Raw genomic sequence first — 144,179 nt, forward strand, 5'->3', positions numbered from 1 at the left:
CATTGCCCTCATCGACCCACTCTGTTACCTCATCAAAAAACTCAATCAAGTTAGTTAAACACGATTCGCCTTTAACAATTTGTGCTGGCTTTCCTTTATTAATCCACACTTGTCTAAGTGACTATTAATTTTGACCCGGATTATCGTTTCTAAAAGCTTCCCCACCACCGAGGTTAAACTGACTGGCCTGTAGTTGCCGGGTTTATCCTTACACCCTTTTTTGAACAAGGGTGTAACATTTGCAATTCTCCAGTCCTCTGAAACCACCCCTATATCTAAGGATATTTGGAAGATTATGGCCAGTACCTCTGCAATTTCCACCCTTACTTCCCTCAGCAACCTAGGATGCATCCCATCCGGACCGGGTGACTTATCTACTTTAAGTACAGCCAGCCTTTCTTGTACCTCCTCTTTATCAATTTTTAGTCCATCCAGTATCTCAACTACCTCCTCATTTACTGTGACTTTGACAGCACCTTAAGGAGGCAAGCGAGTTCTTTCAAGTTTGCAGGGGCTGTCTTCGTTTCTTTTCAGTGTTAAAAGCAGTTTAACCCTTCATAGTCCTGTCTTTGATATTGGGAATACTTTAAGCATTTTAACCATTGTGTTTTCTAGAAGCACATGCTGTCTTACATTTGTTGGTTGTTTTCTCTGTGCGTGTGTCGTTTTTGAATTATTGGCCCGTCCCCAAATATTCGCGTGGGGAACCTAGTGAGTGCGTCGCAATCTGTGATCACAACTAAACTGAAGGGGACTATTTGTGCTTCCAGGTTTCCCACACTCCAGGCAACCAGATTGATAGGCTGTCGGAAGGGAAAAGAGCCACGAATCAGAGAGGGGGGGGGCGGGAGGGAGAGAGAGATCATGGGTTCTGGAACAAATCGGAGGTGGGGGACTTAGATGACATTGGGGGGGGTCCAGCATTGGGATCGATGGGGGGGGGGTCCAGCCAGCGTCGGGATCAAGAGGGGTCCATCATTGGGTGGGATCAAGCGTCGGGGGGAGCCAGCATTGGGGTGGCGGGGGGGGGGGGGGGGGGGGTCGGCCGATCGCGGGGTCATGTTGCGCCCGGTGAGCTTGTTGGGCCTGGATGAAGCACTCCTGCTCCTCCGGGCCCACAAGCAGTGCAATAAAGGCACTCACCTCATGGATCCGGCCCTTCCCGCCTGCTTTCACCCGACGGGAATCAGAATTGACGGGAAACCCGAACAGGTGAGGTTAAATTCATTTTGCTTTTGAAATACAGAAAGAATTAAGTACCTCAAGTGTTTCAATGAGGTACACTGCCCCTTTAAGTATTGGCCCATTTGCTTTAAGTGAGGCTGGACTTCTGGGTTTCTGTTGTGCGCATGCATCCTAATGTGCCTGGGTCAAACCTAGAAGTGGGCACGGTCCCGCTCAAAAGAGCTATTATTTTAATAACCTCCCACCCGTCCCCAACCCACCCATGATCCCCATTGAGTCCTTCTGTTCTTGGGTTTGTCCTTAAAATTATCCCCATTGAGTCCTTCTGTTTTTGGGTTTGCACTGAACTGATTCCATCTGACCTGAATTTACAGACCGAGTGTCTGATCAAATGATCAGATTATGAGTGCTGGTTTTCTGTGGATGGCCACTGCAGACAGTTAGTTATTTAAACTATGTGAATAGTCTCTAGTTTGCAATCCGGGATTAGTGTGTAATATTTGGCACTTTGAGTTCATGACCCATTAAGGAAATCAATATTTTTAAAGTGCATGAGAGTGTGAATGATTAAGAGTACGCTCATTTCAATTTAAGATTGGGCCTCCCTGAATATGAGAGATTTTAAGAAACTTTTGTGCTTTTACATAAAGTGTTTGAAAATTGGCTGTATATATTTTAAATTGAAGATGCGTGGTGTGAATTTATTTCAACTGAAATTTACATTATATCACTAGTAAAAGCACAAAGAGCTAGGGTAAAAAGCAGCTTTGGAGAATTCTGCTGTAGTGTTGAGTGACCACCCCCGGGGATTTCACACCTAAATAATTAACCCCTTGCTTCTGTCTGCCAAATTGTATTGACATGCTGTATAAGGTTTTTAAGTGAAAAGAAACCTTTTTCGCAAACCCACATGGGACAGATTGTACAGAAAGCGAATTCCTTAGTTTATTCCTAATGCGAATAGACAATGGCAAGTCGGGCACTGATAAATGTCTCCACAGTGAAAGCACTTAAAGATAATGCGGTTCTAGGAACCCCTGATGAATTTACCAACCCCGACCCACCAGCACTGGCCGAGGATTTCTTTCCGATGACACATGCCCACCCCACGGGAGGGCACTAAGCAGCAGACACCACTTATCACAATTGGATTATGATGGCTTGGTGGCCTGATTGTAGAGACTATATCACCTGCCACGTTCAACGTTGCTCGGTCTGTCTTCAGTATAACCCGACCCCGGCCCTTGCACAAGACCCCGTCAGGACACCTCCATTCCTTGGTCATTATTGACAAAGTTAACAAATGGAGGGAGGCCTTCCCCTGCAGGGCTAACACCTCCATTCCTTGGTCATTATTGACAAATGTAAACACTTCCACACCACCTGAGGAAGGAGGAAGCCTCCGAAAGCTTGTGGAATTTAAAATAAATTTGTTGGACTATAACTTGGTGTTGTAAAATTGTTTACAATTGTCAACCCCAGTCCATCACCGGCATCTCCACATCATTATTGACAAAGTTAACAAATGGAGGGAGGCCTTCCCCTGCAGGGCTAACACCGCCATTACCACTGCTTGCATTTTACTGAGTAAGGTAATCTGCAGGTGGGGAGTACCAGTACAAGTGGATAGTGACCAAGGGTCTCACAAGTACTGGTACAGGTGGATAGTGACCAAGGGTCTCACAAGTACTGGTACAGGTGGATAGTGACCATGGGTCTCACATGTACCGGTACAGATGGATAGTGACCAAGGGTCTCACAAGTACCGGTACAGATGGATTGTGACCAAGGGTCTCACAAGTACTGGTACAGGTGGATAGTGACCAAGGGTCTCACAAGTACTGGTACAGGTGGATAGTGACCAAGGGTCTCATTTTACAGGCAAAATTTTACTGCGCTACAAAAGGCAATGGGAATCGCCCAGAAATTGCACATTTCACACCACCCACTGTCGTCCGGGGTGGAAGAAAGGGGGAATCGGACCCTGAAAACTATGTTAAGGAAATTTTGTGCAGATCACCCCATTCAGTGGGCCAATATGCTACCAATGTGTTTGATGGCCATACGGTCTACTCCACATGCTACCACAGGGATTTCTCCTTATCTGGAAATGACGGGGAGACTCATGCGCACCCCAGGGCAACCGTTGTTGTCAAGACCCACCCCACTATTTAGCTTAAAGTAAGAATAAATGGGGAGCGATAGACCTGAGTGAATATGAACAGAGAAGCAACACTTGGTCATGTGGGTAAGGATAATGCCTGCGGTTACACCCTGTCACCTCAGTCCCTCGCGTGTGTTACGTCTTTGATATCTCGGTGTGAGGAAACTAGGCTGGCACATAGGGGAAAAGGGAGGTACTGTTTCACTACCTCTGAAAGTACTTATACGCATGGGAGTACCTCCTGCACCTTGCCATCGCGCAGCGGGTGTATTAGTCCCTGATGCAAGGTGGTTATGGGATCCGCACAAAATTTCTTTAACATAGTTTTCAGGGTCCGATTCCCCCTTTCAGTGGGTGGTATGAAATGTACAATTTCTGAGTGATTCCCATTGCCTTTTGGAGCGCAGCGAAAATTTTGCCTGTAAAGTGGGACCCTTGGTCGCTATCCATCTGTCCCATGGAGATGGCTTAACATAACCCGGATCCGAGTGGAAACTCCATTATTGGAAGAAGCCAAACAGCTCATTGCCCAGTTTGGACCATCCTGTACCCCCCTCCCCCTTGTCATTTAGCCTACAATCAGAGACCATTGCCAAGTTTGGACATCCTGTACTCGCCCCCCCCCCCCCCCCCCGCCCCGGTCATTTAGCCTACAATCAGTCCTGGACCGAAGTACCACATTGGCTGTGCATTTAGTCCACATGTATCAGGATAACATCAGAATGACTCACACGATTAGTTAGCTTGGCAAGCATGCACGGTAAGAGAGGGTGTACAATGCCTGACAGCACACCGGACAGTGGTATTAAATAATCTCTATGTGCTTTGTAATAGTGCAAGCAATTGTATTAATTGTTATAATCATCTTGATATGTCGGCTTAAGCGTGTGATGTGGCGATTGTCACGGGAAATGAATTAGCATCATTGATTAAGTAATGAAGGATCAGAAATTGTTCACCCTCAAGGTGGGGAGTCTGTAAGAATATTGGGGATAAGAGTAAAATGGACATCTCTTGTTTGGCCATTTTAACCATCCTGCATTGCAAATCATTCAAAGTGATAAAGTTTAAACCTAAAAACTGCTAAACTATTGGTGCAAAAGTCAAAGTTAATCACATCCTGAGGTCATTGTCAGATAAGGATATGTTAATATTGGAGATTAGCCAGAACAAAGGAGGGACAGAAACTGATGGATAGGTCGGCCTCGAGATCGCATCAAGCATCCAGGCTGTGTTTAAGAATCACAGAATCGTAGAAAATTTACTGCACAGAAGGAGGCCATTCGGCCCATCGTGTCCGCGCCGGCCGAATATGAGCCACCCAGCCTAATCCCACTTTCCAGCACTTGCTCCGTAGCCTTGTAGGTCACGGCACTTCAGGTGCACATCCAGGTACTTTTTAAATGAGTTGAGGGTTTCTGCCTCTACCACCCTTTCAGAAAGTGAGTTCCAGACCCCCACCACCCTCTGGGTGAAAAAACTTTTCCTCAGCTCCCCTCTAATCCTTCTATCAATCACTTTAAATCTATGTCCCCTGGTTATTGACCTCCCTATTCACTCTACCTAGGCCCCTCATAATTTTGTACACCTCAATTAAATCACCCCTCAGCCTCCTCTGTTCCAAGGAAAACAACCCCATCCTGTCCAATCTTTCCTCATAGCTAAAATTCTCCAGTTCTGGCAACATCTTCGTAAATCTTCTCTGTACCCTCTCTAGTGCAATCACATCTTTCCTGTAATGCGGTGACCAGAACTGTACACAGTACTCAAGCTGTGGCCTAACCAGTGTTTTATACAGTTCCAGCATAACCTCCCTGCTCTTATATTCTATGCCTCGGCTAATAAAGGAAAGTATTCCATATGCCTTCTTAACCCCCTTATCTACCTGTCCTGCTACCTTCAGGGATCTGTGGACATGCACTCCAAGGTCCCTCACTTCCTCTACACCTCTCAGTATCCTCCCATTTATTGTGTACTCCCTTGTTTGCCCTCCCCAAATGCATTGCCTCACATTTCTCTGGATTGAATTCCATTTGCCACTTTTCTACCCACCTGACCAGTCCATTGATATCTTCCTGCAGTTTACAGCTTTCCTCCTCACTATCAACCACACAGCCAATTTTTGTATCATCTGCAAACTTCTTAATCATGCCCCCTACATTTAAGTCTAAATCATTAATATGTAATCACAAAAAGCAAGCGACCTAGTACTGAGCCCTGCGGAACCCCACTGGAAACAGCCTTCCAGTCACAAAAACACCTGTCGACCATTACCCTTTGCTTCCTGCCACTGAGCCAATTTTGGATCCAAATTGCCACTCTCCCTTGGATCCCATGGGCTTGTACTTTTTTGACCGGTCTGCCATGTGGGACCTTGTCAAAAGCCTTGCTAAAATCCATGTAGACTACATCAAATGCACTACCCTCATCGACCCTCCTTGCTACCTCCTCAAAAAATTCAATCAAGTTAGTCAGACCCTTAACAAATCCATGCTGACTGTCCTTGATTAACCTGTGCCTTTCTAAGTGACAGTTTATCCTGTCCCTCAGAATTGATTCCAATAATTTGCCCACCACCGAGGTTAGACTGAGTGGCCTGTAATTACTCGGTCTATCCCTCACTCCCTTTTTAAACAATGGTACTATGTTAGCAGTCCTCCAATCCTCTGACACCATGCCTATATCCAGTGAGGGTTGGAAAATGATGGTCAGAACCTCCGTTATTTCTTCCCTTGCTTCTTTTAACAGCCCAGGATACATTTCATCCGGCCCTGGTGATTTATCTACTTTCAAAGGTACTAATCCCCTTAATACTTCCTCTCTCACTAAGTTTATCCCAAGCAATATTTCACAGTCCTTCTCCTTAACTATAACGTCTGCATCATCCCTCTCTTTTGTGAAGACAGATGCAAAGTATTCATTAAGAACCATACCAACATCTTCCACCTCCACACATAGATTACCTTTTTGGTCTCTAATAGGCCCTACTCTTTCCTTAGTTATCATTTTGCTCTTAATGTATTTATAAAACATCTTTAGGTTTTCCTTGATTTGATCTGCCAATATTTTTTCATGCCCTCTCTTTGCTTTCTTAATTTCCTTTTTAATTTCAACCCTGCACTTTCTATACTCCTCTAGGCTTTCTGCAGTATTGTGTTCTCGATGTCTGACATAAGCTTCCCTTTTTTGCCTTATCTTATCCTGTATGCTCCTTGTCATCCAGGGGGCTCTAGATTTGGCAGTCCCACCCTTTTTCTATGTGGGAACATGTTTACTCTGAACCCCTTGAATCTTCCCCTTGAATGCCTCCCACTACTCTGACACTGATTTACCTTCAAGTAGCTGTTGCCAGTTCACTTTTGCTAAATCACTTCTTAGCTTAATAAAATTGGCCTTTCCCCAATTGAGAACTTTAGCCCCTGTTCTATCTCTGTCCTTTTCCACAACTGTGCTAAATCTAACTGAATTATGATCACTACCACCAAAATGCTCTCCCACTCTTACTCCTTCCACCTACCCAGTCTCATTTCCTAAAACTAAATCCAGAACTGCCCCCTCTCTTGTTGGGCTTGCTACGTACTGGCTAAAAAAGTTCTCCTGAATGCATCTTATGAATTTCGTGCCCTCTATACCCTTCACACTATTTGTGTCCCAGTTAATATTCGGGTAGTTGAAATCCCCTCCTATTACTGCCCTACTGTTTTTGCACTTTTCAGAAATTTGCCTACATGTTTGCTCTTCTATCTCCCTCTGACTGTTTGGGGGTCTATAGTACACTCCCAGTAGTGTGACTGCCCCTTTTTTGTTCTTTAGCTCAACACATATGGCCTCACTTGATGATCCTTCTAACATAGCATCCCTCCACACAGCTGTAACCCTAACCCTAATCGCTCTCCTTTTTTATCCCCTTCTCTATCTCGTCTGAAAACTCTGTAAACAGGAACGTTGAACTGCCATTCCTGCCCCTCTTTAAGCCATGTTTCTGTAATAGCTAAAATATCAAACTGCCAGGTGTCTGTCTATCTGTGCCCTCAGCTCATCTGCCTTATTCACTATACTCCTTGCATTGAGGCATATACCATTAAGCACTGCCAAACACCCTCACTGTTTCTTTTCTAACCTTTTTTTCCTCTGCCTTCCTAAATCACTTACTAATTTTCGGTTTTCTATCTCCAGTTCTGATTCTGTCCCATCTGAATCTAGGCTCAGGTTCCCATCCCCCTGCCAAGCTAGTTTAAACCCTCCCCCACAGCACTAGCAAACCTCCCCGCAAGGATATTGGTCATGGCTCTGTTGAGGGGCAACCCGTCCGGCTTGTACAGATCTCACCTCCCCCAGAACTGGTCCCAATGCCCCAGGAATCTAAAGCCCTCCCTCCTGCACCATCTGTCCAGCCACACATTCGTCTGCTCTATCCTCCTATTTCTATACTCGCTAGCGCGTGGCATTGGAAGTAATCCAGAGATTACTACCTTTGAGGTCCTGCTTCTTACTCTCTTTCCTAACACCGTAAAATCTTCTTGCAGGACCTCATCCCTCTTTCTACCTATGTCATTGGTACTGATATGGACCATGACCTCTGGCTGTTTACCCTCCCCCTTCAGAATGTTCTGCAGCCGCTCGGTAACATCCTTGACCCTGGCATGAAGGAGGCAACATACCATCCTGGACTCACGTCTGCGGCCGCAGAAACATCCATCTGCCCCCCAACTATGGAATCCCCTATGACTATTGCTCTGTTGACCTTTCTCCTCCCCCCACCCCGTACAGCTGAGCCACCCATGGTACTATGGTCTTGGCTCTGACTGCACTCCCTAGAGGAATCCTCTCCCCCACCAGTATTCAGAACTGAATATTGGTTAGAGAGCGAGATGCACTCAGGGGACTCCTGCACTACCTGCCTGGTCTTCCTTGTCTATCTGGCGGTCACCCAGTCCCTCAGTACATCCACTTGGCTCTCAAACTCGCGGATGCACTGCAGTGACACCAGCTGTTGCTCAAGCTCCGAAATCCTGAGCTCGAGCTCCTCCAGCTGACGACACTTCCTGCACCTGTGGTTGTCCGGGGCACTGGAAGTGTCCTGGAGTTCCCACATGGCACAAGTGAACATCTCATGTTCCTTTGAAATGCTAGGCAGAAAACAACAGGTTAAATTGATCAGCAGTTAAACAAACAGGATGGCCATTACCTGATAAACGAGCGAACCACTACAGTTCCGATGGCTCAGGGGCTGGGTGACGAAAAGGGGTGTATATAAACTCAGAATAAACTAACATCTAGTTGTAGAGGTCGAGATGCCGCACCGGAAGGGGCCAGATGGACTACATGCCAGAGGAGGAACAGGATAATATCATTTTACTTCTTTGTAAATTACTGCTTAGATATTGAAATGTATTGGAACTCGCTTGTGTTTAAGATAAGGAGCCCTTGCACCAAGTTTGATGTCACTTCTGAATCCGTACACACCTGGCCCTCACAAACGTGGCAGCCACGTATCTACCCCCTCGTACGAACCAGCTCAGTATATGAGATAAAAACAGAAAATGCTGGAAACACTCAGCAGGTCAGGCAGCATCTGTGGAGTGAGAAACAGAGTTAAGGTTTCAGGTCGATGACCTTCCATCAGAACTGGAAGAAGTTGGAGATTTTAACAGTTTTTAAGCAAGTGCAGAACCAGGGAAAAAGGTGGGGGGGGGGGAAATGAGGCATGCCCCTCATAAACATGGCAGCCACCTTCCCCTCCACGCACCCCCCCACCCCCCCCCCCCATCCCTCATACAAAGAATCTCAGTGTCTATTACCTGCTCCTCACAGACATGGTGGCTGTAGATAGAATAGCACGACAACATTCGCTGTCCAGGGTCACGTGTGATGAGCGGCAGCTCGGACGAGGCACTGGAAAGCCGCCCGAAACCATTTAGCCCAAGAGAACATCGACAGGGAAAAAAAGATCGGCAGGGAATTAGTCGTAAACATCTCTTAGAATCTGATGGATATCAATGCAGACATTCTCCAAATGATATGCAGTGGCAAACTGTTTCTAAAATGTGATAGGGTCATTTACACCAATTATTGAACAAGAGCAATAAAAGTGGCCAAGCATCTGAGAGCATTTGAGAGTGCGCAGTGATCCAGAATCTCAGTGATCTCAGGCCACGGTGACTGTAGGAATAAACAGATCATTTTCAGGTTGGAAGATTGTAACTACTGGGGTGCCACAAGGATCAGTGCTTGGGCCTCAACTGTTTACAATCTATATCAATAACTTAGATGAGGGAACCGAGTGTAATGTATCCAAGTTTGCTGACAATACAAAGCTAGGTGGGAAAGTAAGCTGTGAGGAGGACGCAAAGAGGCTGCAAAAGGATATAGACAAGTTAAGTGATTGGGCAAGAAGGTGGCAGGTGGAGTAAATGTGGGGAGATGTGAAATTATCCACTTTGGTAAGAAGAATAGAGAAGCAGAATATTTTTTAAAAGGTAAGAGACTAGTAGATGTTAGTATTCAGAGGGATTTGGGTGTCCTTGTACACGAATCACAAAAGGTTAACATGCAGGTACAGCAAGCAATTAAGAAAGAAAATGGCATATTGGCCTTTATTGCAAGGGGGTTGGAGTACATGAGTAAGGAAGTCTTGCTACAATTGTATAGGGCTTTGGTGAGACCACACCTGGAGTACAGTTTTGATCTCCTTATTTAAGGAAGGATATACTTGCCCTGAAGGCAGTGCAACGAAGGTTCACTAGATTGATTCCTGGGATAAGAGGGCTGTCCAATGAGGAAAGATTGAGTAGAATGGGCCTATATTCTCTAGAGTTTAGAAGAATGAGAGGTGATCTCACTGAAACGTATAAAATTCTTAGAGGACTTGACAGGGTAGATGCTGAGAGGTTGTTTCCTCTGGCTGAGGACTCTAGAACTAGGGGGCATAGTCTCAGGATAAAGGGTCGGCCATTTAAGACTGAGATGAGGAGAAATTTCTTCACTCAGAGGGTTGTGAATCTTTGGAATTTTCTACCCCAGAGGGCTGTGGATGCTCAGTCATTGAGTATGTTCAAAACTGAGATCAATAGATTTTTGGACACTAATGGAATCAAGGGATATGGGGATCAGGCGGGAAAGTGGAGTTGAGATCGAAGATCAGCCATGATCTGATTGAATGGCAGAGCAGGCTCAAGGGGCCATACGGCCTGCTCCTGCTCCTGTTTCTTACGTTCTTATTTTCTTGTTACCTCGATAGGTAGATTTGCAACTCCCAATAAATCACAGAGCAGCAATTTCCTAAATAAAAGATGAATTATGACAGGATTATTACTGATTATTTTGAATTGGACAGTGTTTGAAATTCACTCAGCTCAAAATTATACATTGTATCTGCAGGCAAACAAATGGTAGAAGTTGAATATATAAGTAATTTCATACGTTAAAAAATTGACTACACTTCAAAAGTACTTAATTGGCCATAAAACGCTTTGGGGCATCCTGAGGTTGTGAAAGGCACTGTATAAATGCAAGTCTTTCTTTCTTTCTTAACTAATTTCCTGCAAAGGTATTTCCAGCTGCAGAGGTTGGGGTGTGAGTCTAATGGGTCCTGGCGGAAGTCAGTAGCAAGTTTTAGGGTGAAAATGTGTATTGAGTTGATGTTTGGGATGTGTCTGGTGCATCAGTGTGCTGTTGTTCTGTATCACACCCCAGTTGTTCCAAAAGCTCCTCCCGGCTCCACAAAAATACTGTGAGCTGCTGCCGGTTGATGTTTTGACTGGAGAACCTACAGGTTCTGACATTGGGGAGCTGGTCTCAGGCAGAGATCACATCATAGAGAAGGTAAGTGTCTCTATAGATAACACTTGGTCCATGTGATCTCCTGGACTGGTTTTGATTGCCTGAGGGGATCGGAGAAGAATTTTCCATCTTTATTTTTTCCCTTATTGGCCGAGGGTTTTTTCTCTGTTTTGTTTGCCTCTCCCAGGAGATTACATGGCTGCAGGGGATGGGGTGGGGGGAGGGGGATTGGGGGGAGGGAGGAGGGCGGGTGGTATTGTGAAGGTGAATGTTCAGTCATGATGCTCCAGCCATCATTTGTTGTGGGGCAGGCTTGATGGACAAGCTGGTCTTTTCTTGCCCGTCAATGTCGTATGTTCATATGTCTCTACCCAAAACGTTATTCTGTCTTCTCTTTTCAGTTGCTGACAGAGCTCACCTGATGCACAGAGATGGTTTCTTCCAGTCCAACACAGTTCTATTCCATTCCAGGGTTAGTGGTTGGGGCAGGGACTGTATCAACATTCAAGATTAGATTAAAAAGGTGGGTGAAGATAAAGGGGATGTAAGAACATGGTTTGAAGCAATCATAGACAATATCGGCTCGCATAGTGCCATGCATCTTAGCAAGAGGGCAGACGTAAAAGGAGGGTGGAGTTCGGCATCTGTGTGAGAAAGATAACTTACAGGCACCCTAGAGGTCATTGAAAGAATGCTGAGGCAGTAGAATGGTGAAAAACAGCCAAAAGTCATGAGGCAGTTCATAAAGGTAGTTGCTAAAGAAACCACATACTAAGAACTGATAACAGGGAAAAGCTACGTAAACAATAAGAAATCACAGTTTCCAAGCAAGGCCGAGGTGGAACAAACTGTTTATGCAGCAGAGGTAAGGGATAAGGTAGCCACGCTAACATAGTATGGCCATCCTTGGTGATTTTTGACAGAGTCAGCACAGAGGGATGGTTTACAACCAGGAGATAAGGACAAAGATGTTTATGTGCAGAACAATGAGGCCAAATAATATAAAGATAAGGCATGCTCCCTCCCAAAAGTTAGAGCTCTCAAGAGGGGATGGTCGGAAGTCCATTGCCACAGGCAGTCCGTGAAAGTCAGATTTGATCATGAATTCATGGAGGAATCAGTTTGCATTGATTGCTTGTCATTTAATGTAATCTGAAGACAGTTGTACTGTTGTGAGTCAATATATTAAAGTTTGCTATTTTATAACCACTCAGGCTTGCATCACGCAGCAGTTATTGTTGAAGGATTAACAACCCTTTTGTAGTGACAGCATCAGGAAAATCCACTAACATATGGCATCCCTGGGTGGACCTGAGTTTTAAAGATTTAAAGTAGCTAGTGTTAAGAGATGGACTGAGGAGTTCCGATGAGCCGGGGAGGAGGAATAAGTGGTTTTGACCGCGTGAGCTAAAGGTAACCACCCATCAAGCCCATAAGAGAAGACGGGGAGGAGGAATAAGTTGTTTGAATTAGCCCAAGCCTCAAGTCCATGAGAGAATAAACCATGGCCAGTGCACCAGATGGCTCATGTTCGACAATCCACACATACGTGGAAAAGTAAGACAGTTGTATTACATCTCTAATCAGGTTGTATTGATTGCTTGTCTTTTAATGTAATCCGAGGACAGTTATATTATTGTTGTGAGTCAATCTATTAAAGTTTGCTATTTTATAACCACTCGGGCCAGAAGCAAGCAGAAGTTATTGTTGAAGGATTAACAACCCTTTTGTTACAAGACAGTAGCGGGACTGTCTTGTAACAAAAGGGTTGTTAATCCTTAACATCTGGCGTCCCTGGGTGGGCAAACACAAGAATGAGTGAGGCAGAATAGACTGAGTAGTACAGATTGAGGGACTTGACCCATCCTGACCAGCCTGACAATATTGGTACAGCTGGGAGAGTTGGTTAGGACACTAACCAAAGAAAAGCTTGAGAGAAAGTAAAAGTGGAAAGCTAGAGTCATGTTTGAGCAAGGACAGCAAATTATACAACTTAAGAAACAATTACAAACCAAGGGAGACCTCAACAAAAATTAGATGTGGAAAAGCAATTAGCCCATACAACTATTTATAACGTGGCTTTGGCTGCATCTGTAGATTACCTTCAAACCGAAGGTGCAAATAAAGCCAGAAAATTAGGAGCATGTAACGACAGGAAGGTCAGGATAAAATGTGGAAAAAGAAGGTAGATGAGTTAATTAGTGCCCTACGAGGAATCCTAAGTCAGAAACAGGACGACCAGCGAAGTGGGAGATCATCCCCACTGTCAAAAGAAAATACAGGAGCTGGAGGAACGATTAGAATCCAAGATAGACCCTCTGAGACAGGAGATAGAATTCTTTAAGAAGCGCTTAGATCACTCTGAACCTCCCCTTCCCCAGCATTTCCCACCCCCAACCCCAGTCCCCCACCCCCCGCCCCGCAGTGTGGAAGCATAAACAGCTCAGCGCCACCCCATAAAAGTCAGGGATGGATGAAATGATGGTATGAGGCCACTCCGGTCAAGGGAGCTCTGTGTGCATTGCTCAGGGACCGTTACGGAAGACCCTATACCAAAGCATGGGTTGGAGGCCACCTAAAGATATTGCCAGTAGATACTGACACGTCACATACTGTGGTCTGGGGCACACTTGACCGACAATTTGAAATTCAAGACAAAATAGAGCTAGGGGGCTTTGGAGGACGGGGAGGAGATACGGGGGAGATGGTAGAGACGGAAGTCACAGTAGGAGATGTAAACACTCACCACATGCTAGTGTGGACTTAAAAACGACAGGAGACAGAGGATGGTATTTTCGGAGTAGATTGGATGGGAAAGAACAATGTGATAGTGGACATGGTAAATATGTGTTTGTGGCAAATGAGTGCAGACTCTCTGCAAGGAGGACTGCTGATAGATCAGAACCGGACAGGATGAATTTGGTCGATGGGGATACAAGGTCAATAACACCTAGCTGTGTGCTTCCGCCACGAACAGAGAGAATTTGATCAACTGCTAAAGACCGCTCCCTGTCGGGCACAACACAAGAATGAGTCTGGCAGAATAGAGAGAGTAGTACAGATTGAGGGGCCTGACCCACCCCGACCAGCCCGACAATACCATTACCCAAAGGAAGTGGAGATACCGATAGCGAGGGGAGTAGAGTCACTGGTCGAACAGGGAGTCCTGAGAAAGACAACAAGCACTTGTAACTCCCCAACTTGGCCGTCGGTAAACCCGATGGCTCATGGAGGTTAACCATTGATTACCGAGAGGTTAACAAATACTGTCCGGTGGTATCCCCAATGGTAGCTTCCCCCCCAGAGACACTGATGAAAACATCCAGTCCAAGATATTTACGGTCTTGGATGTTTCAAATGGATTCTGGTCCATGCCCTTGACCAGTCAGTGCCAGTATAAATTTGCTTTCTCCGTACGGGAGTAACTGTATTCCTGGGCCTGTTTACCGCAGGGATTTCTCAACTCCCCCTCCATTTCTCATCAGATGTTGGAGGACATCTTGAACATATTTTCTGATAATTCTGCCCCAGTACAGTATGTGGATGATATTTTGTTACATATCGAGACAATGGAACAACATTACGATCTGTTAAAAGAACTGTTAGAAGTGATCACAGTGAGTGGATTAAAATTAAACCCAAAACAGGCACAAGTCACCTGTGATCAGGTAGACTATCGAGGAGTGACTTTAACTCCGGAGTTCAGGAAGATTACGACCTATAAAGTAGAGGCGAAAGCCATTTCACTTGTTTGCCACTGACTGATTATTTATCTATCTGAGAGAAACGAGGGTTCACCTCAGCAGATGGGAAGCCATTACTCACCGCTGACCTCTTACAAAAAACTTTGGAACTGGCCTGAAATCAAACATATTTGGTAGCTATTGTAAAAGTAAAGGCACGTTCTAAAAACACGCCATGGGCGGCAGAAAATGGAAAAGCTGATTTATTGGCTAAAGCTTTCCAGCAGAGTGGCGAATGGTGGGCCCCGCCCATTAGCGAGCGACCTTCAATGGCTTCTGTCCAAGTGCCTTGCGAACAGTTAAATTTGATAGATGTGCAAAACAAGGATCCCTGGATCCAGCAACTGCAGGCTGCCGTACAGGGCGCAAGCCCGTGGCCTCGGAGATGTCATAAAAATGGGGAGGACATCACCATGGACCCCAATAAATAAAACACTGAATGATCATCCCCACAGAAGTCAGAAAAGAGATTGTCCGACAGACGCATACGTCCAGAGGACATCAGAGGGGAGAGAGCTTGATCCAACAACTGCTTTAGTAAGAATTATCATAAACGCTAAATGCTTTAACAATTGGAATTTGATCTGCAATATTTGTAGATAAAAAGCCCAGGCACAAGTACTTTTGTTAAAAGAAAACTGATATTAACAAACTGAAATTGAACTGATATTAACGAACTGCTATCAAGCGGCACTTACTCACCAATAACCTGCTCACCGATGCTTAGTTTGGGTTCCGCCAGGACCACTCCGCACCAGACCTCATTACAGCCTTGGTCCAAACAAGGACAAAAGAGCTGAATTCCAGAGGTGAGGTGAGAGTAACTGCCCTTGACATCAAGGCAGCATTTGACCGAGAGTCAATGGGAATCAGGGGGAAAACTCTCCAATGGCTGGAGTCATACCTAGCACAAAGGAAGATGGTTGTGGTTATTGGAGGCCAATCATCTCAGCCCCAGGACATTGCTGCAGGAGTTTCTCAGGGCAGGGTCCTAGGCCCAATCATCTTCAGCTGCTTCATCAATGACCTTCCCTCCATCATAAGGTCAGAAATGGGGATGTTCGCTGATGATTGCACAGTGTTCAGTTCCATTCGCCACGCTTTAGATAATGAAGCAGTCCATGCCTGATGCAGCAAGACCTGGACAACATCCAGGCTTGGGCTGATAAGTGGCAAGTAACATTCACGCCAGACAAGTGCCAGGCAATGATCATCTCCAACAAGAAAGAATCTAACCACCTCCCCTTGACATTCAACGGCATTACCATCACCGAATCCCCCACCATCAACATCCTGGGGGTCACCATTGACCAGAAACTTAACTGGATCAGCCACATAAATACTGTGGCTACAAGGCTGGGTATTCTGCGGCGAGTGACTCACCTCCTGACTCCCCAAAGCCTTTCCACCATCTACAAGGCACAAGTCAGGAGTGTGATGGAATACTCTCCATTTGCTTGGATGAGTGCAGCTCCAAAAACACTCAAGAAGCTCGACACCATCCAGGACAAAGCAGCCCGCTTAATTGGCACCCCATCCATCACCCTAAACATTCACTTCCTCCATCACCGGCGCACTGTGGCTGCAGTGTGTACCATCCACAGGATGCACTGCAGCAACTCGCCAAGGCTTCTTCGACAGCACCTCCCAAACCCGCGACCTCTACCACCTAGAAGGACAAGAGCAGCAGGCACATGGGAACATCACCACCTGCACGTTCCCCTCCAAGTCACACACCATCCCGACTTGGAAATATATCGCCGTTCCTTCATCATCGCTGGGTCAAAATCCTGGAACTCCCTTCCTAACAGCACTGTGGGAGAACCTTCACCACACGGACTGCAGCGGTTCAAGGCGGCGGCTCACCACCGCCTTCTCAAGGACAATTAGGGATGGGCAATAAATGCTGGCCTCGCCAGCAACGCCCACATCCCATGAACGAATTTTTTAAAATGCTATCGCCCTGCACAAAAGTTTTTTTTTAAATTACGCTGACGTACGCTGCGTCAGTCTGATGATATCTTGCTCCGTTGTTTTGGTTCTACAAAGAAGTTAACCCCTTCGAAGGGCACTGACATCTGCTTTTAATTCAACAAGCAGCAACCTTCGAATTTATTTAAAATAATTGGCATAATTTAATTGGAAATTTCCCCATGGTAACGGAATGAAATCAAGAGGAGCCACAATGGATTTTCCATGTTTCTTTTTAAGCAGGGGGCCATGGTTTTCGGGGCCACATGGGTATTGATGGTGCATGACTACCAAGAGTAGTTCTTTGACACAAAAGTGGTTTCACAAAGTTACGGAGCAACCTTTGCTGGAGAAATGTTGGTGCAGGAAGCGATCCAGTGGTGTTAAGAATTTAAGACCATATCTGCAGACATCGGCAGATATCAAATGTCACAGCATGGTGACGTTTGGGACTAAAACTTAAGACTTGGATTTTGAAAATTCAAAATTATATAGGGATGGAAAGCAATCATCAGCCTTGATCAAATCTCTTCTAACTAAAAATATACCAAGTTGCTTTTCCTCTTTTGAAAACGTTTTGATTTGTTTTGCTTTAACCCATTTATTGTCCGAGACAAGAGTGCTTATAGGGGGGATAGATATATCCAAAAGTAATTACAAGCACTTCTGACTCGACTGTAAAACCACAAAACCTGGACATAATTTGTTTCTGAAATTGGAATTTATAAGATAAATTGACGTGAGTTGCTGTTCAAGCACTCGAGAAGGGAACCTGTAGATTAAGGGGATAATCAAATTATATTTTAAAACAAAAGGAGTCCAGAATAATTAATTCCTGTCCAATGCTGTGTATCAAGGAAGAAAGTATTTTGTGGAAGGAATAAAATTGTACATTGACAAATCCTGTCAGTCCAAAAATACTGCTCTCGAATTGGGATAAATAAAAGCAGCCCAAGAACAATTTAAATAAAATAAACAAAAATGTATTAAGATATTGGATCAAACTGTAAATATTGTATTAGACAGTAAAGTTCCTCCAGGGCTCATGAATGAGATGAATGGGATGTGTAAAATTGGATGAGAGGAAGTGATTGAGAATATAAGATAGAGACGGGGAAATTACACCACCAAATGGGAATTTCTCTAAAGTCATCACCCTGGGTGATTATGGGTAAATAAATCACCTGGGCATGATTTACCAAAAGATATCAATCTGGTCTAAATGTACAATCTAGTGAAAGTCAGGGAAGTGTAGTTGAGAACAGTAAATTGATAGCTTTCCAATGGAGATATTTGTGTCCTTGACTATACTGAACAATGAGAAAACTGCATTTGATAGCCTGGCCACTATCCGAGACATCGGGACCAAGCAGGAGGAGATAAGCAAAAACCTCCAGACACCCCCTGATCTTTAGATAAGATAACCTGAAAGCCCAAGAATGGCTACTGTGGACATGAAAGATACAAATGTTGCCATCAATTGGAAACAGAGGCCAGGATGAAGATCATCATTACAAAGGCCTATGGTCTGGTGAGCTATTGGAACCATTCTTCAAACAGAGCAGTTGCTCTTACAGGATTGAATCTTACTGGACATATGACGTGTGCCATGGAAATACCATGAGGAAAAAAGATACTGGCCAGCAGAAAGTTACCTATGATATGTTGCATGTGAGTCAACTGGGATGTGGAAATGCGTGATGAAGATACACTGAAGAACGGGTCTCAGACATGCTCAGTTACTTGACAACAGCATGACATGAAATGGTTAATGTGGCTCAGGAGAGTGAGAAAACCTTTTAAACAAGGCACTGACACATGCTCCATTGAGAAACCGGCTAATTAATGAAACAATCAAGAAACATTAATTTTTATCCCTCCAATTGGTACCAAAGTAGAAAGGGACATAGTAATTTAGTTTACCAAAATTCAGGGTTAGGTTCACAATCAGTTAACAATGAAATTGGGCTAGGGAGAAATAATACTTAGCAAAAATATTCACAAGACGGATATTAGTAAAAGGAGAGCTGGAGAATCTTTTAAGTCCATTATTTCTTGATAATATGATACACTGTAGGTTTCTGTATTAACCAAATGAAACTGTATATGTTTATGTGTGTTTATGTAAACCTAACGTTGATAAAACGTAAACTCAAGATGACCTTAGGCAAGGCCAAGGAGAGAGTTGAGGGATAAAGTGAATGTTGAACCAAAGTGGTTTTACTCAGGTTCAAGAGGAGGGAGGTGTAAGAACATCGTTTGAAACAAGCATAGACAATACTGGCTCGCATAGCACCATGCATCTTAGCAAGAGGGTGGATATAAAAGGGGGCGGAGTTCAGCATCTCTGCGAGAAAGATAACTTACAGAAACCCAAAAGGTCATTGAAAGAATGCTGAGGCATTAGAATGGTGAGAAACAACCAAAAGTCATGAGATAGTTCATGGAGGTAGTTGCTAAAGAAACCACGTGTGAAGACCTGATAACAGTAAAAGGCTACGTAAACAATAGACATTGCAGGTGCCAAGATGGAACAAACTGTTTATGCAGCAGAGATAAGGGATAAGGTAGTGACGCTAACATAGTATAAACCATCCTTGGTGGTTTTTGACAGTCAGCACAGTGGGACGGTTTACAACCAGGAGATAAGGACAGAGCAGTTGAACAGGGGATGAAGAGATATGGGAACAGGGTGGGTGAGTGTAACTATTTACTCGAGTGGAGGGTAAACAGTGACATTATCTGGTTGGGCTGAATGGCCTGTTTCATATGTTGTAATTTCTATCTTCTGAAATTCACTCCTCCAAAAGTCTGTGGATGCCGCAGACAATTGGAGCTTTGAAGACTGAGAAAGGTAGATTTTTGTTGGGTGAGGGTAACAAGGGATATGGAGTTAAGGCAGGTAAATGGAGTTGAGGTGCAGATCAGCCATTAACTAACGGATTGGCGGAGCAGGCCCGAAGGGCTGAATGGCCCACTCCTGTTCCTATGTTGCTATCTATTTCTACGTTTCTAAGGACACTGGAACATTGTCCAGTTAAACAATGAGGCACGGCTGAAGATGATGTCCTGGATCTTGCCTGGTTGTCTTACGGAGTCAGTAGGAAGTTTTACATTTTTCTGAAATTAGCCACAGTTTTTTCTCTCTTTTTCCCCAGTGGTTGGAAGGGATTCTGCACTGGCTTATACAATCGCATGAGCATTGATGGAGCTGATAGTCTTTTCTTGTCCTACTTTTAAACATTCATGTTTAAGCAATGATGTTTCTTGTGTGAGCCTAAACAGGCTATTTGATCCCTGGTGGGGGGTGGGGAGGGGGGCACCAGACCCAAGTCCGATCTTCTCCGTCCTTAACATCCACGTAGGTACGAATTCCAATCACAGGTCACTGAATAACCATCAAGAGCAAGAACCCTGGCTGATTTGCCCATCTGTACACAGGGGGTGCTGACAATAATTGTAGGACCCCGTCCACTGCTTTGGCTGAGATAAATTACCAAAGCATCGTTAAACCTCGGGCTTTCTGACTTAGTAAACAATTCAGGTGTCAGCAGTGGCTCAGTGGGTCTCACCCTCACCTCTGAATCCGGGTTCAAGTACCACTCTGGAAACTTGAGCACAAAATCTAGGCTGACACCCCAGTGCAGTACTGAAGGAGCGTTGTGCCATCTTTCGGATGAGATGTTAAATGGAGACCCAGTCTGCCCTCTCAGGTGGACGTAAAAGATCCCATGGTGCTATTTTGCAGAAGAGCAGGGGAGTTCTCCCTGGTGTCTTGGCAATATTATCCCTTAGCCAACATCACTAAAACAGATTATCTGGTCATTATCACATTGCTGTTTGTGGGACTTTGTTGTGTACAAATTGGCTGCTGTATTAGCCTACATAGTGATTGAACTTCAAAAGCGACTACACTTCAAAAGCATCCATTGGCTGTAAAGTGCTTTGGGATGTCTTGAGGTCGCTTTATAAAAGCAAGTCTTTAATTCTTTCCAGCATTTCCTTTCTTTGCTTTAGATGTCCACAATGCACAGCAGAGTATATACCCCTTCCACGCATCGCTAACGATGTCACCTAATGAAAAGCTTACGAATGGTGTGGATCTCCACAGCAGCCAGCACAGTTGGCACTCGGTCCAGGCCGGGCCCATTTGCAACAGATGTTTCAATAGGAAAAATAGAGTGATCAGAGTCTGCCAGAGACTGCCAGATTGTTGGAGAGGATGTGGAAATCCAGTGACACTGCTATTTGTTTTATTATGACCCAACTTGGCAATAATCCACAATCCAAATGGTTACATCTGTGGAACAGACACCATGTATTTTGTGTACTAGTGTCTCCAATACTTATTAGCATCTTTAGTGGCTCCAGCATTAGTCCCCCTTCATCCACTGCCATTCTTAGCCTCGGCATCTCCTCTGACGACAAGTGTGTTAGCTACAACAACAACTTGCATTTATACAGTGAGCCACCAAGGGGATATTAGGGCAGGTGACCAAAAGCTTGACCAAAGAGGTAGGTTTTAAGGAACATCTTAAAAGAAGAGAGGTGGAGCAGCAGAGAGGGAATTCCAGAGCTTAGGACCTAGACAGCTGAAGACACAGCCGCCAAAGGCAGAGTGATTAAAATCAGGGGTGCACAAGAGGCCAGAATTGGAGGAATGCAAAGATCTCGGAGGATTGTAGGGCTGGAGGAGGTTACAGAGATAGGGAAGGATGTGGACCATGGAGGGATTTTAAAACAAGCTCTGTTACTCTTGTGACTCTGGGTCAGAAGATCGTCGACCCAGAATTTTCTCAGAGCTGCTCCCACTCAGCTGCCGTAACTTCCCCGAAAGTGAAGCGGGAGTTCTGTTTATGCCACACTTCAGTCGAGGTTACAACAGCGGAGCGGGAGCAGCTCGAAGAAATTCGGGGCCATAATTTGAAACTCAGTACTAGGAGTTGAGCATGTAATCTAGGTCAGATCTGCAGTACAGTACTCAGCGAGTGCTACATTAACAGAGGGGCTGACCTTCAGATGAGATGTTAAATGGCAACACCAGGTTATAGTCCAACAATTTTATTTGTGATTTTCAAATAAAATAAAATTGTTGGACTATAACCTGGTGTTGTAAGATTGTTTACATTTGTCAACCCCAGTCCATCACCGGCATCTCCACATTATGTTAAATGGCGACCTTTTAACTTTTCAGCCAGATAGTGACAATTCTCTGGCACGAATGTTTTTTTTTAAAGTGTGTCCTGAACAACATTCCCACCACAACCAATCTCGTTAACCTCTACTCTATATTAAAATGTCTTGCATTTGTGTGCACTTCCTGTTGTGTATTACATACTTCCTGTTGAGTAATCCTTACTTCCTGTAATGTCACACTTTTGCCGTCACACCTGATTGATTGGCTCAAATTAAAAGGGAGGAAAGTGGTTAGTAGACTACCAATAAGAAACTAAGGACTTATGAAAATAACCACTTCTCAATGACTAGTCAGGAGAACCAGCCAGTAGGAGTAAGGAATAAGTGAACCAATTGAATCACAAAACACTTTTTGAAAAAATCAATCATTTTTCCTTCAGTAGCTGAAATATCTAATGTCCAAAATAAGATTTTGAACAAAATATAAACATCAAAAATTACATATTTCACAAAACATGATTAAATTTAACTACTGAATTCTCTTTTTTGTCTTCATTAAAGTTTTTTTTCTTTAAGGTCCCGACCTGTCTCAAAAGATTGGATACTTTTCTCCAGGACAGTTAAATTTACCAAACCACATTTCTGCATTCTGAGTTCGTGCAGCTTGCAGAATTTTCCAGAATACATCAGTAGGTGTCTGAGTTGAATTCGGAGGAAGTTTCTGATCAGCCTGCCAGGAACTGTCAGTTTCTTTGCTTTTTCCAAAATACTCCAAAACAAACTGGAGATTGAATTCTCAAAGTTTTATTTCAAGAAAGTTTCACATTTAAAATATTTGGATCACTGCTCCATTTCTACTATAAACGGTTTAATTTTAACCGTGCACACAATTAAATACCTCTCCGGATTAACGGCATCTTTGGTTTCTTTTGTTGGCATTTTGGAACTAAAAACAATGATTGTTTATTGAGTTTGTAACTCTTATCACAAGGTCCATCTACTTCCATCTCCGTAACATCACCCGCCTCCGCTCCGCCTCAGCCCATCGATATAGAAACATGGAAAATAGGAGCAAGAGTAGGCCATTCGGCCCTTCGGGCCTGCTCCGCCATTCAAAATGATCATGGCTGATCGTCTAACTCAGTACCCTGTTCCCGCTTTTTCCACATATCCCTTGATCCCTTTAGCATTAAGAAATATATCTAGCACCTTCTTGAATACATCTAATGACTTGGCCTCCACTGCCTTCTGTGGTAGAGAATTCCACAGGTTCACCACCCTCTGAGTGAAGAAATTTCTCCTCGTCTCGGTTCTAAATGGCTTACCCCGTATCCTGAGACTGTGACTCTTGGTTCTGGACTCCCCAGCCATCGGGAACATCCTCCCTGCATCTAGTCTGTCTAGTCCTGTTAGAATTTTATATGTTTCGATGAGATCACCTCTCATTCTTCTAAACTCTAGTCAATATAGGCCTAGTCAACCCAATCTCTCCTCATACATCAGTCCTGCCATCCCAGGAATCAGTCTGGTAAACTTGCGTTGCACTTCCTCCATGGCAAGGACATCCTTCCTCAGATAAGGAGACCAAAACTGCGCACAATACTACAGATGTGGTCTCACCAATGCCCTGTACTCAAATCCTCTTGCAATGAGCGCCAACGTACCATTCGCCTTCCTAACTGCTTGCTGCACCTGAATGCTCGCTTTCAGCGACTGGTGTACAAGGACACCCAGGTCTCGTTGCACCTCCCCCTTTTCCCAATCTATCACCATTCAGATAATAATCTGCCTTTCTGTTTTTACAACCAAAGTGAATAATCTCACATTTATCCATGTTATACTGCATCTGCCATGTTCTTGCCCACTCACCCAACTTGTCTAAATCACATTGGAGCCTCTTTGCATCCTCCTCACAGCTCACATTCCACCCCAGCTTTGTGTCGTCTGCAAACTTGGAAATTTACATTTAGTTCCCTCATCCAAATCATTGATATATATTGTGAATAGCTGGGGCCCAAGCACTGATCCCTGCGGTACCCCACTAGTCACTGCCTGCCACCCAGAAAATGACCCGTTTATTCCTACTCTCTGTTTCCTGTCCGTCAACCAATTCTCAATCCATGCCAGTATATTCTCCCCAATCCCACGTGCTTTAATTTTGCACACTAACCTCTTGTGTGGGACCTTATCAAAAGCCTTCTGAAAATCCAAATACACCACATCCACTGGTTCTCCCCTATCTATTCTACTAGTTACATCCTCAGAAAACTCCAGTAGATTTGTTAAGCATGATTTCCCTTTCATAAACCCATGCTGACTTTGACCAACCCCGTTAATGCCTTCCAAGTGTTCTGTCATCACATCTTTTATAATAGACTCTAGCATTTTCCCCATCTGTTGCTGAAAACCTCATTGACGCCTTAGTCACCATGACTATTTCAGTGCCCTTCTGGCCAGGCTCCATCCTCCACCCTGCATAAACCTCAGCACCACTAAGATCCGGTAGACTGTCTCCCTATCCCACACCGTCCTGCTTGCCCATTGCCGTTTACGCCGACCTACATTCGCTCCTGATCTCCCAACCCCTCAAATATAAAATTCTCAACCTTGCGTTTAAATCCCTTCATGGCATTGCCCCTCTCTTTCTATGTGAGCTTCTCCAGCCCTACAATCCACTGACAACCCTGTTTTCCTCCAACTCTTGCCTCTGACGTAGGAACACAAGTGGAGCCACTCGCTGCAGAATACCCAGCGTCTGGCCTCCTCTAGAAGCCACAGCATTTATATGGCTGGTCCAGTCCAGTTTCTGGTCAATGGTGACCCCCAGGATGTTGATGGTGGGGGACTTGGTAATGGTAATGCCATCGCCATTGAACGTCATAGGGAAGTGATTAAGCTCTCTTATTGGAAATGGTCATCATTTTGATCATCTCACTTCTGTTACCCTGCCAAGTCTGTTCTCTTCGAGGTGAGGTTCCTTCAAAAGTTTTAATCTCCTTAAAGACGCTATACAATTAGGTTATAGCAGTAATTCAATCTGGAAATTCTGTTGATGTTTGTAACAATTTCAGCATTGTTCTTGTGGTTCTTGCCATTGGATTTATTTGATGAAAATAATTTCATTGTCTTGAAGTTCACTGGTGGTTTTTGCACATTCAACATCTTTAAATAGGACAATGCTTCAGCTCTGTTCTGAATCATTATGGGTTCTGCTCCTCAAAGCTGTTCTGGTGGAATTGTGTATATGTAGGACACGTTGTGAGGACAGGATCTCTTCCCCCCCCCCCCTCGTCATCAAATAGCCAGTCAGCACTCACTGTGTGGGCAGTCTGGAGAACGCCAATTCGGACCAGGTACTAGAGGGAACTTCGGCATGAATCAGTGCCTTCAGGAAAGAGAGAAGAGAAAACTGCAGGGGAATTATTTCCAAGAAAATATAGACCCAGCATGAACACTCCAGGCAAACAGCTCCCTCTCTATCTGGCATGCTCATCAAAGAATGGAAAAGTTCTTTCCAAACTGGACTAGGTCCCATAATTCTGACTCAGACATTGTGTAAAGAAAAAGTTCCATGGGAAAATGACAATCAATGTTGTGATGTGTGCACTTCTAATATTCTAAGCACTTGAATTTCAAGCATTGTCGAGGTGCCTGCTAAGGATTAAACTCCATTTTATTTTCGCAGTCTTAATCTTGATATCCCTCAAGTTTAATGTTAACATAAAGTTTTTACAAGTATATTAGAAGAAAAAGGGTAGTCAAAAGCAATATAGGCTCTTTAAAAGCAGATGTGGGAAATACTGCAAATGAAAATAATGAAAAGGCAGACTTGCATAATTACTTTGTGTCAGTCTTCACAGTAGAGGAAGAGGATAATACACCTGACATTCCAGGGAAACTAATAACGAATCAAGGACTTTAACTCACTAAAGTTAACCTAAACAAGAAAACAGTATTAGAAAAAAATAATGGCACTAAAGACTGACAAATCCTCAGGACCTGATGCTTTTCACCCCAGGGTTTTAAAGGAAGTAGGTGAAGAAATTGCAGGTGCTTTAGCCATAACCTTCCAAAGCGCTCTCGATTCAGGAATTGTCCCTTTAGATTGGAAAATTGCAAATGTAACTATTATGTAGTTAGGGATTGTTCTCCTTGGATCAGAGAAGGTTGGGAGGAGATTTGATAGAGGTATTCAAAATCATGAAGGGTCCAGACAGAGTAGATAGAAAGAAACTGTTCCCATTGGCCGAAGGGTCAAGAACCAGAGGACATAGATTTAAGGTGATTGGCAAAAGAACCAAAGGTGACAAGAAGAAAAACATTTTTACACAGCAAGTGGTTAGGATCTGGAATGCGCTGCCTGAGGGGGTGGTGGAGGCAGATTCAATCATGGCCTTCAAAAGGAAACTGGATAAGTTTTTGAAGGGAAAAAAATTGCAGGGCTAGAGGGATAGGGTGGGGGAGTGGGACTAGCTAGATTGGTCTTGCATTGAACCGGCGCGGACTCGATGGGCCAAATGGCCTCCTTCCGTGCTGTAACCTTTCTATGATTCTATTATTTAAGAAAGGCGAGAGAAACCAGGAAATTATAGACCGGTTAGTCTAACGGGAAGTCATTGGAATCCATAATTAAGGACACAGTGACTAAGCACTTAGAAAAAGTTGAGCTGATTAGAGAGCCAACATGGATTTGTAAAGGGTAAGTCATGTCTAACGAACCTAATTACATTTTTTGAGGAAGTAACTAAAGTAGTAGACAGAGTGTAGTAGTGTGTGGATGCAGTTTATATGGACTTCCAGAAGGCATTCGATAAGTTTCCACATAAGAGACCGTTAGTTAAAATTAAAGCTTATGGAATTGAAGGCAAATTATTGACCTGGTTAGGAGATTGGTTGGACAGTAGAAGTCAAAGTAGGGATAACGTACTTGATTTGGAAGTAACTAGGGATGTCCAACAAGGATCTGTGCTGGGGCCTCAACTACTCACTATATTTATTAATAACTTAGATAACACAATAGAGAGCCATAAATCTAAGTTTGCCGATGACACAAAGATAGGTGGCACAGTAAGTAGTGTAGATGGGAGCATAAAATTACAAAGAGACATTGATCGATTAAGTGAGCGGGCAAAACTGTGGCTGATGGATTTCAACGCAGGTAAGTGTGAGGTCATCCATTCTGGATCAAAAAAGGATAGATGAGTATTTTTTTAAAAGTGAAAAACTAGGAACAGTGGAGGTCCAAAGAGATTTAGGGATCCATGTATGCAGATCATTAAAATGTAGTGGTCAGATACAAACAATAATCAAAAAACTTTATGTTAGCTTTTCTATCTGGAGGGCTAGATTATAAAGGGAGGTTCTGCTGCACCTATACAAAGTCCTGGTTAGACCACATCTGGAGTACTGTGTACAGTTCTGGGCACCGCACCTTAGAAAGGATATATTGACCTTGGAAGGAATGCAGTGCAGATTCACCAGAATGTTACCAGGTCTCCGAGGGTCAAATGGAGATTACATAAACTAGATTTATATTCCCTAGAATACAGAAGGTTAGGAGGTGATTTAATTGAGGTTTTTAGAATTTCGAAAGGAATTGATAGGGTAGAGAGAAACTTTTTCCACTGGTGGGGTAGTCGAGAACAACCGGCGCACCGCGGCTACAGTGTGTACCATCTACAGGATGCACTGCAGCAACTTGCCAAGGCTTCTTTGACAGCACCTCCCAATGCCATGACCTCTACCACCTAGAAGCACAAGGGCAGCAGGCACATGGGAACACCACCTGCACATTCCCCTCCAAGTCAGACACCATCCCGACTTGGAAATACATCGCTGTTCCTTCATTGTTGCTGGGTCAAAATCCTGGAACTCCCTATCTAACAGCACTGGGGAGAATCTTCACCACGCAGACTGCAGCGGTTCAAGAAGGCGGCTCACCACCACCTTCTCAAGGGCAATTAGGGATGGGCGATAAATGCTGGCCTTGCCAGCGATGCCCACATCCCATGAATGAATAAAAAAGGGGACTTAACCTTAAAATCAGAGCCAGACCATTCAGGAGAGAAGTTAGGAAACACTTCTTCTCGCAAAGTGTGGTAGAAGTGTGGAACTCTCCCGCACAAAAAGCAGTAGATGCTAGCTCAATTAATAATTTTAAACCTGAGATCGATAGATTTTTGCTAGCCAAGGATATTAAGGGATATGGAGCCAAGGCGGGTAAATGGAGTTAGGATACAGATCAGCCATGATCTCACTAATGGTGAAACAGGCTCGAGGTGCTAAAAAGCCTACTCCTGTTCCTATAGCATAGAATCATAGAAAGTTACGGCACAGAAGGAGGCCATTTGGCCCATTATGCCAGTGCCGGCCAAAAAAGAGCTATCCAGCTTAATCCCACTTTCCAGTATTGGTCCGTAGCCCCGTAGGTTATGGCACTTCAAGTGCACATCCAAGTACTCTTTAAATCAGTTGAGGGTTTCTGCCTCTACCAGCCTTTCAGGTAGTGACTTCCAGACCCCCACCACCCTCTGGGTGAAAAATTTCTCCTCAGCTCCCCGCTAATCCTTCTACCAATTACTTTATATCTATGCCCCCTGGTCATTGACCCCACTGCTAAGGGAAATAGGTCTTCCCTATCCATTCTATCTAGGCCCCTCATAATTTTATCACCTCAATTAAATCTCCCCTCATCCTCCTTTGTTCCAAAGAAAACAACCCCAGCCTATCCAATCTTTTCTCATAGCTAAAATTCTCCAGCCCTGGCAACATCCTTGTAAGTCTCCTGAGTACCCTCTCTAGTGCAATCACATCTGTCATGTAATGTGGTGACCAGAACTGTATGCAGTACTCAAGCTGTGGCCTCACCAATGTTTTATACAGTTCTAGCATAACCTCCCTGCTCTTATATTCTGTGCCTCAGCAAATAAAGGAAAGTATCCCACATGGCTTCTTAACTATCTTATCTATCTGTCCTGCTACCTTCAGGAATCTATGGACATGCACTGTAAGGTCCCTCTGTTCCTCTACACCTCTCAGTATCCTCCCATTTATTGTGTACTCCCTTGCCTTGTTTGCCCTCCTCAAATGCATTACCTCACACTTCTCCAGATTGAATAACATTTGCCACTTTTCTGCCCGCCTGACCAGTCCATTGATAGCTTCCTGCAGTCTACAGCTTTCTACCTCACTATCAACCACACGGCCAATTTTTGTATCATGCCCCCTCCATTCAAATCCAAATCATTAATAAATAAGACAAAAAGCAAGGGACCTAGTGCTGAGCCCTGCGGAACCCCATTAGAAACAGCCTTCCAGTCACTAAAACGCCAGTCAACCATTACCCTTTTCTTCCTGACACTGAGCCAATTTTGGATCCAACTTGCCACTTTCCCTTGGATCTCATGTAGAGTGTCATCTCTGCATTTTGTACTAATCACTTGCCTGACTTGCCATCTTAAATCCTCAAAATGCTAACAGGCTAAAGAGTGAACTTGCACTTAAATTCCAGTTGTCCCATGTAGGACAATTACAGCTGAACAAATACTTATTGGAGATTTCTTTGTTCCACATTAGTCCAGATTCAGTAAATTAAATAGATTAACAAAATCACAGCAAAACATCCAAATGAATTTCCTCCCACTTCCATTAATTTCACAGGATAAATCTCCAGCCAACTGTACATCTTCCAATAATGGACGATGCATACTTCTACCATGATCTACGATGGAAGCTCATCAGCTGCAATAAGAGGACCACAAAAGAATCTCTAGACGGTCTATAGATCTGCCTCTGTTTCAACAAACATTTATCCCTCAACTACCACCATCTAAACACATTATCTGGTCATTCATCTCATTGGTAATTGTGGGACCTTGCCGTTCGCAAATTGGCTGCCCCATTTGCCTACATAACAGTGACTGCACTTCAAAAGTACTTTATTGTCTGTGAAGTGCTTTGGGATGTGAATGGCACTATATAAATGCAAGTTCTTTCTGTATTAATTTTTAGAAAATGCTAAGGAATCGGGTGGTGCAGATCAGATTAGATACTGGTCTTTAATCGCTGGTATTTGGGTTTGAATCAAGCCCAGCCTCATGGCGTAAGAGTCTTCTGTGAGGCATGAGGTTGGACGGTCTGAACGCATTTCATAGTGGGAATGGGCCCCACACACAAACTGGTCTAATTAGGCATTAAAATGGCAATGGAAAACATGTCACACTGGTGTAGTAGGAAGCACTCGACGGTGGGACTAAGGCACATTATTGGGGAGGAATAGTGGGGGCTTTAATCTGCACCGTGCTACAACTGACCTGGGAGTGCTTGATGCTGATAGGTGTACCCAAAACGGAATATCTTCTATTCCCCAGAACGAACGTTCATCACAGTGAACGCAAAAAGTAATGAGAAATGCTGTACAATGGGGTTAATAGGAAAGGTTCTAGAGAAGTATTTCTGTTGTACGTTATTTATCATTAACGCTTTTAACACAAGGTTCCTCAAAAAAACTTTAATAGAAAACAATCTTTACAGAAGGCATTTTCTCTTGATATAGTGTAAGTCTCATTTCTAGTTTTCAGTAGTTCGCACACAACTGCATTGCTTTAGGTGAAGTAGTCATTATAACCCACAGTGGTATTTTGAGAAACAATTATGGCGGAATGTCCACTGTGCGACACCCTTTGTGAATAACGTTCAATAAGTTATTTTTCCCCGTTTTTTTTTATTTTCCCAATGATCGAAAGTGCAGAAGAAAATTGGTTGGGTTTGAAAGGGGAACTGGTCCCGTAGGGCAGAGGCGTCCAAACTGCAAACTGTGGACCACCTGCAGCCTCCTGGTCCCCCTGCAGGTCGAGCCCCATTTGTGCTTATGTTTCTTAGTCTGGTTGGTCCTGTTTGAATTTCAAGGGCCTGGAGGTTTGGAAAGGGCTGATGGGGGGTGGGTTATCCACCTCATTAGTGAATAAATCCTGACTCGGAACATCGAAACCTGCGGGTATCAGCAGCTTGAGATACATGCAAGTTAATGGGAATGTTGATTTAAACCGAATAGGTGGTCAGTCGAGGCTCCATGGCACATACCTGTGTGGCTCACTAAGGTTAGACACCCCTGGGAATAATTTCTGAGGTAAGTGCTTCAGTAAAGCGAATGTAAAGTTATAGTAATCGAGTGGATTAAGCATCTATACCCCATTGAAAAATATAGCAATGTGAACAAAAATCTAGAGAACAAAGAGCTCAAATAAATAAACCAGATGTTGAAGATTATAGACATCCAATGCATGATGCAATCTCATTAATTATATCCAGTATATATTGCATTAAAAATAACATATGTTCCAAGCAGTGGGTGGAAAGCAATGATGTAATTTGACTCACTGAACAATGTTACACAAAAAATGACTTGAGGGGTGTCCTGGCTAGTTTTCCAAGTCCGTTGCATCACTGAGATTAAGGAACAGCTTTCGAGTGGGTGGGCACTGGGGGCAGTGGAGCGGTGACAGATGAGGTTATCATCCCAGGCAATGAGAACCCTAACCATCGCAGTAAACTCCAACCTACATCCCATCAAATCAACAGTTAACGTGTATTTACAGATTAAATGAATCCAAAATAGGAAGTACTAGATCTATCTTTAAAATAGAAATCCTACCAAACTTTTGATTAGGTGACAGCCCTCGTACCACATCTAGTGCAAAGATTAAAAGAAATTAGCAGACAATTTGGTTATAAAAACATCCTGCGGAATGGCATTAGGCACACAGTGGTAAATAAATTCAAAGGCTTTATAAAAAACCAGATTGCAGCTAGAAAAACACTTTGGTTTATAATTCTGTATATTTTGACTCAAAATATATTAGGGGTATATATGCTTTATGCTTAAAATGATACAACCCCCCCCCCCCCCCCGCAATAGATTGAGGAATTGGAGTGTACAGAATATTCTTTTCAGAAATTCTTTGGTCCAATATAATTCATACAGGTACAGTAAATCAATGTTGTCACTAGCCTTATTTAGGATACTGACTGGGAATTGCACCACAGCCAATATGCTTTAGTGTACAGTACTCTTAATTCATCACCTCAAATTGCTACAACCAGCGCTAAACCATAGTGTTATAAATTTGAAATGCTCCCTTCAGACACAATCCAATTTTGAAAGAGCAAAGCCTGCAACTGTAATTGTTATTTAATTGAAGTGGATATTGAATGAAATCTTTCATACTCCCATTATTACACTTTATCTAGTGGCAACGCTGGTAAATGGTTGCCTGAGGTTATTTTTTATTTTTGCAGTTCCTAATGTGGGGGGGGCGGGGGGGGGGTGGGTAGCGAGCACATACTGGGCTCTCAACCACACTCTCCCTCTTATATTTGCGTCTGACATTGTTCTCCAGCAGACGCCATGAAGAAGCAGAGGAGGTAAATCCCTCAACAATTCAGCAAGACCCGTGAGAAAGTGGGTCCGTGTTGCGGCTGATGGAGTTAAGTCTGGCCCTTTCTCTTTCCTAACACAACCTGGGGGAGGTGGGGAGGGGGGAGAAGGGGAAGTGCTCAGTGTTTCATTGGCTGTACTTTTATACTTCAAAGAGGCCTTGTGTTTCTGATCACTGTCCTCACGTTTAGAGTTTATGGAACCAAAAGTACTCAATAAAACTAGACTGCAATAGCACGAATGGCCAGGAGTCACAGGACAAATCAAACGCTTCAATTAAAACTGCATTCACTCCAGTTTCAGGCTACAAAGTTAATTGTCCATTTGACATTAAAAAGGGAACAATGAATGAAGAGGAGCTTCAAAACACCGTCCATTAATCCCAGAAATAGAAATGTTGGCACTAAAGTCTTCCATTCTTTGCATCACCTATCGCACCCCAAATGTCAAAGACAAACTCGTCAGGGAACGCAAAGTCTCCGAGAGCTTCGTCGAGCGCCACTGCAAATTCATCTGGATTTTTCTTGTCCTTTCCGACCTCAACCATGGTCGCAGCTGAAGAGAAAAAGGAAACCAGGTTTTAACAACAACAACAACTTGCATTTATATAGCACCTTTAACATAATAAACGGCGCTTCACGGGACATTGGTTCCCTCACCACCTGACGCAAGCCCAGTCTGGCAGCAATGTCCTTCAGGACTCGGCCAGCGGTGGTACCACCGAGCCACTCTTGGTGGTGGACATTGAAGTCCCCCACCCCGAGTCTGTTCGGTGCCTCGACTGCCCTCAGAGCTCCCTCTAAGTGACACTCAACGTGGAGAAATATTGATTCATCAGTTGGGGGGGGGGGGGGGGGGGGGGGGAGTGCGGTTTGCTCCGTAGTCTTTGACCTGAAGCCATGAAACTTCAAGGTTTAGAACTCCCAGAGCAACTCCCACCTCACTGTGCCCTCACCTCTAGTGGGTCTGTCCTGACAGTGTGACAGAACATATCCAGGGATGGTTATGGAGGAGTCTGGGCTGCTGGTTATGATTCTGTAAGTACGATTATGCCAGGCTGTTACAAAAGCAGAACCTGCTGGGAACGTACACGTCAGTCGCACTACATGGTTGGCTCTTAATGCCCTCTGAAGTGGCCTAGCAAATCATTCAAGTGTAAACAATCACTACAAAGTTCAAAAATAACTGAGAAAAAGACAAAAACGGACAGACATCACATCGGGAAGACTTTAGGCAATCTCCGCCCAATCGACCCTGCCAAGTCCTCACCAACATCTGGGGACTGGTGCCCAAGTTGGGAGAGATGTCCCCACAGTCTAGTCAAGCCACATGCCAAAATAAAAGTAAAAAGCAAAATACTTCAAAAGGAGGGACTGCATCAAAAACGTTAATGTATCTCTTCTCTCTGCAGATGCTGACTGACTTGCTGTGCTTTGCCAGCATTTTCTGTTTCCTATTTCCAGCATTTCACCAGGCAGAGGTAGCAGGTTCCCTTCCCTGAAGGACATTAATCAATTGGCTTTTTAACGACAATCCGGCAGCTTTCTTAGTCACTTTTTTTTTCTGGTCTCAGCCCACAAATTACCTGATTTATTGAATTCAATTTCATAATTGCCATGGTGAGACTCGAACTCTCAACCTCTGGGTTGCTAGTCCAATACCACAACAAGCACAGGCACAAATGGCCTCCTTCTGTGCTGTATGATTCTATTATAGCCACAAGGGTATCAAACCATTTGTGATCAGTTAACACTGGCTGACCAAGGACCAAACCTGACTTGTATGAACGAGCTACTCACTGCCTCAACCAGTAGTTACTGAGTGAGTTAAATAACTTTTAAAAAATAAATAAAATTCAGACTGGTGGGGATCAAACTCTATCTCATCCTGGGCAAGGAAACATAGGGTACACAAATACCATTCTTCTAGAATTACAGAATTTACAGCACAGAAACAGGCCATTCAGCCCAACAAGTCTATGCCGGTGTTTATGGTCCACATGAACCTCCTCCCACCTTACTTTATCTCACCCTCTCAGCATAACCTTCCATTCCTTTCTCCTTCATTTACTTATCAAGCATCCCCTTAAATGTATTTATGCTATTTGCCTCAATCACACCATGTGGTAGCAAGTTCCACATTCTCACCACTCTTTGGGTAAAGTATTTCCTGAATTCCTTATTAGATTTATTGGTGACTATCTTATATTTATAACCCCTAGTTTTTAACTCCCCCACAAGTGGAAACATCTACTCTACGTCTACCCTATCAAGCCCTTTCATCATTTTAAAGATCATTCTTCTAGAGGGCTGCAACCCTCTGACTGCTGTCTCTCTCATCACAGCTTACTCATTCAAGCCGCCCGACAGAGAGAGATCGATAAAAACACATAGAAAACTTGGTTCACTTCTGTCCCTGTAGCCTTGCAAGACTTTCTCTCCCTCACCCATCCAAGATGCTGTTTATGCTAGAACTGCAACTCCATCAAGTGCCACTGGTGAACTGAGCCCGGGACAATCCCGATGTCACCAACGGGCCGAATATGAAGCAGGAATACAACACTACACATGAATTTCAGGGCAAATTATGTGACAAAGGAGCTTCCCCCTTTAACTACACAGCAACACATAACAGAGGGGTGTCAAGAGAATCAACTACTCAATCAGGTAATGCAGTTCTTGCACTGACCATATTGGTGCCAATACAGGATGGGGATTATAAACTTCACAAGATGGAGATGGGAGATTCAGGCCACTCAATTTAGCTCATTCATCCAGAAAAGGCCTACAGGCCCTCTCCTCACCCATCCCCACTTCCACCACTCATAGCATCCACATAGCACCTGAAGTCTGTTCCAAGCTTTGGTCACTGAAGAACTTCCTGATGTCAGTCCAAAATTTGCCTTTCGCTAGTTTGGAGCCTGTGACCTCTTGTCCTTTCACGGTTTAAGCCAATACGCTGCAATGTTGTGCCATACTCTAATTTGTCCCCCTAGTCTTAGACAGCTCTTTAGTTAACCCAAGTTTGGAAGCAGAAAATTTAACTTTACTGCTGGTTGCTTTTCACACTTTAAGTGGGCGTAGTATAAAATTTCACCCTGAAATCCTAGTGAAACACTAGCAACAAAGTTTGGAAACAAATTTTTCTGGTAGCCATGAGAAAGAAAGTTACATTGAGTCCACAGCACAGAAAAAGGCCATTCAGCCCAATTGGTCTATGCCAGCGTTTATGCTCTAAACGAGCCTCCTCCCTCTCTACTGCATCTAACCCTATCAGCATGCCCTTCTATTCCTTTCTCCCTCATGTGCTTATCTAACTTCCCCTAAAATGCATCTATGTTCTTTGCCTCAACTACTCCTTGTGGTAGCACGTTCCACATTCTTACCACACTTTGGGTAAAGAAGTTTCTCCTGAATTCCCTATTGGATTTATTAGTGACTATCCTATATTTATGATCTCTAGTTTTGGACTCCCCACAAGTGGAAACATTTTCTCTACCCTATCAAACCCCTTCACTATCTTAAAGACCTCTATCAGGTCACCCCTTAGCCTTCTCTTTTCTAAAGCAAAGAGCCCCAGCCTGTTTAGTCTTTCCTGATAGGTATATCCTCTCAGTTCTGGTATCATCCTTGTGAATCTTTTTTTGTACCTTCTCCAACGCCTCTATATCTTTTTTATAATATGGAGACCAGAACAGTGCACAGTACTCCAAGAGCGATGCACTGTGGTTAATTAGAGTTCTATAAATCCAGGTACCACATTTACAAAAAATGCTGATAAACTCACCTAGTTCTGTGTCTCTTATACCCATATAACTTTCTAATAGGTCATCGACTTTACTGATTGCCTTTTCTTCGAATTCAGTGGGCTGTTGATAAAAAGTTAATTCAAGAATAAAAATCAATTGGCAGGACATTCATCAACAATTTATCACACAAAAAATAATACTAAATCTTTATCAAACACTGGTTAGGCCCCAGCTGGAGTATTGTGGTCAATTATGGGCACCACACTTTAGGAAAGATGTCCAGGTCTTGGAGAGGGTGCAGAGGAAATTTACCAGAATGATATCAGGGATGAGGGACTTCAGTTATGTGAAGATTCTAGAGAAACTGGGAATGTTCTCCTTAGAGCAGAGATGGTTAAGGGGAGATTTGACAGAGGTGTTCAAAATCATGAAGGGTTTTGAGACGAGTTAAAAAGGAGAAACTGTTTCCAGTGGCAAAGTGTCAGTAACCAGAGGACACAGATTTAAGGTAATTGGCAAAAGAACCAGAGGCGGCATGAAGGAAAAAAAAATTACGCAGTGAGTTGTTATGAATTGGAACGCACTGCCTGAAAGGTCGGTGGAAGCAGATTCAATAGTAACTTTCAAAGGGGAATTGAATAAATTCTTGAAGGGGAAAAATTTGCAGGGCTATGGGAAAAAAGAGGAGTGGAACTAATTCAAAAGTTCTTTTAAAGAGCCAGCACAGGCACGGTGGGCCAAATGCTACATCGTTCTATGATTCTATCTCCACCTTATATCAATCAGTACTTCAAAAACAAGACTAGAATTTATATAGCACCTTTCACGACTTCAGGACATCCCAAAGCACTTTACAACCAATGAATTACTTTTGAAGTGTAGTCACTGTTGTAATGTAGGAAACATAGCAGCCAATTTTTTTTTATTCGTTCATGGGATGTGGGCATCGCTGGCAAGGCCAGCATTTATTGCCCATCCCTAGTTACCCTTGGGAAGGTGGTGGTGAGCCGCCGCCTTGAACCACTGCAATCCGTGTAGTGAAGGTTCTCCCACAGTGCTGTACTTTTCGTAGCAATATTGTACAACTAAGTGGCTTGCTAGGCCATTTCAGAGGGCGATTAAGAATCAACCACATTGCTGTGGGTCTGGAGTCACATATAGGCCAGACTGGGTAAGGACGGCAGGTTTCCTTCCCTAAAGGACATTAGTGAGTCAGATGGGTTTTTACGACAATCCGGTAGTTTCATGGTCACCATTACTGATACTAGTTTTTTTTTAATTCCAGATTTTTTTTAATTAATTGAATTTAAATTCACCAGCTGCCGTGGCAGGATTTGAACTCATGACTCCAGATTATTAATCCCAGGCCTCTGGATTACTAGTCCAGTAACATAACCACTATGCTACCATACCCTTTGCATGATGTGGAGATGCCGGTGATGGACTGGGATTGACAATTGTAAACAATTTTACAACACCAAGTTATAGTCCAGCAATTTTATTTTAAATTCACAAGCTTTCGGAGGCTTCCCCCTTCGTCAGGTGAACGATGTGAATGTACCCTTTGCACACAGCAAGGTCCCATAAACAGCAATGACATAAATGACCAGATAATCGGAGGGAGGGGGGTTGGGGGGGTGGTTGTGGGATAAATATTGGCCAGGATACCGGGAAGAACTCCCCAGCTCTTCGAATAGTGCCATGAGATCTTTTATATCCATCTGAGCGGGCAGATGGGGCCTCAGTTTAATCTCTCATTTGAAAGATGGCACCTCCAACAGGACAGTACTCCCTCGTACTGCACTGGAGTGTCAGCCTAAGTCTCTGGAGTGGGACATGAATCCACATTCTGGCTCAGAGGTGAGAGTGCTACCCACTGAGCCACGGCTGACAGATTAAACAAACCTAGATAATCATGGCTACATACCAAGAACTGCCAGTATAATTGTGGATTGTAAACAATTTTACAACACCAAGTTATAGTCCAGCAATTTTATTTTAAATTCACAAGCTTTCGGAGATTTCCTCCTTCCTCAGGCAAATGTTCAAAACATTTGCCTGAGGAAGGAGGAAATCTCCGAAAGCTTGTGAATTTAAAATAAAATTGCTGGACTATAACTTGGTGTTGTAAAATTGTTTACAATTGTCAACCCCAGTCCATCACCGGCATCTCCACATCAGTATAATTGTGAACATAGTAGTACATAGTGTCTACAGCTGCACTTGGAGAGTGAGAAACACATTTAGAGATACAATCTTGGTCACATTTTAGCATTTTTTTTGTTGACCATTTGTCCCCACCGAAGCAATAGGTCATCAGGCACTAATAAGCTTTGAGTTGTTTCCCCATGGACTGCGGACAACGAGCAGTTCACCAGCTTGCCTCGGTAATCAGTAAATGCCTAGCATCCATTATGTTGGGGAGTCACTGGTCTCAGGCTCACAGCAGGGGGCCTGGCAAGCCTTCCCTTGCTAGCTGTGAACAGCAAGAGATAAAACACAGAGTCCCAAACGCAGTCAAGATTGTGAAACAAAAGACTGCAAGGCAGTGAGGAGGCACAGGCTGGAGTGCGGGGGAGAATAGTCAGAAATTATTTTATTTAAGTGATGTGGGAAGGGGTAGCATGTTCATTGTTCTCTGTTATTACACCAAGACTCGTTGTGCTGATTGAACTAAGTGAATCCGATAACTGCTCTGTCCGTTCATTCGCAGTGAAATAAAATAGCTTAACGATTTGCATCAGGCCTCTCCAAGTCGTTGCTAGGTCTGCCTTCAGAGAGATTGATGCAGTACACATACAAAAGACACGTATAGAATCATAGAATCTTGCAGGTCAGGAGGCCATTCGGCCCATCGGGCCTGTGCCGCCTCTTTGAAAGAGCTATCCAATTAGTCCCGCTCACCTGCTCTTTCTCCATAGCCCTGAAAATTTTTTCCCTTCAAGTATTTATCCGATTCTCTTTTGAAAAATTACTATTGAATTTGCTTCCACCACCCTTTCAGGCAGTGCATTCCAGTTCATAACAACTCACTGCGTAAAAACAATTCTCACCTCCCCTCTGGTTCTTTTGCCAATTACCTTAAATCTGTGTCCTCTGGTTACTAACCCTCCTGCCAGTGGAAAGAGTTTCTCTCTACTTACTCTATCAAAACCACTCATCATTTTGAACACCAATTCAGGTCACAAGGGGGGGTACTATTATTACACTCCTGGGTTATGCCATTGTACAAGTAGATTATTGGGCAGTGAAAGTCAACTCCCATTAAAGTAAGGTGTTCAAATCACTCACAGGAGCGACTGTCGCCTCTAAACCCAAGAATGTATCTACGGCAGACCCGAATTTCTATCAGTCTTTTTTCTCACAAATGCGACAAAGGGGCCGTCGTGGAAATATACAAGATATTAAACTATACAGAAGAGGTGAATGCAGAACACGACTTCGAAGAGATCCACGACAGTGGGACAAGGGGGCCACAGGTTCAAAGTGGTCGAAGAAACTTTGGCCTGATGTTGGGAAAACGCAGTAATTGGCACTTCAGCAGACTGCAGCTCAGGCAATAATCTTAGAGTCAGTCTAGAGCCAGCAGGATGTTGTGATGGGGGGCTGTCTGCCTCTCCCCAGTGTCCTGGCCAATCCCTCAACCAACATCACTAAAACCGATTATCACGTTGAAAGTTACTATTGAATCTAATTCCACCACCCTTTCAGGCAGTGCATTCCAGATTGTTACAACTCGCTGCGTAAAAAAACGTTTCCTCGTGTCACCTCTGGTTCTTTTGCTGATCACCTTAAATCTGTCTCCTCTGGTTACCGACCCTTCCAATAAACTCCAGTTTTACCCCTGCAATCCCACCTTCAAGATGACCCAGTGAACAGGAAACCAAAAGCGCCAAGTGCTCTGCTCTGCCCTGCCCTGCCCCTGGACAGGCTGATGATCATTCAGCATATGCTGCCCATACATTTCACAAGATGAATTCAGATAAAAGAAAGGCTCGCATTTATATAGCGCCTTTCATGACCTCAGAATGTCCCAAAGCACTTTACAGCCAGTGAAGTACTTTTGAAGTGTAATCACTGTTATAATGTAGGAAACATGGCAGCCAATTTGGGCACAGCAAACTCCCACAAACAGCAACGTGATAAGATGGGATGGGTACAAGTTCTTGATGTGTTGGCAAAATGGAAATTCAAAAGGGAATTGGATAAATACTTGAAGGGATAAAATTTATAGGGCTATGGAGAAAGAGCAGGGGAATGGGATTAAGTGGATAGCTCTACCAACGAGGCGGCACAATGGGCCAAATGGCCTCTTCCTGTGCTGTACCTACTATGATGCTATGAGCACTGCACTTTGTGACCTTGATGTGATGCTTGCTCGGCTGGATATCAGCTTGTTAAATGGTTATTCTGTAGCTCGGTCAAATAAATAAAACTACTTATTTAAAAACACACTGCAGAAGCATTTGGCTGAAAGTTGGATCACTATTAACAGAGTTCAGCTAGGCAATTTCAAATCACACATTAGAACTGTTGAGCTCAAACAGTAGCATGCTGCAAGCAGGCTTTTCCCTAAGAAATATAGTACAGTCTTAAAATAGTGCAGCAGGTAACATTCCCTGGCAGACTAGGCCTGTATGCCCTCGAGTATAGAAGATTAAGGGGTGACCCTAATTGAAGTGTTTAAGATGATTAAAGGATTTGATAGGGCAGATGGAGATAAACTATTTCTCTGGTGGGTAAGTCCAGAACAAGGGGGCATAACCTTAAAATGAGAGCTAGGCAGTTCAGGGGTGATGTCAGGAAGCACTTATTCACACAAAGGGGAGTGGAAATCTGGAACTTTCCCCCAAAAAGCTGTTGAGGCTGGGGGTCAATTGAAAATTTCAAAACTGAGATTGATGGATTTTTGTTAGGTAAGGGTATTAAGGAATAAGGAACTACAGCTGGTAAATGGAGTTGAGATATAGATCAGCCATGATCTAACTGAATAGCAGAACAGGCTCGAGGGGCTGAATGGCCTACTCCAGTTCCAGTGTTCCATTCAAATCGATTTTTTTTTTAAAAAGGTGCCAATTTAGTGCATTATTTCCATAGGGTCAGGTATCAGACACAAAGCAGAAGAAATTAGCAGAATATAACTGCGTTAAAACAAGAGTCTTAACACAAATAGAAATTTACAGAACTAAATGATTAGACACTAGCCTTTCTCCTATGGGACCTGGATTGAAATCCAGCCCGTCTGATGGGACTCCCACAATTACATAGAATTTACAGGACAGGAACAGGCCATTCGGCCCAACTGGTCTATGCTGGTGTTCGTATTCCACACGAGCTTCCTCCCATTCCAGTTACCTCTTCCAACCCTTCCCCCATATCCTCTTCCCTCTTCTGTATGCTCAAGCCTTCTCTTAAATGCACCAATGCTGTCTGCTTCAACCACTGCAGGTGGCAGTGAGTTCCACATTCTCACCACTCTCTGTGTAAAGAAATTCTCTCTCATTTATTTATTTGACCTGATGGTGGCTATCTTACATTTTTACGCCACCTTCTTCTGGACTTATTTACAAATGGAAACAGTTTCTTCATATGCACCCTATCGAACCTCTTCATAATTTTAAGGCACTCCGTCAAGTTTCCTCTTGGTCTTCTCTTTACCAGAGAAACTCTGACCTTATTGGAAATGGGCTAAACCACAAAATTGTACCCTATCTAAATGACAATCTCACAGGACGACTGAGGTGGGAAATGGATTTTAAAAAAAGCATGCTACGAATGCAGTATCAGATGCTCCTCTGAGCTTCAGGCTGTGGCACATTATTGGGACAGAGTAGAGGGGGATCTTTATTCTGCCTTTGCCTGTGCTATCCATGACCTGGGAGTGCTTGATGCAGACGCTGGGTGCCTGAAGTGCTAAGAGCTCCATTCTCCACTATGGGGAAAAAAAATTACTAAAAATTAATTTAAACAAAACTGGTTTGAACCTCTAAATATTTAAAAACTGAATTCAGGAGCTTATTCCATGCAGTAGCACTTACCAATTCTTCAACAGTTGCAGGTCCCTTTGAACGTAATCGCAGTGTACCCCTCCCTGTGCCAATCTTGCCCTCGCCGCCGAGTTTTCCTCCTCGTGACCTTGGCTCAATCAGTTCTAACAACAAAGAAGAAAACAAAATCAAAATTAATTTAAAATTTCTCCAAATTTCACAAAATGGTCAAAAACAAATTTCAGAGCATGTCGTATTTTCCAAGTAAATTCGAGCTTTCGAATAGGTCACAACTCTTCATTCATCTTCCCTTCATGTCCTGTACAATGTTAAATTATCATATTATGCTATAGGTTTGGTAACGTAAAAAAAAAGAACAAAAAGAGAGAGAAAACAGACAGAAAAAAGTTACATTTATATAGAGCCTTTCACATCCTCAAGACGGTCCAAAATGCTTCATAGCCAATTCATTACTTTTGAAGTAAAGTCACTATTATGTAGGCAAACGCAGCAGCCAATTTGCACAGAGCAAGGTCCCACAAACAGCGAATGAGATGAATGACTAAAAGGAATGGAAAAGAAAGGCTTGCATTTATGCACCTTAGCTTGCCTCTCAAATGTATTAAAGCACTTCACATATAACAAATTGCTTTTGGCCCTGCAGTGACTGTTGCTATGAAAGGAAAAGCAGCAGTTACTGAGTGAATTGTCCAGTTAACTCTTTACCTCTCTCTCCTCCTTTAAAACGCTGTTTAAAACCTACCTCTTTGACCAAACTTTTGGTCACCTGTCCTAATCGTAGAATCATACAGCACTGGAGGCCATTGTCTTTGCCGGCTCTTTGAAAGGGCTATCCAATTAGTCCCACCACCCCGCTCTTTCCCCACAGCCCTGCAAACTTTTCCTTATCAAGTATATATCCAATTTCCTATTGAATCTGCTTCCACCAACCTTCAGGCAGTGCATTCCAGATCATAACAACTCGCTGCGTAAAAAAAATCCTCACCTCCCCTCTGGATTTTTTGCCAAATCTGTGTCCTCTGGTTACCGACCCTCCTGCCAGTAGAAACGCAATGTCTCCTCCTTTGGCTCAGCATCAATTTATGTCTGACTATGCTCCTGTGAAACACCTTGGAACGTTTTACTACATTAAAGGAGCTATATAAATGCAAGTTGTTGGTGGTGGTGGTGGTGGCTGAGGAGTAAATGTTGGTCAGGACACTAGAAGTACTCCCTTTCTGGATAGTGCAGTGGAATCTCATCATCCACCTGAGCAGGTAGACAAGACTTTGGTTTAAAGTCTCATCCGAAGGATGGCATCGCAGGCAATGCAGCACTCCCTCAGTATTGTGCTGGTGCGTCAATCTAGGTTGGATGTTCAAGTCCTGAAGTAGGCATTTGACCCACAACCTTCTTACAGAGGCATGCTGAGCACACACACAGAGAAGTGACAACGTAGTAGCTTCGGCCTGACCCCAGCCGCTGTTTCCTTTCAGAGCTGCAAGCCTGCAGTCAGGGATTGAGCGGCAGAAGGCTTCCACAGCGTAACTTCATAGACAGCGGATTCGGATCGACTGACCATCCTGCTCACCAACAATCAGCTAACAAATGACAAGAGGTGATTCTCTCCTCCCCTCTCTCTCTGGGAGAAGAAGAAAAGAACCTGCATTTATACAGATCTTATCATGTCCTCAGGACATCCCAAAGTGCTTCACATGCAATGAACAACTTTTGAAGTGCAGGCACTTCTTATGCAGGCAAAGGCTGCAGCTAATTTTCACCCAGTGCGGTCTCACAAACAGCAAATGAGATCACGATCCAGTTATCAGTTTTTGGTGGCGTTGCTTGAAAGAGAAAACAATACCGAGCTTGCTGCTTCCCACTGGGTTGCACTATAATGAACTTCGATATCGGAACAGGCTGCACTGTGACAGTAACCAACCCTGGCCACTTGGTGGCAGTACGCACAACTTACTGCCAACTTCAATGCCTGTGCTCCAATATTTGATTAGACTGGAGGGTGATCCGTTAGCAAAAAAGGGAGTTATCAAGGGGAGAGTCATTAAACAAGAGTTTCAAAAGGTATTGTAGCGCAGTGATTATGATACTGGAATAACAACCCAGATGTTCAAATCCCACCATGGCAAGTTGTGCAATTGAATTCAGTAAGTCTGGTCATTCGCGAGCTGGCACCAGAGAGGGGGGAAAATGACCACAAAAGCTGCCAGATTGTCATATAAACCCAAGTGGTTCACTAATGTTCAATCATAACCACTACCATATCCTCCTCATAGTGGAACAACCCCCAAACGATCTAGCTGAGGTTAGCAGAATAAACTTGCACCTATATAGTGCTTTTCACGTCTATATAATACACAACAGCATCTTCTGTGAGATAGGGACCAACAACTAAAATGGTACCAGTTGATACCTGAGCGAGTGAGCTGTGCAAACAGGAGCACCACTCGCTGTCCATGCTTAACTTTACCAATTTAACTCTTTAAGCGTGACCCAACCACACTAAATAGTTTCCTCAAAACGCCGACACAAAGATTGATGTTTCCGAACCTGCGCCTCTTTCCAACTCCGCAAACTCCTGCCGCTCTGGACACTGCCCGGTTCTTTTTTTTAAAATTATTGGATAATAAATGAACCACACTTTTGGCATGCATGTTTCAGCAGTTATCCAAAACCAACGAGATTTTGCTCCATCTAAACACTGGCACCTAACAGGATTGAGGGATGAATAATGACATAAATCAGTTTATAGCTTGTTGAGTCAGAAGATTGTGGGCTCAAATCCCATTCCAGTGACTTGACCGCACAATCCAGGCTGATTTTCCCAGTGCAGTACTGAGGGAGTGTTGCACTGTCAGGGGTGCCGTCTTTCAGATGAGACGTTAAACCGAGGCTCCGTCTGCCCTCTCAGGTGGACGTAAAAGATCCTACAGCACTATTTCGAAGAATAGCAGGGGAGTCCTCCCCGGTGTCCTGGCCAATATTTATCCCTCAACCATCACTAAAAAACAGATTATCTGGTCATTTATCTCATTGCTGTTTGTGGGACCTTGTAGTGCGCAAATTGGCTGCCGTGTTTCCTGCATTACAACAGTGACTACACTTCAAAAGTTGTTCATTGTTTGTAAAGCGCTTTGGGACATCCTGAGGTTGTGAAAAGTGCAGTATAAACGCGAGTCTTTCTGTTTTTACGCATTTTCAAATGAGCATAAATCGAGATAGAGGTTGCACTTTCGTGCCCAACACAAGACATTACACCAAAGTCCGTGAATCGCCCAGAACACAGTTTCTCTGATACTTGTTGCTTGCTTGTACCTCGGCTCCTTCAGTCCATCAGAGGGTGAAGTTTCAGCCATCGCAGCCCTACATGCTGTAATTCTCCCAAAGCAACTGGGCTAACAATCCCGCTGCCTTTGAATGCCTCCCCCCCCCCCCAACCACAACTCCGACTTCGATGAGGGCTTTCAGTCATCCCTGCCTGAATTCCCTCACTTCCTGCTGCCCCCCCCCCCCACCCCCACTCCACCTGCCACTTGCTGATTGGTCGGATGCCATTATATGAGTAGTTTTATCAAATGTCAATTACAATTTCAAAGCAAGTGTTTTTTCCCTAATGCCTGCATTAGATGTCCCGGTCACAGGCTATACAGATCAATACAGAGGTGCTGCACAATGAAAGCCATTCTCTGCACAAAGGCCAAACAAACTCAAACAGTTCCTCAAAAAGCCCCACTGCTCGATCTAAATGACCGCAATGCCTACACTTCTCCCCAAGCAACACAGAAATGCACGCACCTTTACTGGAAAAAGTGAAAATCTCTGCCAGAGACGCCTAATTAAACCACATTAAAGGATAATTTATAGCTTTCGAACAAGTTATAGTTACAGTGTTATAGTGTTATTCTAAAGTCAGAACTGTTTTTCTAAATCCTTGACATTATAGTTCCCACTCTTTTCTTTTCTCCCTCCCCCCCACCACTTAACCTTTGAGGACAATTCCTTCAACTTTTGGACAGGTCAGGCTCTCACCTCCGTCTATCTAACTGAACGATGAAATGGAAATGGTAACTTATTAAAAAGTTGGGAATGTACCAGACAGGCTGTCTGTATGGTTGGTGCCAACAGTTTCGAAAAATATCACAAATCCAATAACCCTCCACTCCATTCACTGCCAAATACCTACCCAGAGCAGCATAATGTTTGACGTTTTCTGAAAATACATTTAATGAGGTAATTGCTGCATTTCCAGCTGTTCAGTTAACAGTTGGATCTGTGAATGAAGGTACAAATGCCACAAAATCCCCTCCACCTGATTTTTTAAAAATTATTTGTTCATGGGATGTGGGCGTCACTGGCGAGGCCAGCATTTATTGCCCATCCCTAATTGCCCATAAGAAGGTGGTGGTGAGCCGCCTTCTTGAACCGCTGCAGTCCGTGTGGTGAAGGTTCTCCCACTGTTAGGAAGGGAGTTTGACCCAGCGACGATGAAGGAACGGCGATATATTTCCAAGTCGGGATGGTGTGTGACTTGGAGGGGAACATGCAGGTGGTGTTGTTCCCATGTAGGTGGTGTTGTTCCCATGTGCCTGCTGCTCTTGTCCTTCTAGGTGGTAGAGGTCGTGGGTTTGGGAGGTGCTGTCGAAGAAGCCATGGCGAGTTGCTGCAGTGCATCCTGTGGATGGTACACACTGCATCCAAAGTGCGCCGGTAGTGAAGGGAGTGAATGTTTAGGGTGGTGGATGGGGTGCCAATCAAGCGGGCTGCTTTGTCCTGGATGGTGTCGAGCTTCTTGAGTGTTGTTGGAGCTGCACTCATCCAAGCAAGTGGAGAGTATTCCATCACACTCCTGACTTGTCCCTTGTAGATTGTGGAAAGGCTTTGGGGAGTCAGGACGTGAGTCACTCGCCACAGAATACCCAGCCTCTGACCTGCTCTTGTAGCCACAGGATTTATATGGCTGGTCCAGTTAAGTTTCTGATCAATGGTGACCCCCAGGATGTTGATGGTGGGGAATTCGGCAATGGTAATGCCGTTGAACGTCATGGGGAGGTGGTTAGACTCTCTTTTGTTGGAGATGGTCATTGGCTGGCACAAATGTTACTTGCCACTTATCAGCCCAAGCCTGGATGTTGTCCAGGTCTTGCTGCATGCGGGCACGGACTACTTCATTATCTGAGGGGTTGCAAATGGAACTGAACACTGTGCAATCATCAGCGAACATCCCCATTTCTGACCTTATGATGGAAGGAAGGTCATTGATGAAGCAGCTGAAGATGGTTGGGCCTTGGACACTGCCCTGAGGAACTTCTGCAGCAATGTCCTGGGGCTGAGATGATTGGCCTCCAATAACCACTACCATCTTCCTTTGTGCTAGGTATGACTCCAGCCACTGGAGAGTTTTCCCCCTGATTCCCATTGACTTCAATTTTACTAGGGCTCCTTGGTGCCACATTCGGTCAAATGCTGCCTTGATGTCAAGGGCAGTTACTCTCACCTCACCTCTGGAATTCAGCTCTTTTGTCCATGTTTGGACCAAGGCTGTAATGAGGTCTGGAGTCGAGTGGTCCTGGCGGAACCTAAACTGAGCATCGGTGAGCAGGTTATTGGTGAGTAAGTGCCGCTTGATAGCACTGTCGACGACACCTTCCATCACTTTGCTGATGATTGAGAGTAGACTGATGGGGCGGTAATTAGCCGGATTGGATTTGTCCTGCTTTTTGTGGACAGGACATACCTGGGCAATTTTCCCACATTGTTGGGTAGATGCCAGTGTTGTAGCTGTACTGGAACAGTTTGGCTAGAGGCGCGGCTAGTTCTGGAGCACAAGACTTCAGCACTACAGCCGGGATGTTGTCGGGGCCCATAGCCTTTGCTGTATCCAGTGCACTCAGCCTTTTCTTGATATCACGTGGAGTGAATCGAACTGGCTGAAGAGTGGCTTCTGTGATGGTGGGGATATCGGGAGGAGGCCGAGATGGATCATCCACTCGGCACTTCTGGCTGAAGATGGTTGCAAACTCTTCAGCCTTGTCTTTTGCACTCAGGTGCTAGACTCCACCATCATTGAGGATGGGGATGTTTACGGAGCCTCCTCCTCCTGTTAGTTTTTTTAATTGTCCACCACCATTCACAACTGGATGTGGCAGGGCTGCAGAGCTTTGATCTGATCCATTGGTTTTGGAATCGCTTAGCTCTGATGTTACTAGTGTCACAGAGACAAGGGATCTGTTTTTCCATGAGTTTGGCTGTGATCCCTTTCAAACTGTCGTAGGAATTTTCCACATTGCGACAGTGGAAAGTATATCAACTGAATACAAAATATAGGAAACGAGAGATTTTTCTTAAGACAAATATAAAGCTGGCATATTGCTTTAAACAGTACATTCTCAGAGCAAATACCTTGTCTGAGGCACTGAAAGTAATGTAATCAAGAATGCTAGCCCAACATGATAACCAGGCCCATAGGTAAGCACCAGAATCCATGACATTACAGCCCCCCTGATTAAAATGTCCATGTTTAAAACAGGCAGTCACTTGTATCAATTAAAAAGCGATAACCATTCGCCATTTGCATTAACATCTATTTTAAAGTTGCCGGTTATAGCGTCTTAAGTGTTCCGTATATTTCGGGCACAAACAGCTGTGTTTACTCACGTTGACTTAAACTGGAGGTCATAAATATAAGATAGTCACTATTAAATCTAATAGGGAATTCAGGAGAAACTACTTTATCCAAAGAGTGGTAAGAATGTGGAAGATACTACCACAAGGAGTAGTTAAGGCAAATAGCATAGATGCATTTAAGGGGAAGCTAGATAAGCACATGAGGGTGAAAGGAATAGAGGAGTGTGCTGATCGGGTTTTGATGAAGAGGGGTGGGAGGTTCATGTGGAGCATAAACACCAGTTGAGCCGAAGGGCCTGTTTTTTGCGTTGTAGACTCTATGTAACTCGATGTAATACAGTAAAAGAACCTATTCATTTGCAAGCGCCATCATTTTGCTGCAGGATTACTTTTATGCCCTGAAGCTGGGAATGTGCCACATTCAGATGTTACAATTTCTCTTAATACATAAAACTTTCCGATTTGCAACCTCTGCGACTCTTCTATACATTCCACCATTTCCTAATTTATAGCTTTTTGGTGGTTTCTTCTGAAAGTTGATTATTCCATTTCACTCTCATAAATGATCTTAATTCAAAGGGACGGTATAATGGGCAAATGCATTTGGTTCTGTTATAAATGATTTGGAAAAAAATGATTAATTTTATTAAGCCTACCTCCTTGTACTGCCTGCCAAGCGTAGCGGGCAAATCGCGTTCACATCAATGTGCCCGCTATAAGCAGTGGGGACTGTACCAGTTCTTCTTCAGTTTGAACACTTCGATTCTGTGAGCCCCGTGTAACAAAGTTCATATTCTTCAGAAAATGAAATACCAGCTGCCCTAAATCCCAGTGGTTAAAGGCCCTGTCGCACGAAGCCACACACATTCAGGTTCAGCGCCTGCTCTGTGCTCAGTTAGCTGATCTCAGACAGGGTGGAACATAGGCCATAATCACTGTCCCTTTTTAAAAAAAAATCTTTTTCATTCTCGGGATGTGGGCGTCGCTGACAAGGCCGGCATTTATTGCCCGTCCTTAGTGTCCCTGAGGTGGTGGTGTTGGGCCTGCTTCTTGAACTGCTGGCAGCGGTTTGGTTCAACTGAAAGGCTTGCTAGGCCACTTCAGAGGACAATTAAGAGTCAACCATGTTGGTGTGGGGCACTGGAGTCACATATAGGCCAGACCGGGTAAGGACGGCAGGTTTCCTTCCCTAAAGGGCACCAGTGAACCGTTTGTGTTTTCTTTTTACTGACAACCCAACAGCATCATAAAATCATAGAAATTTACGGCACAGAAGGAGGCCATTCGGCCCATCGTGTCTGTGCCGGCCAGAAAAGAGCCATCCAGTCTAATCCCACTTTCCTGTTCTTGGTCTGTAGCCTTGTAGGTTACGGCACTTCAAGTGCACACCCAAGTACTTTTTAAATGAGTTGAGGGTTTCTGTCTCTACCACCCTTTCAGGCAGTGAGTTCCAGACCCCCACCACCCTCTGGGTGAAAAAAATTCTCCTCAGCTCCCCTCTAATCCTTCTACCAATTACTTTAAATCTGTGTCCCATTGTTTTTGACCTCACTGCTAAGGAAAACAGGTCCTTCCTGTCCACCCTATCGAGGCCCCTCATAATTTTATGTACCTCAATTAAATCTCCCCTCAGCCGCCTCTGTTCTAAAGAAAACAACCCCAGCCTATCCAATCTTTCCACATAGCTAAAATTCTCCAGTCTTGGTGAATCTCCATAAATGTCCTCTGTACCCTCTCTAGTGGAATCACATCTTTCCTGTAATGTGGTGACCAGAACTGTATGCAGTTCTCAAGGTGAGGCCCAACTAGTGTTTTATGCTGTTCTTGCATAACCCCCCTGCCCTTATATTCAATGCCTTGGCTAATAAAGGAAAGTCTCCCGTATACCTTTTTAACCACCTTATCTTACGATCCTGCAACCTTCAGGCATCTGTGGACATGCACTCCAAGGTCCCTCACTTCCTCTACACCTCTCAGTATCTTCCCATTTATTGTGTATTCCCTTGCCTTGTTTGCCCTCCCCAAATGCATTACCTCCGGATTGAATTCCATTTGCCACTTTTCTGCCCACCTGACCAGACCACTGATATCTTCTTGCACGGTCACTTTTATTGGTAGCAACTTTTTACATCCAGATTTTTTTTTAAAAACTGAATTCAAATTCTCCAACTGTCGTGGTGGGATTTGAACTCACGTTCTCTGGATTATTAGTCTAGGCATTTGGATTACTCGTCCAGTAACATATCCACTACACTACCGCACTCAAGGGCTGGGTTGGTGGGTTGGTGGGTGGGGGGGGGGGGGGGGGGGGAGGGCGGAAGGAGAAGAGACGGGACAAACTCAGGGACCCAGTCGAGCTCCTGGGTGAAAACGTGAGCGACTGCGGCTGCGATGCCCCCCACGATTGAAAAATCAGTAAGCCTGTTGCGTCGGAGAAAGCGTTTCTGTGCATCACAGAGATAGTTCGATGCACACGGCCTGGCCTGGCCAGGGGCGGGGAAGATCTGTGCTGCCGTACCCTTAGTCGAAACTTACCAAACGCTTTTGTTGTTTCTACCAGTTTCAGTCTAAACGCTTGGCCTTTTGGCAACTCTTTCAGCATCTTGGCCACTTCGTAGTGCCGACATCCCACCACGCCCCGGCCATTGATTGATTCTATGTGGTCGCCAACGCAGATTACTTTAACTTGGTCGATGATGCTGCCCTCTTTGATACGCTAGGGGGAAAAGAGAAAGCACGGACACGATTAGGACAAGGCAGCAAGAGCTCATTTCCGAGGCAGAGTCTACACCCGAACACCAGCTTTACAGATGCTGTCAGACCCACTACACCTTTGCAACATTTTCCATCATTATTACTTCATGGTCAACACAACCCTCCGAGATCTCTGCGCTCCTCCAATTCTTGCCTCTTGCGCATCCCCGATTTTAATCTCACAACCATTGCCAGCCGTGCCTTCAGCTGTCTAGGCTCTAAGCTCTGGAATTCCCTCCCTAAACCTCTCCATCTCTCTACCTCTCTTTCCTCTAAGATGCTGCTTAAAACCTACCTCTTTGACTGAGCTTTTGGTCACCTGACCTAATGTCTCCTTATGCGGCTTGATGTCAAATCTCTTCTAATAACACTCCCGTGAAGAGCCTTGGGACGTTTTACTACTTTAAAGGAGCTGTAGAAATGCAAGTTTTTACCGTCAATAAGAATACTTTTTTTCTCTTTTTTTTTTGTAAGCTGAAATAATTTTGTGTAAAATCTTCATCAGGCCGGTAAGCCAACACATTGGTTGAACATTGATTATGTCAATGTTCACCTTGATGCCTCAGTGGGCAAAAGCATTGCCCAGTGTAGTGTATTTTCTTTTTAAATTTCTCGGGATGTGGGCAATACTGACAGGGCTGCATTTAATCCCTTTAAGTAGAAAACCTCAAAATTTGGATTACACGGTCATTGCAGCATAGATTCACCAATTCCTCGCTCCCAGTGGGGAGTTACATTGGAAGGGAATGTGAGTTCACACAAAGAGCTGTGGAAATCTGGAACTCTCTTTCCCCCAAAAGGCTGCTTGATTAATTGAAATGTGCAAGACTGAGATCGATAGATTTTTGTTAGGTAAGGGTATCAAGAGATATGGAGCAAAGATATGGAGTTGAGGTATAGGTCAGCCATGATTATTTTTGATGTGGAGATGCCGGTGATGGACTGGGGTTGACAATTGTAAACAATTTTACAACACCAAGTTATAGTCCAGCAATTTTATTTTAAATTCACAAGCTTTCGGAGGCTACCTCCTTCCTCAGGTGAACGTTCACCTGAGGAAGGAGGTAGCCTCCGAAAGCTTGTGAATTTAAAATAAAATTGCTGGACTACAACTTGGTGTTGTAAAATTGTTTACAATGATTATTTTTTACACAATTGTTAAAAAAAAAAATTTTACATCGTGAGTTATGATCTGGAATTCACTGCCGGAAAGGGTGATAGAAGCAGATTCAAGAGGCAATTGGATAAATACTTGAAAAGGATAAATTGGTAGGGCTACGGGGAAGAGAGGGGGAGTAGGACTAATTGGATAGCTCTTTCAAAGAGCTGGCACAGGCATGGTGGGCTGAATGGCAGAACAGGCTCGACAGTTTGCATGGCCTACTCCTCTTCCTATGTACAATTGGTCTCTGGTAGGCTAGGGAGGAAGTAAATCAGACACGAGTCCTGATTGTAATCCACTGATCCGTACTGGTAAGTGCAGGCGCGTGGAAATCAGGGAAGGCCAGGATTTAGCTTGGCTGTGATGGCCTCTCTCAGATAAATAGCCTGCTGAGACTGACTGTCGAGGCCCATACATGACGAATGGTCACATAGTCAAAGTTATTCAATTTTTTAAAAAAGGGGTCAACATGGAATGAACCTGGGAATCTCCAATTATAAGACTCAATGTTAATGGCCCTTTTACTGCCACTAGATGGCACTGCAGGACATCTTTACACAGATCTCAGGTCAGACACACACAGACGGAAAGACAGAGACATATATCATTTATACTATATAATGTACAGTGTATATACTATAATATATACCAAAACTTTTTGCATCACCTTACACTGAGATTTTCATGTGACATTTACTTTGGTAGCAATGCAAAAAAGAATGCCTTCTTCCTACCGCTGTACCAACTAAAACCACGAAATACAAAATGGAACTAAGCATCCACTCACAGACCCAGCCAAACTGGTGGCTCAGTGATGAATGAAGCATAACAAGCAAACAGACAAGTCCGACCTGGGGGCCCGGCCCAATCAGTGCTCGGCTGAAAGGTGCAGCTCAGTGTCCCACCCTCTCAATGTTAAGTAGAGAAATAGGAAAATAGAGAGAGGCCAGTTTCAGGGGGGAAAAATACTCTTGGAAATTCCCTTACAACTTCAAGCAAGCAAGCAAGCAAGCAAGCTCCAGGAGGCCATGGTTGCCTATGATGTGCCATCAGGTGACTTCATCTATAGCCCATTCCCCCTCCCTCACGTGCCACAATGTCTTCCTCACTCAGGAACTGATCAAGTCCCTTCTCAAAGGACTGATATTCTGGAACCAACAACGAAAGAAGTGAGATAGTGCTTGCATTTATATAGAGCCATATAATGGCCTGGAAGAACATTACTTTTAAAGCTTGAAACTTTCAAGACTAAGATCGATAGATTTTTTTTTATTAGGGTGAGGGCATCAAGGGATATGGAGCAAAAGTGGGTAAATGTAGTTGAGGTACAGATCAGCCATTATCCAACTGAATAGGAGAGCAGACTCGAAGGGCTGAACGGCCTACTCCTGTTCCTATGCAAGTGCACTGATGTTATGTAGGCAAAAATAGCAGACAACGTGCATACACCATGGTCACATAATCAAATGCATTCTACTGCTCAACTAAGCAAAGTATTCTTGTTTCCATCTAGAATTACTTTTCTAACTGTAACACACACAAGGAAGGGTCATTACTCGGGGCGATCACAGAGCAATAAAGACTTCCTTCCCTTTGCCAAAATTTTGTGGTGATTATTCTGTTAACAATGATCTCCTGGCTGGTTTCTTTACTCAGTAAATTGCCTGTTGGGAATGCACACACCCACACCCAACCCTTCTTGCACTTCCCTTCCGCTGCGAGCCTGTTATAGGAAACTGACATTGCATTTCCAGTCCTGTCATTCGCAGTGGGCATTTAATGAGATCACTTGTCCTTTTTTTAAAAAAAAATTAGGAGCCATCTCCAATCTATTAGGTTTCTTTGAAAAAATATTTTACGTCTATACTTGTCGTTTAATTTTAGGTTTTAATCATAGAACCTTACAGCACAAAGGAGGCCATTCGGCCCATCATGCCCTTTTAAAGAGCTATCCAATTAGTTCCACTCCCCCTACTCTTTCCCCATAGCCTTGCAAATGTTTCCTTTTCCAAGTATTCCCTTTTGAAAGTTATTATTGAATCTGCTTCCACCACCCTTTCAGGCAGTGCATTCCAGATCATAACAACTCGCTGCGTTGAAAAATAATTCTCCTCGTCTCCCCTCTGGTTCTCTTGCTTCAATTGGTCTCCTCATTTTGCAAAGGAAACAAACCCAACTTACCCTTCATCTCATAGCTTGAATTTCGGCAATTTAATCATTACACCAAAAGTCAAGTGTGTAATCCAAACCGCACTACAGACAGCTACTTCCAGAGAACATTATAGTCTCCAGAGCACCATGCAATAAAAATGGCTCGACATTCAAACGAGCTGGTCACTTCCGTGCAGATTTGTCATTGGGTTACCAGCATTAAGCTAAATAAAGATTCCTGACCTTTGCAAACGTACAAAGCACACAAACACCCTTCCAAGATCGTCATACTTACATAACACTGCCACTTCAGAGGAGATGGGGAAGCAAATAGGCAAAAAGCAAACATCTCTTTGCAAATAAATTGGGCTTTTACTCTCTCTTTCATGCTCGTGAATTCTCACTCCTATCATGCCAAGGTCTGCGGCTGTGAAACTTCGTAAGTACTCTCAAAACCGACCGACGGTTTTACCAAGATGGAGCAGCCGTCAAACCCACAAACAATTTTGTGGTTTAAATGTCTTAGGTCATAGGAATTACAGAAGGAGGAAGCCAACTGGCCAATCATGCCTGTGCTAGCTCTTCAATAGGAGCTATCTAATTGATTCTCAGGATGTGGGCGTCGCTGGCGAGGCCAGCATTTATTGCTCATCCCTAGTTGCCCTTGAGAAGGGGGTGGTGAGCCTTCTTCTTGAACCGCTGCAATCCGTGTGGTGAAGATGCTCCCACAATGCTATTAGGTGGGGAGCTCCAGGATTTTGATCCAGCGACAATAAAGATGGCTGATATATGTCCCAAGTCGGGATGGTGTGCAACTTGAAGGGGAACTTGGAGGTGGAGGTGATGGTGATGGTGTGCCCACTTTCCTTTAAGAGGTTCAGAATTATTCCAAAAAAAAGACAAAATGTCAAAGTACAAACGGCAAAACAGTTTGGACATTCACCAAGGACGACATTTGCAACAGCAGTAAAATTTCCACTTGTTTTAATCGGGGAAAACAACAACTTGCATTTATATAACCCCTTTAACGTAGCAAAACATCCCAAGGCATTTCACAGGAGCGATCAAACAAAATTTGATACCAAGCCACATAAGGAGATATTTGGACAGATGACCAAAAACCTGGTCAAAGAGGTAGGTTTTCAGGAGCGTCTTAAAGGAGGAGAGAGAGGTAGAGAGGCGGAGAGCTTTAGGGTGGGAATTCCAGAGCTTAGGACCTAGGCAACCGAAGGTACGTCCACCAATAGTCGAGCGATTAAAATTGGGGATGCGCAAGAATTGGAGGAATGCAGAGATCTTGGAGGGTTGTAGGGTTGGGGCGAAGCCATGGAGGGATTTAAAAACAAGGATGAGAATTTAAAAATTGAGGAACCAAATGTAAGTCAGTGAGCATAGGGGTGATAGGTGAACGGGAATTGATGCGAGTTAGGATATGGGCAGCACAGTTTTGGATGAGCTCAAGTTTATGGAGCATAGAAGATGGGAGGCCAGCCAGGACAGCATTGGAATAGTCAAGTCTAGAGGTAACAAAGGCATGGATGAGGGTTTCAGCAGCAGATGAGCTGAGGCAGGGGCAGAGATGGGCAATGTTACAGAGGTGGAAGTAGGCACACTTGGTGATGAAGTGGATATGTGGTCAGAAGGTCATCTCAGGGTCAAATAGGATGCCAAGGTTGCAAATAGTCTGGTTCAGCCCTCAGTAAGTGGCCAGGGAGAGGGATGGAGTCGGTGGCGAGGGAATGAGGTTTGTGGCGGGGAGCAAAGACACTGGCTTCGGTCTTCCCAATATTTAGTTGGAGGAAATTTTAGTTCAATGTCGGGAATGCTGTTTGACAAATGAAAGACAGTGGAGGGGTTGAAAGAGGTGGTGGTGAGGTAGAGCAGGATGTCGTCAGCGTACATGTGGAACCTGACGTCGTGTTTTCGGATTATGTCACCGAGGAGCAGCATGTAGATAAGAAATAGGAGCAGGCCAAGGATGGATGCATGGGGGACCCCAGAGGTAACTCTGCGGGAGCGGGAAGAGAAACCATTGCAGATGATTCTCTGGCTACGACTGGATAGATAAGAATGGAACGAGACGAGTGCAGTCCCACCCAGCTGGACAATGGGGGAGAGGCTTTGGAGGAGGATGGCGTGGTTAACCGTGTCAAAGGCCGCAGACAGGTCGAGAAGGATGAGGAGGAATAGTTTACCATGGTCACAGTCACATTTGTGACTTCGATAAGGGCCGTTTCAGTACTGTGGCAGGGGCACAAACCTGATTGGAGAGGTTCAAGCATGGAGTTGCAGGAAAGGTGGGCACAGATTTGGGAGGCAACAACACGTTCAAGGACTTGAGAGGAAACAGAGGTTGGAGATGGGGCGGTAGTTTGCATGGCCAGAGGGGTTTTTTGAGAAGGGGGCTGATGTCGGCAGATTTGAAGGGGATGGGGACAGTACCTGAGGAGAGGAAACCACTCATGATATCAGCTAACATTGGGGCCAGGAAAGGCAGCTGGGTGGGACTACGGTCGAGGGAGTAGGAGGTGGTCTCATGGTCAAGATGAGCTCGGAGAGGGCGTGAGGGGAGATAGGAGAGAAACTAGAGAAAGGTGCGAGTTCAGGGGGGAACCGTGGGGGAAGTTTGGGCTGGTGGGTTAGGGGAAGGGAGGGAAGCGGCAGAGGCAGCTGAATGGACAGTCTCAATCTTAATGACAAAGTAGTCCATTGGCTCCTCGCCCTTCTTGTTGGAGGTGAGGGTGGAGGAGGCGGAGGAGGCAGGGGAGACGGGTTTAAGAGATGGTTTGTAGTGGAGAAGAAAAGCTGGGGGTTATCTTTGCATTCCAGGATGATCCTGAAATAGTGAGCAGATTTGGCAGAAGAGAGCAGGACCCGATAGCGCTTAATGCGGTCCAGCCTGCAGGAGCAAGTGAAATCTCCAGTGAAAAAGCTGCAATACTTCTGCAATATTCTTGTATCAGACTCAGAGCTACTTTCTCCACATCGCTCAGGCACAGGATTAAAACCTACCTTTATGAAAGCAAATCCTGCACCGTTATCGGTTATGGTTAATCCCAGAGCCTCCTGTGCTTTAAAAACATCCACTTCTTTCTTAAGGCCCTTTGTGTGCGCAAAAATAAAATCTTCCAGGCCAATCTGTCCCCCGAGGAGTTTGTCCATGTCAATTCTGTGAGTGTTCAACGTGCAGAACAGAATCTGTGTAGGAGGAAAAACATCGCTGGTGAACATAGGAGGGCAGAGGTTCGACAGCAAGACACTAGCTGGGCCCCGAGCTGATTATTTCCAGCATTTTCTGTTTTTATCAAAAGGTCATGAAACAGATTCAAACCCATGCAGCCTTTTCAACTCTCATCCACCCCCAATTTCCTTCGTCCCACTATTGGTGGCCGTGCCTTCAGCTGTCTAGACCCCAAGCTCTGGAATTCCCTCACTAAACCTCTCAGTCTCGAAACCTACCTCTGACCAAGCTTTTGGTTACCTGTTCCAATATCTCCTTATGTGGCTCGGTGTCAATTTTTGTCTGAAAATCGCTCCTGTGAAGCGCCTTGAGACGTTTTTACTAAGTTAAAGGTGCTATACAAATGCAAGTAGTAGTTTTATTAAAGTGTTATTTTTAAATTGTTTTCTACAAGGGTCTAACAGGAAATTCCAGCTCATTAACATGCACTTTAATCCGAAAAGGGCTGTGCAATCATTAAATTGTAACGATTACAAGGTCACCGAGAACTTGACAGCTGTAAACTGCAAAGAGGGAGAATACATTGGTCAGAGGTTTACTATCATTTTCAAGTTAGCTATTCAGTAAAGACTAGTTATTTTCTTACATCAGCTTGACTCAGTTGTCATAACTCTTACCCCTGGGTCAGAAAGAAAAAGACTTGCATTTATACAGCGCCTTTCACAATCTCAGGTCATCCCAAAGCACTTTACAGACAATGAAGTACTTTTGAAGTGCAGTCACTGTTGTAACGTAGGGAAACGCAGCAGCCAATATTGCACACAGCAAGGTCCCACAAACAGCAAAGATAATAACCAGATAATCTGATTTAGTGTTGTTGGTAGAGGGATAAATATTGACCAGGACACTGGTGAGAACTCCCGTGCTCTTCTTCAATTAGTGCCATGGGATCTGCCATTCACCCGAGAGGGCAGACGGGGCCTCGGTTTAATGTCTCATCCGAAAGACAGAACTTCCGACAATGCAGCACTCCTTCAGTACTGCACTGGAGTGTCAGAGTAGATTTTGTGCTCAAGTCTCTGGAGCAGGACTTCTGATTCAGAGCTAAGAGTGCTCCCACTGAGCCACGGTCAGTTCAAGCCGTGTAACAAGAATTTGAAGCTCATAACCCAAGCGCTGACATTCCAGTGCAGCCTTGAGGAGGTGTGTATTATCAGAGGTGCGGTCTTTAAACTGAGGTCCCGTCTGCCTACTCCGATGGTTCAGGTTACAGGGTTAAAAAATCCCACGCCATCATGCAAAGAGGAGCAAGGAGTTCTCCCAGTGTCCTAGGCAACATGTCTCTCTCAACCAGTATCGCCAAAAAAAAATCAACTAATCGTTCAGCTCATTGCTGTTTGTGGGATCTTGCTATGCACTTAAATGGTTGCTGTATTTGCCTAAAGTAATTCATTGACATGAAGCACTTGGAGACATTTCTGAGAGGTGTGATGGGAACTAAATAAATGCTCGTCTTTCAACATTACTTGGTCACTTCTTCAAAAATCTTTGGTCTTCAGAAGGAGCACTCGTTTGAACTTTCAATTCCCAATATTATGCTCAGTTGAGCAAAAAATTGGTTCGTTCTGGCAGAACTCTGTACAACGTACACAACAGGCCATCAAACTTCACTGCATGTTTGACAATACAGCTGGGCAAATAATGCGATAAAGATGCAAGGTTTTAAAATAAAGCAAGCTTTTTAAAACTCTTCAACCAGGGGAGGGGGAGGTTAAGAGGAGGGGGGAAAAAGTCTGTTCATCAGACCACTGTTGGGCACCTCCCACCTAATTTAATTGATAAAACACCCGCAGGTGGGACAAAGTATGTCTTTCATTTTTGGGGGAAAAAAAACTTGTGGTGAAAATGGTTAGACACTAGCCTGTCAACTCTAGGACATGTGTTCAATGCATTCATATTGCCCATCAAAACTGATGGAATGAAAGCCCCCTATTGGCTGTAAAGGTGCAATGTGAAATGAGTTTGGGCAGTCTCAGCCCAGTCACAGCACAAAACCACCACTAACTCATCACTAATTAGCAGTCTGACTCCGGGACTACAGGACGGATGGTGTGGGAAGTGGAAAAATGCCACGCTGGTACTGTAAAGTTGCTTTCTGACGGTGAGGCTGAGGCACATTGTTGGGGCTGAGTTGAGGGAGCTTCCTGCTGTATCTAGCTGTACTGTACCTGACCAGAGTGTGCTTGATACTGACCCCTGATGCTCACAATGGAAAGGGTTCCAGTCTCCTGATCAGGAACATCCTCTGTCTTGATGAGCACAAAAAAAAGGAAAGAACAGAAAAACACTCAAAATATAAACTGATGCGAGATGGCATCAAAATAGGATGAACCATTCAAACTGGAGCAAGTTGAACAGAGATAGGAAGACAGTACCTTCCCAGAACCCGTTCCTAACAAGCCCAAAGATTTACTGCTTAGCAGGAATGGCGCTAAACTATTCAATGAAAAATGTTTTAAATACTTTTTCCATCCTAGGGAATACTAAAAATTCTTGTGCTAATCTCAAGCTCAGTCACAGAACTGATTTTTTTTTAAACAAGAGGCCCATAAAGCATCGTTTGAGGACATCAGTCTTTGGAATCCTGCAATGCGTTATACTGCATTATGATGACAGGATCTTGCATCTGGATTGCATTACAAACTCCATTTAGTAATAAGGTTGTTATGTCTTTGTGTTAAATCACAAATATATGAAAGCCATGGACATCAACTTTGGGCAAATGAATTTATTGTCAAGGAGATACAAAGATACAAAGTTAATAGGTAGGGAAAAAAGTATAGGAACCAGTCAATGAAAGAGTTGAAGCAAAGAATGAGATATGTGTGTCGCAGATCTGCGAGGTTTCTAAAAGATTTTTTTTAATATTTATTAAAAGAAAGGAAGACTTGCATTTATATGATGCCTTTCAGGACGTCCCAAAGCACTTTACAGCCAATGAAGTACTTTTGAAGTGTAGTCACTGTTGTAATGTAGGAAACGCAGCAGCCAATTTGCGCACAGCAAGGTCCCACAAACAACGATGTGATAACGATCAAATAATCTGTTTTAGTGATGAGGAATAATTATTGACCAGGACACCAGCGAGAACTCCCCTGTTCTTTGAAATAGTGCCGTAGGATCTTTTACGTCCGCCTGAGGGGGCAGATTGGGCCTCAGTTTAATATCTCATCCGAAAGACGGCACTTCTGACAGTGTAGCACTCCCGACAGTGTAGCACTCCCTCAGGAGTGCACAGGAGTGTCAGCCTGTATTTTTGTGCGCGAGTCTCTGGACTGCAAGGTTACTAAAAGATTATTTTTAAATATTTAATGAATGGAATTTTGGGAGTTGGCAAACTGGCAACACTTCAATTTGTTCACTGCCTGGGTGGGCATAGGCTTCCTGGGTGGATAGTGACACACAAATGTTTACTGTCAAGTCCACACAGGGGACAGAATGCTCAATATTGAGCAGTTCTGTCTCCTTCTCGTATTCGGGAAATCTTATTGTGATTCACTGGCTCATCAGGAGAGTCCTGCAAACAAGGTTCTCAACTGCCAGGTCTTGTCCTGAAAGGCAGCAGGTGGGTGGAAATCGGTTTCTGGGAAAACCAGCTTTTGAATCCAACCACGAGCGACAACTGATTTTAATCGCGAATGACAGCGTTTTTGATATTCTTTTGTCTCAATTCAAAGCAGAGTGGTGGCCAATCTAGTCTCTCGAGTGGATTTATACCATGTCATCAAGTCAGGCCATTATAAGCCTACAAAAATGGGCAAGAAAAGGCCATCTGGTCCATCGAGCCTGCCCCATCCACCATCAAGCCCATCCCTCCTCACCCACTCCCCCGCAGCCACACAATCTTTGACTGAAAGCTTGGTTAGAAAGATGGGGTTTGAGGCAGCTGTTAATGGTGGACAAGATTAGTCAGGAGTAGAGGTTTTAGTAGGGAGTTCCAGAGAGTAGGGCTAAGGCAGCTGAAGACCATTGCTGGAGATCCACTGGGGGACATAGGGGCAGAAAGATACAAAGGCAGTCCCACAGAGCTGGGCCTTCAACGTAGTAAAGGTCCCAAGGCGCTGAGAGACAATGGAGTAGGAAGACGCAGTCTATACATGAAAACAAGAAATTACCATGCCTAAGCATAGATTTCAACGTTTTAAATCTCAAAACTAACAATTTGTAATTTCAGATTTCTTAATTTACACGAGCACTATTGCTGCTAATTAAGATTTAATAAAAGCTGAGATAAATACTTCTGAAATACGGTTAGAAACCTATAACCTTTCTCTTTCAATGTTTAACGAGAGGATATACACAACTCAGACTCCAGGTTTCTCAGCAGCCTTTTTTAGAACCCGAAATAAAAAACACTTAGAGAAGTACTTACCTAAGCAAAAGCCAGGAACAGACTATAGATTATCTTAACTATTTATAAAGTTATGCTTGACAACAAGAAATGCCTGCAGACTTCACTGTGCTGCTCGTTCTTCTATCACAAGTTATATTAAGTATATTGGTACAGTCATAGATTTTGTCCTCCCAAATTTGAGTTGTATCTGGACAGGGCACTTTGAGGTATATAGGATAAAGCAGTGTTGGTTACAGCTTCGTTGCCGATGATGACAATGGTAGGAGCCAGTTGAGGTGATGAATACATTAGCACAACAGTGCAGTGTATTGGGTTAAGTGTAATTTGTCTTGTTTTGGTACCAATGAACTAAATAATCTTGGTGACAACCCTTAAAAAAAATTGCATAGGAACAGTCAAGTGTTCCCACATTGGAAAGGAGTGTGCCAATCGTATGAAGTGCATCTCCTTTATCTACACGCAAAGGAGTGAACACCTTCTGGGCTCCGCTCCCAATGCACTCCTGCATAAGAACAATGACCCAATTCCCTCCTTCAGTTTATCGAGAAACATCACTACAATCTCTGACGTACTGACTGGTGCAGTTCAGGGTTTTAAAACACAGTTGTCTTGTCCTTCACTTTCTCTCTGACAAAAGGAAAAGTAGCCTGGTTACAAGTTGAGCACTGACTTCACGTAGAATTCCCACTACATTTTCAGTTCATTGGATGATTAAAGTATCTCATTAATCAGATTCAACAACCAGCTTGCATTTATATCGCATCTTTAACATAGTAAAATGTACGAAGGCACTTCACAGAAGTATAATCAGATAAAATTGACAACGAGCCAAAGGAGGAGACATTAGGACAGGTGACCAAACACTTGGTCAAAAAGGTAGGTTTTAAGGAGGGTCTTAAAAGGAGGAGAGAGAGGCAGAGGGGTTTAGGAAAGGAATTCCAGAACTTCGGGCCCAGACGGTTGAAGGCACGACCGCCAATGGTGGGCGAAGGAAGGGGGAAAAGACACGCGGCCAGAAATGGAGGAATGCAGAGATCTCGGAGGGTTGTGGGGGGTTACGGAGATAGGATGGGGCGAGGCCATGGAGGGATTTGAACATGAGGTTGAGAATTTTAAAATCAACGCATTGGCGGACTGAGAGCCAATGTTGGTCAGCGAGCACAGGGATGATGGGTGAATGAGACTTGGTCCGCGTTAGGATACAGGCAGCAGAGATTCATACAAGCAAAAGCAATGACGTTTATTTACAATTAAATCATTCGTACACAGCAGCATTAGGCATATATACCATTCATCTAGAAATTTAAAATGCATCTACAAATAAAATGTTTACTTAGAACCAGTTCTCTCGTACTTTTCTTACTGTCTTTTGGAAATAAATATTTTTTCCCCCACAAAGGTATCACAGGAAACACACAAGTCAATCGCTCAAATTTGTTTCAGTCTGAACAGCCTTCAGAAATCCAGTAAGTAACTAAAGAATCTGCAACCAAAGGTTACATTTATTCCCAAATCCCTCTGATGTGGGCTTCAAATAAATCTTGGTGACAATCTCTACAAGAACGAATTAATTCCAGTGACAATCTCTACAAGAACGAATTCATTCCAGTCACTTTGGCCTGATAGTTTAACTAGATGAAGCTCACCAAACCAACAGTGAACTTACTTCAAGTGCAATATGACAGACTAAATAATACACACATTTTAAACGTCTATAAAGATACACCCGAACAGTGCAGTCACGCGAGAGCGATTTAGATCCCATCACTTGGTCACGTTCACATGCATGAACCCGCCTCCACCAGTACCAAGAAAAAACATTTATATCAGGCATCAATCCCATCAATTATAATTCTTACAAACCAAACTCTAGAAACACAAGTTTGTTTATTGCTACGGGATACAAGTTTTCACACTGCTGGGGACAATTCATTCCATTCAAAAGGGAGCTCATTGATTAGGATAAGATAGTTGATGTGCAGCCCAGAGGACCCATTTGACCACCGCAGTAATTGAAAACCCAGAGACATGCACTGAGCTTAATTAATGCAAAAACATTTGCCTGAGGAAGGAGAAAATCTCCGAAAGCTTGTGAATTTAAAATAAAATTGCTGGACTATAACTTGGTGTTGTAAAATTGTTTACAATTGTCAACCCCAGTCCATCACCGGCATCTCCACATCTTAATTAATGCCTGACTGATCACTGCTAGCAATTTTTAAGCGCTACTTAGAAATATTAAACCGCACCAAATCCACAGTTTGCGATATTGACCGTAAATCAGAGGGATTATAGCTCCAAGCTCAAATCTGTAATAGAATTTCTTTCATTGCCCAGAAAGACTCCAAACCTACTCAGGGCTACATTCACAGTAAATGAGAAACGGCAATTGAGAGAACTTGCATTTATATAGCGCCTTTTACGACCCACAGTGTTTTACAACCAATTAAGTACTTTTGAAGAGTAGTCACTGTTGTAAGGTAGAAAATGCGGCAGCCAATTTGCGCACAGCAAGGTACCATAAACATCAATGAGATAATGCCCAAACAATTTGTTTCTTGTGATATTGGTCGAGGGATAAATATTGGCCAGGACACCAGGGAGAACTTCCTTACTCTTCTTTGAATAATGCCATGGGATCTTTTAACGTCCACCTTAAGAGGGCAGATGGGACCTCAGTTTAATGTCGCATCCAAAGACGGCACCCTCCAACAATGTAGCACTCCCTCAGTACTGCAATGAAGTGTCAGCCTCAAGTCTCTGGAGTGGGACTTGAACCCACAACCTTCTGTCTCAGAGGCAAGAGTGCTACCACTGAGCCACAGCTGACCCTCTCCCACTCCTGTACATCTCTCTGGCCTCATAAGAAGGAGCTGTCATGAGGTCTGACAAAGACAACACTACCCGTCGTGATACCCACTGATACCCAGGGACAACAGAATCACTACTTTCTCTTTACCTCATCCTCTCGTCCTCTTTTCAACTTTAGCGACATCTGCACTATAGGCCTCGTTTTTCAAGGAAACAAAAATAAAATGAGCAATCTGTTTTTAGAATGTACTGACTGAGGAAGGATTGCCTATTATATAACTGTCGCTGCACCTCACAAGTAATTTATTCTGTGCAGCAATCTGAGACATTGGTGTGAAAGGTGTTATATTAATGCAAACAGTATTAATGGAACAAATTGAGAAGCTTCTAGATGTTCTGAGCATGAGCCTCAGTACAAAAGCTATACAATTAACAACCAATTTAAGACCTTTCACACTTATCAAAGGGAGGGAGGGTCATTAGCGCTGGAGAGTGGAACACATTGCATTTCAGACAGCCATTGTCAGAACTAAGCACTCCCAAGTCAGGTACTTTGCAGTCAAATGCAGGATGTCTGCTTTGTCCTGAACAATGTACATCAGCCCCAACCTCAGAAAAGCAACTGCTGCTGCACCAGAGTAACTTTTTTCCATTTCTCCTGTGGCATGAACCATTCTGTCAATTAATGACAAACTACAGACAATTGCGTGCTGTAGGCCCATTCCCTCTAACAACTAGACCGAGACGGCCCAAACTCCTTTCACATAGGATCCACACGGCCAGCGGAGAGCGATGGCTTTCATTCCTTCAGTCGATGATCCCAGGTCCCATAGGTGAAAGGCCATTCACATTTACACAACAGCTGATCTAATGCAAAGCTTTGTGACATGATGCACAATATGACGTTAATGCATCCCAAATTGAAAAACTTTGGTGACTGATATAACAAATTTACTCTACTAAATTCAGATCGGAGTCCTGCCAAAGCAACTTTGAACAAATTCCTCACCGGCAGCAGTAAGAAACCGGGAGCTCCAATTAATTCACTGGATAAGAAACTGCGTGTTGTGGTATGGAGCCAGACTGGGAGGGTCCCATGTGCTGTCCCTAATCTGTACTGGGTTAACTCTCGGGTCAGGGTGAAAACAAGGACACAGCAAATGGTCTTTGTGCCCAGATCAGGGAGAGGAGGTTGTGCACAATGCTCATCCCTCGCAAAAGGTCAGTTACAACGGAAGACTAGAAAAAAGAAGCGACAGAGGACACCATACAGAAGTCTACAAGATATTAGCCATCACAGGTAACTCCAGAGCAGTATATCATTCCTTCCTTATTTCAGATTTCCAGCATCCGCAGTAGTTTGCTTTAGAAACTTTATTTTTAAGTTGGCAGCAGTGACTGATACGCAAAGAAAAGCGAAGAAGCGCACAGTGATAAATATGATGGGAATGGAGTACAGAGAAGATGCAGTGATATTTCTATAATCGATTATACTGGTTGTGTTGTAGAGCATTTATTCAACTGTAATACTCTATTCCAAGTGTCTTCATTTTGATATTATATTGAAGTTATAATATCAGGAACATGAGAACAAGGGTGGAAGGACAGATGTTAGGAAGATATCTTCCTGCAGGAGTGATCGACACTTGGAATGATCTGGTAGGGTAGTGGAGGCAAACACTTCAGGTTCATTCAAGAGACAGTTAGATGGGAGAATGTACTTTTTAAAATTTTGGATAGATTAGCTAAGAGAAGCTGAATGACCTCTCTAAAAAGAACTTCAATATAATATCAAAATGAAGACACTTGGAATATTATGCCCCATTTCAGCACAATAGATTTAAGAGAGTTCACTATAGATGGTGTCAATGGGCATATTTAGTATCTTGGGTTCGAACATGCCACAGCAAAAATTATGCTTAATCCAATACTGTTCTTGCACAATATTCTTAAAACAGCTCAAATTCTCCAATCACGACCATCATTGATGGATCTGTAACTACGAACAACTTGCATTTATATAGCACCTTTCACATAGTAAAACGTTCCAAGGCACTTCAGGGGAGTGTAATCAGACAAAAATTAACAATGAGCCAAAGAAGGACACATTAGGATAGGTGACCAAAAGCTTGGTCAAAGAGGTAGATTTTAAGGAGCGTCTTAAAGGAGAGAGAGGTAGATAAGCAGAGAGGTTTAGGGAGGGAATATCAAAGCTTAGGACCTAGGCAGCTGAAGGCACGAAACTTCACCTTAGCATCATGCAGCTGGAGATGAAAGACCAGAACTGAGTCAAACCTCTGTGGCAAACCCTGAACCAAGCAGGTCTCTACAATACAACAGCCTGGCATATTAATGGGCCCTCAAAAAGTAGACCTGTCACTGGGAATGGAGATTCTTCCAACTCGGCTCCAGATGATCCTGCAGGATAACAGCCTAGTGGGCCACCTGGACAAACAGCGTGAAGCTTCCAGGTGCTGTACACTGGGAATTATGTGGAATTAGCTGGTTAAAACTCCAACATTGGGTAATAGGTGGCACAGCGGGTTAAGACAGTGGCCTTTCACGTCTAGGGCCAGGCATCGAAAACAGCCCTGGCAGATGGCATGAAAGTCTCCTCTTCCTGCTGGCTGCAAGGGCTTGTGGCACCCAAGAGCCCACAGTGGGGCTCAGTCATACAGGGAGATCTGGAGTCTCAAGCAGATGGAGGAGGGAGACAGGCCTGCCAGCACACAGCAAAGAGTGAGTTGGGAGAGATGGCATGCACTAAATTAAGCTTTACTGAAATCCCAATGACATCACTCGACAGGTGGCAACGTAACTAGTCAGTTCGCCTTCGGACTATAGCTTTTACTGTGAAATCCAGTAGAGTCAACAACAACAAGCATTTATATAGCGCCTTTAATGTAATAAAACATCCCAAGGCGCTTCACAGGAGCATTATCAAACAGAATTCGACACCGCGCCACCTAAAGAGATATTAGGACTGGTGACCAAAAATTTGGTCAAAGAAGTAGGTTTTAAGGTGCGTCTTGAACGAGGAGAGGGAGGTAGAGTGGTGAAGAGGTTTAGGGAGGGAATTCCAGACCTTAGAGCCTAAGCAGCTGAAGTCACGGCGGCCAATAGAGGGGTGAAGGAAATTGGGGAACACAAGAGGTCAGAGTTGGAGGAACGCAGAGTTCTCGTGGGATTGTACAGCTGTTGTCATCAGGATTCGGTCCACTAATGTGTGACCTGCACTCTAATCACCACCAAAATTTTGTTAAGACAACAAAACAACATCACTTTTCTTGTGCTAATTATATTGTACTCGTGTTCATTCACGTATCTAGAGCACTGCTGTGTCATACATGCAACACCCGAACTTTGGGGACTCTCAATTACATGATAATTTCCATTATCTTCCAGGGCATCCCCTCCATTATTGCAAATAATGGATGCTCCAATGTATAATGTTTGCTCTGTTGACAAATGTAAGGAATCTTACAACACCAGGTTATAGTCCAACTGTTTTATTTGAAAATCACAAGCTTTCGGAGGCTTTCTCCTTCGTCAGGTGAGCGAGTGTGGGATTCCATGGAAGGTTACCGCATTTATAGTCAGAGAACAATACCTGGTGATTACAGATAATCTTTCCAACTGCCCATTGTCATGGCAATCAAAGTATTCAGACAGAGTGATGTTATCGACAGGACCACCGAATACACAGTCGGCCAGAACAAAAGACAGACAGAGAGAGAAAGAGAAACATCCGAAAGGAAGAGAAAGACAGAGAATGACCCGTTGTGTTAAAAACAGATAACTTTTTTTTCGCTGGTGGGGTTACGTGTAGCGTGACATGAACCCAAGATCCCGGTTGAGGCCGTCCTCATGGGTGCTCTGTTGACAGCACAGCTTCAAGATAGCGACCATTTTGGTGCATGATCTTTAGTCGCACTGCAACAAAAAGCACCCAAATCTGTGTTGTTATTTTGAAAAGCAAGCAAAATCAATTTTTTTTTATATATATTCGTTGATGGGATGTGGGCAACGCTGGCGAGGCTAGCATTTATTGCTCATCCCTGATTGCCCTTGAGAAGGTGGTGGTGAGCCGCCTTCTTGAACCGCTGCAGTCCGTGTGGTGAAGGTTCTCCCACAGTGCTGTTAGGAAGGAAGTTCCAGGATTTTGACCCAGCGACGATGAAGGAACGGCGATATGTTTCCAAGTTATTATATATATTTCCAAGTGATTATATATGGAATCATAACAAAATGCAGAAAGAAAAAAGGAAGAACACAACAACTTGCATTTATACAGCACCTTTAAAGTAGTAAAACGTCCCAAGGGGCTTCATAGGAGCATAATTAGTCAAAATTTGACACTGAGCCACATATGGAGGTATTGGGACAGGTGGCCAAAAGCTTGGTCAAAGAGGTAGGTTTTGAGGAGCGACTTAAAGTAGTGAAGAGTTTAAGGGAGGGAATCACAGTGCTTAGGGCCTAGGCAGCTGAAGGCACGGCCGCCAATGGCGGAGTGATTAAAAGGGGATATGCGCAAGAATTGGAGGAGCGCAGAGTTCTAGAAGGGTTGTAGGGCTGGAGGAGATTACAGAGATAGGGAGGGGCGAGGCTATGGAGGGATTTGAAAACAAGTATGAGAATTTTAAAATCGAGGCATTCCTGGAACGGGAGCCAATGAAGGTCAGTGAGCACAGGGGTGCGAGTTAGGATATGGGCTGCAGAGTTTTGGATGAGCTTAAGTTTATGGAGGGTGGAAGATGGGAGGCCAGCCAGGAGAGCACTAGAACAGTCAATTCTAGAGGTAACAAAGGCATGGATTAGGGTTTCAACAGCAGATGAGCTGAGGCAGGGGTGGAGACGGGCGATGTCATGGAGGTGGAAATAGGCAGTCTTGGTGATGGAGCAGATATGTGGTCAGAAGTTCTTTTACTTTTACACTGATAGACATCACCTTGGCTCAGATGGTAATACTCTCTCCTCAGTCAAAAGGTTAAAGCCCCACTACAGACTTGGGCACATAATCCAAGCTGATACTTCAATGCAATACCAAGAGAGTGCTACAGATCCGAGTTGCAATCTTTCAGATGGGACATTAAACAGAGATGAACGCAAGATATCCCATGGCACAATTCAAAGAGGTGTGCGAGCCAACATTCCTCTCTCAAACAACATCACCAAAACCAATAGATTAAGTGGTTATGCATTCATTTGCTGTGTATGGGACCTTGCTGTGTGCAAATTGGCAGCCATGTTTGACTATATAACAGCGATGGCACTTCAACAGTAATCTATTGGCAGTGAAGCACTTCGGGACAATTGAAATGCAAGTTCTTGTCTTCTTCCTTTCTAGTACGCATATCAGAACGTGCAGATGCGAACACTGTGCTTCTGGCAGCAGCAGGAAACTTATTTCTCCTGGAAGCGAGGAGCAGAGAACATGGAACCTTTTCCAGTCGCCCCCGAAAGGAAACCAGGGCGTAGGGTTGCAGTGCAAATGGATAATTCATGCTCCAAGGTTGCAGTTTCAGCTACAGTGCCACTTAACTGGACCAGAACAATAATCCCTACACAAGGAGGCATCCTGGGCACACTCAACTCAATTACTAATCTTCGTCTAAACTTTAAGAAAATTAATCTCCAAAAACACAACCAACAGAACAGAAGGGCTTTATTTACATTGATGGCAACTTCCAACTGCTCTATTTGCGAGGGATCCTGACTGCTCAGTAATGGCGATGGATAATTCACTCACAGATTGGCTGCCAATCAGTAAGTGGCCATCTTCCAGGCAGTGGATAAACAGGACATGCCACTGTCTGCAGTGAAAGGCAGATTGTGATCACCTATTGCTTTCGGCACAAATTGGATCCCATCTTGTTGAGGTGATCCTATCGGATTTGAGCCCTCTTGAACCAAACAGAAGCTGATTTTATACTGAGCTTCAGTAGGTGTACACAGCACCGGCTCCTGACATGCAGGGCTTCTGCAGCTGGTGACAACCCCAAAGGAACAGGAGTAGGCCATTCAGCCCCTCGAGTCTGTTCTGCCATTCAATTAGAGTGAGACTGGCCCTGAGGGACCAGCAGCAGAGTCCCCACCACATATGGCAGGCGCATTCATGAGAACGCAATTTGCCCACTAAACGCGGTGAACCCTAAATCCATCAGACTCCCTAGTGCCTAAAATCTTGAAGCGGTAAGGATCTAGAATCGCTAATCTAGTCAAAAGGTGGTGGGGACTGAACTGCATGATGCTAAATTGATCCACAATCGGATAATGATTTATTTCAATGGAAACCAACAGATCAGCTGATGGGAGACTTGGGCAGCTTCAATCAGCTGTTCGCATTGTTAACAACTGCAGCAGTCGGAAAGTCGTGACTCCAGGCAGCTTCAGTCAGTTGTTCCTGGGGCATTAAAAACAGATAAAAGAGGGTAGACAGCACTCAGGGGCACTCAGCTCCTCGGGTAAATAGTTAACAGCACTTAATCACACTTGAACCAGGTGCAAAAAGTTTATTGAAATGCCAGAAATAGCCAGCCCACTTTAATGTGTTATAAGCAGCGCCTTTGTAATTGACTTCAATGTTAATGGTAAATGGTTTGTCATTTGCCCGATATAGGCAGCTGTCTGGGATATGCATGGATTGTGCAAGTGGTGAACTCAACCCAATATAAAAACAGCTATATTTCATTAGAATGTATCTTTAAACTAGTAATTAAAGGATTAACCAAAACAAGTAGGTTTTCAACTGTCCCCAATTAAGATATACACATAACTTAAATGCATTTTTTGGGGGGAAAAACTTCCAGTTCATCACCGGTGATGCTGCTCACCAACAAAGATATAGGGCAACTTTTTTCCTGTAACTGTGTCGCAGTTGCTTTCCCACTCACTAATTCTTTGTGTCCTGATTGTGGTTTGTCATACTCCTTGTGAGATATGTTTGTCTTGGTCTCTTATCATTCTGTACATCACCCAATCTGTCTATCCGGAGAGATAGGGAAGGAAAAAGATGGGAGCGGGGGAACAGTATTGATCAAGGATAATATTACAGTTCCACAGAAGGACGATATGCTAGATGATTCAAAGACTGAATTTATTTGATTAGATTAGGAACAGAAAAGGAGCTGTTTAATTGCTGGGTGTTTATTATAGACCCCCAAATAGTGAGAATGAGATATAGGAGTAAATGTGGCAAGTTTCAGAGAAATGTAAAAGTAGCAGAGTGATAATAGTGGGGGAACTTAAATTACTCTAATATAGACTGGGAAAGAAAACAATGTAAAGGGCAAGGAGGGTGAAGAATTCCTAAAATGTGTACAAGAGAGCTTTCTTAATCAGTATGTTTCTGGCCAAACAAGGAAGAAAGCAGTGCTGCTTCTAGTTCATGGGGATGAAGTAGGCAAGTGGAGTGTGTTTCAGTGACAGAACATCTGGGTAATAGTGATCATAATATAGTTAGATTTAAAGTAGTTACAAAAAGGGACAAAGAAAAATCAAAGGTGAAAATATCCAACGGGAAGAGAGCCAATTTCAGTGATTTGAGAAGGGATCTAGCTCAGGTGGACTAGAAACAAAGATTGGACAAGAAAACAGTAAATGGGCAATAGCAGGGCTTCAAGACAGAGATAGTTTCAGTACAAACCAAGCATATTCCAATAAGGAGAAAAGATGGGGCATCCAAAGTTAGAGCTCCCTGGATGACAAAGCAAATAGAGGTTAAAATAAAACAGAAAAACGAGGTTTATGTCAGATACAGAATACAGCAGGAAACCAGGCAGAATAAAGAGAGGGCAGGGGGAAATTGAAAAAGGAAAAAAGGTCAGAGAGAGTATGAGAAAAGATGAGTGGGTAACATAAAAGGGAGCTCAAAAATCTTTTATAAACATATAAAAAGTAAAAGGATAGTTAAAAGGAATGGTGGGGCCAATTAGGGACAAAAAAAGAAATCTTCTTGTGGAGGCAGAGGGCATGACTGAGGTACTGAATGAATACTTTGCCTCTTGTTTTCACAAAAGAGGATTAAGTTAATGTCGCAGTAGAGGAGGAGGGAGTAGAGATATTCGATAGGATAAAAATAGATAGAATGGAGGTGCTAAATAGATTGGCATCACTCAAAGTTAACAAGTCACCCTGTTCAGATGGGATGCATCCTCAGTTGCTGAGGGAAACTAGGGTGGAGATAGCAGAAGCTCTGATCACAATCTTTCATCCTCCTTAGATATGGGAGTGGTGCCAGAGGACTGGAGGATTGTAAATGTTACACCCATATTCAAAAAAGGGGAGAGGGATAAACCTGCTAACGACAGGCCAGTCAGTCTCAGTCTAACATCAGTGGTGAGGACACTACTCGAGACCATTGTCAAGGACAAAATTTATTCTCACTTGGAGAAACATGGGTTAATAAGAGACAGCCAGTATGGATGTTAAAGGGAAATCATGTCTGACTAACCTGATTGAGTTCTTTGATGAAGTATGAGAGGGTTGATGAAATGTAGTAGAGTAGACGTTGTATATATGCATTTGATAAAGTCCAACATAATAGACTTATTCACAAAATAGAAGGGATTAAAGGGATGGTGGTAACTTGGGTATGCAATTGACTAACAGATAGGAGGCAGACAGAAGTGGTGAACTGATGTTTTTCTGACTGGAGAGAAGTATGCAGTGGGGTCCCCCACCGATCAGTATTGGAACCATTGATTTTCTTGTGATATATAAATGACCTGGACTTGGGTATAGGGAGTACAATTATGAAGTTTGCGGATGATACAAAAGTTGACAACATAGTAAATGTTGTCAACTTTTGTGAGGAGGATAGTAGATGACTTCAGATGGACATAAACAGACTGGTGAAATGGGCAGACAGATGGCAGATGTAATTTATTGCTGATACGTGTGAAGTGATGCACTTGGGGAGGAACAACATGGAGAGGCAGTATAATCTAAATGTTACTATTTTGAGAGGGTGCAAGAACAGAGGGACCTGCGGGTGCATATTCACAAATCTTCGAAGGTGGCAGGGCAAGTTGATAAGGCAGTTAAGAAAGCATATGGGATACTTGGCTTTGTAAATAGGGGTATTGAATACAAAAACAAGGAAGTCATGCTAAATCTTTACAAATCAGTGGTTCAGCCTCAGCTGGAGTACTGTGTACAATTCCAGGCACCGCACTTTAAGAAGGATTTCAAAGCCATGGAGAGGATACAGAAGAGGTTTACCAGGCTCAAGGGGCCGTATGGCCTACTCCTATAAAGAGACCATAAGAGATAGGAGGAGGAGTAGGCCATTCGGCCCCTCGAGCCTGCTCCGCCATTTAATGAGATCATGGCTGATCTGATTTTTACCTCAACTCCACTTTCCCACCCTTTCCCCATATCCTTTGACTCCTTTGCTGATCAAAAATGTGTCTAACTCAGCCTTGAATCTATTCAATGACTCAGCCTCCACAGCTTTTTGGGGTAAAGAATTCCAAAGATTCACGACCCTCTGGGAGAAGAAGTTCCTCCTCATTTCCGTCTTAAATGGGCGACCCCTAATTCTGAGATTATGCCCCCGAGTTTTAGATTCCCCCATGAGGGGTAACATCCTCTCAGCATCTACCCTATCGAGTCCCCTCAGAATCTTGTATGTTTCAATAAGATCTCCTCTCATTCTTCTAAACTCCAATGAGTATAGACCCAACCTGTTCAATCTTTCCTCATAAGACAACCCTTCCATACCCGGAATCAACCTAGTGATCCTTCTCTGAACTGCCTCCAATCCAAGTATGGCCTTCCTTAAATAAGGGCACCAGAACTGCACGCAGTACTCCAGGCTCTTATGTTCTTATGATTCCAGGGATGAGGGCCTTCAGTTATGTGGAGAGAGTGGAGAAGCTGGGATAGTTCTCCTTAGAGAAGAGAAAGTTAAGGGGAGATTTAATCGAGGTATTCAAAATTATGAAGGGATTTGATAGAGCAAATAGGGAGAAACTGTTTCCTCTGGCAAGTGGGTTGGTAACCAGAGGTCATAAATTTAAAATATTTGGCAAAAGAATGAGAGGGGAAATGAGGGGAAATAAGGAGAAACTTTTTTCACACAGAAGGTTGCTAAGATCTGGAACGCACTACCTGAAAGGGTGATGGAAGCAGATTCCTCAGGAACTTTCAAAAAGCAATGTACTTGAAGAGGAATAATTTGCAGGGTTATGGGGAAAAAGCTAGGGTGTGGAACCAAATTGATCAGCTTTTTCAAAGAGCCGGCACAGGCATGGTGAGCCAAATGGCCTCCTTCTGTGCTGTAAGGTTCTACGCTCTTGCACCTATGTTCCTTTAATGAAGTACCTTTTCTAAAATTAAATATGCACAGCATATGGCATTCAAAGAAGTGGGCACCTTGGGTTCAAAGCAGGGCTTAGCAATGGAACAGGTGCTCTGGTGTCTGGAGGGATCCAAGCCCTCGGTGGGCTCAGTTCTAAGAACGATTTTAGGGGTCAGACCGGTCAACTAGGAAGAGGGTGGGTGGCAGTACACAGGCCAGCCAGCACAGAACAAAGGCCGAGTTAGGAGTGAGCACTGTGGTCATGGCCATGCAGATCAGGAAGTCATTGGGAGTGGGAGAGTCAAGGTGGGCAAGTAGCCCAAGAGAAGAATGCAACTCAAGTTCGGGAGAAGTTGACTCTGTATAGGAAGCTCTGTGCCATATGTAGAGTGAGTGACTCAAGATGGCAGTTCTAGATACGGCAGGGGTGAAAGAATGGCGGGGGCTGGAAAATGTGGTAATGGCAGCTGAGGCTTCAGTGGGAAGAGGAAGTGGAAAAAGTGGCTGACAAAACAGATGGGTTTTTTTTGGGAATGGGTTGCTTTTTAGTCAATGGAATTTCTTTTTTAAAAAAGCAGGATCTCCACCATGATTACTTCTCCTTTACTATCAAATGCAGATCAACCAAACCAGGCAGATACTTACCAACAACCAATAGCATAGCTTAAAAATGAGGTAGACAAAACAGTCACATGATCAGCACTGGCCCATGAGACTCCTTAAAAGTGACGCCAGCATCAGAAAAGTCAGATGATCAAAACAGTGCAATGAAATTCCAAGAGAGGAGTTGGCCGGGGGGGGGGGGGGTGAAAGAGAGGAGATGGCGGGGGGGGTGAAAGAGAGGAGATGGCGGGGGGGGGGGGGTGTGAAAGAGAGGAGATGGCCGGGGGGGGGGGGGGGGTGAAAGAGAGGAGATGGCCGGGGGAGGGGGAGGGGGGGGGGGAGGGGGGGGGGGGGGGTGGAAGAGAGGAGACGGCGAGGTGGAGGGGGTGAAGGAGAGGAGACGGCGAGGTGGAGGGGGTGAAAGAGAGGAGACGGCGAGGTGGAGGGGGTGAAAGAGAGGAGACGGCGAGGTGGAGGGGGTGAAAGAGGAGACGGCGAGGTGGAGGGGGTGAAAGAGAGGAGACGGCGAGGTGGAGGGGGTGAAAGAGAGGAGACGGCGAGGTGGAGGGGGGGGTGAAAGAGAGGAGACGGCGGGGTGGGGTGAAAGAGAGGAGACGGCTGGGTGGGGGGGGGGGGTGAAAGAGAGGAGACGGCGAGGTGGGGGGGGGTGAAAGAGAGGAGACGGCGAGGTGGGGGGGGGGTGAAAGAGAGGAGACGGCTGGGTGGAGGGGGGGGTGAAAGAGAGGAGACGGCAGGGTGGGGGGGGGGTGAAAGGGAGGAGACGGCTGGGTGGGGGGGGGGGTGAAAGAGAGGAGACGGCGAGGTGGGGGGGGTGAAAGAGAGGAGACGGCGAGGTGGGGGGGGTGAAAGAGAGGAGACGGCGAGGTGGGGGGGTGAAAGAGAGGAGACGGCGAGGTGGGGGGGGTGAAAGAGAGGAGACGGCGAGGTGGAGGGGGTGAAAGAGAGGAGACGGCGAGGTGGAGGGGGTGAAAGAGAGGAGACGGCGGGGTGGGGGGGGTGAAAGAGAGGAGACGGCGAGGTGGAGGGGGTGAAAGAGAGGAGACGGCGAGGTGGAGGGGGGGGTGAAAGAGAGGAGACGGCGGGGTGGGGGGGGGGGGGTGAAAGAGAGGAGACGGCTGGGTGGGGGGGGGGGGTGAAAGAGAGGAGACGGCTGGGTGGGGGGGGGGGGTGAAAGAGAGGAGACGGCTGGGTGGGGGGGGGGTGAAAGAGAGGAGACGGCGAGGTGGGGGGGGTGAAAGAGAGGAGACGGCGAGGTGGGGGGGGGTGAAAGAGAGGAGACGGCGAGGTGGGGGGGTGAAAGAGAGGAGACGGCGAGGTGGGGGGGGTGAAAGAGAGGAGACGGCGAGGTGGAGGGGGTGAAAGAGAGGAGACGGCGAGGTGGAGGGGGTGAAAGAGAGGAGACGGCGGGGTGGGGGGGGTGAAAGAGAGGAGACGGCGAGGTGGAGGGGGTGAAAGAGAGGAGACGGCGAGGTGGAGGGGGGGGTGAAAGAGAGGAGACGGCGGGGTGGGGGGGGGGGGGTGAAAGAGAGGAGACGGCTGGGTGGGGGGGGGGGGTGAAAGAGAGGAGACGGCTGGGTGGGGGGGGGGGGTGAAAGAGAGGAGACGGCTGGGTGGGGGGGGGGTGAAAGAGAGGAGACGGCGAGGTGGGGGGGGTGAAAGAGAGGAGACGGCGAGGTGGGGGGGGGTGAAAGAGAGGAGACGGCGAGGTGGGGGGGGGTGAAAGAGAGGAGACGGCGAGGTGGGGGGGGGTGAAAGAGAGGAGACGGCGAGGTGGGGGGGGGTGAAAGAGAGGAGACGGCGAGGTGGGGGGGGGGTGAAAGAGAGGAGACGGCTGGGTGGAGGGGGGGGTGAAAGAGAGGAGACGGCAGGGTGGGGGGGGGGGTGAAAGGGAGGAGACGGCTGGGTGGGGGGGGGGGGTGAAAGAGAGGAGACGGCGAGGTGGGGGGGGTGAAAGAGAGGAGACGGCGAGGTGGGGGGGGTGAAAGAGAGGAGACGGCGAGGTGGGGGGGTGAAAGAGAGGAGACGGCGAGGTGGGGGGGGTGAAAGAGAGGAGACGGCGAGGTGGAGGGGGTGAAAGAGAGGAGACGGCGAGGTGGAGGGGGTGAAAGAGAGGAGACGGCGGGGTGGGGGGGGTGAAAGAGAGGAGACGGCGAGGTGGAGGGGGTGAAAGAGAGGAGACGGCGAGGTGGAGGGGGGGGTGAAAGAGAGGAGACGGCGGGGTGGGGGGGGGGGGGGGTGAAAGAGAGGAGACGGCTGGGTGGGGGGGGGGGGTGAAAGAGAGGAGACGGCTGGGTGGGGGGGGGGTGAAAGAGATGGGGGGGGGTGAAAGAGAGGAGACGGCGAGGTGGGGGGGGTGAAAGAGAGGAGACGGCGAGGTGGGGGGGGGTGAAAGAGAGGAGACGGCGAGGTGGGGGGGGGTGAAAGAGAGGAGACGGCGAGGTGGGGGGGGTGAAAGAGAGGAGACGGCGAGGTGGGGGGGGTGAAAGAGAGGAGACGGCGAGGTGGGGGGGGTGAAAGAGAGGAGACGGCGAGGTGGGGGGGGTGAAAAAGAGGAGACGGCGAGGTGGTGGGGGGAAGGGAGGAAATGACGAGGGGGGGGAAGGGAGGAAATGACGAGGGGGGGGAGGGAGGAGATGACGAGGGGGGGGGAGGGAGGAGATGACGAGGGGGGGGAGGGAGGAGATGACGAGGGGGGGGAGGGAGGAGATGACGAGGGGGGGGAGGGAGGAGATGACGAGGGGGGGGGAGGGAGGAGATGACGAGAGGGGGGAGGGAGGAGATGACGAGGGGGGGGGAGGGAGGAGATGACGAGGGGGGGGGAGGGAGGAGATGACGAGGGGGGGGAGGGAGGAGATGACGAGGGGGGGGAGGGAGGAGATGACGAGGGGGGGGAGGGAGGAGATGACGAGGGGGGGGAGGGAGGAGATGACGAGGGGGGGGAGGGAGGAGATGACGAGGGGGGGGAGGGAGGAGATGACGAGGGGGGGGAGGGAGGAGATGACGAGGGGGGGGAGGGAGGAGATGACGAGGGGGGGGAGGGAGGAGATGACGAGGGGGGGGAGGGAGGAGATGACGAGGGGGGGGAGGGAGGAGATGACGAGGGGGGGGAGGGAGGAGATGACGAGGGGGGGAGGGAGGAGATGACGAGGGGGGGAGGGAGGAGATGACGAGGGGGGGGAGGGAGGAGATGACGAGGGGGGGGAGGGAGGAGATGACGAGGGGGGGGAGGGAGGAGATGACGAGGGGGGGGAGGGAGGAGATGACGAGGGGGGGGGAGGGAGGAGATGACGGGGGGGGGGAGGGAGGAGATGACGAGGGGGGGGGAGGGAGGAGATGACGAGGGGGGGGAGGGAGGAGATGACGAGGGGGGGGAGGGAGGAGATGACGAGGGGGGGGAGGGAGGAGATGACGAGGGGGGGGAGGGAGGAGATGACGAGGGGGGGGGAGGGAGGAGATGACGAGGGGGGGGAGGGAGGAGATGACGAGGGGGGGGAGAGGAGATGACGAGGGGGGGGAGGGAGGAGATGACGAGGGGGGGGAGGGAGGAGATGACGAGGGGGGGGAGGGAGGAGATGACGAGGGGGGGGAGGGAGGAGATGACGAGGGGGGGAGGGAGGAGATGACGAGGGGGGGAGGGAGGAGATGACGAGGGGGGGGAGGGAGGAGATGACGAGGGGGGGGAGGGAGGAGATGACGAGGGGGGGGAGGGAGGAGATGACGAGGGGGGGGAGGGAGGAGATGACGAGGGGGGGAGGGAGGAAGGAGATGACGACGGGGGGGGGAGGGAGGAGATGACGACGGGGGGGGGAGGGAGGAGATGACGACGGGGGGGGGAGGGAGGAGATGACGACGGGGGGGGGAGGGAGGAGATGACGACGGGGGGGGGAGGGAGGAGATGACGACGGGGGGGGGAGGGAGGAGATGACGACGGGGGGGGAGGGAGGAGATGACGAGGGGGGGGGAGGGAGGAGATGACGAGGGGGGGGGAGGGAGGAGATGACGAGGGGGGGGGAGGGAGGAGATGACGAGGGGGGAGGGAGGGAGGAGATGACGAGGGGGGAGGGAGGGAGGAGATGACGAGGGGGGAGGGAGGGAGGAGATGACGAGGGGGGAGGGAGGGAGGAGATGACGAGGGGGGAGGGAGGGAGGAGATGACGAGGGGGGAGGGAGGGAGGAGATGACGAGGGGGGAGGGAGGGAGGAGATGACGAGGGGGGGGGAGGGAGGAGATGACGAGGGGGGGGGAGGGAGGAGATGACGAGGGGGGGGAGGGAGGAGATGACGAGGGGGGGGGAGGGAAGAGATGACGAGGGGGGGGGAGGGAGGAGATGACGAGGGGGGGGGAGGGAGGAGATGACGAGGGGGGGGGAGGGAGGAGATGACGAGGGGGGGGAGGGAGGAGATGACGAGGGGGGGGGAGGGAGGAGATGACGAGGGGGGGGGAGGGAGGAGATGACGAGGGGGGGGGGAGGGAGGAGATGACGAGGGGGGGGGAGGGAGGAGATGACGAGGGGGGGGAGGGAGGAGATGACGAGGGGGGGAGGGAGGAGATGACGAGGGGGGGGAGGGAGGAGATGACGAGGGGGGGAGGGAGGAGATGACGAGGGGGGGGAGGGAGGAGATGACGAGGGGGGGGAGGGAGGAGATGACGAGGGGGGGGAGGGAGGAGATGACGAGGTGGGGGAGGGAGGAGATGACGAGGGGGGGAGGGAGGAGATGACGAGGGGGGGAGGGAGGAGATGACGAGGGGGGGAGGGAGGAGATGACGAGGGGGGGAGGGAGGAGATGACGAGGGGGGAGGGAGGAGATGACGAGGGGGGGAGGGAGGAGATGACGAGGGGGGGAGGGAGGAGATGACGAGGGGGGGAGGGAGGAGATGACGAGGGGGGGAGGGAGGAGATGACGAGGGGGGGAGGGAGGAGATGACGAGGGGGGGGAGGGAGGAGATGACGAGGGGGGGAGGGAGGAGATGACGAGGGGGGGGAAGGGAGGAGATGAACGGGGGGGGGAAGGGAGGAGATGACGGGGGGGGGGGAAGGGAGGAGATGACGGGGGGGGGGGAAGGGAGGAGATGACGGGGGGGGGGAAGGGAGGAGATGACGGGGGGGGGGAAGGGAGGAGATGACGGGGGGGGGGAAGGGAGGAGATGACGGGGGGGGGGGGAAGGGAGGAGATGACGGGGGGGGGGAAGGGAGGAGATGACGGGGGGGGGGGGAAGGGAGGAGATGACGGGGGGGGGGGGGAGGGAGGAGATGACGGGGGGGGGGGGAGGGAGGAGATGACGGGGGGGGGGGGGGAGGGAGGAGATGACGGGGGGGGGGGAAGGGAGGAGATGACGGGGGGGGGGGAAGGGAGGAGATGACGGGGGGGGAGGGAGGAGATGACGGGGTGGGAAGGGAGGAGATGACGGGGGGGGGGGGGGGAGAAGGGAGGAGATGACGGGGGGGGGGAAGGGAGGAGATGACAGGGGGGGGAGGGAGGAGATGACGGGGGGGGGAAGGGAGGAGATGACGGGGGGGGGAAGGGAGGAGATGACGGGGGGGGGGGGGGGGGAGAAGGGAGGAGATGACGGGGGGGGGGGGGGGAGGGAGATGACGAGGAGGGGAAAGAGAAGAAATTATGGGGGGGTGGGGAATATAATGAAGCTTCATTATACTTCATCTGCAAAATTACAGATGTGAATTACCACTCCCCCAACAAAAGCATTAATTTCATATTCATTACCCAAACACCAAGATATTATGAGTCAGCGATGGAAAATCTTGATACCTGCAAGTGTTATCTAATGCTTCTCAAGCAGAGAATAGACAAAGGATCAAGTGTAAATGGTTTGTTAAGGTTTTTGTTTGCTGACTATGGATGTCAAGATGACGATCATTACTGACGTTATAATACAAAGTTAAAACATTTTTGTATTGCCTGCAGAAAACTAATCCCATGGGTACTGTACTGAAGGCACCATGGCACTGTCTTTATACTCTTGGGAAGGTATCAAAACTCGGACACCTCCAAGTAGCAGCTATTTACTTGTTTTTACATTGCAATTAATGTGCTGGTGATGCCAGCTCCTGACACGCAGGTCTCCCGAAATTGGCAAACTTTGGAACGTCGGAACAGGGGTTGGCCATTCAGCCCCTACGGCCTGTTCCTCCGTTCAATTAGATCATGACTAATCTGTATCTGAACTCCATTTACCCACCTTGGTTCCGTAAACCTTAATATCCTTGCCTAATAAAGAAATCTATCAATCTTAGTTTTGAAATTTTCAATTGACCCCCAGCCTCAACAGCTTTTTGGGGGATAGAGTTCCAGATTTCCACTCCCCTTTGTGTAAAGTACTTCCTGACATCACCCCTGAATGGCCTAGCTCTAATTTTAAGGTTATGCCCCCTTGTTCTGGACACCCCCACCGGAAGACATAGTTTCTCTCTATCTACCCTCTCAAATCCTTTAATCATCTTAAACACCTCAATTCGATCATCCCTTAATCTGCTACACTCGAGGGAATACAAGCCTTGTCCATGCAACCTGTCCTCATAATTTAACCCTTTTAGCCCCAGTATTATTCTGGTAAATCTCCACTGCACCCCCTCCAAGGCCAATATATCCTTCCTGGGGTGCAGTGCCCAGAACTGATCGCAGTTCTCCAGATGCAGTCTAACCAGGGCTTCATACAACTGAAGCATAACTTCCACCCCTTTGTATTCCAGCCCTCTTGAGAGACGGGCCATATTCTAAGAAGCAAATTATAGAATCATAGAAGTTACAACATGGAAACAGGCCCTTCGGCCCAACATGTCCATGTCGCCCAGTTTATACCACTAAGCTAGTCCCAATTGCCTGCACTTGGCCCATATCCCTCGATACCCATCTTACCCATGTAACTGTCCAAATGCTTTTTAAAAGACAAAATTGTACCCGCCTCTACTACTGCCTCTGGCAGCTCGTTCCAGACACTCACCACCCTTTGAGTGAAAAAATTGCCCCTCTGGACCCTTTTGTATCTCTCCCCTCTCACCTTAAATCTGTGCCCCCTCGTTATAGACTCCCCTACCTTTGGGAAAAGATTTTGACTATCGACCTTATCTATGCCCCTCATTATTTTATAGACTTCTATAAGATCTCCCCTTAACCTCCTACTCTCGAGGGAAAAAAGTCCCAGTCTGTCTAACCTCTCCCTGTAAGTCAAACCATCAAGTCCCGGTAGCATCCTCGTAAATCTTTTCTGCACTCTTTCTAGTTTAATAATATCCTTTCTATAATAGGGTGACCAGAACTGTACACAGTACTCCAAGTGTGGCCTCACCAATGCCCTGTACAACTTCAACAAGACATCCCAACTCCTGCATTCAATGTTCTGACCAATGAAACCAAGCATGCTGAATGCCTTCTTCACCACCCTATCCACCTGTGACTCCACTTTCAAGGAGCTATGAATCTGTACTCCCAGATCTCTTTGTTCTATAACTCTCCCCAACGCCCTACCATTAACGGAGTAGGTCCTGGCCCGATTCGATCTACCAAAATGCAGCACCTCACATTTATCTAAATTAAACTCCATCTGCCATTCATCGGCCCATTGGCCCAATTTATCAAGATCCCGTTGCAATCCTAGATAACCTTCTTCACTGTCCACAATGCCACCAATCTTGGTGTCATCTGCAAACTTACTAACCATGCCTTCTAAATTCTCATCCAAATCATTAATATAAATAACAAATAACAGCGGACCCAGCACCGATCCCTGAGGCACACCGCTGGACACAGGCATCCAGTTTGAAAAACAACCCTCTACAACCACCCTCTGTCTTCTGTCGTCAAGCCAATTTTGTATCCAATTGGCTACCTCACCTTGGATCCCATGAGATTTAACCTTATGTAACAACCTACCTTGCGGTACCTTGTCAAATGCTTTGCTGAAGTCCATGTAGACCACGTCTACTGCACAGCCCTCATCTATCTTCTTGGTTACCCCTTCAAAAAACTCAATCAAATTCGTGAGACATGATTTTCCTCTCACAAAACCATGCTGACTGTTCCTAATTAGTCCCTGCCTCTCCAAATGCCTGTAGATCCTGTCCCTCAGAATACCCTCTAACAACTTACCCACTACAGATGTCAGGCTCACTGGTCTGTAGTTCCCAGGCTTTTCCCTGCCGCCCTTCTTAAACAAAGGCACAACATTTGCTACCCTCCAATCTTCAGGCACCTCACCTGTAGCGGTGGATGATTCAAATATCTCTGCTAGGGGACCCGCAATTTCCTCCCTAACCTCCCATAACGTCCTGGGATACATTTCATCAGGTCCCGGAGATTTATCTACCTTGATGCGCGTTAAGACTTCCAGCACCTCCCTCTCTGTAATATGTACACTCCTCAAGACATCACTATTTATTTCCCCAAGTTCCCTAACATCCATGCCTTTCTCAACCGTAAATACCGATGTGAAATATTCATTCAGGATCTCACCCATCTCTTGTGGTTCCGCACATAGATGACCTTGTTGATCCTTAAGAGGCCCTACTCTCTCCCTAGTTACCCTTTTGCCCTTTATGTATTTGTAGAAGCTCTTTGGATTCACCTTTGCCTGATCTGCCAAAGCAATCTCATATCCCCTTTTTGCCCTCCTGATTTCTCTCTTAACTCTACTCCGGCAATCTCTATACTCTTCAAGGGATCCACTTGATCCCAGCTGCCTATGCATGTCATATGCCTCCTTCTTCTTTTTGACTAGTGCCTCAATCTCCCGAGTCATCCAAGGTTCCCTACTTCTACCAGCCTTGCCCTTCACTTTATAAGGAATGTGCTTACCCTGAACCCTGGTTAACACACTTTTGAAAGCCTCCCACTTACCAGACGTCCCTTTGCCTGCCAACAGACTCTCCCAATCAACTTCTGAAAGTTCCTGTCTAATACCATCAAAATTGGCCTTTCCCCAATTTAGAATTTTAACTTTTGGGCCAGACCTATCCTTCTCCATAGCTATCTTGAAACTAATGGAATTATGATCACTGGTCCCAAAGTGATCCCTCACTAACACTTCTGTCACCTGCCCTTCCTTATTTCCCAAGAGGAGGTCAAGTTTTGCCCCCTCTCTAGTCGGCCATCCACATACTGAATGAGAAATTCCTCCTGAATACACTCAACAAATTTCTCTCCATCCAAGCCCCTAATGCTATGGCTGTCCCAGTCAATGTTGGGAAAGTTAAAGTCCCCTACTATTACCACCCTATTTTTCTTGCAGCTGTCTGTAATCTCCTTACATATTTCATCCTCAATTTCCCGTTGACTGTTTGGGGGTCTGTAGTACAATCCGATCAAAGTGATCTCTCCCTTCTTATTTTTCAGTTCTACCCATATAGACTCAGTGGGCGAACCCTCGGATATATCCCCTCTCACTACTGCCGTGATGTTCTCCCTAATCAAGAACGCAACTCCCCCTCCTCTCTTACCTCCTGCTCTATCTTTCCTATAGCATCTGTACCCTGGAACATTGAGCTGCCAGTCCTGCCCCTCCCTTATCCATGTTTCAGTAATAGCTATAACATCCCAGTCCCATGTACCCATCCATGCCCTGAGTTCATCTGCCTTGCCCATCAGACTTCTTGCATTGAAATAAATGCAGTTTAATCTAGACTTCCCTTGGTCTTTGCCCTGCTTTCTCAGACCATCTGTCCGGTCATGTTCTGTGCACTCTCCCTTACTGCCTTTTGTTTCTGTCACCACTTTATTTCCCACTGACTTCCTGCATCGGTTCCCATCCCCCTGCCACATTAGTTTAAACCCTCCCCAACAGCACTGGCAAACACTCCCCCTAGGACATTGGTTCCAGTCCTGCCCAGATGCAGACCGTCCAATTTGTACTGGTCCCACCTCCCCCAGAACCGGTTCCAATGGCCCAGGAATTTGAATCCCTCCCTCTTGCACCATCTCTCAAGCCACGTATTCATCTTAGCTATCCTGTCATTCCTACTCTGACTAACCCGTGGCACTGGTAGCAATCCTGAGATTACTACCTTTGAGGTCCTACTCTTTAGTTTAACTCCTAACTCCCTAAATTCAGCTTGTAGGACCTCATCCTGTTTTTACCTATATCATTGGTGCCTATATGCACCACGACAACTGGCTGTTCACCCTCCCCCTCCAGAATGTCCTGCAGCCGCTCCGAGACATCCTTGACCCTTGCACCAGGGAGGCAACATACCATCCTGGAGTCTCGGTTGCGTCCGCAGAAACGCCTGTCTATTCCCCTTACAATCGAGTCCCCTATCACTATAGCTCTGCCACTCTTTTTCCTGCCCTCCTGTGCAGCAGAGCCAGCCACGGTGCCATGAACCTGGCCACTGCCACCTTCCCCTGGTGAGCCATCTCCGCCAACAGTATCCAAAACGGTATACCTGTTTGGAGGGAGATGACCGCAGGGGACCCCTGCACTGCCTTCCTACTCTTCCTCTGTCTGTTGGTCACCCATTCACTATCTCCCTCAGTAATTTTTATCTGCGGTGTGACCAACTCACTGAACGTGCTATAGATGCCGGAATTCTAAAATAAAAATAGAAAACGGTGGAAACACTCAGCGGGTCATACAGCACTTGTGGAGCAAGGAATTAAAAAAAAGGTTAGGTTTAATGTTTCAGGTCCACCACCCTTGGAAAACTTGCAACTGCATTAGGTGCGCTACAGCCAACAACCAGGAAGACGCAGTTTTTTTTTTAAAAAGCCTCAGCAAAGCTGGTGAGTTTAATGTGCGTTAATGCTGGCAGATCCAGATCCTCACAGTGGAAGGTGGCAGCACTGGGGGCAGTTTTCAGTAGCAGTTCATTTTGCTACAACTGCTTTTGCATCCATGCGCTTGCTTGTAATGCTGTTAAATTGCCATGTTTCTGAACATCTGAATTACCACATTCAAATCTCATTCGTCTAATACATTACTGCCACTTTACTTATGTTGAAAATATTTTTTAAACAGTTTATTGAATTTTGCATAAATTTTCCACATAGTCCTGTAACATCGTCACACAAGGCTAGCAATTCAACTCGTTTGCATTTGAACAATGGACAACGGTTTTTTTTATTAAACTGTATACAATAACTTTCATTTATATTGCGCCTTTGACGTAGTAAAACGTTCCAAGGCGCTGTACAGGAGTGTAATCGGACAAAATTTGATACCGACCCACGTAAGGAGATATTAGGACAGGTGACCAAAAGCTTAGTCGAAGAGGTAGGTTTTAAGGAGCGATTTAAAGGAGGAGAGGGGTGGAGAGGTTTAGGGAGGGATTTAATCTGTGTGTATGTTTAATTTTCTCTCCCTTCTCATTTGGGCACTGAAACCTTGCTGGAGTACAGTTCCACAGATGCCATCTGCCCTCCAGAACCTCGCCCAATAGGCCATTCTTCATGCATGAACCTGGAAAGTAAAGGTCAGCAGGCTATTTGACCATGGGGGTTCACAGACAATCTGACCCATCGTCCTCGCATTTTCCAGCAGGAGTCACTGGATGACGATGATGATAAGGAGCAGGAACCCTGGACGATTTGTCCCCTCCCTAGCCTCAAGATCATCGGCCACACCCCACCTGCTGCCAGATGAAATTGGCCAATGTAAGGGAGGTCCGCAATGATACCCATAACCTTCTGGTTTGTATGATTCAGTGCCATTCCCACATAGCAAGGGATCCAAATTGCAATCCATGGATATTTGCCCTGAAAACCTTTACCAATCCAGGCCACAAAGCCCAGTTCCATCTGTGCTTACATTTCTTACTCCCTTCTTTGTCCCGTTAGAATTTCATGGGTCTGCAAAGCATGGTGCCTGGTGCTGGTGCTGTTGCCAGGGCTCCAGGCCACATATGGCCCAAGGGTCACAGTTTAAACACCCCTGTCCTACAGAATGCACCCAAGCAGCCCAAAAAGGCAAACGGCTTGACCACTCCTTCGTTAAGTCATCTAGGAGCTGCACATTTTTGATCAGAAAATACACAATAGTATAATGTGGACAGAACATTTTTGAAGAATGTTATACAACACCTCTGGAAACAAAAAAAGACTTGCATTTTTATACAGCCTTTCACGACCTCAGGACATCCCAAAGTGCTTTACAGGCACTGAAGTACTTTTTTGAAATAAAAACAGAAAATGCTGGAAAAGCTCAGCAAGTGAGGCAGCATCTGTGAAGAAAGAAACAGAGTTAACGTTTCAGGCCGAAGACCTTTCGCCAGAACTGGAAGATGTTAAAGAGTTAAAGTTTTTAAGCAAGTACAAAGCCAGGGAAAGGGGTGGGGGGAGAGGGAGGAAAGAACAAATGGGAAGGTCTATGATAGGATAGAGGACAAGAGTGATTAAATGACAAAAGGGATGATGTTGCAAGGCAAGGAGGCTTATAATGGGACAGGTTAAGAAAAAAAAGATGGGTCTAGGGTAGCTGTAAATGGCAACAGCAGAACCATTACCAGCACTCGTCTGAAAAAAATGGGAGCAGAGGTTATGCTCTGAAGTTATTGAAATCAACATTGAGTCTGGAGGGTTGTAAAGCACCTAAGCAAAAGATGAGGTGCTGCTCCTCAAGTACTTTTTTGAAGTATAGTCACTGTTGTAATGTTGGAAATGCAGCAGCCAATTTGGGCACAGCAAGGTCCCACAATCTGTTTTAGTAATGTTAGTTGATGCACAAATATTGGCCAGGACACCAGGCAGAACTCCTCTGTTCTTCAAAATAGTGCCACGGGATCTTTTACGCCCACCTGAAGGGGCAGACGGGGCCTCGGTTTAACATTTCATCTGAAAGACGGCACTTCCAACAATGCAGCACTCCAACATCAGCCTAGATTTTGTGCTCAAGTCTCTGGATTTAAACTCTCAATCTTCTGACTTAGAGGCAAGAGTGCTACCCACTGAGCAACAGCTGACATCTTTTGATATCTATCTACAAGAAGAAAAAGAACTTGCATTTATACGTGCCTTTCACATCCTCAGGACATCCCAAACACTTGACAGACAACAAACTGCGGTTACTGTTGTCATTAAGGCAAATGCGGCAGCCAATTTCCACACAACAAAACCAGCAAAGTGATAATGACCAGTGAATGTGTTTTAGTGATGATGGTTGTTGGATAAATGTTGGCCAGGACATCAGAAGAATACCCCATGCTGTTCTTCGAAAGAGTGCCTTGAGATCTTTTCCGTCCAACTGAGCAGGCCGACAGGGCTTCCATCTAACATCTCATTTGAAAAACGGCACCTCCGACAAAGCAGCACTCTCCCAGTATTGCACTCAAGTATCAATCTAAATTATGCGCTCAAGTACCAGAGCAGGATAACATTATATGTATGTTAAGGGGACATAAGCCTCCCTCTAGATCTCTGTGGGCTACAATATAAACCAGCTTCACCTTCTACATTCCCCTTGAATAGAATAACAGCCCTACACCTGCTTTCTGGGTGTACCAGTACCCAGCATAAAAGTGAACAGTCATCTTAGGCCACTGAGGTACACTGCAGATAAGGTGTACAAACACAGCTGTACTGTGGCACTTTGCTCTATAGAAGGCTTTCCAACCAACCTAATCTACAAGGATAAATCGAATCTAAAAGCATGATTCATCAACATATCATTTGGTTCTGTAAACACAGGGCTTGAGCTACATTTTATGAGACTGCAGAAGAGTTTACAGTGCACTTGGCTGCTCCTGTGCTGTACTTCTCCAACTAAAAAACACAACGTTAAAGAGGTAACATCTTGGGTCATAATTGCCTCAGGAAAATTAAAAAGAAAAAGGACGCGACCCTTACTTCAACTGTGCTCTTACCTGGGACAGGCGTACAAACACAGCTGTACTGTGGCACTTTGCTCTAGAGAAGGCTTTCCAACCAATCTAATCTACAAGTGTGCTCTTAACTGAAACAGCTGAAGAGAGCAGGTTTGATGCTTGGTCTGTACTGAGTTAGCTGTTTGAAGTAAGCCCGTGTCTGGACACTGCTGGGGAGGGGAGAATGTCTGCCTGTGTTTCGTCTGATCACTATCCAGGGACCCCTTCGGAAAAATGTGTACTTGCAGACTTTGGGCGCTGTGGGGGAGCAGAGCACGAGTTTGATGCCCTCTGTGGTCAGAATGCCCATTGATACCATCGGCAACCACAAGTTAAGAATGGCCTATACGGTAATGTATCAGTGGGCCGCTGAGGTCTGTGGGCCCAAATTCAATAATCAACAGTTTCAGAAATTTTGGGGGGGGGGGGGGGGGAAGAGGGGGGAAAGGAAAGAGGATACAGAGGAAATAATTGGCAAAAAAAACAGCTGATCAGGAATTTAATTTGAGGTGGGGGAAGGGGGAGGGTAGTTAGTGGCTAAAATATTTGGTTCCAATCACAAAGACCCCAAAAATTCAGGTCGATGGGAGACTGGTTACTTCACCACATGCAGCTCGCTACATGGAAGCACCTCAGGTGGGCAGGAATGAGCAAGGCTGAATTAAAAACAAACAGTCATTCTGCTTCAAATCTCAGCTTTCGTCAACAAGTCAAGAACCAGCCCTGCATTCCAAACAATCCAGGATTCCACATGGGGAAATGTTAAAAAATGCAGAACCGCAAATTTAACAAATATCAACACATTTTCATATTATAGTCTTACACAATGACCCAAATTGTGCAGACTTAAAATTGCTAAATTGGATGCCAGGCTCATAGATCAAGTCAAGGAATTACAGTCGTAAGCCCTGGACCGTAGCTTAATTTTATAACATACATGCACACAACAGAGTGAAGGAGGGGGAAGGGTTCAGGGGACAGCGGGAACAGGGGGAGGGAAGCGGGTACATGGGAAAGGAGTTTGATTGGGGGGGGGGGGGGAATGTGGTTGAAGGGGGAGGGACCGAAGAGCAATTCCGAGGCCGGCCCCAGTTGCTCTCCGAGGTTTGAATTCCCTTCATGGCCACTTTCCCTGCCGTTCTCCGGGGGAGTGTGACGAGTTTGCAGATTCCAGGAGCCGGTTGAACGGAGGCGACGATGGCAGCCTCGCCTTCCCACAATGCAGCGCGGTGGAGAAAAGGCCTCAACAGCTCAGGCCGTGATGCACTCAGAGATTGTCACCTGACCCCATGACGCGGACAGGAGGGGAACATGCAACACGAGGAGCCTAGTTGTTTCGGTGGCCGTGTTGGCTGCCCATCTATGCTACGACGTCACTTCCAGGTATTGACAAGATGGCGAATGAGGTCGTAACATGATGCACCACCTTAAGAAAGGAGGGAGGATAATGGGAGGGCAATTTAAAATAACTTTCTGCACATGGAAGCCGAGTACAAGCAGCAAGTATTGCAATGCAAACCCCGGTCCATTAATTATAAGACCATAAGAGATAGGAGCAGGAGTAGGCCATTCGCCCCCTCGGTCCTGCTCCGCCATTTAATGAGATCATGGCTGATCTGATTTTTACCTCAACTCCACATTCCCCATAGCCTTTGACTCCCTTGCTGATCAAAAATTTGTCTAACTCAGCCTTGAATTCAATGACTCAGCCTCCACAGCTTTTTGGGGTAAAGAATTCCAAAGATTCACGACCCTCTGGGAGAAGAAATTCCTCCTCATTTCCATCTTAAATGGGCGACCCCTTATTCTGAGACTATGCCCCCTAGTGTTAGATTCCCCCATGAGGGTAACATCCTCTCAGAATCTAACCTATCAAGTCCCCTCAGAATCTTGCATGTTTCAATAAGATCTCCTCTCATTCTTCTAAACTCCAATGAGTATAGACCCAACCTGTTCAATCTTTCCTCATAAGACAACCCTTCCATACCTGGAATCAACCTAGTGAACCTTCTCTGAACTGCCTCTAATGCAAGTATGTCCTTCCTTAAATAAGGGCACCAGAACTGTACGCAGTACTCCAGGTGTGGTCTCACCAGCACTGTACAGTTGTAGCATGACTTCCCTGCTTTATACTCCACCCCCCTAGAAATAAAGGCCAATATTCCGTTTGCCTTCCGGATTACCTGCTGCACCTGTATGTTGACTTTTTTGTTTCATGTACGAGGACACCCAGATCCCTCTGTACCGCAGCATTTTGTAGTATTTCTCCATTCAAATAATATTTTGCTTTCTTATTTTTCCTCCCAAAGTGGATGACTTCACATTTTCCCACATGATATTCCATCCGCCAAATTTTTGCCAATTCGCTTAACCTATCAATATCCCTTTGCAGACACTTTGTGTCCTCATCGCAACTTGCTTTTCCACCTTTCTTTGTATCAGCAGCAAATTTGGCCACAAGACACTCTGTTCCTTCATCCAAGTCATTGATATATATTGTAAATAGTTGAGGCCCCAGCACTGATCCCTGCAGCACCCCACTAGTTAGATTGCCATTTTGAAAATTACCCTTTTATCCCGACTCTTTGTTTTCTGTTAGTTAGCCAATCCTCTCTCCATGCCAGTATATTACCCCAGCACCATGCGCTCTTATCTTGTGCAGTAATCTTTTATGTGGCACCTTATTGAATGTCTTTTGGAAATCCAAATATACTGCATCCATTGGTTCCCCTTTACCCACCCTGCCCATTACTTCCTCAAAGAACTCTAATAAATTTGTCAGACACGATTTCCCCTTCATAAAACCATGTTGACTCTCCTTGATTGTATTACGAGTCTCCAAAGCCCTGCTACTACTTCCTTAATAATGGATTCTAGCATTTTCCCAATGACAGATGTTAAGCTAACTGGTCTATAGTTACCTGCTTTCTGTCTCACTCCCTTCTTGAATAGGGGTGTTACGTTTGCGGTTTTCCAATCCACTGGGACCTTTCTAGAATCTAGTGAATTCTGGAAGATTACAACCAATGCATCCACTATCTCTGTAGCCACTTCCTTTAAGGCCCTCGGATGCAAGACATCCAGTGCAGGGGACTTGTCAGCCTTTCGACCCATTAGTTTACCTAGTATTTTTTCTCTAGTGATAATGATTGTTTTTAGTTCCTCCCTCGCCTTTGCCCCTTGATTTTCTACTATTATTGGTATATTATTAGTGTCTTCTACTGTGAAGATAGGTACAAAACATCTGTTCAATTCCTCTGCCATTTCCCTGTTTTCCATTATTATTTCCCCTGCCTCATCCTCTAAGGGACCAATGTTTACTTTAGCTACCCTCTTCCTTTTTACATACTTGTAGAAGCTTTTACTGTCAGTTTTTATATTTCTTGCTAGTTTACTCTCAATTTATTTTCTCCCTCTTTATTATTCTTTTAGTCATCCTTTGCTGGTTTTTGAAGTTTTCCCAATCTTCAGGCTTACCAGTAATCTTTGCCATGTTGTATGCATTTTCTTTTAACCTGATACCATCCTTGACATCCTTAGTTAGCCATGGTTGGTTCACCCATTTTGTGGAGTCTTTCCTCCTCACAGGGATATATTTTTCTTGAGTCATAAAATATCTTTTTAAATGTTTGCCATTGCTTATCCACCATCATACTATCTAATTTGTTTACCCAGTCCACTTTAGCCAATTCCGCCCTCATTCCTTTATAATTGCCCTTATTTAAGTTTAATACGGTAGTTTCAGACCCAAGATCCTCGCTCTCAAACTGGATGTGAAATTCTATCATGTTATGATTACTGCTTCCCAAGGGATCCTTTACTTTGAGATCATCAATTAATCCTGTTTCGTTACCCATTACCAGATACAAAATGACCTGTTCCCTGGTTGGTTCCCTGACGTATTGGTCTAAGAAACAGTCCCTAATACACGCTATGAACTCCTCCTCGGGGCTAAATGCAATGGTCTCAAGGGCTAGCTTCAGCTCTGTGGATAGATTAGAACTTCTATAGCAATACCTGAGGCAGTTACGAAAGCAAAAGCACACCTCATGTATTCATTTCTATCTCCATGGATATCTATTGCCTGCGGCATTACTCATGGTTTGGTGCCCAGGCCAATTCCAGATCTGGTTGGGTGGTGTAGGGGTGGAGTTGGTCCAGATGGAAATTGGGACCAGTGTCAGACTGAGAATTGTGACTCAGGACCTATGATCCCCTGCCTCTGCCATATAGAAAATGTGATTACCAAAACGGTGGCAGTCTTCATCGGCATCTTTAGTGGATGAATGTTCTCTCAAGTTTCTGAAATTTGTTTGGTCATGTTAATTTTAACAAGGATGTGGCTGGTACTTTGATCATTGTTGATGGTGACTGGCAAATCATAAAATACAGAGGGGAGAAAAACACAGGTACTTAACCAAAGATCTTCGTCCTTGTTTTTAAATCCCTCCATGGTCTAACCCCGCCCTCGCTGAGCGATCTTCTCAGGCCATACATTCCAACTTGTACTCTCTGCTCATCTTATTGTGCATTACCGCTCATCCGCTGTTCTCCCATCGAGGGGCACCTTCCAGTCACTAATCCACTGCTCTTTGGAACAGTCTCTCAAACCACTTTCCCTCATTACCTCTCTCCCTTGCCTCACAAGCATCTTTTTAAACAAAATCTCTTTTCCACTGCTTTCAGTATCTCCCCAATCCATCCATCCTCTGCCCATTGTAAAGCACTCCACACTGCTCTTTTACACAAGGAGTGCTATATAATGGAGCAAGAAGAAAATTTGGACCAGCCCCAGAAATCTGAAGAGTTGCTGCCTACAATAGGCTTCTTGGGGAAGAAAGAAGAGGTGCAAGGATAAGAGGGGAAAGAGAGAGCATTGGGGAGGCCTCACATTGTGTGTATGGGGCCACCTTTTTGCATGTATGGGTATCTCACTTCGGAGTTTAAAACTCTACGAACACAAAGGTACGTGTACCTAAAGGATCAAAACAAAATATAAAAGCTTTGTTCTAGATTCCCAGTGACGATAACAGAAGCATGAGTGTATTTAAGTTTGCCATTGTTATACCATGAGTCAACCTGACCACAATGCCAAGGTGTGTCGAAGTCATGAGTTAGTTATGTTCGTCAGGTTCACAAATGATACAAAATCCCAACCTGAGCCCTCAGCTGCTCCTAATTTGGCACGAAACTGGCATTCATTTGTCAATCTCACTTACAGGGGTCTGGTTTGGGAAAATTATAAATGTTACGCTCGGGTGGGACAGAGTAGAGGGGTGTTTTCGTTAAGCCATACTGTGTTCATGTCAGGCTGTGCGCACGAGTGCTTGATGCAAACACAAGAGTGCTCGAAAATGGAGATTGAAAGTGTTCCGTTCTCTCGCGCAATCATCCCTCACCTTGACGAGCACAAAAACAAAGTGTGTATTTTGCCTAAAATAGAACGCGATCAGCTAACTCACATACGAGATGTGGAATTTGTTGCAAATTCAAGATAACTCGACCAGAGCTCTCCTTCCCATAAGCTGCTGACAGCTTAGAAATTAAACAGCGACGCTTTCATTCCAGCCATTAGTGTCAGCTGTAACCAAGGCAACCTCCCATCACAAGTGACCCGGAGCATTCTAGAATTTCTAAATATGCAAAGACAACTGTTCACTATGGCATGGTTGACTGACCCCACAGGAAATTTATAGATACCACCAAAATAAAACTGAACCAAAAGAGATCTGCACTGACGCCCTCATGTCTGTTCTCTTTTATAACTACTGGACATTTTAGGAAATTAAATTAAATTGAAAACCTGATAGAGGTCTTCAAAATTATGAAGGGGTTTGATAAGGTAGAAGTAGAGAAGATGTTTCCAATTGTGGGGGAGGCCAAAACAAGGGGATATGAACATACAAATTAAGAGCAGGAGTAGGCCATTCGGCCCCTCGAGCCTGCTCTGCCATTTGATAAGATCATGGCTGATCTGATTGCGACCTCAACCCTACTTTCCCGTCTCCCTACTATAACCTTTGACTCCCTTGTTAATCAGGAATCTATCTAACTCAGATAGTGAAATATATATATATATATTTTTTAAAAAATCAATAAATCAATTAGGGAATTGAGGAGAATCTTTTTTACCCAGAGAGTGGTGAGAACGTGGAACTCGCTACCACGTGGAGTGGTTAAGGTAAATAGCACAGATGCATATAAGGGGAAGCTAGATATGTACTCGAAGGAGAAAGGAATGGAAGGTTATGCTGATAGGGTGAGATGAAGTAGATGGGAAGAGGCTGGTGTGGAGCATAAATGCTGGCAAAGACCAGTTGGGCCAAATTTCCTGTTTCCGTGCTATAGACTCTATGTAATTCAATGTAAAAGCAAGTTCATTGTGCCAATCTCAATTCTACAGTCTGCTTGCGGTGGTGGGCTCTGTAGCACTTCTGGGCTCCGCTGTGCAACGGATGCAAAGGGTCGCTGTGTTTACTTAAATCGGAACAAGCAGCCTTAACCTAGGAGCACATTCGCAAACCCACACTTACAGTACAAAGCACTACCAACACGAGGAGACTGTGTAAATATGCCCACTTCTTAAAGTATATAGGAAGGCTCGGAAAGATTAAGAATGCTCAAGTCATTTGCCTCCCTCAAAAGATTTAACAACAAACTTTTGGGTGAAGGAAGAAGCTATTCTGTAGGTTATACGTCAGCATATTACTCAAAATCAGCCCTCCGCATGGTATTATTACCAGTAATGCTGCAGAAATTGTTCTCTTTCCATGTTATACTGAACTTGCTGACTTCAATCAACAGGAGCACACCAGTTTCACATCTAACCAACATTTAACAGCAAAGTGGACCAGGGCACTTGGTACATGACTCCACTTCAACCACTACCTCTGGGAGTCACTGGGATTTCAGTCAAGCGCAAGGATGGATGTGTGAAATTTCGACACCAGGTCCACTTGAACGGTGAAAAAATATCCAGCTGTAGAATAATAGTAGAATTTTACTTCCCAAACCTAAACTTAGTACAAATAATTTGCAGCTTTCCTTCTTCACTATGATATTGTTAGAAGAGCTCCTGCCTTATACCAGGTCTATACACTGAATTTTTTATACAAACCTCCCCTCTTTACTCAAATGATGGTACAACCCTTTCAGGATTTCCCTCCTTTAAGTTAAACCTTTCTCTGGGGATCTGTGCATTCTCTTGTATACGCACAAATGATTCAACCACCTGAATCAGTGGACCTCCCTTCTATACTCCAATGGCAAGAGTCTTTCCAGGATTTCCCTTTATGTTAACCCTTACTCTGCTGCTGTGTTTGTTCTCTCAGATGAAAGTCATTCAACTGTCCTAACCCCTCAGAACACATTACAAAATAAACGAGCGATGCTTAACTTCACCAGGGCAAAATGCAGAGCCAAAAACTTGTGTGTGTTAAGAGGCCCAACTGGTTCACTAATGTCCTTTAGGGAAGGAAACCTGCCGTCCTTACCTGGTCTGGCCTATCTCCAGTTCCATACCAATGTGGTTGACTCTTAACTGCTCTCTGAAATGGCCCAGCAAGCCACTCAGTCAGGGATATGGGGAAAGAGCAGGGGAGTGGGACTAATTGAATAGCTCTTTCAAAGAGCCGGCACAGGTACGATGGGCCAAAAGGCCTCCTTCTGTGCTGTATGATTCTGTGAGCAATAAATGCCAGTCTTGCCAGCGACACCCACATCCAGAGAATGTGTTTTTTTTTTAAATGATGAGGTAATGATGAAGCAAGCAATCTGTACAAAGTAGCATGCTCAATAATTGAGCTCGTCATTCTGACCAGAAAAAACAACAGAGCAGTAATAACCGCTGGTGGGAGATGGAAGCTAATGTCCCTCCAGTGTGACTAACCATCGGGCAACTATCAAAGCTGCGCTGATTCAATTTCAAGGCCTATTGTTAACAATTTCACACTCCCCCAGGTACAAACAGTAAGTTTTCACGCTGTATCAAACTCCTGAAGCAGCTTGCTATTTTATTTATACAGGCTGGAACTAAGCATTCATGATTGAAAATCTATCCAAATATGTTGGTCCTTATGGTATTTCCTTCCATTAAGCCGCTTAGAAATCTGTACTAGTTTATTAAAAAAAACAAGTTAAACAAGATCAGAGCAGCACTAAAAAGTCTCTGGGAACGGTATTGTATTCCCGTTTTGAACACAATATTGAATAGGTAACAGGAAGTTATGATCAAGTAATTGAGGGAATTAGATGAGGAAGTGAAGTCAAGCAGTTTGAGAGAATCAACAGTACCAGAAGGAAGCCATTCAGCCCAAAGTCCCTGTGCTAGCCCCACCCTCCTCCACGCCCACTCACTGGAGCAATTTGCTCTACCCTGTAAGCACGTCAATAAAAAGGGGGGTCAGAACAGGTACTTTCAAAGTAAAAATTCATGCCTATAAGTTGGATGCAGGAAGAAAAACTGCAAAGCCACAGAATAAATGGGTTTGAGGCTCCTGCTGTTTTCAGCCTAGTTTCAGAATTCATACTGGTTTTTTTTTTGCCGAATAATGCCATGGGAGCAAATAATGTCATTGGGAGCAAATTATAATCAAAGAGTATCACAGAAAATTCTTTGTTGCAATACTCTTAACACAGTGTACAGAAGGGAAAAAAAATACTGTACACAGCAGGGTTTAGAGATGTAATGGTGAGTGGGTGAAATTTTTCTACCATCTCCACTTCAATTGTGAAACAACATCCAGCAACATAATTAGATTTCTGTCCTTTTAAACTTGGGCTGCTCCTTGAGTCACCATTTGCGCTAACACTGGGGTGAAGTGCTCATGGTTATCGATCTGGCACAGGTGTTCGCAGTGATAGAATGAATGTCGAGGTGATGAATTTAGTGTCAGGCAAGCTTTTGCCATCTCTAGGCATTAATTTGCAATGTCCACCATGCAGGCCTCACACCCTCCATAAACACTAAGTCCTTCAAAACGCTGCTGCCCTTGTCCTATCTTGCATTATGTCCCTCAGTAATCACTCCATTCCTCGCTGGCTCACTGCATTGAATTTAAAATCCATGACCTCTTCAAATTCCTTCACAACTTCTCCCCACCCTGAGCCATTGCGGAGATTGCGTTATTTTAAGTAGCATACACCCCCTTCCTTTAGTTCAATTGAAAATCCCATCAGTGGCTGGTGACAGGATGCCTGGGCCACAGGTTTAGTAAGATGTATTGATTCATTCAAATGCAAATTAAATAGATTTCATTCAGAAAATAATACTGTGGAATACAGTATATGAGTAATTTGAGACGCGAGGGACCGTATGGCCTACTCCTGCTCCGATTTCTTGTATTCTTATGTGATCTGTAAGTGTAGCATGCCTGGGAGGGACCTACGGTTCCCAAAGCTCTCCACCAGCTCTCCTTGCTTCGTGTCTGGGTCTGTTGTAGACAAATTGATGGAGATTGATTGCTATGATTAGTCAACAACTCCATTATCGTTGTATCATGCGACTCCCAGGGTGGTAGGTGAACTAGATGGACCTTGCATTTTTGTCCAGCAATTCCTATGTACACATCTCCCACTCACAAACAAAAAAAACCTATTTTTGGCCGTACCAAACACTGAACAAGGTAATACCACCTGCCCCCACCTGTATGGAAAATGTATCCATATGGATGACAAGCAAGGACAGGATTGGGCTTGTCTGCATCATCCCCCCCCCCCCCCCCACAGTCAAAGCGTACTGTCGAGACACAAAAATGAAGAATGGCTACTTTGGTGAGGGACCAGAAGCTTTCAAAGAAACCACACCACAGCAAGGAGAAGGAAATCAGTTAAAACTATTAAAATTCCAGCAAGTGCTCAGTGTTCAGATATTAAATCTCATCCTCTAGAATTCCATTCTTTAATAAGTGCCTCACTTGGTAAAGAACTTCGGGACAAGTGCTCAACATGATCAATTTGACTGTAGTAGCCTGTGTCGTATTCATTTTACATATCAGAGATTGAATGTGCTGTGAAGACAGGCCACAATCTCACCTCCAAGAGGCAGTTTTACCCAATTAAACGTAGGATACACAGATTCAATGCAGGGAGTTACGATGTGTCAGTGCAAATTTAAATGCATGCTTGTACAAGCTAATAGCAGGCTATGTCAAAGTGTCCTCATTCCATCTCTCCTCTCTACTAAACTGCACAATGTAACCATTGAGCTCTAACCACCATTTAGCACATTCCCATTGCCCTAAAATGCAGGCGTGTTTAGCCTGCCTGTGCAAACATTGGCAAACCAAGAAACCACCAACAGTTCGAAGTGTGTTCAGTGAGACAGCTCCACTAATGCCTGCTTTATTCTATGGGGTTACCTAATGCTCCATTATAATAACAAGAGTGGGACTGCAACAAATGGCAGACAGAGCACACTGATTAGATTTTGTGGATGAGTGGGGTTGAAAGATGGAAGGGGGCCAAGTTAGCGCAGTCCACCATCTCACACTAACATTTCTTAAAGGTATAGAAATTAGATACATGACCAATGAAACACATAGGAACATAGAAATATACAGGACTGGAGAAGACCACTGGATTCCAATCAGTCATTCCCAGTGACTAGGAAATCCCATATCCCGCCATTCCTCTCATACCACTGTATCAATTTTTTCCTCAACGTATTTATCCACCTCTCAAATTTATTGACACAATCAGCCCTCAATTCCTCCCTTGGCAGTCCATTCCATACACTCACCACCCATGACATAAAGCAGTTAAAACTGTCATATGGTAAGTGTCACATGCTCAGGAAGAACAAGTGACTTTGAATCTATGATTCCCAAAGCTCTCCACCACTGGGGTTTTCCTCGATTCATCTCTGGGTCTGTTATAGAAACTGATTGCTATCAGTTAGTCTACAATTAGTCAGCAAGCAACTCCACTATCGTTGCATCATGCGACTTCCAGGATGGTACAAGCCAAATTAGATGGACCTTGGTCTTTTTTCATCGAGCATGTTGCGATATTTTTACTCCCCCTCTATGTTTGTGGTCATGCCCTTTTATTGTGGAATCTGACTATGTTAAACATATTGACATTTATCTTGTCTGTGCCTTTTAGACTCTTTAGTACTTCTATAAGATCACCCCTGAGCCCTCTCCAGTGTAAACAATCCCAGCTTCTCATAACTCAGGTGTCTAATCCCAGTTATCAATTTAGTTGCCGTTTGCTGCACCTTCGCCAATGCCTGGTTATCTTTCTCATAATAGTGACCAGAACTGTACACAGGTGCAGCCAGACCAGCACTCTGTACAAACTCAATCACTTCCTGTTCTTCTGGCTACACAGCCTCTGTGCTGTTTTTACTGGTGCCATACATTTGCTGAAGCCATCAGCTCATTTATCTACCAGGGCCCCCAAAATCTCTCTCCTGTTTCATGGTCCATACAATAATACCATTTAGTTAATATTGCTGTTGTTCATTATCCCTTCCAAATCTCATGACTTTGCATTTGTCCACATGAAATTAAATCAGCCATTCCACAGCCTCAGCTCCCAAATCTATCCAGATCCTTCTGTATTTGATCAGCCTGTTTCCTTTTGGATTGCCTTCCAGTTTTGTGCCACTCCCAGGAGATTACATGACTGCAGGGGTTGGGGGGGGGGGCGGGAGGGGGGGGGGGGGGAAAGAGAGGGGCAGCAGAACGAAGTGCTTCGTCATGATGCTCCGGCCACCATGAGTGTGGGGCAGGCCTGATGGGCCAGCTGGTCTTTTCGTGTCAATCAATTTCGTATGTACGTTCATATGTTTTCCAAGTCATTCATACGTACACGATAAGTAGCACATGCCCCAGCTATGATTCCTGAGGTAACCCACTAATGCAAAAAAAAACTTATGGCATGACAATTAAACAGCACTAAGAAATAGTGCATGAGACATTTGAAAAGAGAAACTGGCAAGTGAGAATATGTTTTGAAAATAAATGTTGAGGTGAAATCAGTTGTAATCAAGAGAACTGCAATCCCCCAATAGTTGTCAGAGAGTGAAAAAAATGGATATAAAGGTAAGTAGATAAAATAGTTTACTTAGGTGGTCTAACATCCAACAGCTAAAGCAACAAAGTTGAAAGGAAGGGAGCAACTCCAACGTCATGAAGGTATTTTCTGAAACAGCCCTAATCAAAGTCACAAATGACATCCTCTGGAAAAGTTCACGATAACAGATCCAAAAGCAGACAGAGAAGACCTTGACTAGATAAGGAGTTTGAATGGGCAGGCCCAATATCAAGGGCTGATGCCATTCACCAGTGTAGGGTCCAGAGAGTAAAGTATAGAGTGCACTGGTTGGAGGCAAGGACAGTGGCGAGACTACCTAACTGGATAGCCTCTAACAGCAGAAGAGCCAGAGGCAATCTTGTAGTCTAAACCACCTAATGCCCTTGCCACCAGAGACACTGAAATCCTCCAGGGCGTAACCCAGTGTTTCCAATAAATAGTTTGCACTGGTGGTATCTGACATCACTGACCTCTGAACCCACCCACAGAGGTGACAATTGCCAGCCTATTTTGCAAACATCCCCGGCCAGACGGGGTATTGGCACTAACTGTGCACGTGTGCAATTGTTACTCAAACCATTCTGCAATATAAGCAGGACTGAATTAGCACATCAGAAACTGCCAAATACGAGTTAACTGCTTCCGACAGAAGCAGGGTCAGTGACATCTGGAGTGTATGATTCACCTTCAGAATTTCCATATAATGAGCCTGGCCTTACAGGACCCGCTCTCAGCTCAATTAATGCAACAACAAACAATACTGGTCCAACCAGTTCCTCCATCAACAACTGGCTCATGAACAAAACCATTCACCTTATCTAACCATGACCAACGCAAGACAAGTCAACAGGAAAAGGCCATCTATCCGATTGATCTTTATTCTTCTATTACCACATCTCTCAGGGCCCAGCAGGCAACTGTTCTCTGAATACTCCTAAAGTCTGTGTCCTTGCTACCGTGATTATTTATTTCAATAGCTCTCCTCACAGACAGAAAAAAAGTCTCAAAAGCGCAAGAGGGGGGCAGTGGAAAACGGTGGACTGCGCTCAGGAGGAGACAGAGAGAATTTGGCAGGTCTTTGAAAGCTGGCAGGGGTGTGGCAAGATGAGGCATTGTGGAGGAGAAGAGAAGCAAAATCCCAGAGAGCAGGGACAGATGTGTCCAAAAAGCAGGCAGCGACGGTGCAGTAGGGTAGTGGGAACAAGGAGTCAACAAGTGTCGGAGGAGCATGCAGGGATGGTCGGTTTAAGGGGGCCACTGAGGCAAGATGGGGGAAGGCCATGGATGAATTTCAATGCCAGGACAAAAATCCTCCAGTCATTTTGCTGAGGGCATGGGGAGTCAATAGAGCTCAGAAAGGACAAGGCTGACGAGGACATGGATCTTTATGCAGATGAAGAGGAGTCAGTAGTGTCCTAGATCAGCTGTAATTAACAGAGGTGGAAAGGCCAGCTAAGACAGTGTTGGAGAGATTGAGCCTCAAGATACTGAAGAGGATTTTGTCAACTGTGGACGAGAGTTAAGGACAGAGGCCCTTTCCATGATTAAGTGCCTTCCAATGTATCTGATTTCAATTAATTTTTCATTAGTTTATACGTGAGCTCTGCCTTATTCCAGTAGTAGTCACTTAGCATTTCATTATCTTCAACACTTCACCACCACCCCCAACAACAATCTGATCTGTAGCTAGAGAAAATTAACTTTTGTAACTTTTCCAAAATAAGCAGGACTCCACAAAGATAGTGTAATACATGTTACGACAGGTAATACAGGGGAGTGGTGAGAGGAAGGGGGAGGGGAGTTTAAAACATATTGCTAAAATTAAAATGCCTGGAACAGGGTTGGTACTGTGAGGAGCAGCCAGCTGCACAATGAAAGACCTTGTCTTCCCAGGCTCAGGTTACGCCTGGAGAACATTTTGAGCTGTTAAGCACCAAGTACAGATGGTCGCAGATGTGTCACCGGTGCCGCGAGCAACCCAAGGCGTTAAATTATCAGCATCACATGGGTGTGCAGCAAAACCTTAAATGGTGTGTTTATAAAAGAAAGAACTTGCATTTATATAGCGCCATTCATGACCTCAGGACATCCCAAAGCGCTTCACAGCCAATTAAATACTTTTGAAGTGAAGTCACTGTTGTAACGCAGCAGCCAATTTACACACAGCAAGATCTCTCAACAGCAATGTGATAATGACCAGATAATCTGTTATTAGGCATTGTTTGAGGGATAAATATTGGTCAGGACACTGGGGAGAACTCCCCTGCTCTTCTTCGAAATTGGTGGACGGAAAAGATCCTATGGCACTGAGAGGGCAGACAGGGCCTCAGCTTAACATCTCATCCGAAAGACAGCGCCTCCAACAGTGCAGCGCTCCCTCAATACTGCATTGGCGTGTCAGCCTAGATTTTGTGCTCAAGTGTCTGGTGTGGGGCTTGAACCCACAGCCTTCTAAAACAGGCAAGAGTGCGACCACAGATATATGCGACTACGCTTTAATATATTTTTAAAAATCTTATATCTGCACGCACTTCCCCTCAGTGGACATCACTAAAGCAGATCATTATATCATTGCTGTTCGTAGGATTGTGTGTGCAAATTAGTTGCTGCATTTCCCTACATTACAACAGTGACGACCCTTCAGAAGTACTTAACTGGCTGTGAAGTGCTTTAGAAAGGTGCTATATAAATGCAAGTTTGTTCTTTCTGACTCCAGTACTTTCTTTAAAAAGCCATGGAAATGTTCACTATGCATAAAAATGGCCTTCTAAGTTGTTTGGTCACAAACCCTTTGAGGATACTGATATACGTACATCCTGCATTTCTCTGCCACACAGTGCATTTGAAAAGCAGTCTGTGGGTGTATCGCACATCCTCTTTGGATCCGTAACCTGATCTGGCACATCCAGTTATTAAGTCTTGTCACTTTTTTTTTCACTTTTTGTTTAACTCAAAGTTTAGGTTCAATTATTTACACTCTAGAATTTATATTGGATTATTCTGTGATGATTGCGCCTTGTTTAGCTCTCTCCCTGTTGGGTCGAGTGACCAGTTCCTTCACTTGCAGTTCTAACGTTAGCAAAGTTGTCATCCCTGAGAAAATGTTAGTAATTTATGAATGAGACACATTGCAGGCCCTTTGAAAACAGTGTTTGGTTTTTAAGTAATAGATAGCAGTGTTAAATTAAAATAGATGAATTTCACTCTAAAAGATTGTGATTCGATAGTACTGATTAGTGTAATTGTGAACTGGCACATGGAATGTCTTGCACACCAAAGCCAAGCTATCAAGTGCAAGACGATGGGAATCCTCTGTGTCCTGTTTCTAGGGAAAATGAAGCTTGGAGGAGCAATGAATGGTCAGCTGTTACTTCTTGGTGATTAATGTTACAATGATCCTATGTAAGTTTTGCTTGTATTGTTTGAAAACTTTTTAGAGGAACTGTAGATGGACAGTTTTAAAGAATTTTTTCTCCTTGGTGATCTTGTCTTTCAGTGCTCGTTAAATTAACATTTGTTGTTATAAGTTAATAAGATATTAAACATTCAGCTCCTTGGTTCCCTTAAAAAACAAATCTCAAGAGATTAACTGTAAAATCCAATCAAATATGACAGGTGCGAGAAGGGGAGAAGAAATACAGAAAGTGATTAATATTTATTTGTATGCTGCTTGGTATGGATGTTCAGATAAAGAATGAACTTGCATTTGTATAGCACCTTTCACAACCTCAGGACGTCCCAAAGCACTTTACAGCCAATTGAGTATTTTTGAAGGGTAGTCGTTATGGTAATGTAGATAAACAGATATAAGGACTGTGAGCATACTGATTAATTTTACTAATTCTGATTCATAGAAAATCATTCCGTAATATTTGACAAAAACATGTTTTACTTGCTTTTCTGTTCCATCTCCTTAGCTCATTGTTGCATTTCATGCAATCAATCCTCCCCGACAGAATTTCTTTTTTGACAATTTAAGATCATGGCAAATGATTGCTTGAAGTTATCTTTTGCCAGAAATTGGGCTGCATCTCGGAAGGAGTTAGATACTTAAGTCAATAAAAGTTGATTTTTAAAATCTTTATACCGAGTCAGTCTGTTCACCCTTTTAAACAAAACAAAAGCTTTGGACAATTTTCTCTGCATGCCTCCTTTCAAAGCATTGAATCATTGCTGGAGTACACCTTGTACAACTGGCCACTCGTCATGTGTGAAACTGGACAGTGAGCGGCATTCAGCTGTTTGACCATGAATGGCATCGTTGCTGATCCCGATCCTGTTCTAGTCCAACGCACGTGTATGTCCAGTTGGTGCTTTGATTAGGACAGAGAACAAGAGCTGTTATCTCCCCCTGCCTTCCCCAGTGCAGGGGCCCTGTGGCCAATTGTAGCCCTCCTCCTACTGTTGCTCTGACTGAGATTAGCGAACTCAGCAGAGGCTACGGACTGAAAGTTTCTCGTTTGTGAGGCCCAGCTACGCAATGCCTTAAGCAGTTAAACTACCGTAAACCTAAGGTTGTTGAGGACTACAGCTGGTGACCTGCTGTTCCCATCACCTAAATTAAAACAGTGTGTTTCACCATGAGTTTGGTCAAGACTTTAAAAACCCTGTTTTTTGCATGACCTCTAGTTGAACTCTGTGTAGAATTGCTGTTCAACAATGAGATTATTAATGGATGTCTGGCAGCAGTGGCACAAGATGAAAGACCTGTTACGATTACTAATTAAAAACCACACACACACAAATGTAGTACTTTATTTCACACCGTGCAAAAAGTAGGATCTTATTCACTCATTGCCCTTTTGTTTTGAATCATTTTCTAATTTGGTGCAGTGGAGGTACTAACCTCTCCATATTTAACTGCGTGAAAATATTTGCATCTGATTGGTCAGATAGTTTATTTAGCATATTAGTATAACAAAATGGTACCAGAAAATTTCCCTTTGAGCCAACATTCATACTGCACGGTTTGCATAAACTTGGCTTGTATTCCCTTGAGTTTAGAAGGTTATGGGGTGATTTAATTGAGGTGTTTAAAACGATAAAAGGATTCAATAGGGTATATAGCAAGAAACTATTTCCTCTGGTGGCGGAATTTCAGAACAAGAGGGCATAATCTTAAATGTAGAGCTAGGCCATTCAGGAGTGAAAATAGGAAGTACTCTTTCACACAAAGGGTAGTGGAATTTTGGAATTCTCTTCCCCAAAAGGCTGTGGATGTTAGGTCAATTGGAGCTTTCAAGATTGAGACTAACAGATTTTTTTTTATCAGGTAAGGTTTTCAAGGGATATGGATCAAAGGAGTTGAGGTACAAATCAGTCTAGATCTAACTGAATGGCAAAACAGCCTTGAGGGCCTGAATGGCCTGCTCCTGTTCCTATGTTCCTGAACTGCAGCTACTGGCCTCAGACCATCTTCAGTTTCTGTCTAACTGGAGAGAGTTACCTACACCCATGGTCACGTTCATGCACAGTGTCCCTCTTAACAGAGCACCGAGAGGATGAATCTCTGCTCTCTCAACATTAACATCATCTAGGTTTAAAATGTGCCCTGTTTAAGGGAGATCCAACTTTCTAAACCAGGCTTGACACCACGCTGAATTTACACCTCATTTGATATCAAACTGAAGCACTGTTGGATTCCATTTCCTGGGGATATTTCATTGCTTGTCACCTGAGTCAGGTCGGGCCATGACTCTCGAGCTTGGACTGCAAGTTTAGCAATGGTGCAAAATAGACACTGCTGTGCAATGCCACGAAACGTGCAGTATAGTGTCAGCTGTGACTCAGTGGTAGCACTCTCACCTCTCCTTCAGAATGTTGTGGGTTCAAGGCCCAACCCAGAGACCATCAGAGGTGCTGCCTTTTGGATAAGACATTAAACCGAGGCCCCGTCTGCGCTCTCAGGTGGACATAAAAGATCCCATGGCACTATTTCGAAGAAGAGCAGGGGAGTTCTCCCCAGTGTTCTGACCAATATTTATCCCTCAGCCAAAATCACTAAAACAGATAATCCGGTCATTATCTCATTGCTGTTTGTGGGACCTTGCTGTGCGCAAATTAGCTGCCATGTTTTCCACATTACAACAGTGACTACCCTTCAAAAAGTACTTCATTGGCTGCAAAGCGCTTTGGGACATCCTGAGATTGTGAAAGGCGCCATATCATAGAATCATAGAAAGGTTATAGCACAGAAGCTGGTCATTTGGCCCATCACGTCCGCGCCAGCTCTATACAAGAGCAATCCAGCTAGTCCCACTCCCCCACCCTTTCCCCGTAGCCCTGCAAATTTTTTCCTTTCAAGTACTTATCCAGTTCACTTTTGAAGGCCATGATTGAATCTGCCTCCACCACCCCCTCGGGCAGTGCATTCCAGATCCTAACCACTCCCTGTATAAAAAAAAGTATTTCCTCATGTCACCTTTGGTTCTTTTCCCAATAAAAGAATAAAAGGATATAAATCCAAGCTCTTTCTTTTTTAAAATATTCTTCCCAAATGTATTTGGTGGTTAATCTAAAAGCTAAATATTCATTTCAGGAACAGGAAAATCGGATTTAAAAAATTCAATGACAATGGGGGGAAACAGCAAATGCGTCCCGACTTGCTTTGCATTAACTGCACTAAAGAAAAAATGTTAATGATCTCCTTCAAAAAAAATAGCGGCAGGATACAATGTGAATGGTGTATGTTAGTCAACAACTTCAACCCTTAGGTAACAAGGGATTTTTTTTTTAAATCGTTCCACTGTAACAATGAATCGGTGTCTGTAACAAATAAAGTGCACCAGGTTACAAAAATACAAAAGATTAGTCACCGAGATTAGCCTAAGGGGTTGAAGTTATTGACTGACACACACCATTAGCATCAAACCTCCACAAAATCACAAAACGGTGCGTATTTTGCAACAAATCAATTGAAACATCCAAACAGGAGCAGCAAATGTTTAGAGAAACTGCGACAATTCATTGGCTCAATGTCCCGATGTCCTTTGTACTCTGGGAACAGGAAAGAAAACTGGCAACAAATCGCTCAGTCCAGCGTCATCCACCCGCTACTAAACTCAACAAGTTTATGGTCTCATTCAATCCGCACGGCCTGCAACACGCCGACACTGCGGGCATTGCGGGCAATTTACTGTTTCGTGCAACAGGTTTCCGATTCCGAAAAGTTCGGGTTTAAAACTTTCCTAACTCGGCACGAAGTGAACGGTCAGTAGCAGAGGAAGTTCATCAGTTGATCCGAGGTCCAATGTCCCATAGAAAGGATGGTGCATTTTTCTACATCTTTACCTCATTTTAAGATAATAAAATGTGAGGGGGAGCCAAAAGGGAGGGGGGAGGAGGGAGAGGGAAGGAGGGGTAGGCTGGATCAATCAGGGGGAGGATAAGAGGGGGGCTGGATAAGAGGGGGGCTGGATAAGAGGGGGGGCTGGATCAATTAGGGGGAGGATAAGGGGGGGCTGGATGAATCAGGGGGACGATAAGAGGGGGGTCGCTGGATCAATCAGGAGGAGGATAAGAGGGGGGTCGCTGGATCAATCAGGGGGAGGATAAGAGGGGGGTCGCTGGATCAATCAGGGGGAGGATAAGAGGGGGTCGCTAGATCAATCAGGAGGGGGTCGCTGGATCAATCAGGGGGAGGATAAGAGGGGGGTCGCTGGATCAATCGGGGGGAGGATAAGAGAGGGGTCGCTGGATCAATCAGGGGGAGGATAAGAGGGGGTCGCTAGATCAATCAGGAGGGGGTCGCTGGATCAATCAGGGGGAGGATAAGAGGGGGGTCGCTGGACCAATCGGGGGGAGGATAAGAGGGGGGTCGCTGGATCAATCAGGGGGGGGTCGCTGGATCAATCAATCAGGGGGGGGTCGCTGGATCAATCAGGGGGGGGTCGCTGGATCAATCAGGGGGGGGTCGCTGGATCAATCAGGGGGGGTCGCTGGATCAATCAGGGGGGGGTCGCTGGATCAATCAGGGGGGGGTCGCTGGATCAATCAGGGGGGGGTCGCTGGATCAATCAGGGGGGGGGTCGCTGGATCAATCAGGGGGGGTCGCTGGATCAATCAGGGGGGGGTCGCTGGATCAATCAGGGGGGGGTCGCTGGATCAATCAGGGGGGGTCGCTGGATCAATCAGGGGGGGTCGCTGGATCAATCAGGGGGGGGTCGCTGGATCAATCAGGGGGGGGTCGCTGGATCAATCAGGGGGGGGTCGCTGGATCAATCAGGGGGGGTCGCTGGATCAATCAGGGGGGGTCGCTGGATCAATCAGGGGGGGGGTCGCTGGATCAATCAGGGGGGGGTCGCTGGATCAATCAGGGGGGGGTCGCTGGATCAATCAGGGGGGGGTCGCTGGATCAATCAGGGGGGGGTCGCTGGATCAATCAGGGGGGGGTCGCTGGATCAATCAGGGGGGGTCGCTGGATCAATCAGGGGGGGGTCGCTGGATCAATCAGGGGGGGGTCGCTGGATCAATCAGGGGGGGGTCGCTGGATCAATCAGGGGGGGGTCGCTGGATCAATCAGGGGGGGGGTCGCTGGATCAATCAGGGGGGGGTCGCTGGATCAATCAGGGGGGGGTCGCTGGATCAATCAGGGGGGGGTCGCTGGATCAATCAGGGGGGGGTCGCTGGATCAATCAGGGGGGGGTCGCTGGATCAATCAGGGGGGGGTCGCTGGATCAATCAGGGGGGGGTCGCTGGATCAATCAGGGGGGGGTCGCTGGATCAATCAGGGGGGGGTCGCTGGATCAATCAGGGGGGGGTCGCTGGATCAATCAGGGGGGGGTCGCTGGATCAATCAGGGGGGGGTCGCTGGATCAATCAGGGGGGGGTCGCTGGATCAATCAGGGGGGGGTCGCTGGATCAATCAGGGGGGGGTCGCTGGATCAATCAGGGGGGGTCGCTGGATCAATCAGGGGGGGGTCGCTGGATCAATCAGGGGGGGGTCGCTGGATCAATCAGGGGGGGGGGCTGGATCAAGCAAGGGGTTGGGGGGGCTGGATCAAGCAAGGGGGGGCTGGATCAAGCAAGGGGGGGGGCTGGATCAAGCAAGGGGGGGGGGCTGGATCAAGCAAGGGGGGGGGGCTGGATCAAGCAAGGGGGGGGGCTGGATCAAGCAAGGGGGGGGGCTGGATCAAGCAAGGGGGGGGGCTGGATCAAGCAAGGGGGGGGCTGGATCAAGCAAGGGGGGGGGGCTGGATCCAGCAAGGGGGGGGGGCTGGATCATTCAAGGGGGGGGGCTGGATCATTCAAGGGGGGGGGCTGGATCATTCAAGGGGGGGGGCTGGATCATTCAAGGGGGGGGGGGCTGGATCATTCAAGGGGGGGGGCTGGATCATGCATGGGGGGGGGGGCTGGATCAAGCAAGGGGGGGGGGCTGGATCAAGCAAGGGGGGGGGGCTGGATCAAGCAAGGGGGGGGGCTGGATCAAGCAAGGGGGGGGCTGGATCAAGCAAGGGGGGGGGGGCTGGATCAAGCAAGGGGGGGGGGGCTGGATCAAGCAAGGGGGGGGGCTGGATCAAGCAAGGGGGGGGGCTGGATCAAGCAAGGGGGGGGGCTGGATCAAGCAAGGGGGGGGGCTGGATCAAGCAAGGGGGGGGGCTGGATCAAGCAAGGGGGGGGGCTGGATCAAGCAAGGGGGGGGGCTGGATCAAGCAAGGGGGGGGGCTGGATCAAGCAAGGGGGGGGCTGGATCAAGCAAGGGGGGGGGCTGGATCAAGCAAGGGGGGGGGCTGGATCAAGCAAGGGGGGGGGGCTGGATCAAGCAAGGGGGGGGGGCTGGATCAAGCAAGGGGGGGGGGCTGGATCAAGCAAGGGGGGGGGGCTGGATCAAGCAAGGGGGGGGGGGCTGGATCAAGCAAGGGGGGGGGGCTGGATCAAGCAAGGGGGGGGGGCTGGATCAAGCAAGGGGGGGGGGGCTGGATCAAGCAAGGGGGGGGGGCTGGATCAAGCAAGGGGGGGGGGCTGGATCAAGCAAGGGGGGGGGGCTGGATCAAGCAAGGGGGGGGGGGCTGGATCAAGCAAGGGGGGGGGGCTGGATCAAGCAAGGGGGGGGGGGCTGGATCAAGCAAGGGGGGGGGCTGGATCAAGCAAGGGGGGGGCTGGATCAAGCAAGGGGGGGGGCTGGATCAAGCAAGGGGGGGGGGCTGGATCAAGCAAGGGGGGGGGGCTGGATCAAGCAAGGGGGGGGGGCTGGATCAAGCAAGGGGGGGGGGGCTGGATCAAGCAAGGGGGGGGGGCTGGATCAAGCAAGGGGGGGGGCTGGATCAAGCAAGGGGGGTGGGCTAGGGAACCCTTCATAACCTAGTGTCTGTCAAGGGATTGAAGTCCACCGAAACCCATTTAAACCTCCCCCCTCCATAAACCTCGCTGTTAGGTGACGGACTCAGCAAGTTGGCCCAGGCTCGTCCCACCGCTTCCGACCCCGGCTGACCACTCTCCCACTCCCCTCCCCTCCCCGGGTCGGCTCGGCTCTTACCTCGGAGGCGGGGATATTGAACACCTCCCCGATCTTGGAGTACAGCTCCCTGACGTTGGAGAAGCCCTCGATCCTGCCGGTGGGGCTGCCGTGCGCCAGCTGCGTGTGGAAGACCAGCTTGGGCCGGGCGTGAGGCGGCGGGGCAGGCAGCCCGGGACCGCCCGCGGAGGGGGTGGCCCCGGGACCGCCTCCCCTCCAGCCCGGGCCCCCTTCATTCTCCACCAGGGTGGAGCTGTCCCGCGACTTGTTCTTCCTCCTGCCCTTCAGGCCCAGCGGCATTCTCGGTTCGTTGGGGCGGCGGCGGCGGCGGCGGCGGCTCCTCCTCACGGCTCTCCCTCACCCCGTTGCTGACGGCTCCACACTCTCGGCAGGTGAAGCGCCGACTAACGACGCGCAGGCGCGGTCTCCCGGCCGCGGTGAGGCGGGGGAGGTGGGTCAGCTCCTACTGCGCATGCTCGTTCAGCGCTGGCCGGGGCGGGGCTCTTGACGCTGGCGCCGCCCCTCCGGCTCAGGGGACCACGACGCATGCGCAGCCCTGCGAGCTCGGGGTCGGAATGTGGGCGGGGCTCCGTAATGGCTTGACGTCAAAGGCGCGCTGACTCAGGTGAGAGACAGGAGCACCTGGGGCTGGGGTTTGGAGTGCGAACAGCATGAATGAATGGATGAATGAATGGATGAATGAATGAATGAATGAATGGATGGATGGATGGATGGATGAGTGAAACTGATTCTTGTTACTGAGAAATTTACGTGCATACCGTTGCCTGGCCATGGGTGTTTTTGTTTTTTCTCCATTATTTATATATCCAACAACACTCAAGAAGCTCGACACCGTCCAGGACAAAGCAGCCCGCTTGATTGGCACCCCATCCACCACCCTAAACATTCACTCCCTTCACCACCGTCGCACAGTGGCTGCAGCGTGTACCATCCACAGGATGCAATGCAGCAACTCACCAAGGCTTCTTCGACAGCACCTCCCAAACCCGCAACCTCTACCACCTAGAAGGACAAGAGCAGCAGGTACATGGGATCATCACCACATGCACGTTCCCCTCCAAGTCACGCACCATCCCGACTTGGAAATATATCGCCGTTCCTTCATCGTCACTGGGTCAAAATCCTGGAACTCCCTTCCTGACAGCACTGTGGGAGAACCTTCACCACACGGACTGCAGCGGTTCAAGAAGGCGGCTCACCACCACCTTCTCAAGGGCAATTAGGGATGGGCAATAAATGCTGGCCTTGCCAGCGACGCCCACATCCCATGAACGAATTTTTAAAAAGAATTTTTTAAAATATATATATTAATGACTTGTACTTGGGTGTACAGGGCACAATTTCAAAATTTGCAGATGATATAAAACTTGGAAATGTAGTAAGCAGTGAGGAGGATAGTGATAGACTTCAAGAGGACATAGGCTAATGGAATGGGTGGACACATGGCAGATGAAATTTAATGCAGAGAAGTGTGAAGTGATACATTTTGACAGGAAGAACTAGGAAAGGCAATATAAACTAAATGGTACAATTCTAAAGGAGTTGCAGGAACAGAGAGACCTGGGGGTATATGTGCACAAATCTTTGAAGGTGGCAGGACAGGTTGAGAAAGTGGTTAAAAAAGCATACGGGATCCTGAGCTTTCTAAATGGAAGCATAGAGTACAAAAGCAAAGAAGTTATTTTGAACCTTTATAAAACACTGGTTCGGCCACAACTGGAGTATTGTGTTCAATTCTGAGCACCGCACTTTAGGAAAGATGTGAAGGCCTTAGAGACGGTACAGAAGAGATTTACTAGAATGGTTCCAGGGATGAGGGACTTCAGTTACGTGGATAGACTGGAGAAGCTGGAGTTGCTGTCCTTAGAGCAGAGACGGTTGAGAGGAGATTTGATAGAAGTGTTCAAAAATCATGAAGTTTTTCGATAAAGTAAATAAAGAGAAACTGTTCCCATTGGTGGAAGGGTTGAGAACCAGAGGACACAGATTTAAGATGATTGGCAAAAGAACCAAAGGCGACATGAGGAAAGAAATTTTTACGCAGCGAGTAGTTATGATCTGGAATGCGCTGCCTGAAAGGGTGGTGGAAGCAGATTCAATCGTGGCTTTCAAAAAGGAATTGGATAAATATTTGAAGGGGAAAAAATCTGCAAGGCTACGGGGAAAGAGTGGGGGAATGGGACTAACTGGATTGCTCTTACAAAGAGCTAGCTCGGGCTCGATGGGCCAAATAGCCTCCTTCTGTGCCGTAACCATTCTATGATTCTAAGACATTTTATTTCGAGAGAAAACAACCTCAGAATTGTTCTTGAGGGAGATGTTAGCCAGACAGTTTAAACATTCTACCAGTGAAAGTTGTTGAAAATGTAGTTTCAAAATGAAAGTAAATAACAGAAGCAGGTGAGGAGGGGCAGATGACTGTTTAGACAAGTTGTTGGGGATAACTATGTTTCAATGGTGAAAACATTGGATTTTTGCCATGAAGAAGTTCATATATTTGTGCAAATCGCCAGCTTGGACTAATTTACTTCACCTTTTCACACATTTCCATAACTACAGAGTCAGAATTTATGTAAAGACAACACTTCACAGCGTGTTGAGTGAGACCGATAACACCATCTTATTACAATTGCAGTTAGATTTTGCAAGTTTGAAGATAGAACCAACACAGCACTGTACAGTAGAATCGTGCAGCACAGAAGGAAGCCATTCGGCCCATTGTATCTGTGGGCGTCGCTGGCAAGGCCGGCATTTATTGCCCATCCCTAATTGCCCTCGAGAAGGTGGTGGTGAGCCGCCTTCTTGAACCGCTGCAATCCGTGTGGTGACGGTTCTCCCACAGTGCTGTTAGGAAGGGAGTTCCAGGATTTTGACCCAGCGACAATGAAGGAACGGCGATATATTTCCAAGTCGGGATGGTGTGTGACTTGGAAATATGTTCCCATGCGCCTGCAGCTCTTGTCCTTCTAGGTGGTAGAGGTCGCGGGTTTGGGAGGTGCTGTCAAAGAAGCCTTGGCGAGTTGCTGCAGTGCATCCTGTGGATGGTGCACACTGCAGCCACAGTGCGCCGGCTATGTCAGGCTGTTGCTTAACTAGTCTGTGGGACAGCTCTCCCAATTTTGGCACAAGTCCCCAGATGTTAGTAAGGAGGACCTTGCAGGGTCGACTGGGCTTGGTGTTTTGCCGTTGTCGTGTCCGGTGCCTAGTGGTCCGATGCCGGGTGGTCCGTCCGGTTTTATTCTTATTATGACTTTTCGTAGCGAGATTTTACAACTGAGTGGCTTGCTAGGCCATTTCAGAGGGCAATTAAGAATCAACCACATTGCTGCCATCTTCTCACATTACCCCCAATCCCATGAGCCCTAATCTTGTGTAACAACCTCTTGTGTGGCACCTTATCGAATGCCTTTTGAAAATCCAAATATCCTGCATCCACTGGTTCCCCCTTATCTACCCTGGTAGTTACACCCTCAACGAATTCTAATAGACAATAGTCAAACATGATTTCCCTTAGTGCCCTATTACTACATCCTTAATAATAGATTCTAGCACTTTCCCTACTACTGATGTCAGGCTATCTGGCCTATAGTTCCCTGTTTTCTCGCTCCCTCCTTTCTTGAATAGCGGTGTTACATTTGCTACCTTCCAATCCATGGGGTCCGTTCTAGAATCTAGGGAATTCTGGAAGATTAAAACCAACGTATCCACTATCTCTGCAGCCACCTCCTTTAAAATCCTAGGATGTAGGCCATCAGGTCCAGGGGATTTGTCAGCTTTTAGTCCCATTAATTTCTCCAGTACTTTTTCTTTACTAATCTCAATTGCTTTAAGTTCCTCACTCTCATTAGACCCTTAATTCCCCATTATTTCTGGTATGTTTTTCATGTTTTCTACTGTGAAGACAGGTACAAAATATTTGCTGACATCTTTGCCATTCCCTTATTCCCCATTATATATTCCTCACGTTTACTTTCATAATCCCTTCCTTTTTACATATTTGTAGAAGCTCTTACAATCTGTTTTTATATTTCTTGCTAGTTTACTCTAATATTCAGTTTTCTCCCTCTTTATCAATTTTTTGGTCATCCTTTGCTGATTTCTAAAACCCTCCCAATCCTCAGGCTTATTACTCTTTCGACAACATTGTAAGCCTCTTTTAATCTAATACTATCCTTAGCTACTCTAGTTAGCCACAGTTGGATCATTTTTCTCATTGAGTTTTTATTCCTGAAGAGAATGTGTATTTGTTGAGAATTTTTTTTTTATTTGTTCATGGGATATGGGTGTCACTGGCAAGGCCAGCATTTATTGCCCATCTCTAATTGCCTTTGAGAAGGTGGTGATGAGCCGCCTTCTTGAACTGCTGCAGTCCGTGTGGTGAAGATTCTCCCACAGTGCACTTGACTATGAATTATTTCTATCTTTTAATCTAATTTCCCAATGTACCTTAGCCAACTCGCCCCTCATACCTACCCAATTGGCTTTGTTTAAATTTATGGCCCTAGTTTTGGACTTGAAATTCTATCATATTATGATCACTCTGCCCCAGAGGATCCTTAACTATAAGATTACTAATTAACCCTATCTCATTACACAATCATAGTGTCGAACAGCACAGAAGGAGGACATTCAGCCCATTGTGCCTGTGCCAGCTCTTTGAAAGAGCTATCCAATTAGACCCATTCCCCTGCTCTTTCCCAGTAAATTATTTCCCTTCAAGTATTTATCTAATTCCCTTTTGAAAGTTACTATTGAATCTGTTTCCACCACTCTTTCAGGCAGTGCATTCCAGATCATAACTAAATCAAAAGCAAAATACTGCAGATACTGGAAATCTGAAATAAAAACAGAAAATGCTGGAGAAGCTCAGCAAGTCAGGCAGCATCTGCGGAGAGTTAACGTTTCGTAGCTATCCATATCTGGTAGATCCTAGATCATAACTACTCGCTGCAAAAAAATGTTTCCTCATGTCACCTCTGGTTCTTTTGCCAATCATCTTAAATCTGAGTCTTCTGGAAACAGTTTTTCCTTATTTACTTCATCAAAACCATTCATGATTTTGAACACTTCTATCAAATCTCTTCTTAACCTTCTCTGCTCTAAGGAGAACAACCCCATCTTCTCCAGTCTCACCACATAACAAGTCCCTCATCCCTGGTATCATTCCGGTGAATCTCTTCTGCACCCTCTCTAAGGTTTTGATACCCTTCCTAAAGTGTGGTGCCCAGAATTGAACACAATACTCCAGCTGAAGCTTAACCATTGTTTTATAAACGTTTGCATAACTTCCTTGCTTTTGTACTCTATGCCTCTATTTATAAAGCCAAGGATCCCTAATGCGTTTTTAACGGCCTTCTCAACTTGTCCTGCTACCTTCAAATATTTGTGTACGTACACCCCCAGGTTTCCCTGTTCCTGCGCTCCCTTTAAATTTGTACCATTTAGTTTATATTGCCTCTCCTCGTTCTTCCTACCAAAATGTATCACTTCACACTTCTCTGCAATAATTTCACCTGCCATGTGTCTGCCCATTTCACCATAGAATCATATAATCATAGAATGATTACTTACATGTCAGCCATGGCTCAATGGTAGCATTCTCGCACTGAATCAGAAGGTTGTGGGTTCAAGTCCTACTCCATAGACTTGAGCCCATAATCTAGGCTGACACTCCAGTGCGGTACCGAGGGAGCATTGCACTGTCGGAGGTGCCGTCTTTGGGATGAGATGTTAAACTGAGGCCCCATCTGCCCCCTCAGGTGCACATAAGAGGTCCCATGGCAATCTTAGAAGAAGAGCAGGTGAGTTCTCTCCAGTGTCCTGGCCAATATTTATCCCTCAACCAACATCACTAATAAAAAGATGGTCTGGTCATTATCACATTGCTGTTTGTGGGACCTTGCTGTGCACAAGTTGGCTGCCACGTTTCCTACATTACAACAGTAACTACACTTCAAAAGTACTTTATATTAAGCACTTTGGGACGTCCTGAGGTCTATATAAATGCAAGTCTTTCTTTCTCACAAACTATTCTCTGTAACTACCAGTCTCACTCTAGTAATGTGGTATAACCACAGTTTTAAAAATTCAGTATAATATCGACGTCTTACCAGGATAATAGGAAAATAATAGTCACTGGAAGCTACTGGATTGAAACATTGTTTGGAAATAAATAAACAGGAGTAAAGAAGAAAGAAAGACTTACATTCATATAGCGCCTTTAATGACCTCAGGATGTCCCAAAACTCTTTACAGCCAATTACTGCTCTGAGAGGGCAGACGGGGCCTTGTTTTAACATCTTATCTGACCAACGGTACCTCCAACATTGCAGCACTCCCTCAGTCCTGCACTGGAGTGTCAGCCTGCATTATGTGGTCAGGTCTCTGGAATGGGACCTGAACCCACAACCTTCTGACACAGAGGCAAGAGTGCTACCAACTGAGCCACAGCTGAAGTATCAGAGTTATACTATAGGATGCCCATGGTGGCAAATCTGCACTCTCACCACCTTGAGGGGGCGCTGTTCCTGCACAGTTACACACCTGCACAGAGCTCCTTTTCCGGCTGGTAAATTTTGAATGGAGCATAATGTGTCTTATCACTTTGTAAAGTTGCTCGGAAACCTTGTGACTTTTAAAAAATATAAATAACATCTGTAAAAACTACTTTTTCTGAATTTCTAATCTGAATATTGTAGAGTAGAACTGGCGGGACGCAAAGTTCAGGTAGAAAGTTTTTTCAGTTCACTGCAATTTCAAAATAAATATAAATTTATTTTGTGTTACTGTTGTGGGGATTAAATGCAAAGTTAGTTTTCATTTCCCCATGCTATTTCAGTGGATACCATAAAACTAATTGGTTCGCTTAGTTTCCAAATAAAGCCTATAGGGGTATTCTATAGACCACCTAATGGTGGAAGTGAAGTGGAGGAAGGAATATCTAAGCAAATCTATGAAATGAGTAAAAGACATAGAATAATAATCATGGGAGATTTCAACTACCCTCAAATAAACTGGAAAGAAGAGGTAGGGAAAGCAGAAAAGGGTGTTCAGGACTCCTTTCTTACACAGTACATGAGAAGCCCAACAAGAGAGGAATCGCTACTGAGTTAGTAATGGGAAATGAACCAGGGCAGATAAGACAAATAAGCATAAGGGAATATCTTGGCAATAGCGATCACAACATAATAAAGTTTAAAAATAATGATTAAGAAAGACATAAGTAAGACAAAGACCAAAGTAATAGATTGGGGGGGAAAATAATTTTATGGGGATAAGAATGGAACTGGGGAAGGTAAACTGGAAATTTGACAGACTTTTGACAGACAAAGATAGAACAAGCAGTGGAAATATTTAAAAAGGTGATCAATAGAGTTCAGGAGAAATATATTCCTCTAAAAAACAAGAACAAACTAGCCAATAATGAATCATCATGGATGAATAAACAGATAAGGGTAAAATTGAAACTAAAGAGAAAGGCACACTCTAAGTACATAGACAATAAAGGAGGGGATGACAAAAGGGAATACGAAGAGGTTAGGAAGGAAGTAAAAAAAATTAGGAAAGCAAAGTGGATCTATGAAATTAAATTATCAATAGTAAAGTATTCTACAGACATATAAATAACAAAAGAAATATCAGGATAGGGATAAGGCCACTAAAGGGTACACAAGATAAACTCACAGATAATGACAGCAAAATGGCAGAAATATTGAATAATTATTTTACCAGGGAGACTAACAAAATGGTTATGATATAAGAAGAAAAGATTTTAAAAAACATAAAGACATTTAAGATAGAAATGGAGAAGTTATTTGATAAACTAATCAAACTTAAAGAGGATAAAACCCCTGGTCTGGATGGATTGTATCCATGCATATTAAAATAAGTTAGGGAAGAGATAGCAGAGGCACTATTACAAATAAAAATTCACTAGAAAAGGGAATGGTGCCAGAGGACTAATGTGATTCCTATATTTAAAAAGTGTGATAGAACAAATCCAGAGAAATATAAACTAGTTAGCTTAACGTTAGTGGTAGGAGAGATAATGGAATCTTTTCTCAAAGATGGAATAGAAACTGAAAATATAATAGAGTAGTCAGCACAGATTTCAAAAGGGAAGGTTATACTTGAACAACCTATTGAATTCTTTGAAGAAGTAACAGAGAAAGTAGACAAGGGTAATGGAGCAGATGTAATATATTTAGATTTTCAAAAGGTCCTTGACAAGGTACCGCATAATAGACTCATGGCAGGTCAGAGCATGTGGAGCCGGGGGATAAGTAGCAGAATGGATAGCAAGGTGGCTAAAAAACAGAAAACAGGGGTTAAAGGTAGTTACTCAGATTGGCAAAAAGTGGGAAGTGGTGTTCCACAAGGATCGGTGCTGGGACCACTGTTGTTCACCATTCACATAAACGATTTGGACTCGGGAATCAGAAGTACAATTTCAAAATTTGCAGAGGACACCATATTGGGGGGTGTAGTCAATACCAAGGAAGACATGCAGAATGGGCGTGTAATTGGAAATGAATTTCAATATAAATAAATGTAAGGTGGTGCATTTTGGTAGGAAGAATAAGGAGGCCACATACTGCTTGTATAATAAGAGTCCAAAAGGGATAGAGAAGCAAAGGGATCTTGGGGTACAGATACACAAATCACTAAAAGTAGTGACGCAGGTTAATAAGGCCATTATAAAAAGCAAACAAAGCACTGGATTAATTTCTAGAGGGATAGAATTGAAAAGCATAGAAGTTATGTTAAACTTGTATAGAACCTTGGTTAGACCACACTTGGAGTACTGCACAGTTCTGGTCTCCATATTATAAAAAGGATATAGAGGCACTGGAGAAGTTGCAAAAATTATTTACAAGGACGATACCAGAACTGAGAGGTTATACCTATCAAGAAAGATTGAACAGGCTGGGGCTCTTTTCTCCAGCTGAGGGGTGACCTGATTGAGGTCTTTAAGATAATGATAGGGTTTGATAGGGTAGACATAGAGAAGATGTTTCCACTTGTGGTCCCAAATCTGTGCCCATCTCTCCCGCAACACCATGTTTGAACCCCTCCAATCAGGTTTCCGCCCCGCCACAGCACTAAAATGGCCCTTATCAAAGTAACAAATGACATCCTATGTGACTGTAACCATGGTAAACTATCCCTCCTCATTCTTCTCGACCTGTCTGCAGCCTTTGACACTGGTGACCATATCATCCTCCTCCAATGCCTCTCCTCTGTCGCCCAGCTGGGTGAGACTTCCCTCGCCTTGTTCCATTCCTACCTCTCCAGTCATAGCCAGAGAATCACCTGCAATGACTTCTCTTCCCAATCCCGCACTGTTAACTCTGGAGTCCCCATTGGATCTATCCTTGGCCCCTCCTATTTCTCATCTACACGTTGTCCCTCAGCGACATCATCCAAAAACACGTCAGGTTTCCCATGTACGCTAACGACACCCATCTCCGCCTCACCACCAGCTCTTTCGACTACTCCACGGCCTCTGATTTGACACACTGCTTGTCTGACATCCAGTATTGGATGAGCAGAAATGTCCTCCAATTACATATTGGGAAGACTGAAGCCATTGTCTTCGGTCCCCGCCATAAAGTCCATTCCCGAGCCATCAACTCCATCCCTCTCCTTGGCTGCTTTCTGAGGCTGAACCAGACCGTTCGCAACCTTGGTGCCCTATTTGACCCTGAGCTGAGCTTCCAATCCCATATCCTCTCCATCACGAGTGTTGTGGGGCTAATTTTAAACTAATTTGGCAAGGGGAGGGGAACCATAACGTAGCAGCAGAGAGGAGAGACAAGGTGCATCGAAAACTAGGAGGGGCAAACAGCAACAGAATAAAGAATAGTGTAGAAAGAATAGGAATTAGATGGAGGAAAAAGCAAAGCAGGCTGGCATGATGTTGGAATGCATGTGTGTTAATGCGAGGAGTGTTACAAATAAGGTTGATGAGCTGCAGGCACAAGTTGCCACAATTCGTTTTGATATAGTGGCTATAACGGAGACCTGGTTTAAACATGAGCAGGAATGGGAACTAAATATTCCTGGCTACAATGTATTCAGGAGGGACAGGGAAGGAAACAAGAAAGGAGGCAGGGGTGGCAGTATTGATAAAGGATAATATTACAATTCTACAGAGGGACGATATGCTACAGGGTTCAAAGACTGAATCTATTTGATTAGAATTAAGGAACAGAAAAGGAGCTGTTACATTGCTGGGTGTTTACTATAAACCCCCAAAAAGTGAGAACGAAATAGAGGAGCAAATCTGTAGGCAAATTTAAGAGAAATGTAAAAATAATAGAGCAGTAATAGTCGGGGGCTTCAATTACCCTAATATAGATTGGGGAAAAAAGTGTAAAGAGCAAGGAGGGTGAAGAATTCCTAAAATGTGTACAGGAGAACTTTCTTAATCTGTATGTTTCCAGCCCAATGAGGAAGGAAGCAGTGCTGGATCTAGTTCTGGGGAATGAAGTAGGGCAAGTGGAGTGTGTTTCAGTGGGAGAACATCTGGGTAATAGTGATCATAACATAGTTAAGTTTAAATTAGTTATGGAAAGGGACCAAGAAAAATTAAAGGTAACAGTAACCAACTGGAAGAGAGTCAATTTCAGTGATTTGAGAAGGGATCTAGCACAGGTGGGCTAGAAACAAAGATTGGCCAGGAATGGCAGGCCTTCAAGGCGGAGATAGTTTGGGTATAAACCAAGCATATTCCCATAAGGAGGAAAGATGGAGCATCCAAAGCTAGAGCTCCCTGGATGACAAAGCAAATAGAGGTTAAAATAAAACAGAAAAAGGAGGTTTATGACAAATGTCAGATACAGAATACAGTAGAAAACTAGGCAGAATACAGAGAGGGCAGGGGAAAATTGAAAAAGGATATAAGAAGAGAGAGCATGGGAAAATATTTGCGGGTAACATAAAATAGAACCCAAAAATCTTTTATAAACATATAAAAAGTAAAAGGATAGTTAAAGGAATGGTGGGGCCGATTAGGGACAAAAAGGGAAATCTTCTTGTGGAGGCAGAGGGCGTGACTGAGGTACTGAATGAATACTTTGCCTCTGTCTTCACAAAAGAGAAGGATGAAGTTAATATCATAGTAGAGAAGGAAGGAGAAGAGATATTGGATAGGACAAAAATAGATAGAAAGGAGGTGCTCAATAGGTTGGCATCACTCAAATTTAATGGGCATGATTTTTACATGGAGCTGGGAAGAGAGTGGGGGGTAAGGTAATCAGACACGAAACCAGAAGTAAAGTTTGCGGGTCGGAATCTGTGATCACAACCTAATTGAAGGATAAAAATTTTACTTCCAAGTTTCAAGCCCAGCAACCAACCAGATTGACAGGCAGGTTAGCTGTTGGGCCGGGAGGTGATCGGGTCAGGAAAAGAGTTTGAGTTCGGAGGTCAGGAGAAGAGTTGGAGATCAGAGGCAGGGAGAAGAGTTGGTGATCGGAGGTAGTGGGGGGGGGGGGGAGGGGGGTCGGACATTGGGGGGGAGGGGGCAGCCGATCGCGAGGGTCCTGCTCATCCTGACCCACAAGCAGTGCAATAAAGGCACTTAAGTCATGGATCGGGCCCTTCTCGCCTCCTTTTCACTGGCGAGTTTCATGAGCCCCGGCAAACCCGCGCTGGAGGTGTTAAAATTAAAGTTGAGTCAAATTCAATTTAAAAAGAGCTATTTAACATCTCACAAGGACGTTAATTGACGATATAAATACCCGTCAGCCTAAGTAGGTTACTCGCACACATCCAAACGTGCCTCAGTTAAACTCGGAAGTGGGCGCATTGGAGCGGGTTGCCGTCGCGCTCCAAAAATCAATCGTTTTAACTACCCACCAGCCCCCAACTCACCCGTTCCTGGGGGTTAAAATTCCCCCCAACAAGTCCCCCGGTCCAGATGAGATGCTTCCAAGGTTGCTGAGCACAATATTTCAATCCTCCTTGGATATGGAAGTGGTGCCAGAAGACAGGAGGATTGCAAATGTTACACCCCTATTCTAAAAAGGAGTGGGATAAATCTCGTAACTACAGGCCAGTCAGTCTAATGTCAGTGGTGGGAAAATTACTAGACATCATTGTCAAGGGTTGATGAAGGTAGTACAGTAGATGTATACGTGGATTTTCAAAAGGCATTTGATAAAGTACCGCATAACAGACTTGTTCAGAAAATAGAAGCACATGTTATTAAAAGGACGGTGATGACTTGGGTACGTAATTGACTAAGGGATAGGAGGCAGAGAGTAGTGGTGAACGGATGTTTTTCTGACTGGAGAGAAGTATGCAGTGGGGTCCCCCACGGATCAGTATTAGGACCATTGCTTTTCTTGTGATACATAAATGACCTGGACTTGGGTATAGGGATTTTGAAGTTTGCGGATGATACAAAACTTGGCAACGTAGTAAGTGGTGAGGAGGATAGTAGAAGACTTCAGGTGGACATAAACAGACTGGTGAAATGAGCAGACGCAATTTAATGCGGAAACGTGTGAAGTGATGCACTTTGGGAGGAACAACACGGAGAGGCAGCATAATCTAAATGGTACTATTTTAAAGGGGGTGCAGGAATAGAGAGACCTGGTGGTGCATATTCACAAAACTTTGAAGGTGCCACGGCAAGTTGATAAGGCGGTTAAGAAAGCATACGGGATACCTGGCTTTATAAATAAGGGCACTGAATACAAAAACAAGGAAGTTATGTTAAACCTTTACAAATCACTGGTTATGCCTCAGCTGGAGTATTGTGTACAATTCTGGGCACCACACTTTAGGAAGAATGTCAAAGCTTTGGAGAGGGTACAGAGGAGGTTTACCAGGGTGATACCAGAGATGAGGGATTTCAGTTTTGTGGAGAGATTGGAGAAGCTGGGATAGTTCTCCTTAGAGCAGAGAGGGTTCAGGGGAGATTTAATTGAGGTATTCAAAATTATGAGGGGTTTTGATAGAGCAAGTAGGGAGAAATTGTTTTCTCTGGCACATGGGTCAGTAAACAAAGATCATAGATTTAAAATAATTGGCAAAAGAACTAGAGGGAAAATTAGGAGAATTTTTTTCACCCAGAGGATTGTTATGATCTGGAACGCAATATCTGAAAGGGTGGTGGAAGCAGATTCCACAGGAACTTTAAAAGGCAATTCGACATGTACTTGAAGAGGACTAATTTGCAGGGTTATGGGGAAAATGCTGGGGTGTGGGATTAAATTTGATAGCTCTTTCAAAGAGCCGGTACAGGCACGATGGGCCGAATGGCCCCCTTCTGTGCTGTAAGATTCTATGATCACCAAGACCACCTACATCCACCTCCGTAACATCGCCCGTCTCCGCCCCTGCCTCAGCTCATCTGCTGCTGAAAACCTCATCTATGCCTTTGTTACCTCTAGACTCGACTATTCCAATGCTCTCCTGTCCAGCCTCCCACCTTGCACCTTCCATAAACTTGAGCTAATTCAAAACTCTACAGCCCATATCCTAACTCGCACCAAGTCCTGCTCACCCATCACCCCTGTGCTCGCTGATCTACATTGGCTCCCGGTACAGCAACGCAACTAACATTCTCATCTTTGTTTTCAAATTCCTCCATGGCCTCGCCCCTCCCTATCTCTGTAACCTTCTGTAACCTCCTGCAGCCCTCCGAGATCTCTGCACTCCTCCGATTCTGACCTCTTACGCATTCCCAATTTTCTTTGCTCCACTCCAGTCCATCACCGGCATCTCCACATCATTCTATGTACTGTAATTCTATGCATTTTAAATGGAGTTTTATATTCATTGTATAAATGTTATAACCAGTGAGGCCGCAGATGTAAGAAAAGTAAACATAAAGTGGGTCCCACTACAAAAAGTAACTCAGTGGTTCGATACAGAACGTCAAATGAACTTTTCTGAAGCGACGTGAATTTAAATAAACATGGGCTGTGATGGAAAATAAAAGAGGTGGGAACCTGACCTTTGAACATAGGAAGAGTGTAAAGCAAACAAGTAGGCTGAATCAGCTCTTATTTCTTAATATTTTATAATGGCAAACTTTTTAGTAGCCTCTACAATTTAAATAATGCTTAGAAGGGACTTTCCAAACACAACTAAGAATGGGCAGTTAATGCGGCCTTGCCTGCATCATCCACATCCCGAGGACAAATATAAAAAATTAAATAGCGGAGAAAGCAGTGGGAGAACAGATATTTGGATGCAGTTATAGAAAAAATAAACAAGAGCCTGAAAGCAGGTGTTGTTATCTATATGTAGTTAATTAATAGAAAGAAAAGAAAGACTTACATTTATATAGCGCCTTTCACGACCTCAGGATGTCCCAAAGCACTTTACAGCCAATTAAGTACTTTTTGAAGTGTAGTCACTGTTGTAATGTAGGAAATGTGGCAGCCAATTTGCACAGCAAGGTCCCACATATAGCAATGTCATAATGGCCAGGTAATCTATTTTAGTGATGTTGGTTGAGAGATAAATATTGGCCAGGAGACCGAGGAGAATTCCCCTGTTCTTCTTCGAATAGTATCACGGGATCTTTTACGCCCACCTAAGAGAGCAGACGGGGCCTCGGTTTAACGTCTCATCTGAAAGGCGGCACCGCCGACAGTGCAGCACTTCCTCAGTACTCAAAAGTCCTACAAGGATCTACCCTTGGCCTCTTCCTCTTAATCCACATGCTGTCCTTTTATGATATAATCTGCAGACATGCGGGCAGCTTCCCAGCTCTACCTTTCCACCACCTCACTCCACCCCTCTACTACCTCTATGTTGTCAGGCTTCTTGTCTAACATCCAGTCTTGGATGAACTGCAATTTTTGCCAGTTAAACACTACGAAGACCGAAGCTGTAATCTTTGGCCACCAACGCAAACTCCGTACCCTTACCATCACTCTCCTGGCCACTGTCCCAGGCTGAACCAGATTGTCTGCAACCTCGGCATCCTATTTGACCACAAGATGAGATTCTGACACCAAATCCTCTCCATCACAAGAACCGCCTATTTCTACCTCTGTAACATTACCCACCTCTATCCCAGCTAAGCCTATCTGCTGCTTAATCCCTCATCCATGCCTTTTTTCAGAATTGACTATTCCAATGCTCTCATGGCCAGCCTCCCATCCTCCATGCTCTGTAAGGTTATCCAAAACTCTGCTGCCCATATCCTATCCGGCACCAAGTCCTGCTCACCTATCAACCCTGTCCTTGCTGTTCTACATCTCCTCGTCCCCCCAAAAGCCTCCAATATAAAATTCTAATCCTTGTGTTTAAATCCCTTTCTGGCCTCTCTATCTCTATAACCTCCTCAGCTTTTCAGCACCACCCTCCATGAGCTCTTCATTCCTCCAACTTTGACCTTTAGTGCATCCTCCCATCCTTCAGCCCACCATTGATGGCCATGCCTTCAGCCGCTTAGGCCCCATTCCTAATAATTCCCTGTCTAAGCCCTTCCTCCTCCCCACCTCCTTCTCCTGCTTTTAGACCTTCCTCAAAACCCATCTCTTTGACCAAGCTCTTGTTCACCCTCTCCTAATATCTCCTTTGGCTCGGCGTCCATTTATTTATGATTATGCCTCTGTGAAGGATATTTTACTACATTAAAGGTGCTATATAAATGCAAGTTGTTGTTGCTTTTATTGTAGTAACTTTGGTGGAAACCCTTGAGAATAAGCACATACAGCTGTTTATGCCGTTTCCTTAGGGTTTCCATCAATCTTCTGCCAAAGTTATGGAGGGGGGGGGGAGATTGACAGAACCTTGTGGAACTTCTCCCCCAGTATGTATATTTTATATTTAAAAAATGCATTTTACATAGCACTTCATCATGGCAATGAAACATTTCGAAGCACTTCATACAATTAGTTCTTCTTTAGAGCGCAGTTGACTGTTCTTATGTACGCTAACACAATAGCCAAGGTATCTTTGACAGCACCTCCCAAACCCATAACCTGCAACACCTACAAGGACAAGGGCAGCAGATGCATGGGAACACCATCACCTCCAAGTTTCCCTCCAAGTCACTCACCTTCCCGACTTGGGCACATATCGGCCATTCCTTCATCGTCCCTGGGTCAAAATCCTGAAACTCCCTACCTAACAGCATTATGGGAGCACCATCACCACACGGACTGCAGCGGTTCAAGAAGAAGGCTCACCACCATCTTCTCAAGGGCAACTAGGGATGGGCAATCAGGGCTGGCTTTGCTAGCGACGCCCAAATCCTGAGAATGAATTTTTGAAAAAGCCATTGCCTGACACCAACATCCCACTAACAGCCATGAGATGAGTGACCAGCCAATCTTATTTTTGTTATCATGGCAACAAAACATCTCGTCGCATCTGTTCTGACGATGCCGCCTTTCACACCAGTGCTGGTCCCCCTTGTCCACACCTTCCGCCCCACCAGCCTCCGCATTCAACGGATCATCCTCCACCATTTCCGCCACCTTCAGCACGATGCCATCACCAAACGCATCTTCCCCCTCCCCTCCCCTTTCAGCATTCCGCGACACCCTGGTCCACTCTTCTATCACCCCAACACTTGTTCCCCTTACCACAGCACCTTCCCGTGCAACCTGCCCTTTCACCTCCTCCCTTCCCACCGTCCAGGGCCCCAAACACTCCTTTCAGGTGAAACAGTGATTTACTTGTACTTCTTTCAATTTAGTATACTGTATTCGCTGCTCACGACGCGGTCTTCTCTACACTGGGGAGACCAAATGCAGATTGGGTGATCGCTTTGCTGAACACCTCTGTTCAGTCCGCAAGCATGACTCTGATCTGCCGGTTGCTTGCCATTTGAATTCTCCGTCCCACTCCCACTCTGACCCCTCTGTCCTCGGCCTCCTACACTGTTTCATTGAAACTCAAGGAACAGCACCTCATCTTTCGATTGCGCACTTTTCAACCTTTTGGACTCAACATTGATTCCAATAACATCAGATCATGACCATTGCTCCCATTTTCTCAGACAGCAGGTGCTGGTAATGGTTCTTCTGTTGCCATTTACAGCTCCTCTAGACCCATCTTTTGTTCCTTTACTTGTCCCATTACAACCCTCCTTGCCTTGCAACATCATCCCTTTTGTTATTTAATCACTCCTGCCCTCTACCCTATCACAGACCTTACTCTTCGTTCTTTCCTCCCCTCCCTCCAATCCTGCCCCCCTTTCCCTGGCTCTGTACTTGCTGAGAAACTTAAATCTCAAACTTCTTCCAGTTCTGATGAAAGATCATCGACCTCAAACGTTAACTCTTTCTCCTTCCACAGATGTCGCCTGAGCTGCTGAGTATTTCCAGCATTTTCTGATTTTATTTCTGTTTTTTCTTTATGTGGTGTAGGTTAAAGAGGAAAATTGGCTGAGATACAAGAATTTCCTGATTGTTTTCAAATAGTGTCATGGAATCTTTTATGATAAACCTCTCCACCTCACTCTCCTCCTTTAAAACCCTCATTAAAATGCATTTCTTTAACCAAGCTGTTTGGTCACCCCTCCTAATCTCTCCTTCTTTGACTTGGTGTCCATTTTCTTTTCTTTATGCCTTTGTGAAACTCCTTTGGGATGTTATCCTTCTATGTTAATAGCATTATGTAAACGCAAGTTGTTATTGAAAAACAAAGTAACTTCGGCATTGCATGTTCCCCATCAAATGATCCATATTTCTTTGCAAAATACGAAGCAGAAATAGTCCAAAGGCTGGTAGGAAAAAACAAGATCACATTACCAGGCTGAATTACATCAAACTTGCTGGAGGACTATTTATAATAAGATTGATTTGCTACTGTGATAATAATAATCTGTGACACATCCGTAGATAGACATCACAGTCAAGTCTGGGTTATACTAGTAATCCTATTTAGATATTCCTGGAACCATGACATTCAGTTTTAAAAAAATACAGCTGCTGATTGTGAGCTTTATTAGTTTTTTATGGTCAGCTTGATGCCTGACAGATTTGGAAACCCATCACCATTCTTAAAGGTCTTCAAACCAATCTCCAAGAATTTGCATAAGTAGGATTTCTGTTTGCCTGACATGAAGTGTCATTCTTTCCCACTTACCCAAGTCCAAGAGAACTTGGGTGCAGGTTTGCAAAGCTTACAAATCCTTAAGCATTGCTGGAGTTTAGCTGGCTGAATCCACATATCCTACCAGCACAGAGAATTGGCAAACTTCTCATTGCTTGTCCAGCCAGGACAACACTACCTGTTAGGAATTTAGTGGCAGTGTTATCTGGAGCCGAGCAATAAGACTTTCAGACCTCAGTGAGAGCTCTACCCTCCTGGTCCTATCAATTAACCAGGCTGACAGATCAATCATCAACAGCACCCTGGACTACTACAGACCTGCCTGGCTCAAATGTTGGAATTGTTGAGTCTGCCACAGAGATTGACTCGGTTTCAAACTACCATTGCCAGGTGTGTTAAGTTGGAGCCAATTCAAACCCGAAAAGACCTTACCTGCCTCTTCCACCAAGCATCAACTGTGGGTCAGAAGGTCATGGGTTCAAGTCCCACACCGGCGACTTGAGCACAAAATCTAGGCTGACACTCCCAGTGCAGTACTGAGGGAGTGCTGCATTATTGGAGGCGCCGTCTTTTGGAATGAGATGTTAAACCGAGGTCCCGCCTGCCCTCTCACGTGGACATAAAGATCCCATTGCACTATTTTGAAGAGGAACTGGGGTCCTGGCCAATATTTCCCCGGTGTCCTGGCCAATATTTATCCCTCAACCAACATCACGAAACAATTATCTGGTCATTATCTCATTGCTGTTTACGGGACCTTGCTATGAGCAAATTGGCTGCTGCTTTTCCTACATTACAACAGTGACTACAATTCAAAAGTATTTCATTGGCTGCAAAGTGCTTTGGGATGTCCTAAGGTCATGACAGGCGCTGTATAAATGCAAGTCTTTCTTAAATATATGTTCAGAGCAACTGATTATACAATGATTGAGTAAATTAAATGTTATGATCGAGTGTTGTAGGACTGCTAATGACATTTTTAGGCTTGAATGCTTTGATTATTAGCTATTTGTGTGGAGATACTGCTAAAAGTTTGTTTAATTGTGTGGTTAATTTTATCTCTCACCTTTTTCAGCATACAGGAGGGTGGTAGAGATGATATTCCACAATATGTGTAAGTAGGAGTACGGAACTGCATGTAGCTGGTGAGGCGTATGGTTTGGTTGCGTTGGGATGGTGGTGCCCGGGATTGGTAGGAGGGGTCATGAGACATGGGAGGATTGGGGAGTGGGGGTGGGGTGGAAAGGTATGGCAGAACTGGGAGGGAGGAGTTTCAGGATGTGGGAGCTGTGGGAGGGACGGTTGCGACATTTAAGAGCACTGAGAAGGGGATTCTAGGCTGTAGTAGTGAAAGTAGGGTTTTAGAGCATGGCAGCACTGGCGGGGAGGGGGGAAGGGAAACGTTCAAGGGTGTGGGGAGGGGTTCTAGAGAACCAGGTGAGGGATGCTGAGTCTGGCAGCAGTGGGAGTGGATTTGGGGTGTGGCACCACTGGTGTGACAATGGTGAGTTGAAAACATTGGGGTGTGGGGGAAGGCAGTAGCTGCAGCTAAAATCACAGTATCATAGAAGATACAGCATAGGAGGAGGCCATTCGGCCCATCATGCCTGTGCAGGCTCTTTGACAGAGCTATCTAATTAGTCCCACTCTCCTGCTCTTTCCCCATAGCCCTGTAATTTTTGTCCCTTCAAGTATCCATCCAATTCCCTTTTGAAAGTTGCTACTGAATCTGTTTCCACCACCCTTTAAGGCAGTGCATTCCAAATCGCAACTCGTTGCATAAAAAAATGTTTCCTCATGTCGCCTCTGGCTCTTTTGCCGATCACCTTAAATCTGTGTCCTTTGGTTACCAACCTGTCTTCCATTGGAAACGGTTTCTCCTTACTCACTCTGTCAAAACCGTTCATGATTTTGAACACCTCTATCAGATCTCCCCTTAACTTTCTCAGTTCTTAGGAGAACAATCCCAGCTTCTCCAGTCTCTCCACATAACTGAAGTCCCTCATCCCTGGTACCATTCTAATAAATCTGTTCTGTGCCCTCTCTAAGGTCTTGACATTCCTCCTAAAGTGTGATGCCAGAATTGAACACATTACTCCAGCAGAGGCCTAACCAGTGTTTTATAAAGGTTTAGCACAACTGCCTTGCTTTTATACTCTATGCCTCTATTAATAAAGCCCAGGATCCAATATGCTTTTTTTTTAACAGCCTTCTCAACTTGTCCTGCCACCTTCAAAGATTTGTGTACATGCACCCCCAGGTCTCTCTGTTCCTGCACCCCCTTTAAAATTGTACCATTTAGTTTATATTGCTTCTCCTCATTTTTCCTTCCAAAATGCATCACTTCACACTTCTCTGCTTTAAATTTCATCTGTCATGTGTCTGCCCATTTCACCAGTCTGTCTATGTCCTCCTGAAGTTTGGTACTATCCTCCACATTGTTTGCTACATTTCCGAGTTTCATGTCATCTGCAAACTTTGAAATTATACCCTCCGTACCCAAGTCCAGGTCATTAATATATATCAAAAAGAGCAGTGGTCCTAATACTGACCCCTGGGGAACACCACAGTATACTTCCCTGCTTTCTGTTCCCTAGCCAATTTTGTATCCATGCTGTCACTGTCCCTTTAATCCCATGGGCTTTAATTTTGCTCACAAGTCTCTTATGTGGTACTTTATCAAATGCCTTTTGAAAGTCCATATACACAACATCAACCATACGACCCTCATCAACCCTCTCCGTTACTTCATCATAAAACTCAATCAAGTTAGTTAAACATGATTTTCCTTCAACAAATCCATGCTGACTTTCATTTATTTGCCCATACCAAGTGCCAATTAATATTGTGCCGGATTATTGTCTCTAAAAGTTTCCCCACCACTGACGTTATGTTGACTGGCCTGTAATTGCCAGGTTTATCCCTGTCCCCTTTTTTGAACAAGGGTGTAACATTTGCAATCCTCCAGTCCTCCGGCACCATCCCCATATCTAAGGAGGATTAGAAGATCGTGGCCAGAGCCTCCACAATTTCCACCCTTAGTTCCCTCGGTAACATAGGATGCATCCCATCTGGACCAGGTGACTTTTCTACTTTGAGTACTGCCAATCTTCTAATACCTTCTCTTTATCTATTTTTATCCTATCCAATATCACTACTACCTCCTCCTTTATTACTACAATGGCAGCATCCTCTTCTCTAGTGAAGACAGATGCGAAGTATTCATTTAGTACCTCAGAAATACCCTCTGCCTCCACAAGAAGATTTCCTTTTTTTGTCCCTAATCGGTCCCACGCTTCCTTTGACGACCCTTTTACTATTCATATGTTTATAGAAGACTTTTGGGTTCCCTTTTATGTTAGCCACTAATCTATTCTCATACTCTCTCTTTGCCCCTCTTATTCCCTTTTTTAGATCTCCTCTGTACTTTCTGTATTCAAACTGGTTCTCTACTGTATTATGAACCTTACATTCATCATAAGCTTCTTTTTTCTGTTTCATTTTAATTTCTACATCTTTAGCCTTCCAGGGAGCTCTAGCTTTGGATGTCCTTCCTTTCCCCCTCGTAGGGATGTGTCTACTCTGTATCCAAACCAACTCCTTCTTGAAGGCCTCCCATTGTTCAATTACTGTTTTGCCTATCAATTTTTGATTCCAATCCACCTGAGCAAGATGCCTTTTTAACTCACTGAAATTTGCCCTTCTCCAGTTAAGCATTTTCACATTTGATTGTTCCTTGTCCTTTTCCATAACTTTTCTAAACCTAATATTATGATCACTGTTCCCCAAATGCTCCACAACTGAAACATGTTCCCCACTTCTTTCCCCAGAACTAGATCCAGCACTGTTTCCTTTCTGATCGGACTGGAAAAATCCTGTTCCAGAAAGTTCTGTTGAACACATTTCAGGAATTCCTCCCTCTCTTTGCCCTTTACACTGTTACTATCCCAGTCTATATTGGGATAATTGAAGGCCCCCATTTTCACTACTATATAGTTCTTGCATTTTTCTATTTCCTTCCCACTATTTGGTGGCCTGCAGTATACACCCATTAGCGTAATAGCTCCTCTATTGTTCCTTAATTCTAACCAAATTTATTCAGTCTTTGACCCCTCAATTACATCATAGTTTTTTTGGGGGGGTGGATCAGCAATGGTGGGGAAAGGCAGGCGTATTCAGCTTGAGAGTGGGAGTGGGGGAGGGTGAGTGGCAAGAGGCAGGTAATGGAACAAATATTCAGCGAGGGATGGTCCAACAACAGTGAAGGGCACAGTGAATTTAGAGGATGGTCTGATCTCGTCACGGTAGATGGAGGTCAGGTTTTGGCAGTGATGGGGGATTTGTTAAAAAGATTCCTCCAGCTATGACTGATGAGTATTTTAACTATAACAGGTTTCCCAATTAATTTTTGGTGTCATCCTTGGCACAGTTGGTAGCACTCCCTGGTTAAAGAAGGTTGTGGGTTCAAGCCCCCTTCCAGAGACTTGAGCACAAAATCTGGCTGACACATCAGTGCAGTACTGAGGGAGTGCTGCACTATCAGAGGTGCCGTCTTTCAGATAAGATGTTAAATGGAGGCCCTGTCTGCCCTCTAGGGTGGACGTAAAAGATCCCACAGCACTGTTTTGAAGATGAGCAAGGGAGTTCTGCCCGGTGTCCTGGCCAATATTTATTCCTCAACCAACACCACCAAAAGCAGGTGATCTGGTCATTTATGTCATTGCTGTATGTAGGACCTTGCTGTGTGCAAATTAGCTGCTGTGTTTGCTACATTACAACAGTGACTCCACTTCAGAAGTACTTCATTGGCTGTAAAGCGCATTGGGATGTCCTGAGGCACTATATAAATACACATTCTTTCTTGCTTTAATTTCTCCCTAATCCCTTTTAAGTAATCCAGTCCCTCGCCGCTCCTGCTGAGCCTGGACCGTTACTGAAACCTGACCATCAGGCCCCACCTACAGTCTCAAACATCAGGTTCTGTCAGTGCTTTTGAAATCAAAACTGGAGAGTTCCTCACTTTCTCGGACTTTGTTCCCTCCCAGAATCTAAAGGACTTTACACAATGCAAGCTTGGTGTAATCTAACCATTATTTCTTGATTGATCTCATCTCTTTTACTCTATTCAGCCCCAGCTCTTCATGCTGTTTTCCTCGTTTAAATATATAAAAAAGGCTTGACCTAAAGAATATCATCATGACAGACTCCATAATGTAACAGCTTTGATTTTTGTCAGCAAATAACTGGGCAATAGCGCACACATACATCACACACATACCACACATACACTCACATACCACACACACTGATATCACATATGGATATCACACATACACGCACATATCACATACATATCACACATACACACAACACACATATGCCACACACATATATATCACACACACACTATCTCACACACACACACACACACACACACACTCAAAACAGCTGATCTTCTCTGGTGTTCACAGGTAGTCTGAAGCTTGGTTGTAATGTTTAGCTGCTAACCTGGCCTATCCCTTTAAGGCCAGTGCTCAGGTACTCTCTGTGGGGAAGTGGTGTAAGTAATGGAGTTTGATTGTTGTTTGGCAAGGGAAATTTGCATGTTGTCAGGTACTCGTAAATTTCTGGTACCTGGTCAAAATAAAACATGGCTTTTTCTTTATTTTAATATCCTTTGAAGTCTGATGGACACTCTCACATTGTTGTATCGATAGATAAGAATCTAATACAGTATGTGGAACAGAAAATACCAAAAGAGTCATCATAATCTTCGTGAAAACTGCCAAATAATCAACAGAACTGAAAAGGTATAGTGCTAAACGGATAGTCATTACCCTAATGCTAACCACAGCATGTTGTGGCCTGCATTTTAATTCAGGAACCTTCTGCTCTTTCATTTCGCTGTCAACCGGGAGAGATTTGAATCATTTCAGAGCAGAGTGACCTGTACAGAATGCAACCACCTCCCCAACCATTTATAATTGGAATTACTCACTGTAAAGTTCATGTGCCAGCGATATCATATTAGCTGCCTGACACAGGCAGATTGCAACCCCTCGATTAAAAACGGTTTGAAGACTTTTATTGGACATTTCAACCATGTCTGATGCCAATCTCCAACTTTACAGCACAGATCCGCATTAGGACCTTGAAGATGCTGAAGTATTTATTGCGTTATCTGCCTCCAGTATAACTCCAGTTTACATTTAGTTCTTCAGAGCTGATCAGCTGAAACTGTCCATTTAAAGTACAAACATAATTATATGTTCAGTTAGTTGCATGACCTGGTAACCAGGGCAGGGAGCTAAAGTAACCTGACTTCAATACATAATTCACATACCTCAGGCTCCGTTACAGTTGTACAGTGCGTTATTGCAATACTTTGACAACAAAAATTCACAGCATTAAGAACTTGATTAAAACACTTGTTTCATTTTTGTGGTTTATGGGACAATTTGTGTCACAACCACATAACTGCCTGTAAACCAAGCAATAAATACTCTAAGGTCACGTGGCACTATTCAAAAAAGACCAGGGGAGTTTTCCCTGGTGTTCTGGTCAATACTTATCCCTCAACCAACATCACTAAGCAGATAATCTGGTCATTATCCCATTGCTGTTTGTGGGACCTTGCTGCTTGCAAATTGGCTGCCGTGCTTCCCTACAACAATATCTACACTTCAAGAAGTACTTTGTCGACTGCAAACTGCTTTGGGTCATCCTGAGGTTGTGAAAGACGCTATAAGAAAGAAACAACTTGCATTTACATCGCACCTTTCATGACCTCAGGATGTCTCAAAGCACTTTACAGCCAATGAAGTACTTTTAAAGTGTAGTCACTGTTGTGATGTTAGAATCATTACAATATATAAATGCAAGTTCTTTCTTAGTTTTTTTTCTAAATGAAACAATCTAATTTTCATATTCTGACCTCAGAACATATTGCAATAAAAATATAATTTCCTCATTATTATTTGCAAACAGCATACTTAGTGGATTACACTACTGAACCCTCCATTAACTTAAACTCATCCAAAACTCTGTTGTCGGTATCCTAACTTGCACCAAATCCCATTCACCAATCACCCCTGTGCTCACTGACCTACATTGGCTCCCGGTCCACCAACGCCTTGATTTTAAAATTGTCATCCTCGTGCTCAAATCCCTCCATGGCCTCGCCCCTCCTATCTCTGTAACCTCCTCCAGCCCTACAAGAACTCCAAATCTGGGCTATATAGACTATAAGACCATACGAGATAGGAGCAGGAGTAGACCATTCGGCCCCTCGAGCCTGCTCCGCCATTCAATGAGATCATGGCTGATTTTTACCTCAACTCCACTTTCCCGCCCTTTTCCCATATCCTTTGACTCCCTTGCTGATCAAAAATTTGTCTAACTCAGCCTTGAATGTATCCAGTGACTCAGCCTCCACAGCATTTTGGGGTAAAGGATTCCAAAGATTCACGACCCTCTGGGAGAAGAAATTTCTCCTCATTTCAGTCTTAAACGGGCGACCCCTTATTCTGAGACTATGCCCCGTAGTTTTAGATTCCCCCATGAGGGGTAACATCCTCTCAGCATCTACCCTATCGAGTCTCTTCAGAATCTTGTATGTTTCAATAAGATCTCCTCTCATTCTTCTAAACTCCAATGAGTGCAGACCCAACCTGTTCAATCTTTCCTCATAAGACAACCCTTCCATACCTGGAATCAACCTAGTGAACCTTCTCTGAACTGCCTCCAATGCAAGTATGTCCTTCCTTAAATATGGGCACCAGAACTGTACGCAGTACTCCAGGTGTGGTCTCACCAGCACCCTGTACAGTTATAGCATGACTTCCCTGCTTTTATAGTCCATCTCCCTAGGAAAAAAAGGCCAATATTCCGTTTGCCTTCCGGATTACCTGCTGCACCCGTATGTTGACTTTTTGTGTTTCATGTACGAGGACACCCAGATCCCTCTGTACCACAGCATTTTGTAGTATTTCTCCATTCAAATAATATTTTGCTTTTTTATTTTTCCTTCCAAAATGGATGACTTCACATTTTCCCACATTATATTCCATCTGCCAAATTTTTGCTCATTCGCTTAACCTGTCAATATCCCTTTGCAGATGCTTTGTGTCCTCATCGCAACTTGCTTTTCCACCTATCTTTGTATCATCAGCAAATTTGGCCACAAGACACTCTGTTTCTTCATCCAAGTCATTGATTTATATTGTAAATAGTTGAGGCCCCAGCACTGATCCCTGTGGCACCCCACTCGTTACAGATTGCCATTTTGAAAATGACCCTTTTATCCCGACTCTTTGTTTTCTGTTAGTTAGCCAATCCTCTATCCATGCCAATATATTACCCCCCAACACCATGAGCTCTTATCTTGTGCACTAATCTTTGATGTGGCACCTTATCGAATGCCTTTTGGAAATCCAAATATACTGCACCCATCGGTTCCCCTTTATCCACCCTGCCCATTACTTCCTCAAAGAACTCTAATAAATTTGTCAGACATGATTTCCCCTTCATAAAACCATGTTGATTCTCCTTGATTGTATTATGAGTCTCCAAATGTCCTGCTACTGCTTCCTTAATAATGGATTCTGGCATTTTCCCAATGACAGATGTTAGGCTAACTGGTCTATAGTTACCGGCTTTCTGTCTCACTCCCTTCTTGAATAGGGGTGTTACGTTTGCGGTTTTCCAATCCGCTGGGACCTTTCCAGAATCTAGTGAATTCTGGAAGATTACAACCAATGCATCCATTATCTCTGTAGCCACTTCCTTTAAGACCCTTGGATGCAAGACATCCAGTGCAGGGGACTTGTCAGCCTTTAGACCCATTAGTTTATCTAGTACTTTTTCTCTAGTGATAGTAATTGTTTTTAGTTCCTCGCTCCCCTTTGCCCCTTGATTTTCTACTATTATTGGTATATTATTAGTGTCTTCTACTGTGAAGACAGATACAAAATATCTGTTCAATTCCTCTGCCATTTCCCTGTTTTCCATTATTATTTTCCCAGTCTATCCTCTAAGGGACCAATGTTTACTTTCCTCTTCCTTTTTATATACTTGTAGAAGCTTTTACTGTCAGTTTTTATATTTCTTGCTAGTTTATTCTCAACATTTATTTTCTCCCTCTTTATTATTCTTTTAGTCATCTCTGCTGGTTTTTAAAGTTTTCCCAATCTTCGGGCTTACCAGTAATCTTTGCCATGTTGTATGCTTTTTCTTTTAACCTGATACCATCCTTGACTTCCTTAGTTAGCCATGGTTGGTTCACCCTTTTCGTGGAGTCTTTCCTCCTCACAGGGATATATTTTTGTTGTGAGTCATAAAATATCTTTTTAAATGTTTGCCGTTGCTTATCCACCATCATACCATCTAATCTGTTTACCCAGTCCACTTTAGCCAATTCCACCCTCATTCCTTTATAATTGCCCTTATTTATGTTTAATACAGTAGTTTCAGACCCAAGATCCTCGCTCTCAAACTGGATGTGAAATTCTATCGTGTTATAATCCAAGGGATCCTTTACTTTGAGATCATCAATTAATCCTGTTTCGTTACCCATTACCAGATCCAAAATGACCTGTTCCCTGGTTGGTTCCCCAACATATTGGTCTAAGAAACAGTCCCTAATACACTCTATGAACTCCTCCTCAGGGCTATTTTTGCCAATTTTATTTGTCCAATCTATGTGAAAATTAAAATCCCCCATGATTATTGCATTTTTTACAAGCCCCCCTTATTTCCTGATTTATATTTTGCCCTACAGTGTAGCTACTGTTAGGGGGCCTATATACTACTCCCACTAGTGATTTCTTTCCCTTGCTATTTCTTACCTCCACCCAAATTGATTCGACATCTTGATCTTCTGAGCAAAGATCATTTCTCACTATTATACCAATTTCATCCTTTATTGCTCTTGTGCATCCCCCACTTCCTTTACCCCACCATTTTGGCAGACGTGCAATTAGTCATCTAGGCCTACGGTATGGAATTTGGTGTCTAAATCTCCCTGCCTCGATCTCCTCCTAAGAAGCTCCTTAAAACCTACCCCTTTGACCAAGCTATAGCTGGAATATGCAGCTCACATCTTGTGCACTGTACTTTCAGCTACCGACTGAAAAGTTCATCTCAAGGCAGGGGCTTCTCTGACTCTTAACCAATTTTCTCCCCCATCTTTCCTGAAGATGCCAACTCCAACTGGGTACTGTTCTGCAGGCGCTCTCTGGTAATCTTGCCCCAATTCTTCATGTGTGATCTAAGACAGAGTGCATCTCAGCTCACGCATCTTTTCGACCGATCACCTCGCCGTCCGTTCTGCCTCTCTAAACGTAAGTTGTTAATGAGCAGCGGGCTTTTCAATTGTTTGGGGGAAGGGGAGGGGGTTGTGGGAAAGAAATCACGGCTGAGCCCGATCTTGTCACCCACACACCTGCACTTTCCAGCAGGGGTCACTAGATAGTGATGAGCAACAGGAATCCTGACTGATTTCCCCATTGCCTCGCTTTAGGAGAGTAGAGACCAGTTGTGGTCCCCTTGCCTCCAACAATATCCCGGTCAACTTTGAACAACTAAACATCACTAATATTATTGTAAGGAAAGGATTAATCAGACAGTCCTGAAATCTACTAATGTTAGACTACTATTGATTTCTCTTTATATTGTAGCAATATTAACCTTCAGCTTTAGCTTGTTAAGCAATGAAGTATGTCAATTTTAAAGTAGTGACCACTGAACTGTTGGACCAAGGCCGACCCTATAGCAATTGTCAGTTTCAGGATGAAGTAATCACCTCCGTGCTGAGGGAACTTAAATTGAAGACGTACCATTGCATACAGGTTCCTAAGTTTCAGGGAAATCAGTTAGGCCTGCGAAAGGAAAACCTCTGGATGTATATATTTTAATTGGGGTTTCTGTAGAATCAGGAGACTAATTATAAGTCTATCTTTGTCGAGAGTCAAAGGTTTCACTTGCTGCAATAACAATTATATGTAACAAAACCAATGTATTAATAATGTCAATTTTTGTCTGATTATGCTCCTGTGAAACACCTTAGAACATTTTACGACGTTAAAGGCTCTATATAAATACAAATTGTTGCTGTATTATTGCATGTATTGTATGTTTGATAAACAATGAACGCTGAGCTCAACGTGCAAGAACCTTATTGATTTAAGGAGCAGATAGAACATCAAATCATAAATAAAAAACATTCTCTAACACCATTGACCGTTCCAATAACAATAGTAGGAAGAACTGAGTGCATCGTAAAGTCGTGGACATTACATAACACAAGACACCCAATATCATGTATCCACTTTTGTAATATATTTATAATTTTAATAAAATAAAAGGAAAACATTACTTTTCAGCCAGTACATTATATAATACAATGTGCAAAAAAAAGTTCTGAATCTCTTCTGCTTTAACTTTGGATTTTAGTAATTACTGTCAGTGTTGTTGGATCTAATTCCGTTACTATTATCGAGAAGCTACAAATAAAGTTGCACATAAGCCAATACCCTGATGTTGTGCCAATACATTTCTTAAATCACCTCAAATAGCTCCCTTCTCTTGTGACAGAGCTGAACCTGGTAGTACTTCACCCTAGTGTTGTGTAGCTCAAAGTGCTCTCACCAGATGCCACCCAAATTTGGAAGGAGAAAAAAAAAATCTGCAATTATAATGCCGGGTGTTTTTCACAAGTGGACATAGCATAATGGTGGGTGTGTAAAATTTTCATACTTCGCTGAACAATCCTAACGACAGCACTGACTACAATTTAAAACAACGAACAAATCGATTGACCGTGCACATCGAGGCTCAAATTGCACTGTGCTGAATCCGTTAAAAAGTTGGTGTGACATTTTTTTTTTTAAAAAGGAAAGTGTTAATCTGTTTAAAATACATTTTGGATGGTGGATAAAGCGAATGCAATACAAACACATCTGTTGCTGATATCACAAAGTGCGATCTGAACCCAATAAATTCCTACATTAGAACTAGTCCTCGAGTGTAACATTCGGCTCGGCCTTTTAGCATTAATTTCCCTTTGACAATCTTTAATACGTACTGGCTTTTGTCGGGCAGTGTTTATATTTACAAAAAGAATTCGCTAAAATTAAAAAAAAATGTACAAAAATTCCACGGCTGCACCGAACAGAATACAGTAAAAAGCTCCGGCCACTGCTTGTAGAACCACAAAAAAGATTATTGCTGTTTGAGAGACCTCCCAAAACATGCATCAATACTTCATCCCAGAACAAGCACGTCCCAAGCACAACACTTCAAGGCAGTCACTTCGCTATGTACAGTAGTGTGACACTTCTGGTGAAATAACCCAGTCCTCACTTTTACGACATGGGTAAATGTCGCTTCAGCACTTCTTTGGACGATGTGGATAAAAAGTCCGGGAAGGAGACTTCAAATTCCACGATTAGGTCACCTCGGTGGTCCGGGTTTTTTGGGAATGGCAATCCTCTGCCACCTATTCTCTTCCTCGCCCCTGGTTTAATCACTTCCTGAGTTGTTAACGGGACGGATCTGCCTTCCATGGTTGGCACATGAATCGCACAACCACATAAAGCCTGCAATGAAAAAGGGGAAAAATAATCAGTTACAAAGAATATTGACACCATTCTCATCATCTGCTTGTTGGGTCAATTCATTCATTTTGCTTATTTTGTCCCCTTCTCCTCTCCCCTGGAAGGTGCAGATTCACACCAGACTTCATCCAAGTGCCGCTCTTCACATTAAGCCCAGACACAAGAATGTCAGCAGGCTATTTGGCTATGGAGGGCATGACAGTCGAGTCCAACCTGCCTTAGGTCCACGTGTATTTTCCAGCAGGAGCCCCTGGATAATGATTGGAAGCAGGAACCTATTCCTCCCCTGCCCCCAACCCTGCCGTATCCCCCCCCTTTCTCCAAATTCTGGCCGATGCGCCCCCCCCCCCCAACACTCCCCCTTTCTCCAAACCCCAGCCTATTTCCCCTCTGCCCCCAATCCTGCCTTATTCCTCTCCTTCTCCAAACCCTGGCCTATATGCCTCCCCCCCCCCCCAAACCAATACAGTATGGAGAATAAACAAAATTTGCAGTTATGCACCTTTCAGATCCTCAGGATGTCCAAAATTGCTTCACAGCCAAATCAAGTACTTTTGAAGTATAGTCACTGCTATTATGTAGGCAAATGTGACAGAAAATTTGCACACAGCAAGATCCCAGAAACAGCAACGAGATGAATGACCAGAAAATCTGGTTTATTGGTGTCGATTAGGCCAACATTTATCACTCACACACTCGGAAAACTCTCAGCTCTTCTTCATATATTGTAATGAACACTTCAACAGACTGATGGGGCGGCAGTTTCACATCTCATCCAAAAGGCAGCACCTCCAACAGTGCAGCTCTCCCTCAGAACTGCACTGAAGTGTCAGCCTAGATTATGTGCTGAAATCTCTGGAGTGGGGCTTGAATTCACAACCTTCTGAGTGGAGAGTGTTACCACTGAGAGAAGTAGCAATAAAAGGGAATAAAGAGATTGTATAACTGAAGCAGACACTTCAATTATTCTGACAAACCCAGTTAGTTTCATAGTGTAAATCTGGAGATAGTTCAATACT

At 45.1% G+C, this 144,179-nt stretch overlaps 2 protein-coding genes across 2 annotated transcripts in view; both read right to left on the reverse strand.

Moving 5' to 3' along the window:
* Window positions 1-30,475: 30,475 nt before the first annotated feature.
* On the reverse strand, window positions 30,476-112,944 carry gipc2 (GIPC PDZ domain containing family, member 2). Its single transcript, XM_067989848.1, has 6 exons — window positions 112,514-112,944; window positions 57,873-58,058; window positions 51,329-51,509; window positions 42,203-42,315; window positions 36,203-36,284; window positions 30,476-32,971 (listed from the first exon to the last, which is right to left on the reverse strand). Exons 1-6 carry the CDS (start codon window positions 112,790-112,792, stop codon window positions 32,820-32,822), a joined length of 993 nt encoding a protein of 330 aa, XP_067845949.1. The 5' UTR covers window positions 112,793-112,944; the 3' UTR covers window positions 30,476-32,819.
* Window positions 112,945-141,870: 28,926 nt separating this feature from the next.
* dnajb4 (DnaJ heat shock protein family (Hsp40) member B4) overlaps window positions 141,871-144,179 on the reverse strand; it is a 10,715-nt gene continuing 8,406 nt past the window's right edge. Inside the window, exon 3 of the mRNA XM_067989849.1 lies at window positions 141,871-143,142. Within this exon, the coding sequence (XP_067845950.1) occupies window positions 142,909-143,142 (234 nt within the window). The 3' untranslated portion in view covers window positions 141,871-142,908. The remainder of the gene's footprint in view (window positions 143,143-144,179) is intronic.

Source organism: Heptranchias perlo, chromosome 9 (assembly GCF_035084215.1).
Source record: "Heptranchias perlo isolate sHepPer1 chromosome 9, sHepPer1.hap1, whole genome shotgun sequence".
Classification (NCBI taxonomy): domain Eukaryota; kingdom Metazoa; phylum Chordata; class Chondrichthyes; order Hexanchiformes; family Hexanchidae; genus Heptranchias; species Heptranchias perlo.

Bases quoted from the DNA above. Each gene is read 5' to 3' on its own strand.
- gipc2 (XM_067989848.1), bottom strand. From the start codon at position 112,792: ATGCCGCTGGGCCTGAAGGGCAGGAGGAAGAACAAGTCGCGGGACAGC. The intron at 58,059-112,513 runs GTAAGAGCCGAG...CCTCCTACACAG, and splicing joins TCAATATCCCCGCCTCCGAG to ATTCTGTTCTGCACGTTGAA. The intron at 51,510-57,872 runs GTAGGTTTTAAT...TTTTCCCCCTAG, and splicing joins CAGGATTTGCTTTCATAAAG to CGTATCAAAGAGGGCAGCAT.